The sequence below is a fragment of the Camarhynchus parvulus genome, chromosome 3, assembly GCF_901933205.1.
Source record: "Camarhynchus parvulus chromosome 3, STF_HiC, whole genome shotgun sequence".
Lineage (NCBI taxonomy): Eukaryota > Metazoa > Chordata > Aves > Passeriformes > Thraupidae > Camarhynchus > Camarhynchus parvulus.
This window is the reverse complement of record NC_044573.1, coordinates 49,563,170-49,690,292: the sequence shown is the minus strand read 5'-3', so window position 1 is coordinate 49,690,292 and position 127,123 is coordinate 49,563,170. Positions and strand designations below refer to the sequence as shown.

Genomic DNA, 127,123 nt, shown 5'->3' with positions numbered 1-127,123 from the left:
CCTTGTGTGTTTGACAAGTAGAACATCTGTGTTTAGATAACATAAGCCTGTGAGAGACTTAGAGGCACCCTATCACACATGCTTGAGATTCTTGCTCTGCTTCAGGAAAGATCAAAGCACAGTGGTAAAATACCTGTGTGAATCCCTGATAAACAGGCAAGGACAGCAGGTTTGGTGATCCCCTGGCATGGCCCAAGCTCTGTGGTGCCCGTGTCCCACTTGTGTGCCTCTGCCTGGGTGCTGCTTTGGGGATCCCCTGGTCAGTGAGGTAAGGGAAATAAATGTCATCTTTGTGTTTTTCTGGTTCTTCCTGTGTCCTGGCTGTGCTGACTCACCAACCAAGCAGGGAAAATACGTGATTATAGAAAGTAATACATAATCTGATTGTGGCCTTGGTCAGATTAAAAAAAAAGAAAATTGTGAGGTTTTTGTGTGAGAATTACCGCAGTGAATTGCCTTTCGTAGGAGGGTAATCACTATTGCTATGCTACAGGCTAATTCAGACCAGGTTTTGTCTCTAGGCAGTGCATGATTTAGTTGATGAAAGTGAAAAAATTAGTTTCCTAAAGCAGGAAAGTAGGTACTTTATCCAAGTTTATTATTCTGGGGATTCCCTTTGGATTATAGGGACACAAACCATTTGACAGCACCACACAAGTTAATCCACAGCTGGCAGACCCACACGTTTCTCCTCTTTCTTCAGCAAAGATATCCAATTCCAAGAGATTAATTCCATTTTTCTGATGTTTGAGTGGCATTAAGAGAAGACTGCAAAGGTGGATGCAGATTGGATGTGCGCCAGGCTCATTGGGGCACCATCAATATTGTCATTCCTTCAGAAGATCAGGTGAGTAAAAACAGCTCAATGGCACATAGAAACTCAGGCAGATCAGCTAAAGAGCGTGGCATTCAAGAAAGCGTCTGTCTCCATGTCTTGTTCAAAGTCTGCATTTGCTCCTTTAGTTCTGCAAATAAATCTGTCATAACTTCATTGTTCTGCTGTAGTTCTGAGAGCAACAAAGTACAAACACCAGTTTTTCTGTACCTTTTTGACTTGTTGGATTCTCTGCTGCATCACAGAGGACCCACTGCAATAACATTTTCACCATATTTATGGAGCATTTCTTCTATGTGTTTCTATGGGTTTTCTCAGTGTCTTATAAAAGCTGAATACTACAGTCCTTCCCATAATGAGGTCTGTTATAGTCACTTTTATTGAAATTTGAGTTTCTGTGAAACTGAAAGAAACTTTGTACTTTTGAAATTACCTGATTTCATACAGATTTCACAGAGGGGCCATGACAGGGTGGAAAAGCCAGTAGGAGAGCAGACTCAGATCCCATGCAGCACCATCACAGTACATTAGTGTTCTGAGGAAACCTTGCTACCCAGCACACCCTTTTTCCTCAGCTATAAAGCAGGTGACCCAGGTACATCAGATGGGTCACTGCTAATCCTGAACTCTGCAGCAAGCCTGTGAGGAATGGGGGCAGCTCTCTGTGGGCCCTGCACTTTGCACACCTGACAAAACAGATGTTCCTGTCCCTAAGGGGTCTTTATTCAACTCACTTGTTTTCTCCTCACTGAGAACTGGGAAGCACTAAGTTTACTCAGAGATGGGCACAAGAAAAGGCACAGCTCCCTGTGGGATTGGGAAGACCAGGCTAGGTTGTGGCAGCCAAGTCAAAGTCTGGAGCGGCACTCGCACCTAATTGGAACTAGCCAGACTAACCAAGAAAGTTAAATTTTCATTATGCAACCAAAGATTGCTTAAGGTTTCCTTTAAGTCCTGAGAACCCCTTGACTGCTCTGCAGGAAACAAGCCACAGGTGAAATCTGATTACAAGTTAAAGTTCACTTGTGAGAGAGCTTGGAAAATCAGGAGGAAAGAGGCAGTTGCTGTTGAGGACATCTGTAATGCTGCATCTTGTTTTCTTATGGCTTATCAACACTGCTTGCTACAGGTACTTTTAAATACTTTTAAATTTGTTGAGTTACAAGATTTATTGATTTTTTTTGACTGTGATGTAGCACAGGAGTAGTTCTCTCTGTTGGAAGTATCCTTGCCTTCATAATATCATACCAGGAAAAATTTGTTGTTCAGGGAGCTATACCAAAGCTGAAGAAAGCCTATGTACAGAATGGAAAGCAGCTATTTAAATCCTCTCAAAATGGTTGTAATCAAGTATGTAGGTCAAATGTTCAAGTTGCCTTAAACAGTATAGAAATTCTCCTATCATTTTTTTATTATTTGATAACAAATTGCATTTAATCTGACATTATAACTTTCCAAGTGGTGTGAGCAGTGGAACCAGGGGATGCAAAACTTCCAGGCGTCTTCAAGAGGAAGAAAGTGGAAAGTAGAAGGAGCTGTGTAAAATACTTCTGGTGAACAGGGTGTGACTTTAAAGCCTTTGCTTTTCATTCTTGTCCTTAAGCTGCCTGCTCTGGGGACTGCTACTGCCCATTATCTCCTGTGCCCTTGATTGAACCAGCAGCTGGATTAAGGGTGCCCTGACTGGCAGCTGTGTGGAGGCTCTGGGTTAAAACTGGGCAGCAGTAGATGCTAGGTTTGTCAATTACCTCTGTCTGCAAGGCTCCAAATCCAGAACTGTCAATCTCCTTCTGTAATCTGTGCTGATGGATCCTTGTGGCTGTGCAGCAACCTGCCTAACTCAGCCTAACTGATCCTTCTATGTATACTTTACTCACCTTTTGCCATCTCTAAGGCCTTGTACCTGCTCAGGCTGTCACCTGATCAGGGTATCTGCCGGCCACAGACACCCCTTGGGGAAGGTGTGCAGGTAGGGGACACAGGAGCAAACACTGATGGGGCTGGGAGGCCATCTGTCCCCTCTGTGCTGAGTGCCTAGGCAAGGAAACTGAGACAAAAATGAGTAAGTGCTTGGCCACTCTGAGCAGGCTATTTGGTATTAAATATTTACAACTGTGCTGATTTGCCAGACACTTAATGGTTCAATACAGAGCTCTTGGACTGTCACTGGGGTCTCTGGATGAAGCTGCCGCTTGGTCCAGCACTACTGTGTAATATCCCTGGTGCTCCTGGATGGCTTTGGCAGTTCTCTCTCATTTCCAGAAACTTGGAGGATGCAGGAGAACATCTCCTGACAGGCTCCATCAGAAGCCCTGGTGCCATTTGGGGCAGTTGATCCCATGGCAGCCCAAGGAGCCAGACCTAATTTAGCCACTGGCAGCTCTTCTGCTGCTGTGGGCAGAGCAGAAAGGGACATTTGCTGTGGAGCTGTCACAAACTGGGAGCAAGGCTGTTGGGGGCTAATGACTGGGGTTAAGAATAATATGTATTTTGCCAAAATTTATGGTTCAAAACAGCGTTAGCTGGAAAAATACCAGTTGGAGTAGTCTGTGTTGTTGGGTACTATTGTGGTAATTTATGAGAAGTACTAAATAAAGGCATACAACTTTAAAAAGGGCTGGTACATCACTGGGACAAGGGACCAGGTGAACAGGAGTTGCTGGAAACTCTCCAAGGCCCATCAGCAGTGAAACTCGACCTCCCTCAGAGTAGCTGTTGGATGTTCTGGTGTCCAGTTTTACCAAAGAAGCTGAGTCCTGGAAAAATTAGGAATTTAATCTTGTTGTCTGTTAAACATGATGGCAAGCTACCTAATGGAGAGAAGCCTTGCCAACAAGCTCCCCTCTTGCGGTAGCTGGGAGTGATGCCCAGCATAACTTGGAGCAGGGAAGCAGGTTGTCATTATCATGAAAATTTATTTACAGCTCTTGAAAAATCAGTATAACTGCTCTAAATGCAAACCATTCTGGAAATATTTTTTGTCTTTTAACAAAAGTAGAAAATGGTATTTATTAGAAGTTAATGCATGTAGTGTAAATATTTCCTGGCACTCAGTTCCAGCTAAAACAGAAAATCTGTTAATAAATGAAACTGGACAAACCAAAGTCATAAATGCCTCCAACAACTGTGTGATTAGTTGGTAGTTGGAGTGGGCATTTGGAAAGAGTCCAGATAATTGTGAAGATGTATAGGAAGTGATAATCTTTTGAAGTGATGTAAGCTAAAGAGGGAGAGCTGTTCATGTGGAGCTCTCAGATATGGTATCTGGGCATGCTTCATGCTTATAGTTCACCTTGCCTGCCACCCCTACAATTTCTATTTACATTATTTAAAATAATATATGCATAAGCTAGATAAAGAATAATGGGTTAGAAATAAGCCCTCTGACTTACAGGATGATCTGCAAAGCATAAAATGCAATATCAAACAGTAGTTATTCCCTTGTGCTCTAGTTTATGTTAGGCCATGTTTTTAGAGAAAGAAAGTAGAATTTACTTTGTGTCTCTTTTACAGAGTGTGCCATACATAACAACTGGCGCACAGATCTAGATGTGACCAGAGTATTAACTTGCTACTTTTATAAAAAAATATGCTCTAAGGGTCAAATACCTTGATTATTTTATTTTGTTTCCGGTAGAGATCTTACTGGGCAGGTTGAGACCACCCAGCCTTTCCTTCTTACGGGTGGGAGTGTCAGGGCTGGGGCTGCTGGAGAGGTGCACAGGAGCAGTGAGAGCTGCAGGACCTCCTGGTGGAGCCTGGCACCACTGGACCCATTGATGCCAACCCCTCAGGTGACACCAGTGATGCACCAGGGACACCAGGCTCCTCTGTCATGTAGCACTGTGCTTTTTCTCCAGGTGATAATTTCTGGTAATGCTGTGGAAAAGAATCACTGTGAAAGCCTCAGAATTGTGCCAGACAGGACTGTACTTGTGTGGCTTCTTCTGTCTCTGAAATAATGTCCTCTGTCTGCTTCGATCTTCCTGATGCAGCCAAACACTCAAGGGTTGTGCTAATGGATATGCTGTTTTTTTCCCCTTTCATTGCATGACAGCAGCATTTTTTAGTTCCTGATGACCACAATGTTTTGCTGCTAGAAACCACTAGAAATCAGTCTTTAATAGAAATATTTAGGTTCTGCATTGTTAAGAAAAGCGAAAAAGGGGTGAGTGTTAGTTAAGATAGGGTTTATAAATGAGCTAATTCCCATCAAGCTTTTTTTTTTTTTTCTAAAACATATAGGTGTACAGACTTTCTGAAGAACCTTAGGACATACTAACATCTGAGAGTGCTGTCAACTGCGAGCTTTCCAAACTGGAAGACAAAGTGAGAGAAAAACTGCCACAAAACTGAAAAACATGCTGAGTTTTTAATAGTGCTGTTTCAACTATTTGGCATGTTGTTGGTACACGAGCAGTGTGGTTTACCTGCAGTGGAAACCGACTTTGTGCAAAGCATTTTATAATCACACACAGATATTCCAGATTACAGTGGAACACAACACATGACACTTAGTTTTGCTCTCTACAGCCATGGGTCAGTCTGTGGAAGAAGTTTTCCTTTCTGTGTTGTCTTTTAGAGAGTTGGCAGAAAATGAAAATAATGCCAAAGGAGAGAGAAGGGAAAAATAGGAAATCAGGGAGAAGAAAGCAATTTTGTGAGAGGCTTATTTCTGGATGGGCATTTCTCTTACCTTTTTTCATCCTGATTTGTGATCTTTTTCATGTTCCTTTCCTTTTAGGATAGTTGATGGTGTACGGCAGGAAGAGTATGGCTTTGCTTCCTGTGCTTTGAGCTTGGAAGGCCATTAAAGGAATTCACTTCATTAGTATTCAAAGAACTAAAAAAACCCATGCATTCAGTTCTCTTAGTTTGAACCTGGAAAAAAAAAAAAAAAAAAAAGCCAAAACACTAAAATAACTAAAATAACATAACATAAAATAAAAAGATAGACCTGTGAAGGTGCCTGACAAGACTGGAGAAGATTGCCTGTCTGTGCTCTCTTGCTTTGAGGTATTTGTTTTTGTCACAGATGGAAATGTCTGAAAAGTTCTAAGGTAAGCATTCAAGAAAAAAAACCACAAATAAGCATTCAAGAATAAAATAATGCTGACATTGTGGGGACAAATTAATATAAAAGGGGCTGGATATGATAATATATTAATGGCACAACTTGTTTGAAAGGATGTTCGTAGTGAGGTAGGGGTTGGCCTCTTCTCCCAGGTAAAAAGTGACAAAATTTCCAAGATAGGAAAAATTGCACCAGGGAGGGTTTAAATTGTATATTAGAAAAAATTTCTTCACTAAATAGTTATCAAGCATTGAAACAGGCTGTCCAGGAAAGTGGCCATATCACCATCCCTGGAAGCATTCAAAAATATGGAGATGTGTCATTTACATGGTCTAGCAGTGAACATGGCAATGCTGGGCTAAAAGTTGGACTTGATGATCTTAGAGGCCTTTTCCAATCTCAATGATCCTATGATTTGTTTCTATGAAATTCTGAGTTCTACAGTTTTGATTGCTGCTTCTTCCTTAAACTTAATTTCTGACAGCAAGCTCTCATAGACAATGATATTCCTGTGAATAATCAGAAGTGAAACTACTGATGGAGCCAAACTCACAGACAAGTTTGATTCTTTCACACCCTCAACAAACATGAAAGACATTGGCATTTTTCTACCTTTTTAATGAAAAGCTTGTGAAAGTACAATTTACACTGCTGTCAGCCTAGTCATGTATCCCAGAGTCTTCAATGAGGTTTTGCTGTCTTCATCAACACCCAGGCATCTGCAGCACTGGTTTCTGAGCTGTGCCCAGCCTTGCTAGCCATACCACTGAGAATGGCAGGCTGTCTTTATTACAGAGGACACCTTCCTTAGGCTCACACTCACATGCCTTTCCCATTCTGCAGAAGACTTCATTATCCAAGTGATGAATGGAACTGCTTCGTAATGAAAGTCACAGCATGACATGATTATTTACTAACAGACTGAAATTAAGAAATTTCATTATTAAAAATTTATAGCTGTTTCACTTATGACAGTTTTTGAGAGAGGAGTCAGTGAATAATTTATTTGCCATAAGCATTCAGCTTATCTTTATCTGATGGTTTTGTGCAATGTTTATTCTCAAAAATTTGTGGGAAAAAAACAGCAAAAAACAACAACAGAAAAAAACTCCCTCACCCAAATAAAATTGCTCTCCTAAGAAGACTGCCCACTCACTTTCTCCTATTGATAAAACATACATTTGTAAGAGTTTTCACTACTGGAGCATATATAGCTCATGCCAGTGGAGTTTGTACTAGCAAGAGTAGTTGTGTGTCTGCATTTGGAGGCTTTGCTCCCATCAGAACCCACATAAAATCTTTTAAAGTATAGATCCTTTAAGCAAGGAGTTTTATTTTGGGAATAGTTCTTTCTTGACCACTGCGATATTATGGAACTCTCATAAAGACATACTGTCAGGGTTTGTTTGGTTTTCTTTTTTCAAAGTGTTTTCCACTTCAGTTGGGTTTCTAAATTTCTAGTCAAGATATTTGTTACAGGTGAGGATCTCTCTAAAATGAAATGTATGCACTGAAATGCTTATTCTGCTTTCCCTAGACCAAGGGTTACTTCATAATGCCAAGCAATGACTATTGTGTTTTGAAAAGCACATTTTATCATTGCTAAGTACAAACCAATGAGTCACGAGTTAGTTTTAAGTTCAGCAAAGATCAGGTGCCAGACGCTCCATCTATGCAGAAGCATGCATCCATGTTATGTGAGATGTTGCTTTCTGAGGTCCCACAGTGGCTGCAAAGAGCTGTGTCATCTTTTCTTCCTTTGGCTAAAATGAGACAGGCGGGATATTCTATTAATATGAAACTACTGTGGCATCATCAGAGATACATGCTGAATACTTTCAGTGGCTATCTAGAAGAACTATTTTGTATAAATTACCTGTGTTGTTTTCCATTCAATGTCTTTTGATCAAGAATCAGCCATGTGTGCAGGATGTGTATTTGTCTTGGTCTGCAGGACAATGGACGCGTGTAAGTGAGAGACTCTGGCAGCTCTCAGGGGGAAGACAAGCACAGAGATTGCACTCTAAGCTTGTGAAGCCCCCTTAATGAAAGGGCCTCTATTGTTGATAATCTCCTACTAAATATAAACAAGGGGCAGTGTATACATAATTAATCTCATCAGTGCTCCTTAGTATTTTCATAATAGAAAAATGAATTGCAATTACCCTTCACATCAAGGTGAGTTCATATTTTGTATGTGTACTAGCAGATATAAGATTTAAACAAAAATAAAAAAAAGAAAAATAACCTTGTGGCTATAAAGAACAATGCCAATGTTACAGTAATTTCTGTAACATTGCACATGAAATCTCATAATAAGAAATTTTCAAAGAAACAAAGAAACATCTGATTTCATGTAATTTGGAAACAAGGAACAAAAATTACTTTGGTGTAACTTTAGGGTATAGGAACAGGAAAGGACACAGAGAAGACATCTAATCCATTCTCTGCTCTAAGCAGGAGCCTTCATCATACTGGACAGACACTTGTCTACCTTCTCATTGTGTCCAGAGATGGTGCTGCCACTGCTTCACTGCACTTTCAGCCTACACTTCACTTTTATAGACTTTCTTTTCTGATTTAATCTTGCTTCAGTTTAAAATCACTAGCACCAGTTCAGATTGATGTATGCATGAGGGGTCCGTATTTTACTGTGTTTGCAGTTACCTTTTATGTAATTGAAAACTTAATGTCTCTCCTCAGATTTTTTTTTTTTTTTGTTTATGGTCCCAATTCCAACATCTTTCTTTTAGATGGGGTGCTCTAAACCTTCACCTTTCAGGTTACTGCAGCTAAAACAATGGGAGATCTTCCCACTGCACCTATGGCTGCTCCTATTGCCAGGCAGGAGTTCCTTTCAGGTCACAAGCTCTGTGCTCTGAGAGAGCATTCTTTGGTTTTGTGCCTCACTTGAAATCTTTTCACAAAGCTCTGCTTTGATGCACAAGGTGTTTGCCCAGAGGACCTGAGAGCTGCCCACAACCAGTAGCACCAACATCAGTAATTTGGTGGATGCTGAGATGTGTGTAGCACAGCCTGACAGGATCAGAGGCAGCTTCTAGGCAATGGAGACATAATTTCAGTATATTTGCTTGAGAAACATTCTCTTTTTTTTTTTTTTTTTTTGTTGGTGGGCCTTCTCTTTGGGGTAGAGATTTAAGAGTAGAGATCCCAGTTATATTGAAACCCACTAGGGACAATTAACATACAAGCCTAGACAAATCTGTGTGGGAATGAGATAAGGGATACCAATTCCAGATGGAATAAAAAGCAGTTTACCAGAAGGAAGAATCTGAGTCATGGCAGGGTTTCTGTTAGTATGGATTTGAGCAAGTGTCTGTTTTTAATTGTCTTTAGCAATGCTAACAATCAAAAGCTGTTTCTCTAAAGCAGGATTTGAGAATTGTCCAATAAATACTGCATGAAACAATCACTCTCTATATTCTTGGAGAGAATAGCAATTCTCAACCAGTTATAGAAGTATATCAGTCTTGGTCACAAGAAATACCAGTCAAAATTTTTCTTAACTGTAACTAAGGTAACTAGAGAGCAGTTTAGAATGATGAACCCAGAGGCTCTACCAAGTTAAAGTAAACAAGAGATCATGCTGAAGAACAGCAGAACACATTTCAGAATACAGTAAATCTCTTAAGATCTTTTAAGGCGATATATTCAACTTGAATATATTCAAATATATTCAGCTTGATATGACAATGTGCGAGTTTTCAAGCATATCCATACAATTCCCCTGAAGTTAGTGGAAGATACAGACACCAGAGGCAGAAGTGGTTTATCTTTTAACCTCAAAACTTTGCATCTTTCCAATTAGGTATGTTGTCTGGGGCTCTTGTATTTTTCTGTCTTTGTCTTTCCTTAGAAACAACTGCATGTTCCAAATATTAAGGAAGTAAAGAAAATGTGAGGAGGCATTAGAATATGGTACTTTCAAACACATTAGCAAATACCGGGAACTGTTCCCAGATATGGTCTGTAAAGAAAAACGGTTGATTGAATTTGGAGTTTTCCAAAACATGTCTTGCTTTGATGACCCAAATGGAACATTAGAAAAAGAATTAACACAAATTTGTAGTTCAAGAAAATAACCCTTTTTTTCTAAATAGAAAAGGCATATTTTTTCCTCATTGTAAGAGAAATGTATGAGTGGAACATCAGTTTTGATATGGACTATTTGGTTACTGTGATTGTGTCACTGTTGACATAAAACAGAGTTCAACCACCTTGCAGCCCTCAAGTGACCTTTTTTCTGCTGTACAGTGAGGATTTTTTTCTTCTGTTATTGTGTTGTTGTTTTTGTTGGATTTTTTTTAAAGAACGTGGGTAGAGCAGGACTGGCTGTTACTGGCACCTCCTGACAGCTGCTGAAATCCCCAAGTGCAAGCCTTTGGGTTTGTGAGATACACCAAGACTGCGCCAGCTGCTATGACAGATTCTTCCTTGCAGGTGTCAGCTATTCCATGACACTGCATTTGTCTCTGGCCTGCCAACATAACCTTTGAGGCTGTCAGGACCTGTACCAACCACCTTCTGTAACAAGAGCATCTATCAACTTGGTGAAAATGCTATCCTGCAAAATAGAATTAAAGATGACATACATCATTTTCTGAAAGCATGTGCAAACCCTCTGAACCACTGCCACCAACACACTTGAACCAGCCTCACCCTGCCCTAGGGATGAAGAGGAAGGGATTATAATGCTGTTTTCAAGTACAGACCATGGCTTTTTTGGTGCACTTGATTTTATTAATTTTTCCTCAGCTCCTTTACACACTGCACCAAGTAAGTCACATGGTTTATTATTTTAGTCTTGGAAAAAAAGTCAGCTGAGTAGTCTGGAATGTTGGGACCTTGCAGACCTTGGCAAGCAGCTTGTAGCAATAGAGTGAGTGTGCTCTTGCATGGAGGCTTCCTCACCCAGAACAATCAGGTCTTCTCTGGTTGCTGCTTGTCCTCATTGTCCAATTGTGAGAAAAGACAGCCTTTATTCACAGTGCACATTTGAACCTTTGGGGACAGTTACTGGAAATTTTGTAGAGGTTATATATTTATTTGCTTTCCTGAGAGCTGTTGTGATCATTCCAGAACACTGCAGAATGATGTGATGTAAACACACACAGACTGAGCAACTCAGCTTGTCAAAAACTCATTTAAATATAAATGCATAAAATAGGAAAAAAAAAAAACCAAAACAAATTGGAATATGTATGTGCTAAAAGCCCTTTTTGTGATTGCTGAATCTATAGCATTATTGACATTTCATTGTAGCCGAGGGATTACAGAGGAAGAGCTTCCCAGCTTTCCTTAAGTTTAATCCTTCCATGACATGTTTGTTAACTAGAATCCCCATGTTACCAGTCTGGATTGGACTTGGTGCCACACCGTGTGTACACGTGCCACAAATGGAAGGTAGAGAATCCTGGGATGAGGTGAAGAGACGCAGTCCCTGTTACTTCAAGTTTCTTCCTTCATAAATTCATTGGTTTTGTGCCTCATTTGGAATATTTTCACAAATTTTAAAGGCCATAGCAGTTCCACCTTTGCGCTGCGTGCTTCAGCTAAGGTGCTTCTTCCGTGGGAAGTTCATTTGGTGCTGCTGCTCTGCAGCGTGCTCTCTTCGTAGGGAGGCACTGGGTCTGGAGAGGGCTCAGCGTGAGCCTCTTCCAGGGAAGTCTTCATGGTGGCCTCCTCGTACGATGGAGGCAAACACACCGAGAGGAAGGTGGCATCAGGGAGCAGCGTGGAGTAGTGGAAGCTCTGCTCGCTGCTCCAGGGCAGGGCGGAGAGGAAATGGGGCACGTCGTGCTCGGGCAGGGCCTCGGGAAGGTCGATGCTGAAGATCTGCCCCTGCTGAGCGGGGCGCTGGCAGCGGCGGTACAGGAAGAGCAGCAGGAATGCCAGGAAGAGCATCATGGTGGCAGGCAATATGATACACAGGAATGGCTCTATGTCGTCTTTGGTTGAGCTTGTCTGCTGTCTGCTCTGTAACCAAAGCAAATGGAAAGGATGTTGGATTCCTGGAGATCTCTTAATCAGAGAGAAAAACCACATTCCCCATCTCTGCCTTGTGACATAGCAGTTGCTTTTCCAAATTTCTTTCTTTTTGCACTAGTATCAGTCAAGCAGTATGTTTTGCAGACTCATTAATTCTATCCACTGGCCAATTAAAGCAAATTACAACCAGAGACAAAAAACCCCAGAAAAGTTGCAGAGTATTGGATTTTTAGAAAACCCAGTCTCCAATGGGGAAAACCCCTAAAAGCCTGGAAGTATATGCAATTTTGTATGACATTTTATTACTCTTGGATTATAGCAGGACCAGTCAGCTTTGCAGGAGACTGGTTGAACTTTTAAAATTTGGGAGAACATTGAATTGCAGATGAAGAAGGCTGGTGATCCACCATCTGGTGTTGCTTCTTTGTGTTTGGAAAACTGTTTAAAGAACAAATATTACAGCAACTCGCCCTTTCAAACAGGGGCCATTGCCTACAATACCTGCTCTTTGGGTTGTTCTAACCTCACAGGCCAGTTCCAAATAAAACACAGTGTTTTTATTGGACAGGACATCTCGGACTGGACCTCTTGAGCTTGCTCTGCCAGTGATCCAAGAATCATTTTTTCTTATTTAGAACTACAGAAAAAAAACTTCTGGTGTAAGAGAAGTAACAGTTGTTACTGCTGTGTTAGCTTTGTTTTCTGCAAATGTAGCAGAAAAGACCTCTGTCCCACAGCTTTTGAATTGTGATGTAATCTTAACTGGAGTCATAAGCTATGAGAAAAACCAACAAAGCCATTTGTGCTCTTGTGTTGTATTAGATTTAATTTTAAAATTTAGTATATCTTGTTTCCAGTCTGACTCCATCTTCTAATAACTGGGTCTCAGAGTATAGTCTAGGGCAGAAGGAACCCCCAAACTTTATAATGCTGTTTATCAAGTAATTCCCTTTGCAAGCTCTTGACTAATGCTGTGAGGTGCCTTTTTCAAATTGCTTGGTGAGACTAAACAAGTCAATGGATCAGATTTCCTTTATTTTGAGTGAAGGTGCCATTCAGGCTAGGAGAACTTCAGTGATTCTTTCCCCAAAGGGTTTGGAAGCAGGACTGCAAACTGGCCTGTTTGCAGCGATGGCTTTGTGAAAAGGACAGTAACTCCAGTGTCTCCTTAGTCTACAAAAAATTTCTGTTCTCATTCTTCCAGGAATCACAGTCATTCTTCTAGCTACAAAAATCACACTGTAATCTACATTCAACTGGTTATCTACTAGTCAATTGTAACCTCTTTCCTTTGTTGTCATATTATCAAATTATTATTATGTGGTAGTGCCTAAGAAATATAAAGTAAGTAGGCATTGACTCCTAACAAATAATGTAGGGGAGGTTACTGCTTTTCTATTTTTTCCCCAAGGTATTGCGGGTTTGAAGCTAAATGCATTAAAGTAATTTTAAAATACACTGAAACCTTAGCAGATTAGCTATTAAGCTGTTTTTTCCCCAACGGTCTTTTACCCCAAAAAATGCATATTAAAGAACTATTTTATATTTATTGATACTTTTTATTAAAGATTTTCTGGCTGTATAAGCTGTTGTCTTACCTGACCATTCAATGAGTGACAGGAAAGAGCAGACTTGGAAGAAACTGTTTCAGCTGTTCTTCCAATGCAGACATTAAATAATTTCTTAAAATTTAGGGGATTTAAAAAAAAGTTTGTTAATGCTTTTTTTGTGTGCCTTATACCATGCATGAAACGTTTCAAGAGAAAATGAGAAAAAAGCATTCAGCAGTATTATGTTAGTGGTCTGTGTATGAGGGGACCCACTCATACTGATGTGTTACCAATACTCTTACGGTAAATATTGAGCAGAGCTGAGATTATAATGGACAGCATTATTCCTGATCAAAGAAGAGCTTGTTTTTAAAATCAAAGTCTAAGTTTTGGGTTTAATTTGTAGGGACCAGGCTTTCATCCAGGTTAAGTGTTTGCCTTAGGATCTGAGTTGTATTCTGATGGTTTGTGAGGACAGAGAGTGAGATTGCCAGTGTTTCCTGCATGAGATTAGTAAAAGGTATATACAGCCCCAATTATCATTTAAACTCAGTGCAGCTTCCCTATAAATTTCACTGCAGTGATATTTGCATGTCAAATCATGGCCAAGGACTCAGTGTATCCTTCACATGCTGGTGGAAGCACAGGCAAGAGTTAGGGCTGTAAGACATGGCCTTGCACAAATGCTGGACTTCAGGAGGGAAGGAAAGGTTGGGCTTGATGGAAGGAATTAACAAATGGTCTTGGGTCTCAGGGAAATATACTTTGCTCCAAACCCTTGACTGGAACCCGGAGGTCTTGGGCCTTGCAATGTGCTTATTAAGAGAAATGTGCAAAATATATTATTGTTGGGGGGCACAGTTCACATCTAATGGTAAAAAAATGGAAGGAGTGCAACTATTTGTAGTATGAGCTGGCTCAGATGGCAACAGTCTGTGAGGTAGCCACAGAAGGACACCTTAGGGTATCAGTGGGTTACTGGCCTGAAAACTCTTCTTGTTTAAAGGCTCTCCAAGAGTAACATATAGCACTATTTCTAAAATTGCAAAATCAAGCTCTCAAGCCTGAATAAATGCCAGCATTTTTGAAATCTGTGAAATCCTTAATTTTCTCTGCAACACATATAGTTTTTAATTACATTATTGTGCACAAAGTGCCTCTTCAGGGTTGTGAGAGATTGCTTAGGGAAGGAGATGAGCACCACAATACCTCAGGGTACCGTGTTGCAGGGTGTGTAAAGTACGCAGTGACTGAGTCAGAAGACTGTGGGAAGAGAGAGGACTGCCTGCTTGTGTGGTAAAGCAAATGTTCTCCTGGGGAGTTGTACTCCTGTCTCTGCTACCAAATGCTCTGGGGAAGGGGCAAGACAGATCAGTGGAGGTGTTTTCTGTGGGTTACTTGTTGGTTTGAGTGCCTGGGTTGAGATCCTTGGGAATGGTCTGCAGAAATTCTGCATCTCTATTGCTGTCTCTGAAGGTGAAAAGGCTGTGCCCGGAACCTGCAAGTACTTTATTGAACTGTGGGATCTGGTGAAAAATTGCAATGTTATTACAAAACAGCCCATATTCTCTTGTACTAAGTAAAGAGGTCGGGTGGTTGGACTAGATTTTCATTGCAGACCCCTTCCAACTGAACTACTCCTATTTTATCCTATTTTATTTCAAAATAACCACAGTAACCAGTGCCTGGTGGCTGCCTATTCAGTAATGTGTGCAAAAGAAGACATAATAAATTTGTTTAGTTTGTTCTTTTGTTTCACAACTACTGTATAGTTGTTGAAGAAGAGTGAGTTTTACTATGATCTGCAAATTAGTGGCATGTAAAGCAGATAGGATTAAGAATTAGGCAATATTATAGAATTATAAAATACGCTGAGTTAGAGGGGACTCGTCAGGATCACTGATCTCAGCTCCTGGCCCTGTGGAGGACACCCCAAGAGCCACACCATGTGCCTTTGAGCATTGTCCAAATGATTTTTGAACTCTGTCAGGCTTGATGCTCTGACCACTGCCCTGGGGAGCCTGTTCCAGTGCCCAGCCACCCTCTGAGGGAAAAATGTTTTCCTCATACCTAACACAAACCTCCCCTGACTCAGCTTCATGCTTTTTCTGCATGCTAACAGGTGACAATAAAGACTGGTATTGCTCAGTCTGTGTTTCAGAATGCTCACAGCTGTTTAACCACAGCTAATGTTAAGACTTTCCTATCGGGGTGAAGTAATTGGTAGGCTACTTAGTGTATTATTTGAGCTGAAATAGTTTTTCCTAATTACTGCCCCACAGATGCCCTGAGCCTCAACAGGGAGTTATGTATCCATTTTGATGCTGCCTGCTGCCAAACATTACATGGACTGATTTTACTTTGAGATGTAGTTCCAAAAGGACAATGATGGACTTCTTGTATGTATATCAGTCAGTATAAATATATCAAATGTATTAGAGACAACTGATCAATATTAGTCCCTCTTTTTCTATTGTGGTTTTGTTTCCATTTCTGCAGTGACTGCCTAAAGGGATACTCAAGAATGTTCAAAGATCTTAACATAAAGACTTGGAACATCTAATAGGCATTTTAAAAATTACACTAAAAATGGGGATAATTTTAATACAATGAATCAAAGGTCACTTTAAGAAATTTCTGAAATGCTAAACTAAAACTTGTTCTAAATTGACATAAAACTAACTTCTGCACTTGAAGCTCTAAAACTAGAAAAGTAACCACTGTGTATAGGTATCAGGAATAGCTGGCAGAACTGGAAAATAAAATTTTCTAGAAATCAAACTCAATCTTAATTAATTGAAAGTAATACAACTGCAGAACATATTTAAGGTAAAATCCTCCACTGTTTTATATCTGAAAGTTTCCATACCAGGCATATGAAGTGACTGATGGAGTTATTAATTGACTGGTTTTGTTTGATGCTGCCTCATTGGAGATCAGCGTGCTCTGCCTGTGTTATCACAAGCATCTATTGTCAGGTTTGTAAGTGACAAAAATAAGGATCTGACTTCCAGCATGGAACAAGTGACAGACATAAATATGGGAAAATATCCTTTTTAAAATAGAGAAAGGCAGAAAAGAGCATGGAAGTAAAAGGGTTCATATTTCTAAAAAGTGTTGTTTCCCCAAAACGGATTCTTAGTAGGATACTTTGGACGTTGTTTATTCTCCTCCTTTCATTTATATATTTGTAGGGACTGAAGCAGAGGGTCAGTTTCCCCCAGCCACTGAGCACATACTGGAAGGAGAAAAGCCTTTCATTAGTAATCTGTCTGCCAATGTTTTTTTAACATGCTGAGCATGTACAGTTGCCAGCTTACAGATTATGTGACCCACATCAGTTGAGATGAGCTTTCACTCGTGCCTGTTGGTAAAGGAATGAAAGGCAGAGTGTGGCTGAGTTGTGTGGTATATCCATGATGAGTAAAGGAATGGGCTTGGAGTGGAGCTGTGAGTCCAGACAAAAGGGGGAATAGTACCTGCCTTGGGCGGGAATGACCTCATAAGGCAAAACATGAGGTTAAGGGAAGCTTTTGTGGGAAGATGGAAAAATGAAAGTTTATTTTGCTTACTGAAATTCCCACTGAAGTGATTGAGTTGAGCTAAGATTTATTATGTTCTTAATGATTTGCTAGCATACTTAGAACTCCATTAAATTATTTTTGCTAATACAACCCATATTTATACTAATATCTTTTGAAGTTGAATCAGGAAACCGATACTTCTGAAATGTTTTAAGTGGATTTGGAACAAAGTCTGCTTTGAAGTCATTAGGGTGTGGTCCCCCAATAAGTTCTTTTCCAAGCTCTGTCCTGATCCTTGAAGCTGATTTATTATTGTTTGTAAAAAGCAAAAACATGTAACTCTGGCACACAGGAAAACATTTTTATGTGGCTTTGTATCCATTAGTGATGACACACAATTTAGAAGTGAGCCTGAATTTACACAGAATTTTCAAATACTCGTTGGAATGTGACTCTAGTGATGCTGTTTGTTTCTCACTGTCAGATAAAAGCAGCCTCAAGGTGTGAAGACATTGCCATTGCTGTTCTAACTCTGGAAATGCTACCAGTGAGGCAGACTTTCTTAAAATTGTGGCAACATTTAAATACTACTTTTTGTCCTGTTTTGACACTCACACACACTCCTACCCCCATTTGTTTTGGAACAGTACACTTTACCTATATCAGCTGAGTAGCGTGGCCAGTTCATTTGCTAATGCAACATGCTTTGGACATTTACTGTGGAGCTACATGCACCTTAAATTATTATTTTTGATCGGAGAAACACTTTTGCTGTATCCCAGACAAAGCCAGAAAGCAGGCAGTGTTTCCATCGCTGGGGGCTGCTTCCCTCCCCCCCGGGCTGCATGTGATCCTCTCTGGCAGAAGTAATCAGCGCCCAGCTTAGGGAACAAGAGTTCATCGCTGCCTCTGCGGGACTCACAACATCTGCAGAGAGGCTTCCCGGGACCAGATGCAAAGCATAAACATGCCTTTAACAGAAAGGAAATCAAGGATGCCTTATGCTTAAAAGGAGTAATTAAACTTCCTTACCTGCCACCCCAGCAAAATTTTTCCATCGAATGTTTTTCTCCTCCGCAAATGTGTTTAAAAAGGCTTAACAGCAATAAAGAAATGCTCTGACTCTCTGTAATTGATCAGTACTGCTTTGGTACGTCCCAATGCCCAGGGATTTACTCTGCACCATACACGGAGGCGTTACACAGACATACACACACATGCAAAGTCAAAGGACATGCCACAGAGATGAGCAGGGGGGTACAGACCTGAAGCTCTGTTTCCAGAAGTGGCCCACCTGGTTCACTGTTTAGCCAGTCATAGTTCCCCCTGTCAGCATGTCCAAAATGTTTCAAGCTGCTGCCCAAGAGCCACCTCATGCTTTCATTGACCTGATCTTCTGTCTTCGTGCCTCCACCTTGCCTCGCTGCGGGCAGCTGCGTCTCCGCCTCCCAGCCTGGACCCAGCCAGGCTGCTCGCAGCTAATGATCCCTCTCCAACGGCATCCCCTTTCCAGCCAGAAAGGAAAAAGAGAAGTTAGACACCCCCTCGTCGTCAGGAAGCCAAGCAAATAGATCTCAGAGCCTCTCTCCACTTCCAACTCAATCTCTCTGGATTTGCTTCCGTGGCCTACATTACCAGCAAAGCTGGCATCAGGTATCTGGGAGCTAGGGCTGATAGCGCTCTGATTGGAGCACTCCCTGCATTAGGATTATTAAAAGGGGAATTTGCATGTGAATCTAAGCCCACATGGTCATGACTCCATGTGGATAAATAACGCTCTATATTTGGTTATCTAATAAATACTATTTCCAACAAAATAAAATAAATAAACCCCATGCTTCTATGTTGAGAGTGAAAGGGTACCTGAGGCTCCCCCTCAGTTACACAGCTCAAAGTGGAAGCACAATCCAGGCAGGTTTTTGTTCCCTGTTGCTGAAACATACAGGAAAGAAAAGTGTTTTCTGAGTAGAGAGGCAAGGACACGAGGCTAAATGCTGTACTGAATTATTTAGCAGTGTTAGGATGTAGATGTTAATGATAAATCTAGAGAGAGAGCTCTGCCAGGAAAGCTTTGGTCACTGTGGGAGTGTACGATTGCTTCTGGTAAGAACGAGTTGTCTGTTCAGTTAAATCAGGTTAACAGCTTTCTAGGCTACTCGTTAAATGGCAGTTGTTTCCAGCGAGACGGCTCTCTTTATCCACAAAAAAAAAGAAACATGAACTTATTTCACTGATGTGTGGTAACTTCTGAAGAGAGGACTCTTTAACCTGAATTAAGCCTTGATTCAACCTGCAACTGGTGCTGCAAAGCTGCAGGTGTCTTTTGCTGCCTTGCTGCGGGCAGAGGGAAAAGCTATTGCTAAATGTCCCTTTCAACTTTGCAACTGTTCAAATGTGATGCACTTTTTATGATTTCTCAAGGCTTATCTGTCCGAGCAAAAGTTGTGTTTAGGACTGATAATAGAAACTTGGGGTTATTTCTTATTTCTTGCTTGGACTTTTTTTCATCAGCTTTTCTTTTAGTTCATGGCTCCCAGGGAAGTTCAGGTGTAGTTGGCAGTGGCAGGCTCTACTCCTGCAGCTCCAGCAGTGGCAGCCAGTGGTGACAGCACTCGCCATTCCCAGCAGGAGGACTCTGCAAGAACCTGTTCCAAGACTGGCTGTGTCTGCAGCTTGCAGGAAGGATTCACCCTGCAGGTGAACCATGGCTGTGGAAAAGAGAGCTGGTAGTTTGATAAATCTATCTTGTTTTGTTACTGAATTTGCCAGGTGAGCAGCGGGCAGGGAACAACAGTGTGTGAAGGGCTGGTCTTGCTGCTGAAGCAGCCACATAATTGTTGGAAACTGAACTCTTGCTTCTGCTGAGGTGCTCCTGTGTGAAGCCAGAAATCTCACTCAGCAAAGCCTTTGCATGCTTCTCCTCCATTCCTCAATGCCTCACTCGTTGGAAAGCACTTTCAGAGGTGGTCCTGGTGGTGTCCAAGCACCAGGACAAGGGCAGTTACACTGTGACTTACAATGTACACCGAGAAGCCAGGTCCTAAACATGGATTAACAGGTCACAGGTCAAAATAGTAAAATATTTCTCTTGATGTCTCAACACCTTGTAAAAAAGCAAAAATAATGGCCATCTTTCCCAAGCCACTATTAATAAAATTAATTCCTTAAGGAGCCTTGAGACTGTGTAGCTTAAATCTATAATCTCACATGCAAGCAGGAAACATTCCTATACCATCTTAATTAGGGTCTTAGTGCAGCCCCTAAGATTATTAATGCTATTTTTAAAAGCTTTCTATAAATTTGCCTTGGGACTGTGCATGAATAATGAAGAGAAGTAAAAAAATATGTCCCCTTACAGTATAAACACCTGTTTGGCATCCTTAGATTCTAGTTGATGAATTTGAGCCAAAAAAAATAAGGTCTGTACTTTTATGACTCACTGACCTGCTTTGTCAAATGCTGCTTTGAATACCTGACCTCTGGAAAATGTGTAAGAATGATTTAACTCTGTAGAGCTGAGGCCGAATGGGAATTTGGGGAAATGCAGTGCCTTTTGACAGGTAGGTAATTAGAATATAAAGTAATGATTGTCCCTCTGGCTTTTTATCTCATCACTGGAGCCAGCAGGGAGATTAGTGAGCATGATTGGGATACTCTCTTTCTGCTGCCAGGGGTCAGGTGTCCATTTGCTGCACTGCCTTTGTAGAGCAGATCTGCTCTTGAGCAGAACTGAAACAGAGCCATTCAAGACTGGGGTTGCAGTGGCAAATCTGTTGCAGATTTCTGCCAGCTCTGTGGGGCTCACAGACGCTGATTTTTCCCTCTCACACAGAGTTCATAAATACCCTTGTAGCATGAGGCACGCTGCAGTGTGAAAGCTGGGGCAAAGAAGCTCATCCTTAATTCCAAGCCCTTGGCCAGATATCAGGCTCACCACTTTGAAGTGTGGGTTGGGTTCAGAGATCACCAGATTTTGACGTGGACAAAATGTCCTTCTCTCCTCCTCCACTGGCTTTGTTCTTTGAAATAGTTTGATCTGGAAGCTGCCAGGTCAAACAATCTGGAGAAAATAGCTGACACGGAATGGCACCACTGACTTTGATTAAAGTTTGGTAAAGGTTTGTGAGACAATGCCAACATGATATTTTTAGCTGAGGCAGTGTTGGTATTATCACTTGCAGTGCCCCAGCAGAGAAGCAAGGAGAGACTTTCTGAGGAAGCCACTGCAGAAAATAGGCACCTCCACTGTCCTCAGTTCAAAGCTCAGACTATCTGTCATAAATTATTAATCTCTCTGATTGCTGAGATGTTGGAGGCTTGCACTGTAATTCTAGGCTATATTGCCACCAATATTGGCAGGGAACACAATATCCACAGTGCCTTAGACAACCCTTCAGTTTTCTTGATCCTTTCTTCCCCCAGTTTCTTTTACTGCTGCCCAAAGGTGGTGGTGAAACTTCCCTGATTGAATGACTGTGATGCTGTGAGGGATGGTATGAGGGTTAACCTGAATAATGCAAAACTAGAATTTTAGTGGGTGAGGTGTTCCACTGTCTGCAGTCCTGTGCTGGCAGGGGTAGATTCACCAGGAGAAATGGTGGGACAGGGTGACTTTTGCCTATAACCAGCTGGCAGGTGCTTCTGTGTCCTTCAGGTGGGAGTGGTGTGACTCTCTGTCCATTCCCTTCTCACTTGGGTAATTAAGCAGTTCTGTTTTGTACTTTTTTTGATAAATTTTCATTATATTGAGATTTTAGCTTTACTTAGTTCTGTGAATGTGATAACACCCAGAAAGCTCTGTGGTCATGGCAGAGTGCTGGTGGCTGAGCAGTATCCATCTGATGGATAAATGGATAGCTCTGTCTCGAGCTATGGGGTTTTATTAGGTACATTTTTTGTAACTTCTGTCAGTCTAGCTTTGATCCCCTTCATTTACATTTGGTCATGCTTACCTTGAATTCTTGTTTTCTGTAATTTAAGGGAAAAATCTGCCACTCTGTTTAAGACTGTATATATGCCAGCACACACTGTATGGCACTTCATTCCTATTTAGCCAAAATATAGAAACTCTTTGTTTTAGTGGGAAGGGAGCAGGGGAGGGATTGGTTTTGTGGTTGAGCTTTTGGTGATTTGGGCTTTTTTCAGCATTTCTGAAGGGCCAGCTGACTACATTATGCTTTTGGTTGCATTTGCTTTTAAAAGTGTTGCCATAAGCTTAGTGAGAAATTAAGCATTTTGCTACTTTATTAGGATGATGTTCTAAAAAGAAACAATTTTTGGTGGCGTGGCTGCAGTCAGGTTGAGCTCCACACTCTCCCTTTTGTACACTTCCATTATTAATATTGTTGATTTTCTTATCTCATTGCTGTTTCTAGTAAATATTTCTTATCTCAACCCATGATCTTTGCCTTTTTTGGCTCCAATTCTCCTCTCAAATCCTCTGAGAGGGGAGAATGGGGAAAGGGGGTGGGTGAGCAAGTGGTGTGTAGTTTGGAGTTTCAGTGGGAAACACTAAACTGGGAAATACCATTCGTAAACCATGACACCAATATGAGGAAATAAACTTCTAAGGAGAAATGTGAATGTGTGGTTAACCTTCAGGTGAGCTTTTAGAAGTAAACTTTTAAGATTTACCTAATTGTTCATTGTGTTTGATGTTGCTTACCCTGGTGGTTGACCTTGTGTAGTGCTGGGCAGGCCTCAGGTACTGAACTCTCAACATTTCTGCAGTCCCGTGTTCAATTTTTTGTTCAAACTGACACAATTTTCTGCTAGAATATTGTGAATCCCTGAATGAAATCTCCTGAGACTGTATCCAAGTACAGCAATCTCTGTGTCACTACTTGTTGCTAACACAACAGATTTTATACAAAAGAATGATCATATCTCTACATAGCCTGATTTGGTTGGTATCATCTGCTGCCAAAAATCTATTATCTCTAGATTCCAAAGGAATTGTTCTTTCTGACGTTGTTGCTTAGAACCAGTGTCAGGAGAGCACTGTTGGAGAAGCAGTAGCTCTTCTAGCTTCTAAAACTAGCTCAGTTCTTCATCAGAGTGGAAAAAATGCAAATTAACCTTTAAGTCCTTTGTCATCCCTTTAAAGCCAGGTGCAGCTCCAGAGCAGAACTGTAGTTATCAACAGACCCTCTTACAGGTTATTGTCTCTGATTACAGAGACACTGCAGTGACCCACTTCTGGGTAGGGAATGGGAAGAGGGTGTCTGTCCCTTGGTGCATTCCAGGTCAGCCTGCACAGGCTGCATTGATGCTGCTGTGCAAAATGTTGCTCCTGTGTGGATCCTCAGGGTCAGCCAGAGTTGTACAGAGGGGAAAGCCTAAGGCCAGGCTGATAAAACATGGATTTTCTCTTTGGGGAAAAAGCAGATTTTGCTTGGGGCAGTGGTGGACAAAGGGAATCAGTTGTGAAAAGAACATCTGAGGCAGCTATTTCCTTCTGCTACAAGATGGGGATCCTCTCACCCCTTTCCAGGAATATCCTCCTCACTCTCTGTGCCAAGTGAGTTGGTGTGCCAACAGCAGGAGGAACCAGGTGGCTGCTGAGGGGCAATGGGGCCCGTAGGGGTGAGCATTTACAATGTGCCCAGGTTGTAGGGGCAGCTCTAGGCCTGACTGGTTAGAGGCATTTACATTCTGATGTTGCTCGTCAGGGTTTAGGGCGTTTTTTAGACTTTATTTGACTCCAGCCATAACTTTTTGCTATGTGCAGGGTGTAGCCTCCTTGAGAGGGCTGCTTGTCCAGCCAGACTGGTTTGGTTTGATGGCTCAGGCTCTAAAAGAGACAGACAAAGTGGTGTAGTTTGGCACTTGTGCCCTGCCCCAGGCTTGTCTTTCTCATCCTGTTTTTCTTCTGCAGTCACTGCAGATCTGTGATGTTGTCTAAAACAACACAGCGTACCCTATATACCCCACAATCCCCTACAACAGACCCTCAATAGTGGTCATCCTTCTTGCCCTACTCTCAGCACAGCTCTACCTAAAAAACTTGAAATTGTGTGAGAAAAAAATTAGTCAACTATATAAAAATATTTCCTTTTTTGTTTGTTTTTTTTCCTTTTTTTTTAACCTTCATGCCTGGCTTTGCAAACTAATAATCTTTATTCTCTTGGGTTGGGGGTTGGTCACAAGAGCCTGCATTGAGATATTCAATTATTTAGTGTCCTTTTAAAAGAAAAGGTAATGCATGCAAGAGAGATGTAAGATCTGCTCTGGTGACCATCCCCGCAGCTGGGATTTTAAAAGAACATTTTTGTCAGGGCCCTTGTGCTTGTGGTGCCAGCATTGCAATTGTACCCGAAACCAATTCCTCTGTTTTCTCAAGGGACAATGAATTGTTTTTGCAAGTAAGCAAACCAACCAAGAGCCTTGTCACCTTCCTCTCCTCACATGAGTTACTGCAATACCTTTTCAAAACCATTTTTCACTTTCTCATTATGTTTGACATTATTGGTTCTCAAGCTTCAAGATTTGTCTTTTTTGACCTCCTAGACAAAATTACTTAGAGGGATAGATTTCAGTATAGCATCTTACCCAGCTTTATTTTGATCTCTTCCTCTCCCTATAATCTCTGGAACAAAGAACCTGATTTGAAGTACAAAGCGGTCTGCTGGGAGTATAATGTAACATTAAAAAACACCTAAATAATTTATAAATGCTACCCAGAAAAGTATTCCACATTATTTTAAGTAATTTTGTTTGACTGTGGTAGGGAATGAACATAATAAGAGATCAGAAGTGGTCACACTAACCACAGCGAAGAAAAATATTTCAGGTTGGGCATAATTTCTCAGAGCTGGCAAACCAGAAGTATTGGCTCTCCTTTATGGATACATACTTCCCAGCAATTACAGTGTAGACAAAGGTACAAATCTCTTGTAAAAACAAAAAATCATCCAGATTTATTACTATGAACTTCTATCAGGAGTCAGAAAACTGCACATGCAGCCTGGCTAATGTGTTGGGTTCTGGTGGTTTGGTTTTTTTTTTGTTTTGTTTTTTCCCCTTCAGTATAAGAGTAGGACCCAGCTGACCTGTGCTTACATCTAAATTGTTCTGATTTATTTTGGATTCTGTTGAGTTTTGAAATCTGGATACTGACTGCACTTTTCTAGGATTCTGTGTCATGCATTTGGATAAAGACTTCAATTTGTGTTTGTTTGCAGTGATATTAGATGTTAAGAGGTTTATCCTGATGCTAGCTTCTTTGCCAGAAGCTCCAAAATCAGAGATCACTCTGCATTTCACATAGCTCTGTGGACAGTATCCCAGGCTTGTTCTACTTCTTTCAACTTCTGCCTTAGGTCTGCTCAGTGAACCAAAAGGTTTCTTCACCTGGAAAACATGATCAGGAAGTATCTGTCCTGGAGAGAGCATGCTTCCAGCAGGCTTACTGAAAATATTGTCCCATTTTCACCTGAGTGCTTGGGGGTATGGATGTGACAGTGGTCTCCTATGCAACCCTACTGTGTCCCACCTGCTCCATCCAAAGTGTGTTTCCCTTTTGTCTTGTACCTGAAGTACCTGCTGGTACCTCTAGTTTGACTTTCTGTATCCCCCCTATAAACTGTCTATGCTGCTGTTTTTTTGGTTTGGGTTTTTCTTTCCTTCTCTTGCCAGATTATCTCACAGATCTACTACTTTGGGATAAGAGTCCAGAACATATGTTTAGATACTTTGGACCATTTTGAGGTCAAGGACAGATTTTTTACTTGCTTGGTTGGTCATCCCACCTGTAGCAGTGACACTAGGCACTCCTTTGGCACCCTGTCAAAAGTAAAAATTACTTATTAAGAAACAATTAGTCTGGCTTGGTATCAGGGGAGCTTTTAACACAGTTTAACACAGATTAACACTGTGTAGCCAGTGATAAACTTACATTGTGAAAACATGAATGAGTTTAGTGAATCCACTGAAGAAAAGAGGATGTCTGCAATTCAATGGTGTGCCTGTTTAGTTCCTTTTAAAATTTTCTTTATTGTTTTTTGAAGTATTTGTTGACAGCTGTTTTCTTAACACTCTGCTTCTCAACAGAAGAACAAGTGTCTTCTAGGTAAGTCTAGTGGCAGCAGAAGCCACTCTAGCCTGACCCCAGCATTAGTGTGAAGGCAACTTGGAATTTGTACATGTAAGGAGTGAGAGGAATAGTGAAGCATTGCTTTCTGTATTTACTCTGCTGCTGTTTCACATTACTGAATGCCCTTTAGGAGGAAATGAAAATCTTTCTAATGGGATCTAGATGAGATGTGTGGAGCAGCAGAAGGTAGTTCCCTGGAATGACATTAGATCTGATGGCTGGGATTTAACACACTCTCTTTTGCCAGAAGTGTGTAAGATTATTAAAGCATCACAACCTCATTTGGTTGCTTTGTAATCTGTTCTTAACCTGCATGCTGATGAGGCTGTTATGTAACAACCAGTGAAGGCCAGGCCTTATGTTGCTTCAGTGTATGGGAGCCCATGCCCAGAGATCTCAGTGGGGCCAGGTGGAAAGCTGGCTGCGTTTTCCCTCTTGAGATTATGTGGAAAACTTGCTTTTGGGCTGTGGGTAGCATCTCTGATCACAGAGAGGTATATCCTAAGGTTTATGCTATATGCTGTATGATGCTATGTCTTATCACTGAAACACTCCTGCCTTCAGGAAGCCCATGGCAGTTCTCTTGAAAGGGACACTGGCAAACCCTTTCTCCTTCACTACCTAAATTTTGGCTGCATACAGAAGCAGAGGTGACTGCTGTAAAGATGTTTATTATTTTCATTAAATTAAAGGTTTTTCTTCAACAGGAGCAATCTTTGGTTTGACTAATCAAAAGAGGGATGTAGGTGACAGGGACAACCCTTGCTAAGCTCTCATTTTAGCACAATGAAACATTGCAGCATCCATGCACCTGTTTACTGGGAACACCTGAGGAGTGCTATCTAAACTGTCTGTGGTCAGGGAATGCCCAGCTTAAAAACCCAACAAAAGTCTGGCTGTGAATGAGAGCTCTGAGTAACCCATCTCTAATGAAATCAGAGCCAACAGTATTCTCCTCATTTAAGAGAGAATACCGAGGAGAATACTGAAGAGGGAGAAATGTTTCATGTGTCTATATATATCAAAATTCTGCACAGCATCTACTTGCACCTTTAACTATCTCAGTAGCTTCATCCTTCTCCACTCCACAAACTCAGACTTTGGCTAGAAGTGCTGTAGGAGTCATTTGTTTAGATCTCAGTTTCCATCAAAAACACAAAGCAGTTCAGAGTAACTAAATTCCCAAGGTCATCCATGAAAACTGCAGGTCATGCTAGTACATACCAAGTATTTCAGGCCCTTTCTCTGCTCTGTTCCTTTGCTTCATCAGGAATTGTACAATAACTTTCATTAGACAAAACCAAAGCATTATTTATTTTGCATTTGCATCTTTATTCTACAACACAAGCAACATAAATAGTTTATACTTTTTGTTTTAAAATATTTCCATTTCAGAATTCAGTCAGAATAAAATATACACAAAATACAATTTGCAAGCCAGCTGACAGTGACTGCCCGACCACTGGACACCCAAGGACCATACAAAGCTAGCGGCACAACAGGACACGGTGGACATGGGGAAGTGTTCTTCTGAAGAAGAGCAGAAAAGTAGAGGGAGGAAACATGGATGAGACCAAGGAATTGCAGATAGGTATGAACTCAGCAGAAGGTAAACCCAATGTAAGCACTTGTTTGACAAGGTAATTTGAACAAGTCTCTCTTAAGAAGTACTATTGGTTCCTCCTGAATATACAGCTAGAGAGATTAAGTCCTGGGAATCATGCTTTGTGGTAAAATGCTTCCTCTGGCAGCCATCATCATGGAAATAGAATTTGATTTTTTTTTTTTAATTTTCAAACAGAAAAGACTTAGATCTTTGGTGAAACGGAGTGTCCACTCCCTTTGGCTTGCTTTCAGTTCTGGTTGAAGGGCCCACAGAAGTATGTTTGCAGTCTCACAAAAATGACAGAAGTGGGGGGAGGGGAAAGAGGCAGAGAAGAGAAAGTAGGAGAAACTGAAAGAAGGTCCTTGCTGTTGTCATTGCACACCTTCAGTGCCTTGCTCCCATCTGCTCTAGCAAACAGTGTGTGCTACAGGGCTCTGTCACCACCGTGCTCTGCCCTTCCTGCTGTTCTCCCTTTGGTATCAAGTCTTGTCTTCCTCTGCAGAGTGGGGGGCACAGGGGTCACAGCCTGATTGTGCAGGAGATATTTGTCCCTTGCTTGAACCTGTGTACCTGTGCCTGTCTGCCAGCTCAGCTCTCTAACTGCAGCTTGCTGCTTGTGGAACTGTGGCACTTCACCACAGCCCAGATGGACCAAATGCATGGACAGGAAAAAGGGCCCTGATGCTCCATGGGAGTCAGACAAAATTTATCAAAGTACATAAACCACCTTTTGAAAAGTGGGATGTTGGGATAAAAGGATTGAATAGATCCTGTTGCCATGTTTCTTAACCAAAAATGCTTTCCATAAACTCAGCTCCCTGATTCAATGTGGCAGTGTGGACTATGCAAACCTCAACTTGTGATTTTGCCAAAAATTGGAATTTGAGGGATCTGGTTCCACAGGCAAGCTCATTATTGCATTAATCCAGGATCATACAGAATAGCTCCACTAATATCCACAGAATTAGGGCATTTCTTCTTCCCTCTGCTTTTAGTTTTCAACTTGGAGACCTCTGAGAACTAAGTGAAAAGCCTGCTGCACACTTAGGCCATGTGTGTTTTCATTTTCTCTTTTTAAAAAGCCAGCACTGCTGGCTTCTAAATTTTTTGGCCAAAACTGTTTGTTTAGTGTCATTTTAGTGTCATATATAAAGTATGTGTTCTGAGGGGAATTAGTGGAAATGACTTCTTCCTTGCAGTTGTACAACTTCCGGAGTCGCAGGCATGTTGCTGGTGAGGGCTGCTGAAACCCCTTGGTGATATCCCTACAGAAGCCCTGCTCAAATAGGGAGGCTCAGTGAAGAGGGATCACTAGCTGCCACATGCTTTTATCTACATTGCATAAAATCCAACATTTGTGCTTCTGTGCATGGTAAATTGGTCCTTTACACTACAAGAAGAGAAACTTGGTAAATTGATGGTATCATCTTACTTTAACAATTGTGGAATGATCAGCAACTGAAAAAAACCCTATTTAATGTCATATACCTGTGCACAGGTCTTCCCATAAATTACTGTGACTGGAGTAATGAATAAATAGCCTGCTTAGACACCTTAGACATATCTTAGTATAAAGGTGGGGGAGGGGGGAGAAGGAAGCACTTAACTTCTTTTGTGAATTAAAAACAATTCAGCACTGAGAAATGGCATTTATTTCTAGAATGAATTGCTGAAGGTGACAATAGCCAAACCATATGCACAATTTCTCAACAGGCTCCTATACAGATGAGCTGGGTGAAAAATAAATCACTTTGGCTTGCTGGATCTGTGCAAAAGTGAGGGTTCTAGTTTTGCAGTATGGGGTTATGTGGGACTGTGTGCTGGTTTCCACGGATTTTTCAAGCAGGAGGTGTATGGAGGACAGCAGCAGAGAGGGTGACACAAAAAATTTTACAGGACTTCCCCTTTCCTGCGAACTTGTGAACCCGTATGTAGGGATTGAAGAATTCAAGGACTGAGTCCTGAGTATTAAAGATCCCTAGCTACTTAACTTCCATTGATTTTGACAGCTTCAGCACTTTGAGTGTGGGCCTGAGCTGGGAAGAAAGGTACAAAGTGGAGGCAGAACTTGTTTGCCACTGGGTTTCATACCAGTGCTGTGCTGGGCTTTGCAGTGTTGATACCAACACTGAGATGCTGCTATACAAAGTACAGGTGAAGATTGCACATGGTACTTAGAGGTGGGGGTTTTATCTTTGGTGGGTGAGATCTGTCAGTGAATTTTACATAAAGGTCTAAATTTTAAACAAAACTTGAAGCTCAAACTGAAAGGGAAAGCACCTTACAAGTCACAGGTGTAAACTGTGCTTGGCCTTGACATGAGCAAGCCACAGTGCAGATGACATAAATTTTTCATCTGTGATGAAGAAAAGCTGTGTTGCCTGTGCTGGGAGTTTTACACAGACCTGGGCAATACTTTCCTTGTATATCTTTTTCTAATAATTATTTCCATATGGTAAATTAAGTAAGTTGTTCTCAAATGAGTGTTTATCCCTAGGAAAGCATTATATCTGTATTTTAACATCATGAAAGCATGAAGGCATGTTAACCAGAGACAGTGGTGGTAATTCAATGGCTGCTGAATGCTCAGAGAAGGTACCAGAATAACTGTGGGAACGATTGCTGGTGTGACACAAATACATAACACAGCAGATAAACATATTACTAATGTGGATAGCTCTCTGAACATATGCTGAATGCCCAGAATATGGCAGTGATTGGAGCCACAGGTATCTGTACATATACATGCAAATCATCTCATACGACTGCATATGTTCACAGTGCAGAATGAAGCGCAAACATATGCAATGACCTGAGACCATGTAAGTTGGGGTCAAGCCCTGCCCCTGTTCTGTAGGAAAAGGATTGCTCTTCTGATGAGTGCTCTGCTTTTCCCAGCTTTAAATATTTGCACAGTGATGAGCTATTTCATGTGCTTAAAGGTTGTTGATGCTGGGCAGCAGCAACTTTCTCTGTTAGCAACTGCCTACAAGATTTTAAAATGAGATGTCCTTGCCTCTGCTGGCTGTGGTGGCCCTGAGGAGGGCAGTGAGAATTACGCAAAGGCAGCAGAGGTGCAGCTCTGGTACCTGAGAAGGATATCAAGCTACCACATTATATTTTTTAAAGCATTTCAGTTGAGCAAAATTTACTGGGCAATCATTTTTAAAAACAACCGGCCAGTTCAATTAAAAAAACCCAAACTCAACTCCTATAGAAATTTATGTGACAAAAAAAGCAAGGGCAAGAAAAGAGAAGAATGTGGTCATTAACCAAGGCAAAGAGAAAGAGCAAGCTCAGGCTGTAGTGCAGAGAGACTGGTTTGCTCAAGGTCCAAGCGTTTGGTTCAACGGTAAAGCTGCCAATACTCTGCCATGCATGAGGTTATAGAGCTAACAGTAAGGATTTGAATGGGATACACGTGTGAATACACATATGGATACAAGGACTACTACTGCTACTGACTGAGGTGCTTCCCTACTTACAAGCAGAAACAGAAAGGCCCCTGGAGCATGGACATGTACCTGGACATGACTGGGGTGTGCAGTGTAGGGAATTCCCCTTCTGAAGCTTAGGACAGGCTGATGCCAGCCCCCTTTTCCTGGGACTGTTCTGGCAGACTTCTCCTTTGGGCTAAAAGCTTGTTTTATGAGGTCTGAAGGCATCATGCTGGCAGTCATGAGCCATGAAACAGGCCACACAGGACCTATGAAATGGTGACATCACACATTTATTATTCTACTTCTTTGGGGATTACTGATGTCTACAGCTAAACTAGCAGAAAAACTGCTGAGAATCTGATGAGCCAACTAATTTTTTTTATTTGTTTATGTTTTGAAGGTGCATCAGAAAGCTTTAGCTTCTACATCTCATGGTTGTGGTTACTGAAGTGGCCATGGGCTGCTCACCTTTTCTGGTTAGCATTTTATACACACAAGGAAAAGGAAGAGCAGCACATGCTGAACTTTGCTCTGTAAATAATTGCTGCTTCAAATATTCCTTCTCCCCTCCTTCTAAATTACATTTCTGGAATTATTCAAAGTTACTTATGACCTTTTAGGGAGGGGTCTAAATAAGCAGAGGCACTGAAGGTGACAATGGGCGCTTAGTGCATAATTTGAAGGACAAAGCTCAAAACAGGCCAACAGCAACACAGCAAATTTACGTTTCCTCATTTTCCAATGTAGTATTTGTAGTGTAAATAGTTAAAATGAAATTACATTTTAGGCCAAGATGGTGGCTTATCAGGTAACACTAGGTTATACTGTGTTCATGAGCTTGAGTGAAGTGGTGGTAATGGTACTGGCACCCCAAAGGTTTTTTTTACTGATTTACAGAAGGATTTTGTATTGCAACCACAATGCAACCATGGTGTTTTCTAGATTTTAGGACCTCTTCTGTAGTCCTGAATGATTTCACTGGTACTGCTATCAGTTTTATTTCCCCTACATAATTTAGGGATTTGCTTTAGTTTTAGATCACTGCAGCAAGGATCTGCATCCATTCAATGCATTTTTAATTTAAACCATCAGAGTTGGCTGCTTTGAATATGGTTTATTATTCTGATTTCTGTCGTTGTCTAATTAATGTACTGCTTTAAAAGCAGCTCTGTATAGATGCCAAATAAAAACTTTAACAAAAAAATGTAACCACACTTTCACTCTACCTAAAGATGTATAAGAAAGACATGGCAACAGAAATCAAACTGCGCGACTGCTCTCCCAGATACCAAAGCATAATCTAACCTGTCCCTGAGGAAGTATTAAAACTGTTGGGGGAAAATTGACAATTGAAAACATTGTTGAATTAGTTATTAATGAAGTCAGTTTAGGTGGCAGAAAAGAGGTGTTTTTGCAGAATTTTAATGTTCTTTAAACAATTTAGCAAAAGGAACTTTTTAAAGCAAGAGAAACAGCATGACTGGCACTACACAAAGTAATGGGACAAATACTCCCTGCACAAGACTAGCAGGTGACAAATGGGAAGAAGGCAATGGAGGGAAAAGGCAGGAGGATAGTGTCAGACTCTCTGTAAACAAAGCAGCTTGGGAGATGGCTGTTCAGTGGAGCTTCTTGGCTCCCTCTGTTTTTCCAGGTTTAAGATGTTAAAAGCAGTTAGTTTTGCAAAATCCGGGCCTTATATAAAGAGATGACATCCTTAGGATGCTTTGGAGCAGGGACTGAAGCTGTATATTTAGTTGGCATGCACATTTTAAAAGCCTTGGGAGAACAGCATTAAGGGGTCACCCAAAATGAAAATAAATTCATTTTCAACAAGTTATCAACAAATGATATAGCATGGGAGTATGAGATGAAATGTCCCAAGGGCTGTGACAGAACTTGTGCAGCAAGGTAACCCTTGCTTTGTATAGTGTGAAAAGCATCACATATGCATTTGACAACACAATAGTCAATCCTCCCCCTTCTCCTCCCTCTTACTAATAACAGCAAATTGTAATAGTCCCAATGGGAGTGCTGCATGGAGGGGGGATGTACCTCCATGAGGATCTGTCATTTTCTATTTACAGCAGCAGACAAGAAATGAGAGAGAAAGAGGAAATATACCTCCCTTTCATACCATTTTCCATCTTGCTTCAGCTCCAAGTGGAAAGGCATTTAACAAAGGTGATAAGAGGTGCTCCTGGCTACAGCAGCTCGACATAAGCAAACATAAATTTCCAGTAGAATAACAGCTGCAGTGGTGCTTAAACTGGAACATTTTACTCTGCTTAGTTGAATGCTGGATACTGGCACATCTGGTATTTGCTGTGGTGTGTCTTCCCCACAGCTTCACAGGAAAGAGCAAAACAAACTTTCCTTTTGCCCTTAGAGGGAAGTAGACATGTGGCAAAATGCTCAGCTGTAGGCATAGGTGAAGAGGCAGCCAGGGTGGTGTTGCAGAGAGGGCAGTTTGACAGTGCCATTTCTCTTTGAGCAATACTCCATAAGAGCAATGAAAGGATCAATAGTCTGTGCTTGGTTCACCCATTTTAGACCTGGGATTCTTTAGCTACTCCAAATGTGACTACAAAGGCTCCTCTTGGAGCAAAATAAATTTCCACTTTCTCCAGTGAGCAACACATTTAGTTACTACGATAATCTTTAGCTGGCCATCCTCTCTCACGCCAATTTTTGAAGGAAGATGTTACCCTAAAAAATGTCACCTTCTTACTTGTCCTACAGCCCCACCTTTTCACTGACTTGGATTTAGTTATTTATTTTCTAAGCTAAATAGGTTTACTGACCTGGATTGACACCCCCATGACAGTTCCACTCACAGCTAACTAAGTGCGGAAGTTCTGCTGCAGTTTCTGGTGGCTCCCACTGCTGCAAATTTGAATGAAAATGAAGGCTAGGAAATGCACCTCTTCTGGTAGGAGCCTGATTTACAGGTTCTGGGTTCTTGGGCCATGCCAGATCCTCTAAACAGACTCATGCTTTGCCTCCTTTGCAAAGTGTGAGTGAGGGACACACAATCTCAGGTGGACAGACAATATAAATTGACAAGCTCGTTGTTTCTTAATTTCTCACCAACAAATAGGCAATTAATGAACCCCAAGTACTTCTTTGCTGTATACCTTGAATGTCTTCTGCCCTTTGCAATGAGCACAGCTTGGTTTAAATGATGATATCGTAAACCCGTCCCACTCTTCCCAGCCATTCCCGTACTGCCTGGCGGACACGGATGTCTGTCACGTGGCAAGTCAGCTGGCTGATACAGGGAAACACTGCTGGCTGCAGGGCTGTGAAAGTTTGGTCTGGCAGAGCCTGAATCTGGTTGAGAACTGTCAGCACCATGTTGGTCCATGCCTATGAAGAAATTGGATTTAAAACAATCTCTTTAGAAGACCTTTCTAAATAGGTGAGCCCAGTGGTTGAGGCAGAAAATAAGGTATTTGGTGTCTGCAGCCTCATGGAGCAGACTGAGTAATGCCAGCATATTCATTTAATGTTCCTAAATCACTTGACTTTGTATTGCAGGTATCATGCTCACCCTTTCCTTTTTTTTGTCCCACAGTGAACAAAACCGGTCAAATTTGATGCTTTCATTGATTTGTTCACTTGGACATGCAAGCAACAACAAGTTTTTGTTTAGCAAAAGAACCCATTATTTTTCTCTGGAACTAACAAAAAATCCCATTCTTAAGTACAAAAGCAACGTGTCCAGCAGCATAGCATTTTCAAAAGCCTTCAGTGGGCTACAGCCCATAGCAGTAAGCAATGAGTTTGCTGTAGGTTGTCAGTTCTCAGGATTAAGGGCAGTTTTGCCCCCAGTCATAGAAGCACTCTTGACAGCTGAACTAGTATATATGCCTGATGACACCTCTCTGAAAACTGACTTTCTTTTAATAGGGCAGAATTAGGTTTTTATTAATTCCAGCTCCTAAACAATCAGTCCTCATCATGAGGACTTAATTATATAATACAATATTTGACAAAAAGATTACAATAATGTAAAAACTGTATAGGTATGTTTTTATTTATTGCTATTATTATTAGCCTTCTACAAGAATGTCCTACCTGTATCTGGGCCTCTGCATCCCTAATAGATATATTCAGGGAGCTGACTGTGGACCCTGAACGGGGTCTCTTCTCTTGTCTCAGGATCTCTGGACCAGCACTGAATGAATGCCTCATTTGACCTTGATCTAGAAGATGTTGAGGCCGCTGGAGTACAGGTGAGTCTGGCCCTCTTGAACCCAGTAGTTCCCCTTTCTTTTCCACTTTGACCTCTTTGGTGAAGGACGTCATGGCCTGTTGCTGCTTTCTCTTCTTGTATTCTGTCATAAACTTGGAGATGGTTTTGTCAGTGGCTATGGTGTAAATTTTGTTACCTGCACTCTCCCACCATTCTTTTTTCTTGGTTTGCTCTTTTTTTTCTGGTTTAGGACTCAGGGGTGGGGGTAGCAGCAATATTTCTCCACTCCCTCCTCGAGGTGTCAAGCTGTCTCCCAGCTGGTCCCTGATTTGACTTCGGTCATCTTCTGATGGTGTGTCCTTTCCAGACAGCCCTCCAGTTGATGGGGTGGACGTTTCTGAGTGAAAAGATGGTAAAATGAAGAAAGAGTCACCTTTGAACACCGGAGGCTCCTCTACATTGTTCTCCAGGTCCAGGTGCATTTGGATGTAGTTGTTGCACAGTTCCATGCAGAGCTTGTGAAGCCTCTTGATCAGCCAGCCCCAGTCTGCATTGCTGACCGGCTGGACGCTCAAAGATGGGATTCGAGCCCTCCACTGCCTCTTCTCCTTCCCTCGTGGGGGACTGACCTGGGCAGTTTCTTCAAAAATGTCTTCATCTTCTGAAGAACACTGCTGTGAGGAGTCCGTGCTTCTCTCATCATCTTCAAAGAGGATCTTTTTCACTTGCTCTGCAGTGATGTTCTCCTGGTTTGTCAATATTGCACAAACCAAGGCATGGAAGTAGATGTTGAAGCTCATTGCTGACTGGCGATACAAGTTGGCAGCTCCACCAATGCCAGACACTTTTTTCAACAAACACTTCAGCCCAGGTCTGGTGTCAAACTCTCTGGCTGTTCTGTAGGAGTCCAGGAGTAAGTCAAAGATGACAGCCAGATTTTGCATGGAGATGTACCTGAGAAAACCAGCCAGCTTGTTTTCTGGTACTTGTATTGCCATTTTCTCCTCCAAGTTAGAAGGGCCTTTCACAAATTCTTCCAGTAAGATGTCATATAAATTCTGGAGCAGTACTTGGTGGGACAGCAAGCTCACCACTATTGTCCTGAAAGGAATACTTGGTAAACCAAGCATGGAAAGAAAAAAAAAAAATCACAGAATATTAAAATGGTGCATAGTGCTTGTACTAAGAATAAAAGCACACTAAGATATTTCAGCCTGCTATATCTGAGGAATTTATTAACACACAAACTATTCTTCCACCAACATGTCAGATAATCTTTATTTTGCCATGAAAAATTGGGGCCAAAACGAGTTTACTACTCAGTTTCCATTTCCACTAATGCCCAGGAGTACTTCTTAAAAATAAACCATGAAGAGGTATCCAACCAATAAAGAAACATGTACAGAAACATCGGCAGTGCAATGCAGCATGCAAAGAAGCTGAAGTCTGGCTGAAGGCACATTTCACCGCTTGCTTGTAAGACTTCAACTTGAACACTGAGAGCCTAGCACGGACATACCTATTTCTAACCCTGTTCCTCACATATGATACTGGGTGATTCTTAGCTGTGCTCCTGTTAGAGAGATGCTGGGAGTTGTTTTAGCCCTCACTGATGTTTGATTTGCACAGGGGACACAGCAATGGTAAATGCCTCTAACCAAAGTTTCAGGTCTTTCACCAGTAAATAACACTGAGAGGCTTACAGGCAAGCAAGGCCTGGAAAAAAGACAGGATTGTTGTTTGGTATCTCATGGATTTCAAATTATAAACCTATCTTAAGGTCTATTATTTACCCTATCTTAAGGTATTTTAAAAAGGTCTTTATGTAAGATTACAGGACAATGTTCTAAATGAAGTTGATGCACATAATAATACTCCGTTTGATGTGATGGGTCAAGTTTTAATTAACACAGCTATCAAGTAAGGAAGAGATTTTTCAGTTTGCTTGCAATACTGAAGTTTTAGGTCAATTCAAAGCAAATCTTCATGTAACATGAGAAGTTCAGTTGTAGGCCTTTGACATTTTTTGTTGCAAAAATTATTCTGCTTTCATTAAACAACTTTCAAAAGTGTTTGGGAACACCAAGACAAAAAACCTTTTTTTTTGAGAAAGCCTATCAAAACCCAATTTTCAGAATACAACATTTTTTTAAAAAGTTCAGGCAAAACTGTTATTCAGTTACATTCCCCGTGTCACTTTGCCTACCATGACACAGCTGATACATCAGTAAAATTTAGTAGTCGTATTATTTGACAGTGATAAAATGTTAATGATTAGCACATACAGTTGAGCTCCTTATGGGGAAGTAGTTTTCTGCTGTAAAAATCATTAGAGGCTCTGACTCAAAAAAGCTCTTAAGAGCATGTATAAAGTTAAATGAGAGCTTGCAGTGATTTCAAGCAACTAATCCTGTTCCAAAAGCAGAGTCAGGAATGAAGGAGATCTGCTTTCCTTGAAATAGCCAAAAAAGCAATTTACAAGGGCAGTATAAAGTACTGCTCAATCCCAAAAGAAACTGGTAGAGAACTACAGGTGAAAACACAATGCCAAAGCTGGTTAAGGATAGTATTTTCTTACTCTGTCCAAAGTCTCAAACTGAAATATATGATTATTTTTCAGGAAGAAGAAAAGCTCCCTTACCCCAGCTTCCTGTGAAACGATGCAGCATTAAGGAAACAAAACCAAAAGGGAGAAGTGAAACCCTGCTAAGGTTAAAGTAAAACTTTTGGAAAGGCCACATTAACTATCATGCATGATTGCCATATTACTGCACTGCTGTAGCAAATAATATGAAAACAGTGGCACAGTCAACTTGTGAGCTGTGTTTTGGTGAAAAAATGAGCATTGCTGGGACAACTCTTGGCTATGGACATATACACCTTTAGCAGGTGGTTGGACAAAGCACAGTGTGAGAGCATTCAGAGTTTGCATTAATTGCAAGCTTTATTTATTTGTTTAAAGACAAGCAAGATCCTTGCTGCCCTTACAAACACAGCCTGTTAGATTGCATGGCCTTAGGCACTATGAGAGGTGAATATTCCAGTCTTGCTTTGCATTCATGGTAACAAGAAGAATGACCTGCTAGCCTTTGGATAAAGTAGATATTTCCCTCTATAAAGGACTGGTTTAACCAGTGACTTCAAGCTTTCTTTGTCTCTGTGCAGGGGCCTGTTCTCTGATGGTGAGGCAACAGAGCACCTGCCCTTGGGGGAAAACTTCTGTACAGCAGTGTAAGAATAGAGACATCTTGCATGGCCTTTCTTCCTGTCCATCCAAAGAAGGACCATCACATTCTGGCTCCTTGTTGCAAGCAATAGTTTAGATTTAAATGGTATAAAACCATGTTCAGTATCTCATAAAAGACAATGTCATGCCATTACATGCCTTGCAATACAAACACAAACCCTGAATGCAGAATTCTGATTCTTGGCCCAAATGATCGTACAGCAGTTGTTTAAACAACCATGTGCAAGCAAAACAAAATATTCTTTCACAGGATCAGACTGTAGTGCAAACAGATGAGTTTCTCAGGTGGTAACATAACAGAAAGACTTCCACAAAAATAAAGTGCCAAGCAAAAACAACACTCCCTAGCTCAATGTTGACAGCTTTGCAGTTTTGGATGTGGTCTCTTCAGTTTATAATGCCCCAGTTCATCCTTTACCTTTTCCTACCTTCTTAACCAAGTAATACTGAATTTAAAAGACCCTGAGTGAAGCAGACATTGCATTTGCTAGCTGTCACTCAAACTGCAACAGTGTCACAAAACCTAATTTGATCAGTATATTCGTTTTTGTTGATGAGCCCTATGGGGAGGTATGATTTACCAGGCTCAGTTCACATCTCTTCCTGTTCAGCAATATTTTTATCTTGCTTTTAGTGACACAGTGTCTTCCTTGGAAGATATTTTACCTTCTCTGGTTATGCCCATTTGGTTTCTTATCTGGTGGCAGGTCAATGATGAGCACACACGACTGGGCGTGTTCAAACCCTTCCTTGTTGCTAGGGGTTTTTGGGGAGCATTGAGTCTCCAGCATGAAGACCTATAAAGCAACAAGTTACATAAAACAATCAGTTTAGCACTTGCAGTGGGTCTGAGGTGGGGGAGGGGCTGGGAATAGGATTTCCTGCAGTGTGAAATATCTGTCATTCTGAATTATTTTACAGTGATAGAGAGAATGCAAGGTATCCCCCCAGGGAGACCCTTCCTGGAGTATGCTACTTTGGTAAAACAGCAATGGGCTGCCTCCAGACATCCATTGGGGTGCAGGGCAAAGGACAGACATATTTTTCTTTGAACTTGTTTAAGGCATAACACCAAATGCCAAATCAAGCTTTCTGCTGTCTGTATGCTTCTATCTGAAAGCACCACGTACAGTGGAGACAAGGATCTGTTTGCACAGTTAGCCAGTTGCGCCTAGAAAGGTTGGTTGTTGGAAGGATTATTTTCAGCCATGAAGATACAACAGACACCTAATATGCAATCCTTGGGGGTGTGCTGTGATTTAATCACAGACACCAACTAAATACCAAGCAGCCATGAACTTACCACACCCCACACCCCATCCCTCTCAAGGATGGGGAGGGGAATCAGGGAAAAAAAGATAAACCTCATGTGTTGATATAAGAGTGATTTAACAATTTAAATAAAATACAGTAGTATCAATGACCACCACTACAAAAAACGCAAAAAAAAAAAAAAGGAGAAAAAAGAGAAGGAAATAAAACTTGTACAGTACAGTTGCCCATTACCCAATGACTGATGCCCAGCTTGTTCCTGAGCAGCCCCTGCCAGACAACTCCCCTCATTTACATACTGAGCATGACATCCTGTGGTGGGATATCCCTCTGGCCAGTCTCTACCAGCTGTCCTGGTCATGCTCCCCCCCAAGGCTTCTCATGTCCCTCCTTCCTGGCAGAAGATGGAAAACTGAATGGTCCTTGACCCAGTGTAATCACTATTCAGCAACAACTAGAACATCAGCGTGTTATCAGCTTTATTCTCAGACTAAATTCAAACCAACTACTAGGAAGAAAATGAACTCCATCCCAACCAAAATCAGTTCAGTGGAAAATAGGGAAACAACTTTCAATTGCTGTGGCTTTGTTTTGTAGCTTCATAGTTGTAGCAAATCCTCACTGCAGAGGACTCAGGGAGTGCCACTGACAGTGTCTACAAGAAAAGTATTAATGTTACATTCCCTGCTTTCTTGAGTTCTGCATCTTTAAAACTTAATTTAAAACACATTTTCTTTTCAAACAATGTCTCCCACTACACATTATTTGTGATCACCAATCCTGGTCTGTGTGTCTCAGATTTTCAAGCAGCATCAGAGTATGATTTATCAAGTCAGAAATTGACACCAAACATCTGCTGGCTGTTTTAATCTATCTGCTTTCCCAGGCTGAAACTGTCATATGGTATTTACAGTTTTATGGTACCCTGCAGGTCATTAGGTTCAGTCTGCTGTATTTCAAAGAACTTGTTTCATAAAACCACTTTCATAGAATGAATAACCTTCATTGTAGTCAAAAGAACCCTAAGAAGGTTCCAAGTTTGCTCTGCTGATTCTGATTAGGAGTTAGTGAATCATTTGTTAAACATCAGCATTATCCTCTAGTTCCCAGTAACCCTTCTTCTTCTTTGCCTATAAATACTTAGGTTTTTATAGAGAAAAATGCTTGGATAAGTTAATCAGATCTTGTTTTCCTATTTTCGTATCACCATATCTGTTCTACTGCAATTTTTGTCCTTTGAATTTATCATTCCTTAACAGAGTGTTCAGAAATCTATGTGACATTCTTGATGAGGATTCTTGATGAGGATTCAGTGACACTACTATTTCCCTTTCTGGTGTTTCTCTATCAGAAACATCTCCACTGATGTATGCTATCCTGGCAATTTTTAAAATTACATTACACAGTAGGCTCATTGTCAGTCCTCTCTAGATACCTATGCATTTTTTCCTATCCTAGGCATTTCAAATTCCTGTCTACAGGGCAACAGTTCTGAGGTTTTCTTTTTTTTTCCTAGTTTTTGTTAATTTTTCTGAATACTACTATTAGACTATTGATGTTAGCCCGGTGATGACAAAGTCTTTGCCTGTAGGGTTTGTGAGGAAGATGGTGTAAAAAAATACACCTTCATAAAGAAAAGCTCCAAGTTTAAAAGGTTTTCTGGCTTCCCCTGAAACATCTGTCAGTACCTGCTGTGCCATGGCTCTGATCCTCCAGTACTCAGCTTCAGCACTTGGTGAGAGGGAGGGGGCTGCCACCTTCACTTCACAGGCATCTCCACTGAAGCTTTCAGTACCACTGTGGAAATAGCCCAACAGGTTCTACAGAGAGACACAATATTAGAATTTCATTGTGCGGTAAACAAATGACTGTAGCCATGTCCAGCCTGTTTATGTGAAATACAAGATTCAGTGACCTCTGCCATCCCACCAGCTGGTCACCTGCCATCTAGAATTAATATATCCAATGTAAAGGCAGTTTTTTATGGATGCTGGTCTGCAAAGACTTCACAGGATGTTTTGTTTACAAAACAGACAATGAATTGAAAACTAGTCTATATGGAGCATGCAGCTACAGCAAAGCAACATTGTCTTCTACCTAGTTTTTGTAAATCCAGAGGAAGAAATTGATCAAAAGGGAAATTTTCACCTATTGAACTCTTCTGATTTCATACTGGCAAGGCAATTTAAAATAAGTCTGTACTGAAGGCTACTAGTGTGGTCTGTATACATTTAGAAAAAATTGATTTCAACCTCCACTGTATGATTACATTTTGACTGAAAGCAAAATGGCAATTTTACCTTTACTGGCTCCAGAGTGGCAGAGAATGCATCCTGCAAGGCACAACATGCAAGCCTCCACATCTCTTCAGTAAAAACAGGCCCTGCTGTCACCAACACATACCTGCAAGGACACAGGAAAATGTTACTATGTTCAAGAAGGAACTAGACAATTCTTACTTCTAAAGGGAGAAGGTTGAAAGTCCCCATCTTTGGAAGTGTCCAAAGTTGGACGGGGCTTTGAGCAACTTGGTCTAGTGTAAATTTCTCTGCTCATTGCAGAGGAGTTGAAATGAAGTGATCTTTAAGGTGCCTTCCAACCCAAACCATTCTATGAATCTATGAAAACAGAACAAAAGGCTTACTCAGTAGCTAGCTAATGTTATCCAACCTCCTCAGCTGTTATCCTGACCTATTTTTGTAATTACACTATAGTTTTGACTTTTTTTTCTCCTTTGTTTTTCCGCTTTAAGTAGACATCTTGCCACAAGAACCCCACACTATGTAACTGTACAAATGCAGTGCTTATTTAGATTACAACTGTAATAACCGGAAGACTGAGAAAGGTGCTAATTACCTCTAACACCTGTGAATGCCAAGACCCTTTTTCTTAAGGATCAATTATTGACTAACTATATATAAGTAATATGCAAGTGCTTTTTTGAGACTCATACATGTAGTAATGCCTAAAATCACAGGTTCTGAAGCACGCTGAAAACAGCAAGAAAAGGTTAATAAGTCCAAAATCCATTATTCCAGTAAAAAGACCCAAGATGTATTGTAGACTTCTTTTGAGATGTTAACCAGCTTATCAGTCCACAAGTTCTTCAAAGACATAGACATCTTTTTTGAATGTGCTAAGAGTGAACAGGTTGGGTTACCTGATACAGGAGCAGCCAACTCTGGAAATAATTTCTGTTGGTTCTGCTACACAGGCTACCAGTAACTTGAAAAGATCTTTCAACATAGTATTGATCATATTTTCATAACCAATATCTATAAGGAAAAAAACACAGACTGGTTTTAACATCATTGCCTAATCATTATAATTACAGATAAACGGTCTTGCTACACTTACTGCTGTTCAGAGAATTTGCAAAACCAAATGCGTTTTATGCAGCTATTGAAACATGCATTGCATCAAGCTGAAAGAAGAACAATCCTTTTTAAGTTAACAACACAAAATGTCTGGACTGAAGTGGTATAGGAGAAATTATCTTAGATCCTGTTTCTGATATTCTAGTTCCTTATGATCAAAGTCTTTGTATCTTCTTTTGGGAACATACTAAAGATTATGATCTTTTAATTTTGAAGATAGCCCTGCTCTGAGAAGGAGCCTGGTCTAAATAATTTCAATGAGTGTCTTACAATTTTTTCCCCCATAACTCTAAACCCTGTAAAGAAAAAAAAAAATCTCAATCAGAAATTTTTAAATCTCCTCCTATTTTATGTTTGAGCAACCAAAAAAGCAATGAAACCACCTCCTCAAGTGGTTCAGCAACATGTCACTGATGACAGTAGAAATGACACTACAATAACATACCTGAGTGTATGAAATTCTGAATGTGCTCCACTACAAGTTCACTGGAAAGGCCAATGGCATGCTTGAAATTAGAAGATGCGACATCCCAGTAAGAGTGGTCACCATGGCTGCGATGGAGCCAAAGAGACATCGTGGGAAGAAGAAGATGTACAACTGCATAAATGCCAAATCCTGGTCCTTAAAATAAACACAATAATGGTTGTATGTACTTGCTTACAAAGCCTATATGCTCAGTAAATTTGCTAACTTGTTCCAAGCTGAAGCCTGAGGTAATGCTGAAAGAAAGAGGTTCTGAAACTTTTTTGTGGGATGAGAGTGGCAAAATTTGGATGTAGTTATGAGGTACATTTAGCCAACTGTTTATCTGCAGTCTTTCCCAGCAGATCTGCAGGATTATGTAATTTTCTCTTCCATTTGCTAGACACAAAGCAAACATTTTCTGTGGCTAGCCCATCGATAGAGTACCACACCTCTTTATTGTGCAATGAATTTAGGCATATGTTCAATATACTCTTACAAGATGCCTTTTGTCAACAGAATAATGGACTAAGAGGAACAACTTATCAGATCTGAGAAAATCTCTTTCTGGTAGAGAATGTCTCTGTGCAGCTTTAACACAAGTAACATACTTCACAGAAATGGCTTAGGAGTCTAAAATGTTTGGTTAGGTCTCCACTAGCTCACATTTCATCAGGCCCTTTCATTACCAGGTGTCTTGGCAACGTCCCTTAGCAACTCAAAGAGCAGATCCAAAGTAGGAGGCTGGTGCTGACGGGGACAGTTGGATATGGCAGTTGTTAATTCTTCCAGCAGAATAATCCAGACATTGATAAGGCCTACAAGTAGAGAAAGAAAGATTAAAAACCACGACTAAGATACTGCTTGACACAGGTGAAATTTGCCCTTAGAAATTATGGAAATTAATAAATTAAGTAACTTAAGGATCATGGCTCTTTCATGTTTACTGTTGCCATGTAATGGTTGTGGTCCACAGCCATTTTTGAAATGATGGTTTCCTTTTCCCTCCCTTTTTATCAAGTTTGTGTTTTGTCCCATCCTTCCTCATCAATACACACCTTGTTCTGGTCATACTTTACTATTCCTACTAGCTCAGTCTCTTTAACCTTGTGTAAAACATCCCACAAAAATACATAAATAAAATCTCATCTCATTACCATTGCAAATGCTGCCCAGAATAGATTGTACTCTCTTAGGTTATGCTTTAAAGTAGGACTCCTGAGGAGACTAGCCATAATTTAACTGGCTCTATTTGGTACTCAGGACTGAAGAGTAAAAACGTCTCATGCAGTATGATCAGGCTGCTTCACATGTCATCTTTAGATGTTGAAGAGGTCACAGAACTGGACAACTGCCAGAACAGCAGACAGGATACAGGTGAGCTCTCATCTATACTGGCAAGCAGATATCCCCTAAAATATTACAGGATACAACTAGTATTCAATGCTATTTTGAAGATGGTTAGGAATTGCTGCCCTTTAATTTTTCACAGATCCCTTAAGTATCTGCTAGTTCCTCATGATAACATGAACAACTGGAAGGATCTTGCACATTACACTCTTTAAATCCCCTTAAAAGGCTATGGGTTTATTAGGCTAAAATGGATTTTACTTTGGTTCACTAATAAGCTCCTGTTGTCTGCCACTGGTAGCTTTGCTGATGTAGTCTATATCTTAATGATGCTTGTTAGCTAATTATGTTCTAAAAGCAATACAAGAGGGAACTTTTTTTAAGATTAACTGAGCTTGCTGACTGCAAGGATCTTCCTGAGAAACAAGGAAAAAACAGTGGCATCATTACTTCGTAACTAGGTTGACGATTTATTTATTCACAGCACTTTTGGAGGGTAGTGTTGTGCCCTGTTTTGAGTCAGTTAGACTTTAATGATACTTCTGAATAGAGTCAAATATGGATGTTTTCCAATCTGGGAGAACTGAGTATCTCTAAAACACCCTCCTGAAGAGTCCAGTATGAAATCAAATACAGTATAAAAATATACTGCAAATATGCCAAAGTAGGTTAAAACATTTTGTCTCATCCTGCTACTGACTTTGAGCACTAGAGTGCCAGGTGAAGACCGCCTTGTGCCTTTGTAAAGTCAGTTTGCCTAGCAACATTCTAACACCACTGCCATGTAAACAACAAACTGGGTCACAGTCTCAGGGCACAGCTCTGACAAGAACCAAAAGGTTTATTTGCTGCAGGGTGGTACTTCTGTTTACAGCAAGAGACTGACTGGCAGGGTCACTTCAGAACAGTAGGCAACTGAGGTGAGAAGACCCTAGGCCAAGTTCCAAGTCTAATTCAAAGCAGAGGCTTCAATGACTTGGGTCCCCTACATCCCGGGTGAATATCCTAAAACCCCAAGAGAGAAAAACCAAACCAAACCCAGCATAGGAAGAAGTAAAAGGCTGTTTTGTGAAAAACTAGGATTTGTGACTTTCTGGTTTCAGAGAGCAGCTTTTCTCTCCTTTATCCAGGGTAGCAGGAACAGGACAATCCATGTCGTGGAAGAGTCTAGACAAAAGTGGTACCAAGGGCCAGTCTGGGGAGGTACATGAATGAAATGCACTGGATTCAGCCTGCTTTCTGCCAGACTACAGTTGACTCTTTACAGAGGCAGCCTGGTTGGAACAGCTCAGTAGTCCACATATTCAGAAGTGACTGTGAAGCAAGGGGTTAAGTTAGAAATGTAGCTAGTAAGATGAAGGCCATATATTTTGATTGAGGGCTTAACAAGGAGATTAAGAAAAGAGTAATTATTACCAGATGGGGATAATTGAAGAAAAGACAATATATCATGTATTTGACTTGTATGTATTCTTAGAAATGACAGAGAACATATGAAGTATTGTAAAAGGGTAGGAACCACAAATACACCTGGCTTCTAACAATGTCTGGGCCCAGCAGACGGAGTTTGGACCATGACCAAGGGGTCACAAAGTCCTGGCAACCAGATAAAGGTGAAGAATTTACCATAAGGAAGACCTCTTACTTCATCCTCAGAAGCCCACTGACCCATTTCAAAGCCCACTGACCCAATTCAAGAAGATGACCGCGCAGCCGTAATGAACATTCAGCTCATTGTAATACCAAGCAGGAGCAGGTGATGCATATGTATAGGTGTCTGTATGTCTTTATGAATATGTAGAGCTTTTGCAGATATATGGAGAAGCTGCAGTTTTGGAAATTCACACATCTTTGGAGGACTATCTCCCAGTGTGCCCAGTATACTGAATAAACATGCCACTTTTCAACTTTAATTAGTTGAAGAGTCTTCTGTCTGTGCATCATTTTGGCAACTGCAGCAGGACTCCCCTGTTTACTGCAAGACCAGGCTGGGCTGTGGACACCTCCAGGTGCCACGGGGATATTCCTGGAGCCACTGGGATATTCCTGGAGAGACCTCTGCTCCCGGTCTGCTCATTGTGGGGACAGACAAGACCTCTGGCATTACAAAGGGTATGTTTACAATTATAGAAATTAGTCTCTAAATTGTACGTACGCGTAGCTGAGGGGACAGTTGGTAAGTCACAGGGGAGGCCTTGTGTGCAACATAAGCCCATAGGTTTGCTTGCAAGCATTGAAGGGTTTGGTTGCTGGCTAAAGGGTAATTTCCCATGTCGAGGGGACCCACTAGCAGTTCTGGGGTGAACTGGGCAAATTCCTCTGTATTGCTGCTATTCTTTTATTTGTTGCTATTTTTGACTCTGTGTGTGTGTGTGTATTTGATGAAATATGCGAGTTTTGATTCTTGCTATTGGAAATCATAGTTGTCACTATTTTTGAGGGATATTGTGCCTTTTTGAGGTAATACTACTATCTTGTGTCAAAAGGTATAGTTGCAATGAGCTGGTAACTAGCTCATTTCTAAGACAACACTGCTATCTTGTGTCAAAAGTAATACTTGCAACTAGTTGATTTTTTTAGTTGGTGTTTTGGTTTTTGTATTTACTGTGATGTTTGTTTATTTTTGATAAATTGCTAGAGGTGGCTGGCGAAGCTTGGGCTTTAGCTGCAAGGCCTCAACTGTCCAGAGAGGCACTCTTTAAGTTGCTTGGCCTTGAACCAGACGAGTTCTTGGCTATAGGAGGAGACTGGGAGGTTAAAAATCACAGGATGGAAAGACAGAAAGGGTGTTTTTAGGGGGAAGATATTCAAGCTGAATGAACTGTTATTTAGCTTTTCACTGGGAGTTACCCCCAGCCGAGGATAATCTCAGAAATTTGTGGAGATAGAGAAGACCAGGAGTAACTTCTTGCTTTTTGTGTAATCTGACAATTTTCTATTGGGTACCTGGGTAGGACTATGCTTGTGTCCTTCTCCATTGCAAGAGCTGCAATAGAAGGTGGCATTGTATATTTACAGGCGGAGACCCGTGTGCTCCAGATATTTTCCAGAATCAGAATTCCCACAGTACTATCACTGGGAGAGAGCACATACGGAACGTGAGATAGTGAATTTAGTCTGTGGAAAAGGTCGTCCCAAGAATTTAGATATTTCTGAAGAAGATTGGGAACAGTGCAAAATGAGTTGGGAGGACAACCCCCGTGGTTTAGTTCTGATATCTGATATGGGGTTGCGTTTGTGGAATTCCTGCCTGTAGTGAGAGCAATATTTTGTGTAAGATTAATTACAGTGTGGAATTTGTGTAGAAGGCTGCTATTATTTCTGCCGAGGGGCAGACAAGGACAATTTATAGGCAAAAGGTCAGTTGAGACCTAGAGTTAGGAAAGTCTGTGTAGAGTGCTGGTGTGGTTTTGAGATTTGTGTGCAGTTTTGGTACATTTTCCCCCTGAGAAGGGAAAAGGGGAGCTGTGGTGAGCTGCACAGTGAAGTGTGTATACATATGGGCTGTTTTAACCATGGCTAGGAGAATTAAAGGAATCCCTCTCACACAGTGGTTCGGACTTGATCCATGGGAATTTGTTACTCCGGTGAATCACAGAATAGATAAAAGAAACTAATGGGTTTACCTAGAAGGATTATATAAGACTTCTGGGGGCCATTTAGTGTCTTTAGATTGGGAATTTCCTACAGTAGAGAGTGGAGAACTTCATGAAGGGATACATGGGATAGCTTGCCTCTGCGGACGTTTCTCTGTAGCCCCTGGTTCATTTAGAGGTCAGCATTGTGCATGGGTGTTATTGAAATATAATATTTGTGCAGGATGATATTACTGATATTCTGCAGGGCAGCAAAGCGAGTGTGCCCTGGGTCAGTGGAAACAATGCCTTAATCGAGCTGATTTTGAACCAGAGATTTTAAAGTTGGTGTGTCTGCAGTCACACTTAGTACCTGAAGATTGGGTTGTGTGAGAAGAAAACTGGGAAAAGATTGCAAGATTTTGTGATGCAAAGTTTAGGTAGAGAGAGTGAGAAATAAGTAGCTGAAATGTCCTATGAATAGAAATAGAAATTGGAGGAGACCGAGTTTGGTACAGGTTGCTTGTCCAAAGGGCTGCCCTTGTGAACCCTGGGTTTGTTTCTGCTGCATTCAGTGTGAAGAGCTGTGGTACAGACAGACATTTAGGTGGAGGTGACTGAGACAGACACTTTGTCATTCGTGTTATTCTAAGGAGACAAAGACCACTCAGAGAGCTATAAAGATTTTTTTGGCAACCGGTCGTGAGGGCCACGAAAGTAACAGGTTGTTTGAATCATTGAAGAAGGGAGTTTCAGGTAATTTAGGGAAGCCAGCAGAATTAAATAGAACTGAGTGTGCTCAGCCTCTTTTTATAAATTGAGACTTTCAAATTAAGACGAAGAGTTTACATAACGTAAAGAAGCGCTGGGAAAAGAAAAATGGGAACTAACCAGAGTAAAGAAATTTCTAAGGCTAGTCCTTTGGGTTGTATTTTGGCACACTGGAAAGAATTGGTGGGCCATGGAGGAACTGAAAATAAAAGGAATTTAATTCCATTTTGTAAACAGGTGTGACCACTTTATAGGCTAGAAGGACTTGTTAGATGGCCACCAGCTGGAACCTTAGACTGTGACATTTTATTGCAGCTGATGTTATTTTTAAGAAGGGAATAGAAATTGTAGGAAGTAACATATGCTGATATGTTTTTTACTCTCCGGAATCATCCTGAGTGGCAGAGAGATTGTAGAATTAAACCTCCCTCTGATCCCCTAGTATTGGCTCTTGAGAAGAAATAGAGGAAATAGAGGGAAATCCAAATGATGTCGCAGTACTTGTTCAATAAATCAACATTGAACCCATCCTTACAAAGTTTATCATAAGGAGGCACAAGAACAGGAATTAGCTGACCTGTTTAGGCCTCCTCCTAAATGACAAGAGCGATCAGGAGAGGATGCAGACTTGGAAGGACTGGCGACCCTAATTCCAACTCCAGTTCCTTCTCCCCCACATAGCCCCACAGCATCTCAGACTAGGAAGCAAGTAAAGGAAGCATTAAAGGAACAAGCTGAGCTCTCTGCTCCTCCACTTACTATTGAATCACATAAACCATTATTAGTGTTATATCCTCCAATACATAATAGTGACAGTGAAGATGAGGAGCCCTCCCCAAATGGTGCCATGGCACCACCGACCAGAAAATAAACAAAAGAAATAATACAAGCACCTTTATGGGCGGCAATAGCACCTGAAGTAAGGAGGATGTTAGTTAAAATCCTGTTTTCTACAATTGACTTAGAGGCATGGGAAAGGCTTGCCAAGAACTACCGAAGCAATCTGATAGACACCGCTAGAGGATTAAAATATATGATGAAACAACACAACCCAGATTGGGCTGACATTCAATTACTGTTAGATGCTTTGACTGAGACAGAGAAGCAATTAATTTTGAAAACAGCCAGGAATTTAGTAGAGGATGCTTGTAGAACAGCACAACTTGATGTTAAGGAATTTTTCCCCCTCCAGGATCCATGATGGGATCCAAATAAACCAGAAGATTTGGCAAAATTTGAACATTATCGGGACCTTATAATAAAAAGAATTGAGAGGGTAATTTCTAAAACCATAATCTGGCTGGCCCTATATAAAGTGAGACAAGGTCCTTCTGAAAGTCCTTCTGAATTTTTAGATCACTTCCATAAGGCAATGCGTCATTATACATCTTTAGATCCTGATTCTCAGGACAGGATACAACAGTTAGCAAATTTGGTTTTGAGACAGTACACAGGGGACATTAGGCATGAGCTTCAGAAGATCCAGGGGCCAATGGGGTGAAATTTAGAAAACTTATTAGAAGAGGCATGGAGGGTTTTTAGCAACGGAGAGGAAGGATACAAAGAAGGGATGAGAAAACTAGTAGAAGTAGTGAGAGAAGGAGGAAAAGGGAGATATGGGTAAGGACCACCAAAACAAGGTCTGCCTCAGCTTGGGAAAGATCAATGTGCAGGAAAATTGGTCACTGGAAAAACCAATGTCTGGAACGGAGAGAAGGCTATGAACAAAGAAGATGAAACCCCAAAAGGGAAGGGGTGGTTGTGCAGGTCAAAGCAGACTGAGGGGGACTGGAGGGTCTCACTCTAGTGAACCCTCTGGTTAAAATCAAGCTAGGGAATAAAGGAAAGAAAATGAGGGTTTTGGTAGACATGGGAGCAACATATTCGATGTTAAATAAAGCTTTAATGCCTATATAGACAATTGTGTTATAGTAAAGGGGGCAACTGGCCAATCTGAAAAAGCATATTTTTGCAAACCATTAAAATATAAACTTGGAAAGCAAGAGGGAATTCACAGATTTTTGGATATGCCCAGCACTCCAAAGGCAGTGCTGGGTAGGGATTTGTTGGAGCAGCTAGAAATAAAAATCATATTTAAAAATAGGGAGGTTATTTTGGAGGTTAAAGACCAACAGTATGTAGAAATGTTGAGTTTAATATTACATTTAATGAAACAATTAATAAGACCAGTACTGAAGATGAAGAAAAGGTTAACAAGAAAATAATGGATCAGGTATTTCCTGAGGTATGGGCTTCTGGTGTATCAGGAAGGGCAAGGAACACACCCCCTGTGCAGGTCAGGCTTAAGAAAGGAAAGCTACCTGCGAAGGTAGCTATCATGCATATCAAGGCACACCAGAAAGTGAGCTCTGAGTGTTTCTGAGTGAAACTGGAAGGTACCCCACTCAGCTTTAATTCCAGATGGACAAATTTCTCTAGAAGGTGAGCCAAAGTATAACAAGAAGGACAAGAGACTTACTGAGACTGAGAATGGGAAATACAATCAGGAAAGATGGGCCATTACACAAGAAGGGAAAGGAAAACTTGTAGTCCCCTCCTATTTGTTATGGTCACTATTAAAAGAGGAGAATCAGAAAACCCAATGGGGAATAGACACTTTGTATAATTATTTAAAAGATAGGATTGTAGCCAGAAATTTACAAGGTACAGTTATTCAAGTGACCGAATAATGTAGTCTTTTGCCTCCAAACTAAACCCCAAAAATATTCCCAAATCAAAACTTGGACAAATTGGAAGAGGCTATGGGCCTGGGCAACAGTGACAAACTGATTTTTCAGAACTTCCCAGGGAAGGGGGTATCAACATTTATTGGTATTGACAGATACCTTTTCAGAATGGCTGGAAGCCTTTACTTCCAGAACTGCCAAGGTGCAAGAGGTAACTAAAGTACTGTTACAAGAGATAACAGTATACCATGCTTTGGAGTTCCAGCCACAATATCTTCAGATAGAGGGCCACACGTCATTTCAAAAATTGTACAGCAAATTGGCTGCTAATTGGGCATATATTGGGAACTTCATACTCCATATCATCCCCAGTCAAGTGGCCAAGTGGAAAAAAAGAATCATTTAATCAAGCAACAAATTATAAGGCTATGGCAAGAAGCAAAATTACCTTGGGCCCAGGCTCTTCCGTTAGTATTACTTCAAATCCAGACTACACCAAGGACAAAAGAAAAATTAAGTCCTTTCTGAGATATTATATGGAAGGCCACAGGGGGTACAAGAGGAAACACCAACCCCACCAGGGGAAGAAACGCTACACAGCTACACGATGGCCCTAAACAAACAACTCAGAAATTGAGAAGCATGTGGCTGGGATTTGGAGCAGGGAATTAGAAGGACCAGTACATGACATACAGCCTGGAGACTATGTATATGTCAACTCTTTTGCAGAGCCACAGTGGAAGGACCATTCCAAGTGCTTCTCATCACTTTTACTGCAATCAAGGACAAAGAACAGAATACCTGGATCCACCATACGCGAGTGAAAAAGGATCCAGAAGGTGTTTGGAAAGTTACACTGGGTGGTAATGAACTGAAATAAAAGCTTACTTGGGAAAATAAGTACATTGTAAGAAGAAAAGTTAATCTAGTTTGTATTTAAAATTACTTTGTTTCAAAGAATGGCAAGTGTAATTTGGAAATTTGTGGCCTTCATGATCATAGCTATGACCATGACCAAAGTTAATGCAATACCACGTATGTACAATGCAACTGATATACACACTTGTCGAGGAAAAGCTTATGACTTTTACTCCCGTAAGGCTCTGTCAAAAATGCTGAGAGTCACGAATGCATCTGTTTGGGAAGGGAGAAATGTCTGGGGATGTGAATATGCGTTTGTTCAGGATGGGTTCCATGAATTCTACCAAGAACCAATGGAACTCATCTGGATTAGCCCTGAATGTTGTGACAAATGCTTAAGCAACTGTCCTGAATTCAGACTCAAAATAGAAGGATGTGCAGACAAGAACCACAGAATTGACTACAATATAACTCAAGTCTGTGTCGTTCCTTGGAATCATAGAATTAGAACATCCAGAACAACCAATTAGCCTCTACCAAGACAGACTGCCCATACTCGGACTACACTCATCCAGACCCTAAAAAAGATTATTTGACCTATAATTACCAAAATTGGACCATATGCTATTAAAAAGACAGGAATCCAAAGGCTACTGCTTAATCCAAAATGGTCCCTGAAGTGGGTAGAAATGGCAATGCAGGTAAATGCTTCTGCCATTAAACTGGAGCGTACCCCATTTCTTAAGACCTCTTTTATGGATGAGACCACTTGGTTACAGAAGTGTATACCATATATGATCAGACGAAAAAGAGATTTGACTGGATTATTAAGAACAGGACTGGGGGTTTTGAATGCAATGGATTCAGAGGTATTAATGAACAAATTAACTGCAGCTGGTAGTGACACAAGTAAGTCACAACAGCCTTTACAAAAAAAATCTCCTTTATTAGCTTTAGGTACCAACCAGTGGAAAGTGTCCAAGATACTACCAGAATGGGAAAATATAGAAGAATGGGACCATGAATTGATAATCAACACCTTGGGTACTGAGAATATTTCTTTAGCTCTTAGGTGTGTACAAGCACAATTATGGATGCAATCAGTGGCTGCCTCAGTTATAAAGGAAAGTGGAGAAGGCACCTTTCCTACTGAGATCTGCAAAATTGTTTGGGATAAGAAAGAGAACTTAATCTTGGTGGGTTTTGGTCAATTTTACCCATGATCCTGTCACAAGTGTAGTACTGCTTTTGTTTTGACTATACATAATGCATCAGTGGATTTAATATACCCAATGGTGGCTTTAAGGTTGAATAATGAAGGAACTGTACTGTATCCTTCTGAACTCAGAACATGGACACAGAAAGTTGAAGGGAACTGGCAGACTATTAATATAGAATCATGTGCCACGAGAAGACAATTAGGATTTATTTGTGAAGGAAATATGAATAATGATCAAGATACTTGTCTGGATACAGAACAAAGCATTTGTCACTCTGAGGTTCATTCAGTCAACCAGACAACTCTGCTTGTGTATGTAAGTCAAGGTTGTGCATGCCTCAGAATAGCATGTTCCACTATAGCAGTAGACGAGCTCGCCATAAATGAAACACAATTTAATCTGTGCATTTGTAACTTTGCCAAAATTGAAGGATATGATTTCTCCTATCAGGCACCTGCTGTATCACGTCGGTATCTAAAGGCAAATTTGACTACTGTGCAAGAAATGTCACCTGTGCCTATAGGAATGAATTTAACTTTAGTCAAACAGTTACCAAAACATGAAGATCTAAAGGAAATCCTTGAAGAAATTAAAATTATGGGAAAGAAGATCTGAATTACAATACATCATGATATAGAGACCACACTGAGAGTCTTTAAAACGTTAGAGGAAGATTTGTCTCACCATTAGTGGGATGTACTTTCTGGACAGTCAGTAAAACCAATGGGTATACTTAATGCTTTAGTTCACCCAATTATTGTTTTATTGATTTTAGTTAGCATAAGTTTGATTTTGTCTGTTGTAATGATTGTTTTGAATTTGAGGATGATACAATCAGTGGCAACCTTAATTTCATTATCAAAAATGTAGGTGTTTTTAAGAGATTCTTATCGCACGACTTGGTTAGAGGAAGAAGAATCTGTGTATCAGTAAAAGAATTTACTAACTTTGCAGAGAAACAGGGGAATGAATCAAGGGGTTAAGTTAGAAATGTAGCTGGTAAGATGAAGGCCATATATTTTGATTGAGGGCTTAACAAGGAGATTAAGAAAAGAGTAATTATTACCAGATGGGGATAATTGAAGAAAAGACAATATATCCTGTATTTGACTTAGCTGTATTCTTAGAAATTACAGGGAATATATGAAGAATTGTAAAAGGGTAGGAACCACAAATACACCTGGCTTCTAACAATGACTGGGCCCAGGAGAGGGAGTATGGACCATGACCAAGGGGTCACAAAGTCCTGGCAACCAGATAAAGGTGAAGAATTTACCATGAGGAAGACCTCTTACTTCATCTTCAGAAGCCCACTGACCCAATTCAAGAAGATGACTGCGCAGCCGTAATGAATATTCATCTCATTGTAATACCAAGCAGGAGCAGGTGATGCATATGTATAGGTGTCTGTATGTCTTTATGAATATGTAGAGCTTTTGAGGATATATGGAGAAGCTGCAGTTTTGGAAATTCACACATGTCTTTGGAGGACTACCTCCCAGTGTGCCCAGTATACTGAATAAACATGCCACTTTTCAACTTTAATTAGCTGAATAGTCTTCTGTCCGTGCACCAGCTGTACTGCTGTGAAGGTCTCCTGAGCCCAGAAGCCATAAGGCTGCATTCCTCTACTGCGTGGCTCTGTACGTTCTAGTTCATCCAACACCTGATTAATCCACAGCCCATATAAACCATACAAATAATCAGGAGACAAATGCTGCTTGTTTTTTCTGGAGGTCATAGTGCTTTTTATGGATTTCAGAAATTCCCTGTTTATTTCAACAGACCACAGGGCCTAAGTTTGGAAAGATTTAAACAATTATTCTTTATCTTTGTAGACTGTAATTCAATACTATTTTTTTTTCTTAAAGGCAGGCCTGCCAATACCAACTCTAAAAGATTTTCACTCCTTTACTTCAGCTGTGGTCTAGAAAGTAGTTTTGTGTTAGCTTTCAGAAATACACAATGGTTGTATTATGAATTTCAGGATAATCAAAATAATTGTTAATCAAAATATTGTTATCTTGCCCTAAGAGAGGGGTTGTATTTTTCTTATATATGAACTGTATCTTTTAAAGAAGGTGACAGGACCTGACCTTTCAAGCTCTGTGTGCACATGTGGGTGTGTGTAGACAACAAGGAAACAACAAACTATGAAGTTTTCCCTCCTTTTTGCTTTCAGCAGTTTGCAAAATTTGCAGCAACACATAGAAGAAACAATTAATGAGTTCTGAATTTACTACTTTCAATGCACTTACCAGTGTCATCATCAAAGTCAGAAAGGATGCACTCAATCCCATCCTCACTGCTGGCTGACTGTTCCTGCGCTCCTCGGGGCAAATTAACCAGCCGGCCGCTGAGGAAGATGGGTTTCAAGGGCATTTTATAGATTTTGGCTAACAGCTTGGAAGGGTGGAGAAGAGGGGAGAGAGAAAAAAAGAGAAGATAAATATCCATGGGAAAGTTTGTAAAAGCAATCACATAAAACACAGGTTTGTAAAATAAAATAAAAGGTATGCAAACACAATTAGAGGCCAGAAGTCTTCGGTTCACTAACAAGTAAAAAGTTGTGGGTAAAGAGAGGGAGAGCAGCAATTTAAATAACACATTTTTGAGATGGGAGTGTGCTCTCTTCTCATTTGTGAAGGGCAAAGGTTACAACTCACTGATTGCATCTATGGCCTACAAAGCTCCGTTAGCCGTACTACTGCAGGGATAATACCAGCATTTAATCAGGTCTTTCTAAGTAAATAATGTACTTGCAATATACAGACAAGATTTTTTTTTTGTCATTCCTGTTTTACTTTTACTGGCAAGTTAAAAGGTACAAAAAGATATAAATGGCTGCTTCTTTTAAAGAGGAGAAAATATTTCCCCCTCACTGTGAACTGGAGTTTGTAAGGACGAGGAGTAGCAATGTGGTACAAATAGTGTATAGACAGAACATACATTAGATATACACACAGATATTCACTATTTTTTTAGATGAACAAGATAGCAAGTTGAGTTTGGTATGTCTGCTGTTTATTATTCTGAGCTGCCTTATTTTTCCCTTCTTTTCTCAGTCTGCATACTGAATCCACCCATTATCTCTGAATTTAGATATTAAGTACTTTCAGCAATGATAGTACCCTTTGTTGTGCTTTTGTATTGTACTCAGAAAAACATGGCCTGGGTCCAACAAAAAGACCTGCAGATGCTACAGAAATACAAATAACATTATAAAATCAGACAAAAATTGTCCAGGTAACCCTGGATAATAATATATGCTGTGTCCAAGAAGATTAGAGGAAACATGCCAGCATTCTAATTATTAGAGATTTGACCTGAGCTTCAGATAAGTCTGCATAGTACAAATAAGCTGCTTCTGCATTTCAGAGGGTGCAACCTCTTGTACTTAAAATAAAAGAATTCTCAACTTCTTGGTTTGATTTTTTTTTGTCTTTCATTCACAACACTGTTTATGGTAACTGTTTAAATAAGAATGAATTTAGCTTTGAATTATGTCACTACAATGTTTTTGAACATTTACGTTTTCTCACTTGCTCCCTGAGTCTGAGTGTTTTTACCTCAGTTTCCCCACTGCTAACTGGCCTGGAAGGTATGATATTCCCTCACATTCCCACCGTCCATTTGGCAGTGCAGGGTATTACCATCAGGGTCACCACAGACTCTGTTGGGTTCATGCAAATCATCCAATGACTGATGCAAAGCCTGCAGGTCAGAATTATTTCCCAGGCCAGGTTAGTGCCTGTATAAGATTGTTCATCATACCTGAGAACATCTCCTGAGGTAATCAAGCGCGGGAAGGCACAAGTCTGTAGATGCAGATCCTGATCCTGGCACACAGTCACCCATCTCCTTACAATCTACTTCCCCTGGGGATAGGAAAGGCAGCATTGGGAAGGACAGAAGAAAAGCAATAAATAGAGCATTAATTTTATTTTCTCATTCAGTTACACCCTAATATTTGAACATAGTTCAGAAAACATCCTTTGTTTGATCTTAGATGACAACCAGGTGACCCCCACACAAACAATACAATAATAGTGGTCATAGTTTGTACACAAATTTTTATACTAATAAATGCTTTAATAAACATATGCCTATTTAATATTTCTTTATAGAGTCTTGGGGAGTTCTAATAATCATATATTGTATTATCTGTCATATTGACTCCATTCCACTTTCTTCCATGGGTATAGGAATTAATTACTCATATTCAGCATTGTTCAATTACTGTAGTATTTTTTTATCCATTTGCACCCCACTGCCCCGGAAAATTATTCTACCAGAAGTTCTTCCTATTAGTTTATTTACTGCTTAAATCCATCATTTTATATTTTGTACACTACACCTCCTTCTGCTGTCTAATGCAGGCATCAAGTCTCACAGTATGACTGTATGACACACATCCTTCAGCTGTATGACACATATCCTGAGGTTCTAGTGCCTCTATTGCTGGTATTCCTAACTTCAATCAGCAGACTGCTCCTCTCAGGCCAGCTTCACTAATGGAATTCAATAAGCCGAGCAGTTCCAAGGCATCCTACTGAAGAGCTCCTCCCTGGATAACTCCATTCACTCCATCATTTTCTCTGTCTGCCAGTCTGCCTGCCTCGTTTAAGCTACAGTCCTGTCCACCTTAGAATACTTGGCTCAAAACCATTTTTCCAATTTAGCCAAATACGTCTCATTCAGTGCCAAATCTGAAGCGTGACTAAATGGCCATTGACATTAACATTTTCTTGCCTTAAAAAGTTATTCCTCTCATAAAGAGCACAAGATAAATATTAATTTTTTTTATTAGGTCCTACTTTGTTCTCCTTTCACTATATTTATTTGCTTTTTCTATGCTCTTAACTATTCCCTCCATAATGTATTTTAAAGTTTTGTCTACTACTGAGATCAGCCAAGACAGCCAAGTTTGAATCCTTTAGTTTTACAATAAAATGCACATAGCATGGCATTGTATTCGCCGATGTTTCCCATAGTCCTATTACCTTTAATACAAAAAAAGACCTTGCTTTTTGCTATGTGACCACAATGGGGTCAAAATTATCTTATGAATGCAAGAAACATAAAGAAATATAAGACAGGCTTTTAAGCTCTCCAGAAAAAAACATGAGCTCCCTCTACTGGTACTAGACACGTAAGTTTATTTCTCTTTTGTTATAATAGCTACAATTACAATTACATCACCAGGTGAATTCTTCCCCCATTTTAATCAACGGTGAAATAGGTCAATGAGACAAGAGTAACATTAAAGAGTAGATCTGCAGCTAGGTGCTTCATTTAAATCAAAAGGAGTTGCTCACAGATCTAGATTGTAAGATGTGTTGGTTTATTCCCAACCATCTCTGTGAATTAATATTCATATAGAAACCAAAAGTTCCATTTTATCACTACTAGAAGTTCTATAATTTACACCCACAAAAAAACCCCCAACACTGTCACAGTTCAGTGAAAATTGTCAAACTCTAATGATCAAGGCAAGCCATGGATCACCAGCATGGGGGCAGAACAGCCCAGCACCATTTGCTTTTGTTTTGAAGGCTGGTGAAGCATGACAATTACTCTGCAGGGTCACCCTGACATGCTATGCCTGGTCTCTGCTGCCCACAGTGTAAAACATGCCCTGCTCTGTTGCAAACAATCCATGCTGTCTCTGCACAATGCCAGGCCATTTCTGCAATATTCTAGGTTTGGACTTTTTTTTTTTTATTATTTACATGAATATAAGCAAATCCTGGTCTAAACTAATTTCAAATTAAGGAGCAGACACTTTTCATAGTGAGATGCATCTTTGCTGCCATAAAAACTTGAAGAACTGAGAGTATTAAAAATGTTACAGAAATAATCCCTTGGTCTTGATTTATTTTATTTTTTTAAAGCATTCTGGACTCAACATCTTCAGTGCCCCTCTCTTTCCTACCATGCCATGTATTACATAATTGAATTATTCTCTTCTGTGGGATATCATGACTTAATAGGAAAATATTTACCCAGTCCTTTGACAAACTTCATAAGGCACATAATATAACTGGTGGCAGCGTTGGCAAAGACCTGGATGTTGTCTGTGTTTAGAAATGCTTCAAAGACATCAAACACCGGAGCCTGGCGTTTTCCTGTGGAGATAACAAGATGAGAACTCTTCCTCACACCCCCTTAAAAATAATTTTCCAACCATTTTTCAACAATTCAACTGAATCTGTAGAATCTTTTCTATTCTGGGCAGAGACAGAAATAATCTTAAAAGTAAAACCTTCTCTTGCTCCTGGGGCAACTTGTGTAGCCTTTCATAGGAAGTGACAGAAACTTCCTCCTTTGCCCAGTCTATGACAAATACCAGTTTATGCCTGCTCAAATGTTAGGAGCAAGTTTGAGCTCTTGAACTCAGGAGCTAATACTTCTGTTTGGTGAAGGTTTCTGTTTAGTTTCTGGTTTAGTTTTTGATAACTGCCAAGATTACATCAATCATGCAAAAAACTATTCAGACTATAGAGTAACAAAATAGCCTTGATTTTCCGAAGTAGATTATTGTCTTTAAAAGCTCTGCACACCAGTATTCAGCCATCAACCATAACAGATCTCAATGACAAAGTTTATAAGGAAAACCATGTCCCTTACATGTGACTTGTCACATTTAAACATGCCTTCTAATGGGGCAAAAGAACAGAAAAAATGGATTTTCCCATATTAACACATTTTCATACTGCAAACATCTCTGGGAAGGATGCACATTCTTAAAGAAATGTGGTCTGTAATAGCACTAGGAATCTGAAAGCTTTGTGATCAAATGCCTGGACAAGCACTTGCCCAGATGATCATATTAAGTTACCCTGAGGTATAAGAGCAATAGGTTTCATACAATCAGGAAGACAGCTCACAAGAGACATGCTGCTTGGATACAGTCCTTTTCCCAGTAGGACAGTGACAAATGCTCAGCCAAGCTTAGTACCCTTGCACTACTGTCTTCCTCAGAATTATTCAAGTAGGTTTTTTCTCATTCAAATAATTTTCTCATTCTTTCTCATTCAAATAATTTGTTAGAATGTAGAGGACAAAAGGTCAGAACAATATGTCTGCTTTCTTCCCTACCCCAACTAGTAAGTCAGATACTTTGGTATAGTTCTGGAGTGTTGTAGTGCCACTGTTCAGTTTAGGCATTTAAATATATTGAGTTAGTTACTGTGTCCCCCAGGGAATCAAAAGCACATTTGAAACAGTGCAGGAAGTCCTTACCCATAGAGTATTCTCCTACGAGGTACTCCTTGACCTCTGACTTGCTGCTGCTATGCACTGTTTCCAGGGCACTGAACAGGGGTCTCCATCCCGACTGGATCTGGGTAGAACACATTTCCACCAACTCTCCTATAGAGGTGATCACCTGCAGCCAGTGTAGGAGGGATTAAAAAAAAAAGAACCAAAAAGCAGAACTGATATGCAGATGGATCTCCAGAAAGAATGAGAATGTCTTTAAACACATTCCTGGACCTCACTGTGACAATCTAGACTAGTCTTTAAAGTTTTTTAGATAGTAGAAAATCTTTATTTAATTGCTTTAAAGCCAGGTCTACTGTCTCTATGCTCTGCCACAATGCTGAATTAGGTAGGCAGAACACTCCCAATTCCTTGAAGACGATTAAGGGGCAGCATTCAAAGGGAATTTGGGAAACACTCTAAAGTGGACCAGGTGCACTCTGGAAACTATTCTTATGGGCATGGAGACCAGATACAGACACATTGATCAGCGCTAACTTGCCTGGTCTTGGACGTCCTCATCACACAGCTCCAGCTGCATGATGCGCTCAAAGGGGCGGAAAAGTGCCTCGTTGAAGTGAAAGTGAGAAGGCTCGTTCCAGTCCATCAGCACTTCCGTGAGGATGTCATGGATGAAGGAGACAGCCTTCTGAGACACGTGTCTCTCCTTGTGACAGGCAGCCTGCAGGGAAAGGAGAAGGATTAGACTGTGTCCAAGCAAAAAATTTGCTTTTAGTCAGACACTTTCAAGGAAGGTAAGCCCTACAGTTACTGAACCTTCAAAACAGCTTTATCACTGTAATGAAAACAGGAGACTACTGCCCTGGAAACAGATGACTGAGACTCCAAGCTGCCTAGAGGTCCACACATGTATGAAAGTTGGCTGACAATTAAAAACACATAGAGATAAATATAAATAAATTAAATACTAAAACTCACAGAACAGAACTTGTGTGAAATGCTGTCTTTTGTTTGGACTGTGTCACCCTTCTTCTCTTCCAAAGGTAGCAGCTGAGCTGACTTTATATGGGAAAAGAAAACCTGCATCCTTTCATAGGAAGAATTGCAAGGATGCAGACATTGACTGGAATACAGGCAGATGGGGGAGTCACTTAGAGCCCTTTGGGATGGTTTCTCTCCAGGCACAATTTGCCAGTTTTTTCTCCAGGCACAATTTGCATCATATTGCAGAAGTCCAACACCCTGTCCCTGCCCATTTCAGTCACTTACAAGCACACTCTTTGGTGGCAGTATGGCAATATATGACACAGTGTATACAACGCAGAGCAGATTTGACAATGTTGAAGGTTGTTATACATTTTAAGAGCTATCAAGCCTTCCTCATCTTTCTCAGCTTTGTTGCTTCATGCACACATTCCCATTTTCGTCCCCCATTCCTACCTCTACCAGGTGAGGAGCCACCAGGCTCCAGCAGCGCATGAGGTGGAGCAGCGGGCGGGATTTACTCCTTACAATTCTGAGCATGGCATCACCAAGCCGGAATAAGTGAAGAGCACTTCTCCTGTCCTGTGTAGATTTTACTTCACCTATAAGAAAGTATAAAAATAAATGGAAGCTAAGCATCAGCTGCTCCTCCACCCCTAAATGTCTGAACAAGAATTAGAAATTATTGATTAAGTGATTGATTATTGATGAGCTTCAGTGGGAGTGAGAAAAAGATAAAAAAACCCACAAAACCAAAGTAAGACAAAGCCTGTGCCTGTGTAGGTAAAAGGACAGGAGACGGACCCAAGTTTAAAGGTTACTAAACATACTTTAAGTGATCACTATTCTTCTGAACATATGAAAGGCAGAGGCTTGGAAAAGTCATGCCGAAAAGTTAAGCAAGGAGTTAAATAACTGATATTAAGACCCAAAGTGGTAGTTGTGAAAGATTTTAGTGACATCTACAGGAAAGATTATAAACTGCAAATTATTTAGCTTGGGTATTTAATTTTGTATTTCTTATTAAGCAAAGGATACAAAGAACAGAATGCAAGAAAATGTTTTTCTATTCCCCAGTCACTAACACTTGTTATTTCCTGTTGAAAGGGATTCATCTTCCATTGCTCTTACAACATTTGGAAAGACACTTCATCCTCTCATTTCAAATACACTTTATACTGCTTTTATCTCTAACAAAAGATGTAATCAGGGGACATATCACTTTTAAAATAAAAAATAGCACTTAATTCCTCTATCTTCATTTTAATTTCAGTATTAAAATGACAGTTGACTGACCACTACATAATATGAAAAGATGAAATCTATTTATTAAAACTAGAGTGATGAATGTTGAGGTTTGGAGACAAGCAAGACCGAAAAACCCAAAATCCTGAAGTGTCATACCGAGAAAACAAGTAGCACTTCAGGGAGAGAGGAAACCAATTAAATTGGAGACACTGATAAAACCGGTGTCTGCCACAGGACAAAGAAAGCCCTGTATGAATTATGTAACTTCTGACTGATGTGAGGTACATGCTCTACTCTGTTGGGGAAAAGCAACCAGGACAAATCCCACTGCTTTAGCATTCTTCATTCGTGTGTTCTGCTCTCTATCACCCATTTCCTGAACACTTCTAAGGTTATCCTACTGTCAAGTACCAAACCTAAATCCATTGTCTTAAGTTTAAATTGACCCAAGTTTCCATACTGGCCTGGGGTCAAAAATAGAGCTGTGATTATATACTGGCACACAATTAACACCTCCCAAAGTCCAAGAATCAAATGAATGTCCTGTGATATGTTTCAAAGCAGGTGTGGATGTGATCCCTGTCCAAATAAAGTGCTCAACCTTTTCTGAAGACAAAAAATTGTTCCCCCAATTCTAATAAGAAAGACTAGTCCAGTAAGCAGTACAATTGCATATAAAACACTCTGTACAGGATCTTCAGGTGATTTACCTGGCATTGCTAGTGAGTAATCAATTGTATCTGTGACTGAATGGAAAAGCTGGGCCTGAGAAGCCTTCTTGAGCTGGTAAAGGAAGCCTGCCAATGCCGTCAAGTTTAACTTGTCAGCAGCATCTTCAAAAAGCCTGTAGGTAAAGAACAGAATCTAACTGAAAAATTCATGGGATGCAGACTTAAATGTGTATGAAAGAGGAAAACTCCTGTCTGTTTGTGGCTTCTATACATTGGCTTTCGTGACATATTGGTTATTGAGGGCTTTTTAATTTATACAGTGCTGCAGCAAGACTTTGATCTAGAAGCTTTACTAATTGGAGGGTGGAAAGCAGGTTGCTGTGGGATCAACCTGAACCCTTTCAAGATTCAAGTACAGTGCTAAAACAGAAAGTCACTTTTTCAAGTTACCATAAACCATTTATGAACCAGTAATCAAAAAACCAGTTGAAACATGCCCAGTCCTCAAAACACATATCATCATAGCTTCACTAACTTTAGGGTTACACCAGTTTGCTCCATCTGAAGTTACCAACCCTAACCTGAAAAATAAATTAATTCAAGTCTTAAACCTAAGGTTACTATACTTGAATTGCTAGTTTTGCTGAATTGAATATTTTGCTGAATTTGGCTGAGGCAGAGTTAATTTTTTTAACAGAGGCAAGTATGGGGCTATGTTTTGGCTAACAGCGACAAATACAAGCAAGAGTTGTTATTTTCAGCTGCAATGGGCTCCTAGGATTTAACAGTTAAAATCTGTACACATAAAACAGTAAGTGTGGTTACATTGGAAGGAAGCTCCACAGTGATTACAGTGAAGTTTCATATGGTGCATCCAGAAATTGACAAAAATATGATTTTCTGTTATTGCTTTTCATGAAAAACTTTTCTACAGTCCTAAGAAACAAGGGATTAAATCCTAACAAACATTTGCATTTAAGTAAAAGGGTAGAAATGAAACCAGCATCATTAAAATGACAGGATTGCTATTCTCTAATCCTCAGATCCAAGCTGTATTGTAAGCCTCCTAAATAAAAGGTATTTTTTTTCCTAGAGTCAAATTTCTACAAGCAGTTTATGCAGTACTTTTGGTTCTGAATTTACACATAACACCTTCCTATGGGCAGAGATCAATATGGAAAATGTCAGTTGGATCAAAAAGGTAATTGCAAGGATGCAAACCCAGGAATTTTTCAACTGTAGCCTGGGCTGCTTAAAAAATAGCAGAAATAATATAATTTGGCAGGCCATGATGAAAGGACATTTCAGACAGCCATTCTGTGACCATACTTGGCTTCCTTGCTCCTCTGGACACCCTGGGGAAGCCTGATGAACTGTCCACGCAGCCGTGGCAGAAGCAGCTGCTTTCTGACTGACACTGGTCTTGTCAATCAGTCCCTTCCTGTCAGGACAGGACATCCCTTTACTTTGCTTAACAAAACACAACATATCAATTTACATGCAAGAAATATATCCACCACTCTTGGATGCATTTGATTTTCTTGGCATATTCACTGCTGTGCACAGACACACTCAGCTCAGTACTTGCAGGTACCGCAGAGATGAAAAAACCCCAGGTCTGAGTTCTCTGGTGAAATTCAACTGAAGCAAGTGGCTGAAATGAACAAAGATCAGGCCCACTGCAGCACAAAAAGGGCCACTTTGGTACAGGATTCTGGTTGCTGACAGCAGTGCTTTTACCTGTCAGCCTGCGTGGAGAGCGTGAGAACAGCCTTGGCAGCACTGGTACCACACAGCAGACTGCCTCCACGGAAGTCAAAAGCTCTGCCCTTACTGCTGTCCTTGATGAGATCCTGGATGGAAACTGGCTGGATGACAGGATGGCTGCTCAGGGTGGTCTCTTGCTCGGGGGTGAGTGCCTGAGGAGCCTCCCCAGGCTCAGAGTCTGGGGGCTGCTCTCCGGGTGCTTGCTGGGACTGGGTGATGGTAAGGGAGGGCTGGGCAGCACCGTCACTGAAGTGGGTGTGCTCCAGCGTGCTGATGTACTCACACACCCTGGGAACACACAGGAGAAGCAAAAAATTAATAAACACCCCAAAACAACTCCTGCACTAAAACTCCAAATATAACACCCCAAAACTCCTCCCTGCACTAATCACAGGACATTTCCTTCAACCCATAAACAGAGGCTTTCTAACTCTCAAACTACACAGAGATAACCTTTCTTACACATAGATAACCTTTCTTCTTTCGCCTCCCATGTGCCTAGATAGCAAATAGTTTGGTGGAGGTGCCTGAAAAGCCCATTTAGGTTCCTGGGTCTGCCACAGTCTTCTGGTAACTTTGAAGCTTCTAAGCATTTTGTCCCTGTGTAGTGGTGGAAAACAGCACCATCTTTTCTTTTAGAGATACTGACAGTTAATTCACTTTGACACTGTTTATACAGAACGTGCAGAGATTGCAAAGCCCTTTTTCTCAGTCCCTTACTTTCAGGCAACATGGCCTGAATTCTGGCTACTTTGGGAAAGCTGGTGAGTACCTGAATACATGAGGCCAACAGTCCTGATTATGGCTTCCCATCTCCAGACCAACATTAAGGACTGCATCCATACACAAAACATGAGCAGTGTGCAGGCAGACTCCCTGCACTTTCCCCATCTGCTCCAGTTTCTGCTCCACTTTCTGTTTCACTGTAGCACAAAAAAAATTAAATAAGATTAGCTTCTTCAGCTTTTAAACAAACACTGGATGTATACAGGGTGATGCAAAGGATTACAGTCTGAAATCTATCAAAGAACATGAGTTTTAGGCAAAAAAAACCCCAACCAAATCAGAGAAACCCATTTCTTCCTAATAAACCTAAGGTAGCTGTAAAACTAAAATCCATTTTGACTGATCCTATGTAAGCGAAAAAAAGTATGAAAAAGTGATAATCAATGCTAGATTGACACCCTCCACCCCCAAATTCACATCCTGTTGCCCACAGAACAGTTGCAGATTGCCAGTGATATTTCTCTTCAGAGATGGCTGACTGGATATTTATTTTTACCAAAAATCACCTTTGCTATGGAAAAAAAATAGCATTTGTGGATTTCATATATATTTCCATACAAAAAAATTCACCAAAAAGCTCTTGCCAAAGTAAAACTAATCTTTATCTGAGCTACAACCATTTGGTTCTATTTATTTTTTCTGAGAATCCCTAAAAAACTTCATTTTCATGCTGCATTGGAATGGAAACAAGTTTTGAAGCTTTGTAAGCTTTCACAGATCTGTTTGCCTCTGGCCACTGCTGCTGCCTCCTCTTTGATTCAGCACAGTCTGGCCAACTCGTTTCAGCCATGTCCAGCAGAGCAGTCAAAAGCTTGTTTACTCTCAGGCTTTTGCAGTTTTATTTTCTCTAACAAGACACCAAATTTAAGTATCAAGCAAAGTCTTTTGTGCAACACTGTCTTTTGTTATGGGCTTCTTGCCATTAGAAATTAGACATAAACAGAGAAATTTTTTGTACTTCTTCAAATAGTCACTGGAGACAACCACTGGGTTTGAAATAGTGGTACAGAGATGTAGAACTTTTTATATGCTAAAAAGGCACCATTTTTTTTCCATTTTAATCTAACATGATTCAGAAACAGTTTTAAATATCTGAAGATGATGACAAAAGATAATCAAGGATATATAAACCACAAAGGGAGAGTGATGCAAACTCAGTTTACATTACCACCCAACACACAAAAATCCCCAAATAAGCTGTTTCTCTGATGCTCTCTGGTTGTGCTAGCATCACAAGGTTTAAAAAGCACACATTGAAAAATGCTGCTGGCTTATGCATTGTGCCACTGATATAAGTTCCATACAGAATGTAATTAGTGGGACATAATGTTAAGAACTTAGGACAGCAGGCATGTACTGAAGACACACATCCCATGTGCCTACAAGCAAGTGGTGTACAGCAGAACAACAGAGGGAAATGCCATTATGTGTGGCAAAGTGCTTTCCAGTTGCAGCTTCACAGGCAATGTAAGATGAGGTAGGTAATTCAATAATGTAGTTACCTTGAGCTATAGCATCACTGGGTTCTTGGATTTCTTTTTCTTCTTTCTCTTCTTGGACACAGGAGGCCGCAGACATTTGGGCAAGAGCAGATGCACAGTTAGCAGCAACTCCTGTAAAGCAACAACACAATTACTGTATGATCAACATTTCCTCCCCAATCCCACACAACCTCAACAAGAGGCAGGGTCAAGAAATGTTGGCTGGATATGTTCATGCTGTAGGGCACTCTATGTGTGTTGCAACCATCCATGTTCCTATGCAAAAGTGGAGAAAGATGCTGCATTTCTTTCTCTTAAATTCCTTCAAGGAAAGCTACCATCCTATTCTATGAGTCTGCCATGACATCCCCCATGCAGCCTTACCTAGAGCACAGCTCAGCCGGGCTGCCCTCCTTAGTCCATCCAGGCTCACGCAGATGGAGTCCTTCTCCTTCTGGTTCTGCTCTTTGGCTCCTTCTGCTCCCAAAATGAAGGCCAGCCCCTTGGAGCTGCCTGCCATGCGGCCGGTCAGTGGGGTTGACAAAGTGTCAATCAAGTTCTTCCAACAGCCAATTAAAATGTATCGGGCAAAAGCAATTCCTAGAGTGGAAAAAACATTAATACTGTCACTACAAGAAAATGGCACAACAGAAGCTTTATCAGTAGTGGTAAAAAGCCAAGCCACATTTGTCCTCTGCAGGCTGAACTGTCAACTTACATGTACGATGTACTGATACACTTTCTTTTTAAACTGTTATTCTACACTATTTATCTGCATATGCTTTTGGTACATAACAACCCACTGCTGGATAACACACTTGTACTTTTATTACAGTCTTAGTACCTGCAACAACAGAATCATCTGTCTTCCGGTTCTGGGAAAGAGGAGATTGAGCTGAAGCAGATGCCATCAATTGGCCACCAATTGCACTGCTGCCCAAGCCGTCGATGTCTGCCAGAACATTAAAAAACATCAGATTACTGTTTGCCTCATAGATGGCATGAGGAAAGCATGTCTTACTGGCTCTGTGTTCAACTAAGTACTAGCATTCCTGACTTCTCAGGTGTGATTTTTTTGTTACTCTTTTTGGCAGCCTTCTAAAGCCTTGGTATAAACACGAGCTGTGGCACCTTAGGCTTTGCCCAATATAACCAATGTTTTGTTGAACAGAGGAGACATCCCACTCTCAAAAGCTGCTCTCCCCTCTCTTCAAGTACACAATGAACAGAACTTCCAGTAGAGATTTCAAGGTATTACAGTCCAGAACTTACCACACACTTAAATCTCTGCATTTCTTAGTGTAATATTTCAAATCTTGCTAAGTCCTGTATTTAGATGTTTTCAGACCTCAGTCTGAGTCCTCAGACTCAGAAACAAGGATGCACTGGGATCCTATTTCCTAAATGTGATTTTTAGTAGATCTATGTATGCTCAATCTCAACAAAAGAAATACAACTCTTTCTCCAACACAACTAAAGAGCTGTTTCTCACAGAGAGTTTAATATTAGGGACACCAGGTTGACTGCCTTTCTAACAAGCCCCATCTCCACATCTGGGTATAATTTTTTCCATGTGTTTCTTCCCTCTTACCAGCTCAGTAGTTAAAAGCAACACTAAGCTCAATACAATAAGCAAAAAACTTTCAGAGCAGTGCCCTTTGATCACCACTTACTGGCTCAGCTGAAGCCATTGTTTTCCCTGCAAACACTATTTTAATTACAGACACATTAAAGCAGACAGTGTATTTTATATCAATACAGTATCATAGCCATCCTGCTGTCTTTCAACTGATACAATTTGAATTTTTTCTCCTCAAATGAAGCTAAGGATTGCTTCTAAGCACTTGTGCTCCGGGTTTTCAGCTTCTCTCTAGTGCCATTTGGCATATCCCTGGCATAGCTCAAGCCTGAACCAAGGGGAGTCTAATCTGTGGAAGGCTTCCAGGATCAGATGCCACTATTTATATTTGTACTGCACAGCAGGCATACTGAAATGGCTTTGCTATGACATCAAGAAAACAGCAGCCTTACTGTTTATCATTAACAAGTATCAACTCTACCAGAATTGAAGCTAACAGAATTAAGAGATGTTTTGGTTCAGTGAACAAAACTACTCTCCCTGTCTCCCAGGGACAGTTTTGATTTTTTTTAAACCTATGCTTCAAAACCACCGTGATGAGCCAAAACAAACACTTAAATACCTGCCACAGCTAGGTCTGACTCCTCTACTGATAATTCCACGAGACACCATATTTTGCATGATGACACGCTGTTCTGCATGCAACGCAATAAAGCAGTGTGTCATTGTAGCTTGTTTTAGACACATTTGGAAGTTAGTCTTGCCACCATAATATTGTACTGACCTGTCAGCATGCTGATAAGTGGAAGGCTGTGCTCCTCAGGGCTTCCCCAGTATCCAGCTTCCCCTAGCATGTTCCTTTCTAGTACCTGGTGGTACAGTTCTTCAACCCACGCCTGGGAAAATACCATCAACACTCCACTGGACTGGACCTGCTTCATGAACTCCTTCTGCAGAGAACCATAAGAGCCAAATGTAAGACAACAGCGTAAGCCCTACAGCATCAGCCCCCAGACCTACTTCTGAGTAAGGGATTGCAGAAGTAGAAATCAAGTTATGAAAAGAATTAACAGAGAATTGCAATCTTAGAGCTGTTAAGATTGGAAAATATCCTTAAGATCATCAAGTCCAACTGTCAGCACAGCACCACCACAACATTCACCATCAAATCATGCCCTGAAGTGCCATACCCACATGTTTTTTGACTGCTTCCACGGGCAGTTTGTTCTTCCTCGTTACAAACCTGTCCATGAAAAGAAATTTCCTAGTATCTAATCTAAACCTGCCCTGGCACAACTTGGGATCATTTCCTCTGGTCCTGTCACTTGTTACCTGGGAGAAGAGTTCTACCCTCACCTCACTACACCCTCCTTCAGGGAGTTGTAGACAATGAGAAGCTCTCCCCAGAACCTTCTTTCCTCCAGGCTAAACAAAGACAGTTCCCTCAGCCACTCCTCATAGGACTTGGTCTCTAGACCCTTGACCAGCTTTGCTGCCCTTCCCTGGACTCTCTCCAGGACCTCAATGTCCTTCTTGTACTGGGAGTCCAGACTGAATACAGGATTTGAGGTGCAGCCTCACCAGTAGAAGGACAACCCCCGCCCTGGTCCTGCTGGCCACACTATTCCTGATACAGGCCCAGGATGCCACTGGCCTTCTTGGCCACTTGAGCCCACACTGGCTCACATTCAGTTGGCTCATAAACACTCCCAGGTCTTTTCCCCAAGGCAGCTTTCCAGCCACTCTGCCCCAGCCTGTAGTGCCACACTGGGTTCTTGTGGCTCAAGGGCAGGATCTGACACTTCACCTCATTGAACCTCATACAAGTGGCCAAGCCCCATCAGCCCGGCCTGTCCAGATCCTTCTGTGTCTGTCTCTGCAGTAGAGAATGACATGAACAGGAGCAGCTCTCCCTTCTCCTACTGCAGTTAATGCAAGATGCAAATCAGAATGACAGTTCTTGCACAGTGACATTGGGACATGCTGATCTCTCGCTATTTCCATGAGGTGGGAGTAGGATCTCAGATCCAATTAAAAGAAGCTGTGGCACCTAATGAGGCCTGCCCAATGACTGCGCCTTTCTGCATTGAACAGTCATCACAGATGAACTGGTCTCTAATTATTTATCAGAATGATCTCTAAGAATACTTTGGTCATGCTCAGGCATGTTGCGCACACTGAATCCTCTAGAGAATGTCCTGAGGAACAGATCTGCACTTGATCTGCTGCAGAACACACCAGAACTAGGGATGATGTAAAACTCCATTTGGTTTTGAGATTATATAGATTATAAATTCCCTTACACTGGAAGTTCAGCAATGATTATATATTTTGACACCTTTTTATTTTTTCCATATATCACTTTTTTTTTTGGTTTTTCAGAAAACTCTGAAAAACCATCTCTTGGGCAACTAAATTGAAAAACATAGATCCATGTTTTCAAAACTTTTTAAAAAGCCCAAGAAGTGGAGGAATTCCAGGTGTAAAAAAATCATAATTTCACATTACTAAGACCTACTTATTTTTCACTTTAACTTCTCATGTCTTCATCTACAGAAATTCAAATCAAGTATTAGGCAAAGAAACCCAGTTGCAAGGTGAACATATGTTCATGCACCTTGTCAAGAGAGAATACTTGCCATATCACATGATGCTAATCTATTCTGAAGATAGTCTAACCATCAAAATGACTGCAACCTTAATGACAATCAGTAAGCAGCATTCCTTCCCACCAAATCACCGAGTAATTCAGATGCACGACACTTATCTGCAAGATTCATAAGCAGCTTGGAGAATGCTTCATTTGCAATTACTATTTCTCCATTTAGCAAGCAGCCTGAAGGCTTTATGTGTGGGCTGGTTTATGTGAAAGGAAGCAAAATAAATTTTCATTTTTTAAAAACAATGATCCCATATTCCCCAACTCACCAGCAACACAGGGGCTTGGGCAGGCTTCTTCCTGTAGTAATCTGAGTTTGCCAATTTTAGGTTGAGCAGCAAAGTGTAATGTGATACCACGTAGAGACTATCTGCATTCATCAAAGTCTGGAAGTTGAAATTTAGGTTTCCCTCAAATCCTGGTGAGTGCATCATACCTAACAAAAACACCATGTGAGCTCTCATATTTTACACAGATTTTTCCTGGAAAAAATATCAGAAACTATCCCTAGCATTTTGGCAGCAACAGATTGCTAGAATAGTTAATGAATCATCAGTAGAAATAGCTCTACTAAACATATTAGAGTAGGGAATAGAAAAATAAGTAGTTCATCTAGAATGCAAGACAAATTGAACACTCCAGTCACAGTCCAGCAAAACAACGCACTAAATTTGAAATAAGCAAGGAGCTCCAGCATTCATTGGGATGACCGTCATGTATAAAGCAAATGGCAGGATACATCTGCAATGCTAACTGGAAAAGTGAGGTGGAAAGGAGCAGACCCAAAGCCTGTGTACTTCAATAAAAATACACAGCACCAAATGTGCTAATGAGATTAACAGCCCTTTTAACCCCCCCAGTAAACCCGTTCTGGCAAAGTCATTTGCTGGATGGGGACTGGAGTGCTCCACACTTTGCAAGATCAGTCTGTAATCATCATTCTCTCCATGGCCTAGAGGCATGTGGACAAATATCTGGGGCCAAGCTGGCTGGAACTAGTTACAACTCCAAGCCCTATTTATTTCATACAAGGCCTACTTTCTAAATGGCTGAGCACTTGCACTTCTGTCAGACCCAGAAACCACCAGTAAAGTACTCACTAGTCCCGAAAACAGTATTTGTATGAAGCCTACAACCATGCTCAATGGCACAATCCCTTCTTCCCATGGATGTCAAATAGCTGACATACTGGTAGAAAAATATCAATCAAGTATGAGCAACACCTAATTGAATCCCCTTAACCTGTAGTCTGAACCATGAAAAAACCAGAAATACCAGATCCACCCACATAACTCACAATATTTCATGGTTTTCACATCAACTCTGAAATCCATTCATATAATCTCAATTAGGGAAGATTAAGACGTCAGCTTTACCCTAAAGGGATGTTTGAAATGGAACAAAAACCAGCTTCCAAGGTTAGTTACATGATGAAGCAAAGCTGTGTCATTTGTTAACGGCTGCAGTGGTTTCCTGTGAATAGATTCCTCCCACCATAAAGCTCATACCTCTTCTTAGACAAAATATAACAAACCATTAACAGTAAAAAAAAAAAAATCCACACACAGAAAAGAAGCAAATGTTTTTCTTGCCTCGTGAGGGTTTGAAAGCTCTGTGCTGCTGCCTTCTCGGACTTTCCACTGTCGTCACTTTGGGGGCGTGGATAAGGTGAGTAACTGTTTGAGGGTGGATTTAGAAAGAGAGTAACTGTTCCAGGGTGGGTCTAAAAAATGAATATCTGTTCAAGGGAACAACCTTTGTGGAAGAAGGGTGATAGGGCTGGCCACAAACCACACCCACACAGGCTGGCACTGCTTGGTGTAGATTTCTCATGGTGAATGTCAACAGAATGTCAACTTCGCCTAGTACCAAAACTGCAACCATGTGCTTGAAAGTACCCTGTGAGTGTTCCAGTGATTTCTTCACCACTGAAAACAAAGATTCATCTTAACACTCTGCTGGATGGAGGATCATGATATTGATGTAGATATCTCATCTCCCACTGTTTTTTTGTCTTATCTCTCTTAAATATGTACCTTGGGGACTAGAATCTGCTAGAGTAATAAAAACCTCAAGGCAGAGACGTATGTAAAAGCAAAAAAAAAAAAAAAACCACAAAAAAACCCCAACCAAACAAAAAAGCCCACTTTATTTTGCATTAAAATGTTTTTAAAAATGTGCAACCTCCTATACAAGATTACGATTAAAAAGGAAGGTGTAGAAGTGCACAGAAAAGTGGATACTCTATTGCAGGCATGTATTTGAGCACTATAAAGTGTTGGGGAAAAATATGTTCCTTAACTTCCTCTAAAATATGGGAAAAACAAACAACTGCATTTGTGAGATGCTGAGATCACAGAAACAGAAGATAAGATGATACCTACCAGCATAAAAACCTTCTCTCTAAGCAGTATGGAATCAAAACTCTAGATGGGCTAACTTACTCCTAACTTTAGAGTTAACCAACTTAATTGCAAATTTTAATTTCACTACAACTCTGTTTAGCTAACTACACCTTTTCCATGCTTATCTCAGCAGTGCCTTAAATTCCTACCTCCATTCATTGCCTTTCAATCCTATGAAAACATGCTAATTTTGAAACGCTATCTATATAAGGACCTGGCTTGAAGGAAAGAATACTGAATTGTATTATTCTTCCAAAGTGTAAGAAAAATTGAGAAATGAAACAAAGCAGTTAAATAAGGTCTCCCAGAAACACAAAAATACTGCTTCTGTACTTACTGGTCTCAGAACTGCATCATGTCTTTTCTCAACTCAAATCTTAACCAACTCTCAAATTTCTCCATGTATTCCTTAAGAATTCTATGTGAATAAATGTTGTATATACAATGAATGGGATCAATCCCTCTAGCTTTGTCATCTAATCAGTGCCTTGACCAGCTGGTGCTAATGAAGGACTCCTAAAGTAAGGACCTACACATTGTTTAGAGAGGCAGATCAAAGTGGTGTCTCAGAAGCTCTCCAGGGGACTTCTTACTCCCTGACATTTGTTTCAAATTTCCTAAGTCTTTCTCCCTAAAGGTTTTCAAACTCATGGCTCTCTCACCTACACAGGAGCACAAGTTCTCACCTCGGGAGGACTGATGGACATTTGCTTAAGATCTGAGGTACAAGTTAAGGGACTGTTTCAGCTGGACTGAGTCTCATTCCAGGTGTCCAACAGAAACAGGAATCGCCCAGATCTTACAAAAGCATAAAAGTACAACCCTGCAATAGTCACAACTTCATGAAAACTCCAGGATACCTCTTCCAGGCTGTCTTAATACAGTGACTCGCTACTCCATTTTTCCACAATTCCTTACTGAATGGTGTCTTTTACAAGAACTTCACAAAATCCATCTGGAAACGTGGTGTACATTTTTAAAGCACAGATTTAGCCACACAGTGGCTTTCTTAGAAAAGTGAATGGTCTCTCTCAACAATCTAAGTCTAAGACTAGATATCTTTTTAAGATATACAAACCACAAACAATGGATTTAATGCAAAAATTGAGTTATATTCTTCCGTTTTTCTCACTGTATTACTCACACTGAATGCCAAGAAAAGCTATGTTCAGCCTTAAAATCTAGAATTCTCCTAGGTCCACATCTTCTAAAGCTTTAAAAGCACTCTATAAAGACTTTACAGACAAAAGGGAAAAGAAGTGGCATACTCATTCATGCACAAGGAAACAGGTGCACAAAGGTTTGAACTAGAGGTCTAGCACTGGTCTTTCACCATAACCTCAAGATTACTCTTTTCCAGGAAAAAAGAAATACCTGTGACAGAAAGGGTGCTCTTGAGCCTCTCAACTAGGAAAGTAGTGCACATTAGTGCCTGTTTTAAGGTATTTCCTTTCTGTGATATAAAATAGCCAATGTTTCTTAAGAATACCATTTATGATCTTCCTGAGTTAAGGTTTATTTGGGTAGCATTTAAACAGGATATCAAGAATATCATCTTATTCACCCAGCTTCCTATCTAAATTATGCTGTATGATGATGGGAAGAGTCCCCCCTTCTGACTCTGCATGAGTTTAATGTGTGTGAGAGAGCATAAATGAATGAAGCAATGATTAGGAGACAAGCAATAGCAAAGGCAAATGCAGTAAAGTAAGTTAAATAAACAGACATATATTTTAGCAAACATTTTCATTTTGGCCACTGTCAGGAAAGCGAAACCCTTCTAAAAATATATATTTACACACATTTTATATATGCTATCAACAGGACAAACTAGCCTTTGCATGACTTTTTTTTGTTTGTTTCACAGGTCGAGATCCCAAATGTTCTAATCATTAAAGAACTGAAGATAGGCAGATCTTAATTTTTCTCTTGGTCTGGGCTTTGAGCTTTGCACTTCCTGTCATATTAGACAGCAGCATTAAGAAAAACAAAAAAGTGAAGACAAACTCCCCTCTTTCCCTACCCTTTCTAGAGCTTACTGCTGCAGAATTGTTACCACCCTCTTTGTGAGGCTGGCATTACTAATGATAACAGTGCAGTGATGTACTAAGCTACCTATATCTCATTGCAAACAGGTGATGGGACTTCCCACACCTCTCTCATGCTAAGGTGCAACCCCAACTCTCTTTAGTGACACCATGTGCAAAGCTTCTCAACAGAGCTTCACAAACCTGCAAAGAGGTATCTTGCTACAACAAACTCCATTTATTTATTGATTCAGGACATAATCCAGAGCCTGTTAAGAGTCAATGGATTTACCTCCCTTTGGATCACTGCCTGCATACTCAATTTGCTTTGCCCTAAATGAAGTATGTTCCTGTGGAGGAATGTATGGTGTAAAGCCCAAACCTCCTCATTCTGGGTATGTTCTCTGAAGATGAAATCCTACAAGGGAATCTGTGTACAGTGCAGTCAAGAGTGTGCATGCTGGTTAGACAGTAAATATTTGCTTGCAAACCTGAGCAGAATGTTGAAGAGAAGCTCTGCAGTGCTCCATCCACTTCTTCTATGCTGGGAAGAGCTATAAGCCTAGGAAGGAGTGCTTCAAGTGACTGGATGAAGAGCCGTGCACTGTGCTGGTCTGCTTCTTGGCTCTTCAGCAACTTCAGAGAGAGAGCAGCAGTGCGTAAGGACCTGTGACCTGGGCAATCCCGCGGGGTCTGCTCCTCATCAGCCAGGGAACAATTGTCAGAGCCTATGTCTGAGACATCAGACCTGCCTGAATCCTTTTCTGCTGCCATGGAATACTGATCACATGAATCAAACTCAGTCCTAGAAAGGTCCTGGTCATCTACACTGAAGTTACTTTCACTGTATCTGGATCCATAGGACCGGGTCTTGCAATCAACTGACAAAAAGTTAGTTATATCTGGATAGACTATGGTGTGGCTTCTTTGAACAACATCTGGCTGGTCAATAGTTTCTGACTCTGGTTCTCTGTAATGAATCTCTTTGCTTTCATGTCCAGCTGGAGATGGCAGGGAGTTTTTTTGATTTTCTGGATTATCCTCTGGAGTTGTTTGTCCCATATCACCTTCCAAAGTAGTCTGACCAGTGTCTGTGGTAACGCTAATGCTGATATCAGGACTCTTCTCATTTACTGATTCCCAGGCAGGGTTTTCTGAGGACAGGATGCGTCTCTGCCACCTGAAGTCAGCATCATTGATCTCCATGGAGTCCCTGCTTGTCTCGGTCCCATCCTTCAATTCTTCCAAGCGCTGGAGCAGCAGCTGGATCTGCTCTTCACTAAGACCCCTGCCTTGGCTCAGCTCATCTAATGCTCCAAGCAGGGCAAAGACGCAGGACACTGAAGCATAGCATGCTTCAATACCACCTTTGATGCATGCTTCTGTCATCCCATCCATGATACTACAATCAACACAGAGATTATTTAAGTGATGCAACATGTACGGTGAGCATGTCACTGTCATTCAACACCATCTGTCCATAACCAGGAAAAAAAAAGATGAACTTATCCTTTAAGATTATTCATGAGAAAGACAATTAGCGTAAAAACAAACTATTAAGTCTCCCATGCAAACATGGTCATTCTTCAAAGGGAGTGCCAACAAGGGAAAGTTACCATGCACTCATACCACCATGCACAGCATGTTCTCTCTTACAGACAAGCACTTAACTAAAAAAAATCTCAACACCCAGCTGAACTAAATTTAAAGGCCATCTGTATCCTGAAAATGATCTTATCTACATGATATGATCTTTATAAGAACTGAGAACCCTTCCTGCTCAATGTGACGATGTTTAAATTTTCTATGACCTCCTTTGACTTCATCTTGAAAATATACCTCTAAAAAACCACACATTTATTTTACTGCAAGTTTAAGGACACATACTCAAAAATTTTCAGCTGTAAACCAACATATTTGGGAATTTTGGCAAACTCGACAAGGTAGTTATCTATGTCAAACAGGCCCAGACTGATGACAAACCAAGCAAGAGCTTTTACATCTTTTCCATTCTCAGAGCTTACTTAACCAGGCAGATACCCTGGCTCATGCTGGGTATGCTCCTGAACAGCTTAAGTGCTCTGTGTGCACAGGTTTAAGACAGAAGAGGCTAAAGGAGGAAACAAAGCGTACAGCTTGAGAAGATCCAGATGGGACTTTCTTTTAGAAATAGACCTCTTCTTGGATTCTGACTCAGAAGAGCAGGGCCCTGCCAAATCACAAAGCTGCCGAGGACTGCCAAGTATCTGAAAGAAAAGAAAACAGAAGTAAGTAGAAGATTATCTAAGCATTATTTAAATACAATAAATAAGTTATAATTCTATCAAGTCTAAGGTAGCACTCCTGTAATTTCTCACAGCATATGAAAATGGCACAGTGATGCTCTACTTATTAAAGCTACCTTTCCTCTTTTTAGACACAGAAAAGCAAATAAAGCAGAATATTCAGCAAGAATCACATTTAGAATGTTCTCCAATGCTTTACATTTTTAGCCAATTTTTTCACCTGATACTGCACACAAGACAATTTTTATGCCTACATAAGTATTTTTTCATTACAGCTTATAACAAAGGAAACCTCTCTCCTCAGCCACCTAGTTATACAATTATGGAGTCATGCAAAGATAGGCAAAGTGATTCCTTCAGATTCAACCTGCTAGGTGGCACCTTGTTAATGCCCACCAGGAAATACAAACAAGCATGTATTAATAAGCCCAAAGAAGCAACAGGTATGTCCTGCACAAAACAACATTAGACTAAGCTTCTCCTAAAACTTCAGTTATCATCTTGCTATTGTTTAAAATTAGAGAAAGACAGTGACAGGATGACTCCCAGTTTAGACAGGAACCAAGTGGGTGGCTGTGTGGCGTTAAGAGAGATTTTTCAGAAACAGAACAGCCTAGGAATGCACAAGCTAGATGAAAAATTCTCTAGGAGATAGCATTGTTCCTACAAAATACATAAATTTCCTTGTTTTCCACAACATGAGAAGAAAGGTGCCCATGTGGAATAGAAAAGTCCATAATTTCAGCTAGTGCTGAAACAAGTCTCCCAATGTTCCACTTCTAGTGCTTTCAGAGATGCTGGACAAGAGGCCAGAATGGACTGATCTTGAACTGGCTTCTTAAGCCACTGGCAGCTTTCTTGAATCTGTTCAAAAAAAGCTCCAAGAAACTGGATTTCAAAAACCGGGCATGTAATCAAAGCATATATTCACCTCCATGCCTGGAAACCAGACTGTGAGGATGTGTCTGGGGAAAGATGCCAAAGAAGTTGCAAACTGGATCGTTATGCTCTATCTCACCCAAAAGAGCAGCTGTGACTCAGTGATAGGATCTGCTCCATGCAGCCCCACAGCACTAGCGCTGATGGTACAAGCTGCCACTGTAGCTTGTATTATAGAGACAAATACAGCTATTACAACTGCATCAAACTATCTGTCAGAGTGGTGCTGCTGTACCAGCTGTGCTCAGAAAGGACAAGTTCAACATCTGTATCAGCAAAACTTACTGTTAAATAAACACTCTGTTTTACATGCCTGGATTTGCATATGTAATTGTCCTACCTCTTTCATAATTTTGATGGCTTCTACTCGATGTTGAGGTGGTGGGTAAAGCAACATCCGGTGATACAGAGACTGTAGCACAGGCTTCATGGATTCTACTGACCCCACCAGTCGAACCAGTTCTGCTGCAATATAATATATGGTCCGTGCAACGGGCCCACTAAGGGCCGGGGCTGTGGAAGAACAACCTGAACCCCGGCCATGATCAGAGATCCCTGAGGAAGGTGAATCAGCCTCAAGGCAGATGCTGCTGTGGGCAGAGGTGATAGTTTTATCATGGATTGGATTTCCCAGGATTACTATTAGGGCTGGACACAGTTGCTTCCTGAGAAAGAGAAAAGCAGCAGATGGTAACTGGAAAAAAAATACTCTTACAAGAACAGATTGAAAATAGCCCATGGTTAAACGAGATACACACTCTTGTTTTAATGATCAGTCAAACAGCAGTGGTTAGATAGAAAAACAAATTATGCCAGGCTTTTTTCATCTCTCAAGCATCAGCATGCTAGTCCATATGGAAAGATCTCTGTGTGCTGTAGAAACATAGTGATTTTGCAAGTTCATGTTGCTGCACAATGCTGTCCCTTTCCAGGATAGCATGCCTGCCTCTTTCATCAGCTGCAGCCCATCACAAAGTAGGAATTCTAGACTTCCACTGCTCAGTGTCTCTTTTTCAATTCACCTTGGGAGCTTTAAAAAAACCTGACTAAACAAGAACTAATCTATGTTAACTAGAAGGCTGAATGTTCCATTGCTGAACTGCACATGCAGTCAGCACCCTTAGTTGTGAGCATCTGTTTGGCTGTCTTTTGAGAACACAATGAAAGCCCTCTGCAATAACTCACAGTGTGCACTATACTACACATATGCCACTATACAGTAAATACTCATCCTTCCTTCAACTGTCTAACACTCATGTTAAATGATTCAACACCAGCAGATCACTCCTCTGTGGAACCAAAGCCAGCTCAGCACTTTGCTCCATTAGCTGCTATTTCAGCTTTGCACTCACACACCTGACATTTTACTTCAGTCTGCAAGACCTTAATTTAAGAAGTCAAGTGCTGCATGAGAATGAGTCCCAAATCTGGTTTTCACCCATGTCTTAGAGGTTCAAGCCAGTACCCAGAACAAGCACCCAATTTCAAGGCGCCAACTGCCGCACGTCCCGGCTAGATGGTGACAGTGGGGGGCGACAATCCCCCTTTTGGGGCTCTGCAGAATCCCAGCTACCAGTGAAGGCACAGAACAAAAAGGCCACAGCAGCAGCACGGGCCTGGGGTGGCACTGGGTTACTTTATTTGATGTTACACTCCCCGAGTCTCGGGGTCCCAGGCAATGACCTGGGGGCAAACAACAGCTTATAAAGGGGGGCAGGTCTCAAGGGAGGATACAATGTTCAACTAATCAGGAGAACTGGGGGTGGAACACAAGGGGAATGGATACAAGGGAGGAAAACTGCTTGGGACAGGAGGGGTTAACAACTGGATGTGGGAGGAAAGGGTTTGAAACTTGGCAGAAAAGTAGCTAAGTAGCAAAGAGATAAACCAACACCTGGCTCAAATGAATAACAAAGACAAGTCTGTGTCAGTCCAAAAGCAAGGGGAAAAAAGCCCAAATAACTACCAAACAATAACCTGCCAAATAAAAACACACGACAACATCAATTCATAAAAGACATCCTCAAAGGTAACTACATTTTATTTTTCAAGGTTTTATGCACTCTAGAATTTTCATTGCTTCTCTTAACAAGATATCTAAAACAGCTTAGCTTCCCAAGTCATGGAAAGAAAACCAGCTTTTAATAGGACATCAGATAATGACTTTGAATCTGCTTATTCCATTTATTCCTCCAATCAAGTACATTTCAAAACATAATGATTCACTGCTTAAGAAATATGCCTGTCTCAAAGCAGGCATAATCACAAGTTGCAACAACAATATATTCCTCATGCATCTTAGTCCTGTCAAAGTGTTTCTGTATCAAAATATGGAGAACACTGTCAGCCCACAGAGCTAAATCTTCTCTGCTCTCTTCTTTATCTTCTTTGGGAACTGACTACAAAGTGCCTGTCAGAGTGAAAGCTGTGTGCATGTAGGCAAACAGCTCCTTAAAGAATAAGGACAGCTACCAGTTTGCATCACAACCTCACCAGACAGGTAATGTATTAGTGTGTACAAAATGTTCAAAATGATGTTTGCAGTTTAAACTGTTTCATATCCTCCTAGTGATTTAGGGCTTTTTCCCCCCACTTAAGCAGGTAGCTGACGCATGCATGTTCATTCCTTGGCAGCAGTGCAGGTTAAGAAGTCCCACCCCTGATGGCTTGCCCACATGGTACACAGCTACAGATACAAACACCTGTAGATTTGCAGCATAAACTGGATCACCAAAAGGATGTAAATTGAAAATAAAACAGGAAGTGTTTTCTTTTAACTGAGATAATTTCAGTGACCTTGCTCACAGGATGGCCCCACAGTCTGTCACATAAGCTGAAAAAAAGGGTTGGGTGAAATTCAAAGGCAGAAACTTCTGAAGTGTATCTATCATGAGAGAGAGAGAGTTCTGCTCTTATGTTGGACCTCCAAGAGGCCTCAGCACTGGGTCCTTGTGCAACACTGCTAAGTGTTACCGGTCTGAACACCTCCCAGTCTGGCAGCCACTGATGTTCCTGGGACAGCAGGGGAGTTATGGGCGCCTCTACATGTTCCATCTTTAGAATTGGGCCCAAGTCAATCACTTCAGTTTCAAAAATTACAGGGTAAAAACATAAAAACCACATTTGCCGTTAACAGTCACATATATCTTTTCTTAATACAATCACCTGTCAAGATCAAAAGATGGGCACAGACTGCAAGGAACTGCATATTAGTTACATTCTTGCCTTATTACTATGACTCAATTATCCACAGGCTATAAAACCCCAACTATTTCAATCACAAGGAAAGCAGGATTACTTCAGGTGCTTTGATGTGATGGTATCAATTTAGAGGTAGATATGAACATCAAAGATATCAAGCCTTCCTGGTGAAGTGTATTAAGGAGGAGAAATTCTTGATAAAATACAAGCAACATTAAGACTATTTAGCCTCAAACCTTACACAACAATGCAGGTCATAATAAGCATTTCTGGTCACCAGCACAGATTTGACATTAATTTTGCTTATCTTCCTGTATTATTGTATCAGAACATTAAGAATCCCAACAGTACCCTCCTACAACAAGCAGAGTATCTCTGTGTTCAATGCCACACACAAATCCAAACTATTGCAGAAAGCATAAGAGGTTTTCTGTTCTGGCTAAATCCATTAGACCTCATTACAGTGATAATTCACTACCAGGATTTAACGTGGCAGCTGAGCAGGCAGTTGTAACCAATTTTATATGAGGCACAGAAAGAACTGATAGTAGGTTAACAGCAAGCTCTGTTCACACGTGGAGACTTTTTACAGGTTTTTTTGCAAGGCTGGTGGTGGGGGGGGCAGGTCCTTTTACATTTACAAACTGAGTACTTGCATTAGTCTTCAGATGTACTCACCATATTAGATCAGTGAATCCTTTGTGCTGGTGCATGCTGGGGGAGGAGCTGTTCAGCATGGAGAGGATACACTCCAAGTAAAGAAGCTGAAGTTGACGATTGTCACTGGCAAAGAAAAGATGTCATTTACATCATATTAAAACAGACTACTTAATTTTCTAAAATAACCACATTAGTTCACTTGAAAATTATACCATAATTTACAGCAGTGATTTATTTTGCTTGTTTCTATCAATTTACAATGGTGTGAACACCTGCATCATCCCACTTATTTTGCACTGATTGCATGCAGTGATCTACTGCATTTAAAAAAAAAAAAAAGTGAAAAAATAGGAAGAATAAAACCCAAATAACTACTCAAAATCAATCTAAAATCTTGGGAAGGAACCTTAAACAGAGGAAAAGGAGAAAACAGAACATTCCGGACTATTGGATAGTTTCTTCAGGCAATCTGAAGCATGTTTTGGCTATTCTCTTCTGGTTTTTTTTTTTTTTTGGTGACAGCCACAACGGTCAAAAGTTAATATCTCCAAGCAGAAAGTCACATGGTAACATGGCTACCTTTCAGGGCCTTGCCAGTGACTCTGTCAAAACCATAAACTCAAAGAAAGCCTCATGAGAAAGAATATTAAAGAACCTGTGGACACCTGGAAGTGATACACTTGTAACATGCACCATGCCTGCTCCTGCTCTTAACATCAATTGCAGGATCCAGGAGACAAGCAAGGCTGAGGTCTGCCTTATGGAAGGAGCACTCCATGGCAAGTGTACCCACAATATGGTTTTCACTCCTAAGAAAACCAGGATTTAAAAATTCTCTTTTGGTCAGAGATGAGAGCTGGAGGAATGCACTTTCTGAAATATGACTGTAGGTCAAGGAAGCTGTAAAGAATGGATTTATCTGAATTGAAATTAAGGAGTGAGAAATATCTGTTTTTCTGTCACTGGCTGAGTTCCTTTTGGTCACATGAATTTGCATCCAAGTACAACAATACCCGTTTCATGTGCCATGGAGAAAACACTGAATCCTGAGGCTCAAAGCTGGATTTCTAACTCTGTGCTATGGAGGGTTGAAAACCCTCCTGGGGCTTCTTATATATTTTAAAGGTGATAAATTTTTCCTCACAACAGTCCACACCTATCTGGAAAGATACATGCATTCCAGGTACATAAGCCTTCTTTCCCAACAGCTTTTCTTACAACGTGTCTTAATGCAGATGATCATTCCCTTAGAGTTGACACTTGCATGAGCATGCACAGGGCATCCATGCACTTTGATTTTATTTTCCCAGATGCTGACACTGATTAAATAATGCTAAGTAAGGCATTCCTCTGTAATCCTGCTGTTATTAGAGAGACTCATGGGAAGAAAGTCTGCAAAAGAACTTCACATAGATGCCTGTGCTATCTTTGCCTCTAGTAGTTTCTGAAAATTGCACAGCATATAACACACTACTGTCCATAACAACCACATTTTAGAAGTCAAGGTCATACATTTTCAAGTAGGTAGAGTGTATGATATTCCTAAATTGGAGGAATTCTTTGATAGACAAATTACTTCAATTGGATAAATGCTGCCTAAGAAGGACAGATTTATTTATTCTGAATATAGTATCTGTTAGGTCTTTCCATGGCTCTTGTAATTGTTATTCTCTCTATGATGGTTCTTCCAGCCAGAAAAGAAAACTTCTCCTTAGATTATTAGTATTTTGTATTAATATTTTGCTGCTGTATGGAAGTTACCTATAGATTAGATTTACTGGAAGCTCTGTAAAGCTGAATAGTGCACAAAGAAGGCAAATTAGCTCCTCATTTCAAACAAGGATTAAATTAATGCATCATGAACAACACTTTCTTTAGTAAACACTTCATTTAAGCACAGCTTTGCTCCGTAATTCCAGAACTTCAACAGCACAATCACATGTATCAGTGAAACTCTCAACCTCCAGGTAATAAATTGAAATTATAAACTTAAATAACTCACTTTATGACAGCCTGGAGCTTCTCACAGAGTACAGTGAGGACAGATACAACATCATCACAAAGAGACTCAGTTGAAGTACCTCCAAAAAGGACAAATATCAGAGGCATTACATATGAACAGTTGGGTAACAACATGAATTAACTGCATGGGTTTTCAGAGCTGGTCAGAGCTTCTAAACAAGGAGCAGGGCTACCAAAATTCACAGATAAGATGCAGTAGGAAAAGTGCTAGATTGGAAAGTGATCGCCGCAACATGCAAAAGCAGCAGTATGAAACCCGGAGAGAGCACTAATTGCTTACATGCATTTACAGAAGGTTAGCTGAAATCAAATTCAGATAATAAAATAAGTATATAATTAAATAATAAAAAAGACTGGCCCCAGTTTTCTACATGGCAGCCAATTTCTGTATCTCTCTCTGCAGTTTCTCTCTCTTACACATTTTCTGATGTCTGACCAACTTCTGATCTTATCAAAGAATGCTTGTGCTCTTCAAAGATTTTAGCCTCCATTCACACAAGTTCTACAGAAATCCTGAGTGAAGGTCAAAACCTATTTTTCCTACTCGAAGATGTTGAAAGTTAAGGCACAATGGGAATAGAAAAAACATTCTCTTGTAAAATAATCACCTGGCAAGTAGTCACTATATAAACAGTGTCTTTGGCCTGAAATAGAGTAACAATTGTTTTCAGATTCCACTCTGCAAATCTATTTCATTTCAGGAAGTAAAGGCACTTACTAAAACTTTTTTCACACCACTGAAACTCTTTAATTACAGTGTTAGCACCTTGAAACAATAATTTATTACTATGTTGAGTGCAATGCTGTTACCATGGTCCAAATGAAGACACAACTGGAAATACCAGGAGCTGACAGGGCTATCTCAGTTTTTACCACAGGTAACCAAGAAAGCACCAAACTATAGAGAAATTACAAAATCCTGAATGTGCAACTCCCATGACATCAAACAGCACTTGGTGATAAAAAGAAAGTTAAGAATAAAAAAGCTGGATTGGAAGGAGTCACAAAAAAAGTTTTACACATACCTTGATTCTTGAATTTCTGCAAGTTGTCAGGGTTTTCAACTATCTGTTGAGGAAAGACAAAGGTGGTGTAATTGGTACAAGGGACAGAGGAACATTATAGAAGCAATACTTTAACAGCAGAACTTTCTTAAATTCAATTCTTAAATTGTCCTCTATCTGTCTGGAGTTTTTTGCTAGGGTTTTTAACTGAAGTTTTTGCAAAATATTTTTTAAAATTCCTTAAGATCTGTTTTAACAGCCATTTAGATTAAAGGAAATTGCATCTCATTTAAGTGAAAGTTTTGTAAGTCCTAAGGGATTTCCTACACCTAGAACAACTCAGTAATAATTAGGCATATAAATTGCATTGAAAATAACTGAGAGAAAAGCATAGTTTAGACTTCACCAACTACTTAGAAACCAAAATCAATTGAGTATTAGAGAGTTTAGAACATTGACAGTGTTAATGTTACAATACAAACAAAATTAATGGCAGTGAGGAAATGGAAATGACCTCATACATAATTTGGTTCAGCTGTGGTATAGGATTCTTCCTATCGTGTACAACAGGGTCAAGCCAAATTCTCTCAAGCATCAATAACAAAATGTCAGGAACTAAATACACTTCTCATATCCTTTTATCTACTCCTCAGCTAAGAAAAGAACTAACAAAATTGAATTTGCAGACCCAAAATGTTTCTGTTTGTTTGGGGTTTTTTTTGATAAATGCTTTGGCTAGTAAAATGAACCTACTTAGCACCAACAGAAGACAAGTTTACTTAAACTGATTAATTATTTTTGCAGTTGCTCAGCAGGATAAAAACAATCTAGTCTACTAATCCAAAATAGAAGTGATCATCTTAACCCAAGACAGATGTAAGGAAAACAATCTGTACAACAGAGTCCTTAGATTTTCCTAATAAACAGAAACTGACTTTTACAAATAATACTTCTTTGACAATATGGTATTATACAAAACAGTACAAACAATGTAAGAAGTCAATGTAATTCCACATGTACCCAGAACATCTACAGTTGAAAATGTGCTGGGATGTCATTCAAACAGCTCTCATGGATTTTAATAATGAAAGAAATAAAATTATTACTTTTTTTGCTCACAAAGAAAAAAATAATTTCATAGGTTAAAACTATCTTCTACTAAAAAAGTAGAAGAAAAATCTCAAGTACACTTTCCTTAGTTGAGAATCTGTTCTCGCTATGTAAATATTTGTCACGCAAAAAGTTTTGGAAGAAGGATTTCAATACACGTTAGAAAAACAAAAAAACAAAATAAAAGAATGGAAAAAGCTGAGGCAGCCTGACATCAAAACAAAGTCTCTTTTATTTAAGGCAAAAAAACCCCAAAAAACAAACCAACCAACTAGAGTTGACAATGTGACAGCTCTGAGGCAGGCATAGTCAGAGCCCAAAAAGGCTTTTTAAACAGGATTAATTAAGGTAGTGTCAACTAATAGCCATAAGGCATTCAGATGAATGAGAACAAAATGGTATGCAGCCATGGACATGGAACCATTTTGATGCCAGAAGGCTCACCATGTTTTCTTGCTTTTGTCGTAACTGTAAAGTCAAGTCACTCAACATTTGGCTGAGGGTTGCCCGCACAGCGGTGTTAATGCTCCGCTGGTGACAGCTAGATACATATGTCTCAATGCAAACCTGATGAGGAAACAAGATAGCAGCACAAAGAGATCAACTCCCACTTACCAGGAACACAGTTTAGGAGGATACCAAGGTCTCTCACATGCAGATAGTCAGCCTTCCTCACTATTTCTTATTGCTTTATTAGTGCATTAGAAGTTTTTAGCAGTCTTGGTTGGAAAGCCAAGTAATTCCTCAGTCACACAGGAATGGTAGGGCAAAACTGGCAAAGTCTCCTGTCAAATCCAAGTGATTTTGGTACTCGTCTCACTTTGTACAGAACTCATTGAATGAGGCTTTGATTATTCATCTCTTGATACTAATTGTAACTACCCCACTTCAAGTCTATGTCTGCAATGTAAATACCCTCCAATTCTTCAAGCTTGTTGTTTCTGATGTACAGGTATTCTGTGATAATCATTACATACTGTAACACATCTGAAAACTTTTAAGGTCTTTCTTAACAGAGAAAATACAATAGCACTTTACCATAAGCAACACAAACAACTGCCTTTTAATAACTGGCAATCCAGCAGAGGCCTCCTCTTCTCAGAAATCCCATGGGAACCAAGGTAGCAACAGAAGAACACTGATGGATCATCCAGTTCCCAACTCCATGCCCAGCTGCTGGCAGTTTTCTGACAACGTGCTGTGCCCAGAGTCATGCTTGACTTTTGCCCCAGGTGATGCTGCACAAGTGGCTGCTAAAGTGTTACACATCTAGGACCCTAGGGACAGCACACTGCAAAGTGCAATTTCTGTCCTTCATCAGATATTTTGTGGGAGGTGCTGGGTCTCTGTAAGACCTGCTGTAACTGGAGTAGACAGTGCAAGCACATTGCACAGTAACTACTAAGTAAATAAAAGTCTTGATGGAGCTGAGCAGGTTTGTGACAGAACTGTACAATACAGTCTTCTTGAAGAAGCAGTTTTGGTCCTTTGTCCTGCACTAAGATGTATTGCTCACAATGACCACAAGAATTCCCTAAATCCAAACCAAGCAACCAAAAAAAAAAGTAAATGACTGTTCACATACTTTTACATTTTTAAGTTTTAGCAGTTTTATTCTGCCATTGTTTAGATATATAGCAAGTAAGAACTGTAAATATAAATGGAACTAGCTGTGAAAAATTATTAAAAATATTAATTCTTAAAAATATAAATATGTAGTATAAATGATATGCATAAGGAGTATACAAAAATGCATCTGGTGTACATTGTTGAATGAGAAGGATATTATATGATGTGAAGCCACTTTTATAGATCCCTAATGAGGATGAGTTTTTAAGAAGGAAAAATTAAAGTGATCTGATTACACAGTCTGATCAGTACTGACATAGGCACACAAGCAAGACTCTTGATTGTTTCCGACTCCTATTGAAATGAAACCAAGCTGTCAATAGGTCAGTGATGAAGATGTTCTTGTAAGTTGGCCTGGACCAATTCTGCCCATCATTCAGCTATCCCTTGAACACCAGTGGACAAAATAACCTTAAAAGCTTGTTAACCACATACAGCCCTTCACAGAGGCCAAACCATTTCAGTGCTGCTGAGATCATTCTTTTTGAGCTGTAAGCCTTCTTCTAGAGTACCTGAATTAATTAATGAAGTACCATTCTTAGAGGTAGGCTGACTTTCTGGAAAGAGCGTGGTTGGTATCTCCTCTTTCTCTCCCCTCCCCATGCGAGCTAATAAGCAAACAATACTTGAGTTGAATCTTACAGAAGGCCTGAGTTCTAAATGGCTGGGCAAGGTACCTTTTGAAAAGCCACTGATGAAGAAGCAGCAGTAAAAATGCGAGAGCTCAGGGCTCCAAAGAGGTGTGCAATGGACATTTTGATCATTTCATGCATTCGGGGACTTCCAGCTCTATGGCATGCAAAACACAACTAAGAGCAGAACACAGAAGGGTTAGCTAATGAAACACAACAGAGTTACGCAAAATAAACCTCCAGAAGGCACACTGGAGCAACAAACACACACAAAAAAACAAGCAACAGCATCAACTAAATTTTCCTGCAGGTGTCTAGGCAAGTATGGGAAGGTGCACAGAGCAAGATTTAATCTATTTTTCATACAACGAATCTATTTTCAACATTATTAATACTTAGGACACAAATTATAGTAGTCCTCATGTTGGATGCTTTCTTAATTTGAAACTGATAGGGTTCAGAATGATTTCGAGTGCCATTGTTTTGTACACATGAATTGCAAATGATCAGACAGTGCAAAATGGCCAGACTGTAGCTTTGTTTGTCAGAGACAGCCCTGAGGGAGTTCCACTAGTAATGAAGGCAGCACCTTTCCAGTTCTGCAGTGGTTCTACTTGCTACAGAGTGCAGGCTAGGAAAACTAAGGGACTGACTTGGAAAAAGAAATGTTAAATAGCATAGGCACTGGAACAGAAAGCTCCTCTTTGCCACCTTTCCCTTAGAGCAAGTCAGAAGGTTAACCAAATGTTGAACTGAGATATTATTTTCTGTTTCCTATGGCTTATACGTTGGCTAATTCAGATACAAAGGCACAGTGATGCCAGCTGTTAAAATCTTTGCCTTACCTAAAGCCTGGGAAGGAAGAATTTGTGGAAAAATGTATGTGCCTCGTAGGATTTGCTATTTAGAAAGACCTAGGCTATTTAGAAAAGCCTGAGGCAGTATTTTCTCAAGAAGTGTGGAGAAAATAACTGTACACCCAAACACTTCAAATAGAGGCAAGCACACTCTGTATTACTGCTCGTTCCATTTCATTGAAGGAAATGAGTTTTGCTTGCTTTGCTGGCACATCCCATCATGCATTATAGTCTTGTTCACCATAAAAGAAAAGAACTGGCATTGTCCTGATTTGTATCAGTACACTAGCAAGGCTTTTTAAAAACCAGATTGGCCTTCTGAGAATAAAAGTGAAATGCAACTACCAAAACCAGCAGAGTTTCACATCAGTCTGTGAAAGATAACTGTCAATTTTCAGAATGCTTTTGATGAATAACTACCCTCTTTACAGAGAGAACAGAAAATATATTTTTTGATTATTTCTACAGTTTGTACCACACAGACCATGACTGATTGACCATTCCCCCCCAGTCTCAGGTAGTGCTCTTAAAGACTGAAAGCTGAAGGGCTCAGAGTCATTAAATGCTTTTGCCAGCAAGCACTTTGTTTAATCTCAAGCTCTTTACCTACAGCCAAGAGATACACTAAGCTGAATTCATCAGCTTTTGCCTCGCATGTCCGGAAGTCTGTGAGAAATGTGAGAAAAACTGCAGTAGGGGAAATTATCTGTATTTTTTCAGTGTGTGACACTGACATAAAGAGGGTTTAGTAGAAATTTAAAAACTGTGGCTTGCTTTAAGTAACAATTCAGTTCATCCCTGCTGCAGCATCTACAGATGGGGCTTACAAAGACCTCCAAAAATAGCCACGCCTTATGGTCTCACCTAGCACAAGAGAAACCAAAATCTAAGCTGTGCTAATCTAGAATGATTATTATCTTTTTCATCTGGTATATGTCATATACATGAACTATTTATGTTGTATCCTTGCCTTTTAAAGCCCTTTTTTCTTTTACAAAATGGAAGTAATTTTCTTTGGTTCCCTGTTATCCCTACAACTCCTTTCTCAGCTTCCAATAAGATAAGGCAAGGTCAGTTTTATTCTTGAACTCAGAAAACTGTAACTTCCAGCTAAACTATTTTCACATGGGATTTTTGTTTTTACAAAAAAACCCCACTCCAAATAACTGAGAAGTAACACATCTCTAAATGTCTAGAGACACTTGGGAGTGTAGGACATATAAGCAACATTTACATTCCTTCATGGACACTAGCTCTGCCCATACCAGGTTAACAATGTAATTTTATAATAGATTCTGCACACAGCAGTGTGGTTTGCACAGGAGGATTGTGTGGTTTGCACAGGAGGATTAGGTGTTCCTGTGCATTTTCTCTAAGCTGAACAAACAGCCCATAGCATCCAACAAACTACTAAAAATATGATTCATCTACAGAGGCTCAGGTAATATGCCTGCAAGTATGTTTTCCTACAACCAAAGCTCCTTTACAATTTAATTCAGACTAAAATCTAATGGAATAAAGGGAGTAGAGGGACTAAGAACCCAATGGATCAAGGGGCATTATAAATACTTTACTTGTATGTGTCAGGAAAGAGATACACACAAGGAACATTGAGGTACTTATGCTAACATAGCACACTATGGCTTATAAACTTCTCTTCAGGAAACTCCATTAGTGTTAGAGTTTCAGCCAGTAGGAAATCAGTGCAGTGCTGTTTTATGAAGAACTCAAGAAAATTTTTCTATTGCAAAAAGCAAAATAAATATGAGAAGTAGTAAATGTGCAATGCTGTAATATACAATTATCAGTCAACTTCCAAGACTGCCTTCCCATGCAAGCCCAAACCTGCCCAACTTGCAACTATTTCTTCACACTAGGCATAAGGTAATACCAGTCCTAAAGATAGTAGATGTGTTTTAGACTGGTTCAATTTCAGGTTACACATGGAAGACACGCTCTAGGTAGTGGGGAAAGCTTAAGCAACACAAGCAGTGGTACAACAGAGGCACTTACCTCAGCAATCTTCAACACTGAACTGCCATTCAGCTCAAAGGTGGAGGTATATGTTATACAGAGCAAGACCTTGCAACAAAAGAGAGGAAATGAAAAAAAAAAATTAAGTTTCAGCCATTATTGACTCTCCTTCCCACCCATGTGCTCCTTCCTAGCCACAACTCCTTCCAACTTGGAGACACAGCATCAGATGCTTCTTAGCACCATGTGTTATTGGGATAGAGGAGATCCTTCTCAGAAGCTGCATCTGTGGGCCCCAGAGGCATCACCCAATGGATTACTTGTTGCTGTCTCCTACATATGACCACTAAAAGGAAGACAATCCAGTGATCAACTCTGGCCTTGGATCCCTATTCATATTTTAACCACAAGCTTTGCATGATTTATAATCAGTCCTTCCATTCACTTCTATCAATATAACAAAAGAGGAAGGAAAAATACAATGCAAGTTATTACTTAAGTGGCACAGACAGATAAGTATTATGTGAAAAAAGCCGTTAATTACTGCCTGAGGATTTCCCAGCACAGGATATTTCCACTAAGTGGAAGTCACTTGATAATGAGTAGCTAAAAAACATCCATAAGCCCTAGTTCATGAAGGGAGGCCTTTTCTGTCCTGAATTCAGCAGGAAGAATAAGACACTAAAAGACCAATTCAACATCTTGCTTTGAAGAGAAGGGGAGTAAGAATGTGATGTGAACTACCAGGGTGAATGGGTGAGTGAGGCAATGCAGTGAGAGACGCTGTGGTGTGGTGCCTTTTGTGTCTGGGGATATCTTCCCTCTCTCCTGTCTTCCCTACCACTCTCTTCTGCCTCACAGAAGACAGAGTCTCAGCTACTGTTCTCTCTCCTTCAAAGCATAAAACCCCTCCAGTACCAGAATTTATGTTTAGCTTGTTCTGAAATAGTTTGAGTTTCTTGGGATAAGTGTAGCAGCAAATGTGAAATCACATTAACACTAATGTATTGGTCCCTACAGCTTCTCAGCCCTACTCAGAACTGCTGCTCTCTGCTTCACAAGGAAGTTTGGGGCATCAGATAAGTCAACATTAATGGCTGTTAACTAGAAGCAAAGTACAGGAGAGTCTGTCCACAAGTGAGTGTGACATTTTCCTGAAGGAGGACATAAATACACTGTTTAGCATTTTGAGAGTCATGCTGAAAAGTTACTATACACTGAAATGCACTGCACTTTCACAAATGTTTTTCTTAGCAGAAAACCTGTACTTCACTATAGAATGTCACACCTTACTCTAAGGTTGTTGGGTTTTCTGTTTGTTTGTTTGCATTTTTGTTTTGTAAATAAAATACCAGTATGGAGCTTGATCCTGTTCTTACAGAAGATGATTTTACTACAAAAAGCGTTCCAAGTAAACCATTGTGTAATGGCAATTTTATATTTTTCTGTATGTGATATCTTGATTTGACTCTCAGTCCTTCATAAATAGAAGCTGAATAATGTGAATAAATACCAGAGGTAGTGACAACAGAAAAGAGCACACTACACTTATGAATTACAATAGTCCTGCACTAGAGACTCTTTTTCAGATATTTAGCATTTCTCTTTGCAGCAAAGTTTCTGAGCCAAATTCCTTCTTCATGGTTTCTCTTTTCTCTGAAGTGGACAAAATGGAATTTCTTAGAAGTGTTATACAGCCCACTTCAATATCACAAAGAGAGATACAAGCTACACAGCACTTGAACTTGCCAGAGAAAGCAATCTAATTCTAACTACAAACAATTAAGAATGCTGTACTTTGTATTTCTTGACAGGAGCACCACAAATTTCTCTGCAATCCATAACATTTACTGGTACATGCACAAGTGCCAGTGAAAATGAACTGTGGTACCTTTCTTCCTGTCCCCAGAGCAAATTCTATAGAACAACACAAAGGTAAACAGTCAATTATAAAAATTCTCAATCTCATTTGGCTAATAAGTACATAAGTTATAAGGGCTGTTATTTCCATCTGCTGCTCAGTCCATATGTGAAAAATTTAAAGCTTTGAAGCCAAACAATTTTGTTTAGCACATACTAGATTCTTAACTACTGGCCAGCCTCACAGTCAGCTGTGGGGCCTCACTTTCTCAGCTATTAGTTACACTAAAATTTTATTGACATTTCTAATAGCTGTGAGAGCTCAGCAGCTGGCTAAAAATATATATCAGTACTCAAGGAAAAACTGATCTGTATCCTCCAGACATGCTGTGTAAAACACACGCGTAGAACACAGTTCCTAAACACAGAGAGACAAGTGTTACCTCCCACTGATAAATCTCTTCTTATCACACTAAGAACCATGATGGACATCCATGACTAATCCTATTCAGTGGTTTGTGTGTCCTGATTTTCCCTACTTGTAAACCCTTATTTACTTCATGTGATTTTCTGCTCTTTTGTCCCATCTTGGCTTTGTAGGATGTGTTACTATCTAATGTTTTCCACAGATCAAAACCTGGGTGCCAATACACTACAATTCATGGAAGGACACATCAGTTCAGGCGTTCTTTTAAGCCTTTGCTCTTCAAAATCTCTTTCTTCCCTTTTTTTTTGTGTTTGTTTTTTGTTGTTGTTTTTTGGTTTTGCTTTTTTGATTTCCATCTTTTATAGAGTTGAATTGTGAAAAGTTAGTGCATATGTATATATACACTCATATATATATATTCCTTTCTGTCACAAATGTCAAAAACCTGCATGTAACATGTGAATGAAAGAAACAACAGAGATCAAGCTCAGTGAAGAAGTGATGATCAAACCTTTGCTATGAAGCAAAAGAGAATTTCAGCAAAAAGACTGCAAAGTTTTCACTGCTATTCTTTGTAAAAAATAAGATCTGGGAACCCACTAGCTAGAGAAAGGGCATACGACCTGATGCAGCCAAATGAAAGAAGCACAAGTAATCAGCCAGTATATTCTTGGCTCATTCCACTGCTACCACAAATCATTTGTAAGTTCTGAGACATGTCTCTGACCAATACACAAGACTGCTCTCAGCTACGATTTCCATCAGCACTGCTGCAGGGCTCATTTACAGTCATGGCAATGATCCAAACACTTAACTTGCATGTTTTCCCTTTTATGTGGAACAAACAGGAAGACAGCAGGCTTCTCTTTTAAATTACTGGATGAAAAATGGGACTAAAACCAACCAAACAAAACCAAACTTAATAATTCCAATCCACTGAAAACACTGAGTCTCCAGACAGGATACCCCCACAGACTGCTTAACTATCCATGATACTAACTCAAACAATCTGTATTTAAAAAAATTAAAGAAAAGAAAGATAGAGGCTTTCTTGGGCAATAACATGTTGTTTTTGCAACCACTGGTATGGAAAGCAAAAACAAAACTACAAAGCAGTTCCTAATAACTAGAAAGTAATTCCAGTAAAAAACATAATTGAAAAACAGCTTTTACTGATTGGTATGGACTCTAAACCACATTTTGTTAATTTTTTTAAAGAAGGAACTTATATGACTAGAGATAGTTTCGAAGTCACACAGCTTCCAGGACTTTTTTAATTGGCTTGCATTATCTTGCAAATGTCCAATGAGATCATATTTCCATAAATGGTTTATCCATAAGCAAAGTATTTACTTTAATTACTGTTGAAGCTCTGACCATCATGGAACAAGAAATATAATTCCTACTCCATGGAGTCCCAGGCTACAGTCCCAAATGTAGTATAAGAGCATGCACATGGGTAGTTTTCACAATAAGTAGAAACAAAACCAAAAAAACTCTACTTCTGATATGTCAGTTGAAACAAAATGTACAAGAACAAAATGAAGTGCAATGTAATTAAACTGACATCACGATGTCTATCCATCCTACGCCATGTGCTCTAGGATGACCCTGCTTGAGCAGGGAGATTGGACCAGATGACCACTATGGTCCCTTACAACCTCGCCTGTTCCATGATTCTGTGTGATTCCATACCTTAATGGCTGGATGGGGATTTGAACAACCTGGTCTAGTGGAAGGTGTTCCTGTCCATGGCAGGAGCATTGGAACCAGATGAACTTTAGGGATCCTTTCAACCCAAACCATTCTGTGACCTCTTGAAGAGGAAAGTAGTGGGAACGTTTTTAGATTGTAAGGCTGCTAGCTTAGTACATATCTGTAGTATAAAGCAATTCTCACACTGAAAAGCTTATGGTGGAGGCACATGAAATAAGCACAGTGCGTAGGAAAGCAAGCAGTACCCCCAAGAAAGAGAGAAAAGGTTCAAAACTTTACAATTTACAAAGGAAACAATTTTGCAACCACCTCTAATCCCTTTGTGGGATTTGTAAAAGAAGCCTTTCCTAACTTTCTTTATTTGCAGGCTAGTAAACTTGGATGCAATGTGCGTCAGGTGATTCTCACATCCTGCCCCTCAGAGGAAGACCCTGATAGGATGGTCACCCATTTACATCATTCAGTAGTTTGACATTTAAAGTCATCCAGTATTTCTGCAAAATAGTTTGGACAGGAGGTGTCCCCCTATTTGTCAGAATAACTGGTAACCTGCTCATGTCGCACTCTTTGGCCTTGAAGGAAAACAAGGCCAAGAGAAACAAAGCACATTAATGAAGTAATTTACACTGTGTCACCATGTGTCACTGCACCAAACAGCAGATTTTAATTATGGAGAGAGAGGAGAGTGTATCTGCTATGAATTAGTAAACCCATAAATGCTGCTCAGCATTATGAATGCACCAGGGCTTCAGACATGAGGACTATATCTGGTACAGGAGAACCTCACACATCATCAGCAATAACATCCTGAGTGCTCAGAGAAGAAAATGCCCATTTAGTTCACTGGATTAAAACAGAACTGCTGCTGAACACTATTTATGGTGGCATGAAACCAAGTGAAACTTCTGCTTATGTAGTACAGTTGTAGAAGGGAAAGAAATTATTCAAAGTTTAATAGATACTTAACAGTGTTTGTCAACATTCTGACAGAGGGTTTTATCTTTAGAATTTTAACAATTAAAGGCAGGGAAAAGTAAAGAAAAAGGATTAACAGCAGTACTAGGATGACATTTGCCCGTTTACAGGTTACAACCTATTCAGGTATACTGCATTACTTTACAAATTATACTATGCAAATCTGAGTAAAGCAGAAGTGAAAAAGGAGAAATACAAACTGGAAAACACCAACAAATAGTTTAAAGAGTTCTCAAATAAAAATGAAGTTTCATGCACCAATTACTAAAATGATTCAAAAAGATGTCAACACACGGATATAAGTAGAGCTAGAGCTGTCAAGGAAAAAAAGAACTGGTGTCTCCCCTGGGTGAAAAATTCTGACATTTATTCTTGACAAGAGAATTTTTTGGGCAAGAGAGAGGGAAGACAACTCCCTTGTTCTCAGATCATGCAAAGCTGTAAGAAGTGTTCTGCATGTCAATATACTTTACAACAGTTGATTTAAAATTACGTTTCAAGCCACTAGATTAATTGGCAAGAAGTTAGCCTCAAGACAGCCTAGGAAGTGGTGTCCCACAGGCTGTCTGGCCTGCCAGGGGATTTTACCCTATCCCAGACCATATCCTGACCTGCATCCAGGAAAATGAATTAAAAAGCCAGATAAGCTGGTTTTGTGGTTGCATCATCAACTGCCATGTCACATACAGTTTCTCTGTCTTTTTCCTCTCTTACAAGAGACATGAGGAGCTCCAGGGTAGAGGACCCAGGGAGCTGGCTGGCAGTGTCAGAACAGCTTATTGGGACACAAGCTCTCCCCTCAGCTGCCCCCAGGACCAGATGGGGCTAACAGCTATGGTAGCAGTGGCCCGAATCATGGGATGCTGATAAGCAAGAAGGTGTAAACTGGGTGCACCTGTGCACAGCTGTGGCACACCTGCAGTACAGGTACAATTGCATGCAAAAGCCATGGCAAGTGACCCTTTCATGCCACTGTTGTGTGGCCACTTTGGCTGGCAGAACTTGCCACTGTCACCACCAGTAAGCATTAATGTCTGGCAGCTGGCAGAAGACTAAAAGGCCATGTGTCAAAGTTAAAGGGTTTCTATATTTGGGGTTCTGAATATATAATGTCTTTGCAATTCATTCTTGTAATGGTTAAGTGAACTTCAGGTTCTTTGGTATGTGTGTCAGACTAAAAAAAGTCTATAAGAACTTGTACTTCCACACTTGATAGGTGTGAAATTACACTTTACAGAGCTAGGGACTTGCTGCTTTTTGGTTGATGCCAATGATTTTGATTACGCCACACCAAATGTGACAGTTCCAATGTGACAGAATGAGCATGTTCTCTATCTGAAAACAACTTCATCACCTCACAACTCTGAGACAGTTAAAATTTTTGCACCAGAATTTTCTCAGGAAAGAAACTAAGGCTACTTTTCTATCCTGCAAAACTTTTAAGCTGACCAACACTCTGCTTAGATTTTTGAAATTACACATCTGACAAAACCCACAGAGATTGTTCAGGGATAGAATTCAAGCACAGAATGGTAATGAGGAAAAGCCATGGATCCTCGAAAGAGGTTTCATTACAGAGATACTGCATTCACTACTGACTGGTTTAGGCAGTTATCCTCCAGCATCCATTTGGCCACATTCAGGCCATTACCATTATCATTCTTTTGGATTCCTTAAGGAGAAAGCTCTGCTATTTAATTCAAGCCTGGTTTTGGCTACAATGACCAGGCGCCCAAGAACCAGGGGAATTCTTTAATCACAGTACCAGGCATTTACTATAGTTCTAATTAACTCAGGAAAGGATGAGCTTATCTTGAAGCCCACAAGGTAGGTCATTCAATCCATTGGAATTAACCTGGTTACTTATAACTAAGCATATGAATAAAATGACTTTCAAAAATAACCAGAAAGTAAAATGAGACAAGCAAACCCAAGAGGGTCTGCATTTGTAGTTGGCCTACATTACAAAAATTTAACTTATGAAAAGGCTAAGCACTAAGAACTCTATGTAGCATTTCTCAGCAGGACTGATCTTTAAAAAAAATCTTATTTGCATGGTACTGTGAAAGTCTTTACAGAATCCCCTCTTTAACAGAGCAGATGGTAACACACCTCCATTTGATTTTACAGTTCAAGACAAAGCAGAACAGTTGTAAATTATATTTGACTAAGCATAACCACATTGTATGTGGAAAAATATATTTCATAAACATTAATCTTAAAATAATGAGAAGATATGTATCTGTAAGAGCTTATGAGTGATTATCTCATTTATTAATATTCAAGAAAATGGTTTAGAATATAATACTGCACAGAGACTGGGATTGTACAGTTGTGTTGTGTCAATGTTTTGGATCAAACACTTTGGAGCCATTTTTCAAACACATAAATTGTTCTCTGTCTTAGAGGGCCAAAGACCTGCTCAAGCAGCAACAAAGCTCCTGACAAGTTTTCTGAAATAATTAACTGTAAGTTTTGCTTGGTTGGTCAAGCACAGTCCAGTTTCATTCAATATTTGCACCAGATCAGGACTACCTTGGTGAACCTGTAACAACATGGTTGTACAGACCTTAAAACAGGCCAACTATAACTGCTATGAAAACTAAGGCAAAAAAAAAAAAAAAGTCACTAAACTTTCTCAGACTCCTTGTAGACTTTCAATAGTGACCTTCTCAAGTGACTAATTTGACACCATAACTGGAGCCCTATCAATCTAATTAGTTACTACATAATATAAATTAATAAAAACTAGGAGATGAGTCTTAGCACTCAAAGAATCACTTTGCACCTTTAAAGCATTATGGTAGAAATCTTGGAAAGAACAGTTGCTAATACCCAAACTAAAGACAGTTTGTCCTTACACAAAGTAAGTTTTACCACAGAACTCAAAGTCAGATTTCAGTTCCAAATATATCCAAAGTGAAAACTGAAATCACAAAGAGAGCTGTCTACTATTATTACTGGAGAGCTCCCAAATGCTGTATTAATGGATCAGTGAAAAGACAAAGAGAAAAGATTGCCTTGACATAGCAGATTTAGCAAGGGTTCATTAAACCTCATTCACAGATAAAACAGACTTCTGGCTGACTCCTCACTGAAAGCCTACAGAAGAAAAATCCTAAAGAATTTGCCCATCTGCAAGAAATACACCTAATCCACAAACAAATGCAAGTTGGAGACACTGGGAATAAACTAATCTTTCCTAAATGAAACTGCTGCTCGCCATGGACAATGGGTAAATGATGGGAACTAGAAAAGTCTTCCCTCTAGAGCCACTTTGGAAGATTATTTTTTGGTTTCAAAGCAATCCTCAAGTCTATTCAAAAACCACCACAAGTAAGGTATCTGCAACTCAATCATGTGAAGTCTTCTAAGATATAATAAGAAACAAAGCTTGGAATCTTCAGTGACAGAAACACAGTATATATTCATAACATGCCCAGCATATAACCGTTAATTAGAACAGCGAAATAAAGAACAAGTATTTGGAAAAACATCAAATCCAAAAACTGAGTTTCTTTCACAAGAGGTCATTATTCTTTTTCTTGCTTGAAAATTTCTGTCTTGCAAGCTCTAAATTTCCCAGGAAATCTGGAGACAGACTGGACTGAAACACAGTGAATTATATGACAAGGTTGTCTCTGTGACTGAAGAAAACAAAAGGATGCAGTAGAAAGGGAAATCTTACACAATCAATCACAACTTTGTCCTAAGAGCAACTTTCTTACTTCATTATATTACAGTGTATCTGGTTTATCCAGAGAATTTGTTGCTGTGTATCTGATTTGTCTGAAAAACTTGTTTCTGTGTGAGGATTCATCTTGTAATTTGCAATTCTTCATTAAACATTTTTTGTTGTTATCCGAGAATAATGTTATCACAGTCAGACAGAAGTAGTGCATTATTAAAAAGGTGGTCAATTCATAAATGAAAGTGACTATTACATGCATGAGAATAAAGGAAAAAGAAAAAAAAATATCCAAGTGTCTCTGCTGTTTAGGATTCCTTCCATACTTCCCACTTCCTCAATATTTGGTTTCAGCTGCCTGGGTGCCACAGTTCCACTCAAAGCCTAATTCCAGTCTTTCCCGGAGGGATAGCTTTTTAGAGTCAGGAGGGCTAGTGATGAAAAATTACCAAAAACTCAAAGAGAGAAAGTCAAAATCACAGAATTGCTGAGGTTTGAAGTGACTGCAATCCAGAGGTTCAGTTATAGATTAGATTCCCAGTTTCCTTTTCCACTGCTGATCTGACAATATTTGATGGTGCTTTTGTCAATACTGCATGTATTTCTCCAAGCAAAGGTCTAACTGCTTGGAGAGGAGGTTTTAAAAACATCTGAAGCCAGAATTTAAAAGCATCAAGCTGGAGAGGGGGAAATCAGGATCCCCTGACTCCACAACTAAACTCAAAAGCAAGTATTAACCTTCAGTCCAGAACATGCCCCCTTTCTGCTGCAGACTATCTACAGCTTGTTAGTCTAGTGCTTAACATCAACAAAATGTCTCCACCCCTCAATGTGAGAGACACCCTTGCATTCCACTCAATTATAACATGGCACCACACAACAAAAATTTTCCCACTTCTGAGCCAGCCCCACTGCGTGATCATGCTCATCCAAGGAAAGTGCTAAATTACTGTCCTCCTGATTTTTTTCCATGCATCTGCAGCTGTAGAAATAGAGTAGCGAGTCACTTTGGTATCTCACTAATAAAGCATTGCATTTGATTAGCAATCAATATATCCCTTCCTACGTGAATATTCTAAAGAAAATATAAAAGTAGAAATATTTAATTATTCAGTTTGAAACTGAAGTTATTGATGTATAACAAAATCATCAGCAAGGTACTGTATGATTGTGTGATTTTTCCTTTCCATTGACACAGCTAGTTGAGCATAGTAAAACACAAACTGGTAACACACATATTAGAAGGCTGTTCAGTCTTATGGCAACAAAGATGACAAGAGCAAAGGTGAATACTAATGTGGCCTTGTGTCAGACACACTATTCTCTCTAGTCAGACTTCCTGAATTATCTCAGTATCTTTTAATATAAATTAAAGCACCTAAATAACCTCACTTTAGTCCCTGGCGTGAAAATACTAATAAATCGCTACCATAAAATGTATCGGGAGATACAGAGAATACACGGAGTGGGTAGTAATTGAGATATTCTAAAGAAATATTTGGCTTAGCAGTTAAATAACATACAAGTCTGAATGCAAAATTTATATACCCAGACAGCTTGCTTTGATATGTGGGAAATCAAATCCAGTTAGTACACCTGTGTTTGTTATTCATGCCCATTCATGTCAAAGAGAAACCACAGCCTTTCCCCCTTCCTCACTGAAAAGATCACTGCCTTTTTTGGGCATAAAAGTGCTGCTGGCATAAGAATTACCCAGTGATTAGAAATTATAAGGATGTTCTGCAAGAAAAATAAGCAAGGACTTCAGAGTATCACTTCTATTCTGGAATTCAAGGGAGGAATTTCCCCATATAATGACAACATGAAAAACCTTTCTAAAGAGAAAGGCACATTCCCCAAGAGGTATTCAGAAGAAGCAGAGAGTCAAGCCAAGTTTATGCAAAGGTAAGAAGTACCTCACCTAGCACAGAGGAGAGAGATAATGTGAGAGGGGAAAGCTTTAAGTTCATCTTGACAGTTGCATTTGGGCAGTTCAAATCTTCCCTGGCTGCCCAGGATGCACTCCTGCACAGTCCCCAGCCCTGGCCTTTAAGTCTGAATGCTATCAGAGTGCTGGTTTTTTTGATCCTCCAATATGGCAATCAGCAGAGCATTCCATGACATGCACCCTTAAAAATCAGAAGGATTTGGTACCTAGCCATAAGTTAGTCAATGTCCTTCCATTTTTAAAACAGAGGCCCCAGCTTTGCTTTTTTGAGTTCCAGAAGAGATCCAGCTAGCACTTTTCTCCATTTATTTACAGCAACCATTAGAGCCACTCATACCACCATTCCTGTCTAAGGATGGCCCTTCACAATACTGCACATGCTCCAAAAGTGTGTGAGGCAAGGCAACTACTGCCCTTGCACCTCCTTCCTTTCACTGCCAATTCCAACATGCTGTCATCTGAATGTAAAAAGCATCTTTACAGAGTGCTTTCCTCAGCTAATCAGATCCCTTCACACTTCCATCTGTAATACAGGTGGGTCACAACATATCATTAATATAAATATCCAAGACTTTTTTTTGATAGTATGCAAAGTGTGAATTTCTGGTATACTCTTGCTGGGAACAGCAGGAGATATTTTGCATAGAATATTGGAAAAAATCCCCAAACACATTAAAGTGATTTAGGAGCTTACACACCAGCAATTTACAGTGAATTCTGTACTCCTGCATGTGTACTTTCACACTGATTTTGCAGGACTAAAAGCTTTTGTGTAATCTTTGATGGTTGCACTCTTAATACCTTTGAGACTGGTGCAACTGTGCAGCGAGTCACAAAGAACGAGGCTGGCACCACAGCTGACACAGTTTCACACAAACCTGCTCACACTCAGGAGTGTTTAATGTCTATCTGCACTAGATAAAGACATATTTTATCTCCTCCAAATGAATAACAGTCTAATGTACAACCATAAGCTGTCTTGAGGACACATTTTAGCAGATCCAAGGACATAAACACATTGCTGAGACCAGCTGCTAGAAATCTCCCTCCTCCTCTCTAAAGGCTTTAGCCATTCAAAAGGCTTGGGTTAGCTAACAACATTTTCAAGTGTTGCAATGGCATCTGTAACCTTCAGGTTACAATCTGAAGAGATGTCTGCTTGAATTGACTGTCAAGCAAGGGTCAGATCTAATGAGTCTGTGTTTTAACTGTCCTGATTACAATATGTTCTGGCCCTCTGGTCTCTTGAAATATTTAAATCAAAATAGAATTTTCCTTTGTTCTCAGAATGGCAAGATGAGGTTGTAGCCTGATTTTTACCAATACACACATTTTGCTCAAGATTTTCACATCAAAATTTCACTCAGTGAAATTAAGACAATGTTCTCTTTTCTCTTTTGCACTTAAAATGGAACTGAACATGGTTTTCTAATTTAAAAAAAGCATACATAAATACAATGTTTTGGCTTGGGTTTTCTGTGGTTTGATGTTTTGAAATTATATTTGCTCCTCACATGTCAAGAGAACTTGAGAAGATATTTACTCAGAACTGTAGAAAAATACAGTGTTCACATTCTTCTTAGTGTGGGGGCTTTGCCTTGCAGATGTACATTCAGGCTTTCAAAGAAACTGTGCATGCACATTCTGAGTCTGTAAAACACTCAAGAATGTAAAAAAAGTAACTTGTAAAAAATTATTGCATTCCAAGAGGAGCCTGTTGGTTCAGTACAGCAAGTACTTAACTCTTCCCCTTTCCATCTGTAGAGACAAAAGGGGCAGGAAGGAGGTGTGCTGGGTTAGGAATGCAGAGCAGGGTGTCATCAGTTAAGCAGAAGCCTGCTGCCATAAAACAGGTAACAGTCCACACAAATATTACTCCTTTTTTTGTTGCTAGGTTCAGCCCTCTGCATGTTCCGACACAGTGTGCATATTCCACCTCCAGTGTAAAGAGTACAGATGGTAGAGAGCAGTTTCTGAGTGGATAACATACATTCGTTAGACCCAAGATGTCATTCAGAAGAAACAAAATAACTAATCTATGCACTTAGAAATAAAGGATGGTCAAGGAATAGATCCAAATATATCAATCAGTACTAGGTATAACGAACATGCAAAAAGGACCACCAGGTTTGTTCCAAAATGGTTTCACCAATGATCAGCTGTAGCACAACAAACCCTGCAGCACAAAGTTTACACTCAAACATCTGAAAACTGTCCACCATCATCTTGCTTTGTACAAGTAATACAGGTATTGCCCATACTGATATAGAAAAATGACTTTTAAGTCATACAACCAACATGATCACAGGGCAAGGCATTTTGGTATCGCCTCCCTGCCAAAACAGAACCTCCTGGCAGCTCAGCTTCCTAGCATACATAAGGGAGAATGCTAGAGTACTCTTAGAAATTGAAGTTCTGACAGAGTATACAAAACACTAATTTCCCTTACACACTGGTCCAGGGACATTTTAATGCCTAAACAAATCACGCTCCATCACTGGCATTTTACAAGGAGAAAATACAGCTAACAAATTACACAGCACCTGCGCACGCACAATACAAGTGTGCACAGCCCATCTCATGACCACTAAAGCTCAATAACAAACTTCCAGATCTACAAGTCCTTTGCCTGTGCTGTCCCATGGAGGAAATTGATTGTGCTGCTGAAGTTTGCTAAAACTGGAACCACCAGTATTCTGAATCTTAATGTAAACTATCTCCCATCTAATTCAGGAAAACACAAAATAGAAATGAAAACAACTGACATCTGCCAGTAGGAAAAGGGAATCAAATACTGTCCTAAAATGAAGATTTTCAAGGCAGCAGCTAATTTATTTGCTAACCCCAGCACTCAGCCATGCAGCCTCTGCTGCAAGCACTGATGTGTGTGAAACACTAACCTTCATCACTTCAACCTGCAGGTCTTCATTGAGTGATGGAGTCACTTTGACAGCATTCAGCATCTGATTAAGCAACTGTTTCTCATCTGAGTCTGTTTCCACGGATACAAACCTCTCATCAGACAGCAGCTTCTGCAGAGAGAAAATGGCAATGTACATGTTGAGAAAAAAACTGCCTCTGCAAAGTACTGCACCTAAACCTATTAGGGCTTGGTACTAGGGTTGCTGTCTAAAATTTTCAAATTAATCCAATAATAAAAAACACAAGAAAAACAGCAAAACTGGGAGATCTGTGTCATGCCAGTTGCCATTGCAGTATCATCTTTGCCCATCCACATCCCCAATGCCCAGAAGAAAGCAGACATCAGTAACTGATATCACTTCAAATAATGTCCTTAGCAAAACCTCCCAGTATTTTAGAAGCTGGGAGAAACTGGAACCTTTGCAGCCCCCCAGATCACCAAAACAACAACAACAAATTTTAAAAAAACCCACTCAGGCTAGCATCCTGGCATTGAACTAGTGCTATCAGATCTCCTGCCCAACAGGAGACAGTCACCTACTGTCCCAATTACTCCAATAGAGCACACGTGCTGTGGAAGTGGCAGTTTTGATCCCTGGCAAAATGTATTTTGTGTTATACAGAAGTTGACCATTAATAGATGCAATCAAGTCCTCAGACAAAGAGCACAATTAACAAGTGACACAAACACACATAGAAACCAACCCAAGCTGACATGATACCAAAATTCCTTGTCCTGACATTGGGCTGGTTGAACTGTATTCAATACAGACTGAACTTCAGACTGAATATTTTAGACTGATCAAATTTACTTTGCCCAGTATCTCAGAAACTATCTCCTGACATCATCAATGGCACTATTTCCTTGGAGTTCTACTAGAAATGCCTCTTCCATACAGTCTATAACCGTCTTCATGGGTGTCTCCTATTAGCGGCAGGCATCCTGCAAGAGATGTATCCACACAAGTCTTTTCCCAGCTCCTATCTTCTTCAGCTCCTACCTCAGAAGATTCCACAGCAGAGCACAACTAGCTTGTCTTAGATCCCAGGAACACAACCTTGCTCTGTCCTAGTAGAGACTTTGAGCAGCCCACTTCCCTCTCCACATTCTGCATCACTTTTTTACTGATGCTCATCTGCAGCTTCAACATTGCAGCACAGTTCACTGGTTCACTCCTACTTCTTATTTCCTATGCTTGTACTGGTTTTGACTGGGATAGTGTTAATTTTCTTCACAGGAGCTCAAAGAGCACTGTGTTCTGGATATGTGGCCAAAACAGCACTGATAACACACCCACATTTTGCTACTGCTGAGCAGAGCTTACACAGCCTCAAGGCTGCCTGTTTCTCAGACCAGTTCCCCAGCAAGTAGGCTGGGGGTGCACAAGAGTCTGGCAGGGGACACAGATGGGACAGCTGACCCCAACGTGACCACTGGGATATCCCAAACCATATGACACTGTGCTCAGCAACAACAGCTGGGCAAAGAAAGAGGAAGTGGAGGGAACACAGACATTCAGAGTTAAGGTATCTGTCGTCCAATGGGTAATGGTGAACCATGATGAAGCCCTGCTTTCCTAGAGATGGCTGAACACTTGCTGCTCCATGGGAAGTGGTGAACGAGTTCCACATATTCTTTTATTTGAACACGCAGCTTTGCTTTCACTATTAAACTTTGTCTTAGCCCACAATTTTCCTCACTTTTACCCTTTTGATTCTCTCTCCCATACCTCTGAGAGGGAAGGAGTGAGTGGGTAAAGCTGAACTGCCAGCCAGGGTTTAACTCAAAACATTTTAAAGCATTTCCCACATACTAGAAGATTAAATGCTTTAGCACTGTACAGACTGATGAGATTTAACTCAATCTGCAATGACAAGAATGGGGTTTTCTATATAAAGAAGAATGTTTAGCTCAGGATGGGGGATATGGAGCTGTTGGAGTCAGTGCTAAGATGACAAAAGAACTGGAGCATCTCTCTTATGAGGAAAGCCTGAGAGCTGGGACTGTTGAGACTGGAGAGAGAAGGCTCAGGGAGGATCTCACCACCACATATAAATATCTGAAGAGTGCAAAAAGAACCAGAACTTTTCAGTGGTGCCCACTGACAAGACAAGATGCTCTGGGTACAAACTGAAACACAGGTTTCCTCTGAACACCAAGAAAAAAATTTACAGTAAGGGTGATCAAGCACAGGCTGTCCAAAGAGGTTGTGGTGTCTCCAGCCCTGGAGGCACCTCTTTTCCAGTCTAAACAGTCCCAGCTCTCACAGTCTCAGCCCTTCCTCATAAGAGAGATGCTTCAGACCCTTTGTCATCTTAACAGCCCTTCCCTTCTACAACCACACCATGCCCCACTATGAGGAACTCTCTAAACAAGTGTCTGACACCTCATATGCTGGATAAGGTGAATTTGAATGATCCACTTACATCCTAATATTCCCAGAAAAAATTCTTTCTGGCCCTCCAAGGGAAAAAATTCTTTTTGGAAAATGGAATTTATGCCCCAGTAGTGTGCCAGGCTTTTCCACAACTAGCATCCCCCTAGTGATAAGTATTTACTGACTTGTACTCGTTTGTCCAATTAAAAGAACAGTAAACTGCTTTAGTTTTTATACTGGCACACCCAGGAGAGTTTTTTTTTTTGTTGCTTGTGCTGCACTGTTTTCTTTTGCAATTTCATAGACTTCCAAATCAGATGCTGTTTCTACTGTTTTCAGTGTACAAAAAACCCAGAAAAGTGTCCACACATAAAGAACACAGCTCCAGATCCTCTATTAACCTCTCCATCTTCCAAGCACTGCTGTCCTCTTTTCTAATCAAAGAAAATAGCAAGTCCCAGCTTAATTTCTAAGATGTTTAGCAGTGGCTTTTCTGGCAGTAGCACAGGGCCCACAAGGAAGAGTACATCTACATTTCAATGTTAAAATCCAAGACTTCCCACCTATCTGCAAAACATTTTTAGTCTTCTTCAAAATCACCAGCCTGTACTTGCATCCTAACTTCTGAACAGAAATGTGAACATTATTGTTAGGTTCACCCAAGGACAGATGCTTTTTCTGTAGTATTTTTCAAAAGAAAAGTCTAGATTTTCTTGACACCCACTGCCTGCCAACACTCTCCCACTCTAGAGTCATACCTGCATCCCAGCTAGAGCCTGTTGGGCCAGCTTCGTGCTCTTTGATTCCAGAGCCAGTTGAAGAGGAAGGAGACACTTCTCCCTAAGAAAAATTTAAAACAAGTGAGAGGGGAAAATGCAATTAAAATTGGTATTCAAGTAACATTCCAGAAGGGCTGTATCAATTTCAGAAAGATCATGTTTGCATACAGCATCCAAAGATAATTTCACAATTCTGTGAAGCACTTTTACCCTCTAAAGAAAGCTGGCATATTTCTCCACACACTTCACACATCTCTAATCCAGAAAGCACCTTCAAGTGCTTTTACATTGTGTCTTTGTTATACTCCCTCTGTTAAAGTTAGAACTTGCATTTGAAATCATCAGACCAACAGGTTCCAAAATAAGGTACCTGTGCATTAACTGGTGCTCCATCTGCCAGACACAAACAGGAAAAAAAGAAGGATAAAAGATTATTACAGTGTATAGTACTAACTGAAGGACACTAAAAACTGATGGTTATTTGGACCTGCGTCTCTTCTAGGCAGAACACCACATTTGTTTTAGACTTTCTACAGATTTTTGTAACAGCATATAAACATTTTGGGCATTATTAATACAGAATGAATTTATTCTCACATTAAAGTGGATGAACACTGGGAGGAGAGGGGAAAATGGAGAAAGTCATAAGCCACTGGAGTGGATCCAGTTCAGTTCCATGATAATGAAGACAGGCGGGAGCTCCTATGGCTTATGTGTAGCTACCTTGCACATCAGCATGTTGCCTGCCATCTGTCATCACATACTGCAATGAGCAGAGAACAATAAGAGCTTTGATAGATGTCCCAAAAAGAAGAGTAAAAATGACAAACAGGAGGATGGAAATTAGAACAGATTCAATTAGCTGAACTTCCCATCCTTGCTAAAAATGTTTAACTGAAAATCTAATTAAGGTTGCTGCAGACTGTGCTCCCACTGTATTCTTGGAGAAAATGAATTGCCATTGTGTCATTTCCTGTTCTTGTTACACACTCAGTCAATTAAGCCTTTAGCATTTCTATGCTACAGCTACAAAACACCTGCAGAGATATCTTACAACGTTTGATTAGCTTGAGCACCCTTCACACTTCAGTTCAATCTGCCATTTAAATGCATCATCTGATAGCATAAGAACATGAAGGACAGGCAGATAATCCTCAGGCAGAACAGGAGAGAAGGATGTAAATTAACACAGTCCCGTCTAATGTCTTAAGAATTCAGTTCAATAAGGCTGCAAAATAGGGAATGCAGATTGGAATTACCTCAATGGATTTGAGTGCAGTGAAGTAAGGGAATGAGGTTTGCCCTTATACCTTGCAGCCCTTTTATAATTCCACTCTGTTTTGAGCAGTCCCCCACCATGGGATTTCATTGCTTACTGCATCGTCTGCAGTTCTGTATGGTTAAATTCATGCAGGTTTTGTATTACTACTCATATAAGACATTTTACATAAGTGAAGTCCTCAGAATAAGCTGATGCACAACAATATACTTCAAAATATGTTTAAGAACATTCTCCATTTACATAATATACAGAAAGTAGTTTCACACTGTAACTCTTGAGTATCCATACTGCTGCACGCTGGTGTGGACATAGATACACGTACAGTTTGAGGCACAAATACCAACTTAACCCTGATTGAAGCACATCAAATACAACACAGAGGGAGAATGAAAGGAAGGGAACACCTTTGACTTGGAAGAGAGGAAGCTACCTGCCAGGCAAGCAAAAAAGCACAGCAACAGAACCAAGTGCATAATCTGGGGCCGGTACCTCCCAGAGCACAGGCTGTCCCTCCTGAGCTGCCTCACTCCATGACTGTCAACTTTGCCAACTGCAGAATGAGTGATGGGAACACACACAGCCTTTATATTCAGCACGCCAGGTTACAATGACCTTTCTAGTTGCCCAAGCTCGCTGTGGCTTGTCAACCAATCAACGACCTCTTTCCCTGCAGGTAAGGAATAAGGGATGCTATGGCAGGTCGGTCAAAACAGACTGCCAGAAAGGTCAGAGCAAGACAAATTACTATTGTACGTAGAGAGATCATAAAAATCTTTCTATTCTCATTGTAATGACAAAAAAAAGCCTTTAGTAAGAAAAAATTAATGGCTTATTAATCCACTCTCATGATAAAAACTGTAATGAAGATAGGAAATTGCCTAAACTTAACTCCTTGTTGTTAGTGCCTGGAACACAGTCTCACAGCCCACCTTCCCCTCCTTGATTTAGGGAAAGGGGTATGATAAATGAAGCATTTTTCTCTTCATGCAAATGGTGATAATCCCATTATTTTGAATCCCATTCCTGAAAATTAAAGATTAAAAATAAGACAGCTCTCTGCATTATCTTCTTGCTGAAAGTTACATAGGAGAAGCAAAATTCAGAACCTCAAGGCCTTATCAGCATCCAGTTTGCATTCCATAGAATAATTCACAGCCCAGTCTAAGAATAGATAAGAATTTGATTCACCACTGTTGCCATTTTCTGATACACTGTTTATTAGGCAGGATAACAGTCACAGCCAAAGTCTGACATACAGTCAGAGTAGCCAACAATTGAAAAGATTTTCTCCATCTTGGCTGCTTAAAAGGAACAGAGTAGCACAGTGTAATATTATTAGCATCACTTATTCAAGAAGAAGAGTTGGCCCATGATGAGAAAATAATTGGTAGAGATGAATTCTCAGAATTCTACAAGTACCCACAGCTGCTAACCTTATGTAAAACAAACAGAAGCAAACACTGTCCTTGCACAAATAGGAATGATTTAATTTACATAAAACAAATTCTAGTGTTGTATATATTAACACATGTACATATAAAAATAGGAACATAAATCTTTTTTCCTGCACTAATTTAGAGAACATTGTTAAAAGATTCCACCAACAAGTTTAGGAATAGTGGAAGTATTTAAAACCTGGACTAGGAACATGGAATAAATGCATCATTTTTCAAGTAACAACTCTTCAAGAAGAAGGAAGATTTAAGTAGTCCTTGCTCACATTCTAGAGAAATGATTACTGCAGAAATATGATCATCCCACTTACAAAGAGAATTACAGTCAAACTCAGGTTGGAGAGAAGTTTGGAATCCACAGTATATAAATACAGGGCAAGTTCTCCCACCTCTACAATGCAGGAAGTCAAACCAGATGATTACAACAGATCCTTCCAGCACTAAAATTTCTACCTCTATGCAAGTACAAGTTTGTCAATAGCACTTAGAGAAATAGTAGAGCAATAGGATAAAAGACAAATTCTGAAGCCTTACAGTTACAACCTTCCTTTTCAAGAAAAAATAAAACAACAAATTATGACACTGTGCCACTACAAGATGATCATGCACCGTTAGACAACTTTGGTGCTACTGTGCTGTATAAGAATGAACAAGCACTCACTGTTGCAGTTTACAGGTCCTGGGAAAAAAAAAAGAAAGGAGTTGGGAGACTGTTGCCAAACTATGTAGATATAAATGCTGACTTGCATCAACAGGGCCAGGATTTTAATCCAGTTACTCACTAACATAGAGACACTTGTGGGTGTGTTTCCTGTATCACGAGATTTGCCTCATATATTTGCACACATCAGGTGAGCTTCCACCTTTAAAGAAATTGTAATTTCTGGCTGAAGGCCTTTTCATTTTTCTGTCTCACCACTTGCATCGTAATTTTTTTAAAAATTTCATTATTTTCCTTCCTACAGAGCACAAAACTCTTTGGTTTTATCCAGTTACAATGGAAAGGCTTGTTCTCCTCTGACTTAAGGTTAATGTTCCTTTTCTTTCCATATCCAATTTTCTCACCTCAGCTGCTGACATCAGCTCTCTTTGAGTTCCATCCAACTTAGTATTTAATTTTTCCTTCCTCTTTTTTTCATGTATTCCCTCTTCCCTTCAATCCTTTTGCTTTTCAAACCCAGACACAAAGTCTTCACCCAACAGTTAAATAAGCCTGCCTTTGCAGGGAAATATGAGTTGCTTATCAGAGGATGTTTAATGACACAGGGGGAAAAAAAAGGCAGAATAATGCCTAAATGTAATTTCACACAGTTTCCTAGCTAGAACTTTAATAATTCTTTTTTCAACTTGCATTGTGAATGAGATTGCAATTTAAAACTGCTTGGTATTAAAGAAGTGACATAATGGTATTTATAATCTTTTTTATTTACATCCTTTCTACAATAAATGAATTTGCCACTAAAGAAGCAGCACAACTCTACTCATGGGAAAGGCAAACACAAGCAATTTAATCCTCCAGCCAAGCCAGTGCAGCCAAGACCTGCTGAATTCATATGAATTCATATGATCATAATTAAGTAGCTCAGCACAGTCACTCAGCTGGAGAGCACTTCTGAGGTCATTTGCCTCCTTGCTATACTAGCTAATAACATCTTGATTTTAACAGAAACACAAAGTTCCTAGATAGGAACTTGTTGTCAAGATGAGAACAAAACAGAACAAAAAAAACCCTACAAGCACAAGGCGTACTTTTACTTGAGAGGAGAGGAAGAGAGACCGCAAAAGGTTCTACACAATATTAAAGTAAGCTGGACAAGGCCAAAATAATAATCAGGCGCTTCCAGTCTCCAAAGCTCTAGCATAATCTCTCTCTGACATGTTCTCATTGCTCACCCTAGAACATCCACCCCTGCAGATATTTGCCCTTTGTGCACAAGGCATCAATAGTTACTTGCAAATTCTGCTCTTAAGAAGCTTGATGACACATGTAAACCTCACCAGGTCTTAATCATAAAGCAATCTGTAGCCTTTATATGATTTTGTTGATTGTGATTTGAATTGCAATATGAAGATGAGGTGACAAGCTGGACTTGCTCAGCCTACAATTTTGAAAGCTTATCAAATTATTCCACGAAACCTCTCTTCCCTATATTTGGCAACTCTGGAAGGGAAGGTGAAAATTTGTCTAGTGAAAGCATTTTTTTTCAAATTTTAAGTAGAAAATGACAAATAAAGTGTTTTCTGAGAATTAAGCTTCCATCAAGAGAAGTTTTACAATGTTGGAAAAAAGCAGGCTGAGGGAACGGAAAAAGAGACACAAGATGGTACAGAGGTACCATCACATGGACATCTCACAAATTACCTTATTTTCTCCACTGCAGCTGTGAGTTATAGAAAGCAAATGAAGAAATGGGAGAATGAGGTGTATTTCTGATCATTACTAGTTACATTTTGAAGGTCAATGCTGTAATCTGCAATGCCATTCAACTTTCACAGCAGTTCAGCGCTAAATCTTGACAGACCTAAGGGATGGTTGCTAAAAATATCCCCATGTTTGCAATGCATTACGTAATTTTATACTCACTTCACTTCAGCATATTCAGTTTCTTAAGCAAACAAACATTGAAGGAAGTGAAAGGTAGTGAATTTCCTGCAGCTTTGTTACTTTTCATGGAATGTAAATAAAGGAAATGTGAGAAAATACTTTCATTATTCCCACTCACCCCTTCATTTTCAAAACAGAGAAAAGTCATGACTTGCACAGCATCACACAAAGATCAGAGCAGAGCATTTAGCAGGAAAACAGTCCTCTCAGTTTCAGTGCCACCCCTCTTCCTGCACCATTTAGCAGGAAAATAGTCCTCTGCTCCAGTGCCACCCCTCTTCCCGCCCCCAACCATATTTCATTCTCTAAGGCAATTATCAAAAGCTTCATGATGTTCTCATTTCCTACTCTTCTGCAAGCACTGAAAGTGATCAAATGTTTAAAACAAACACACATACTGCTATCCTATTATCATCCTTAGAACCTTAGGTCAATATTTCAGTTGCATTTGTTGTTGGAAGTCAGACAGTTAAAACTATGGCTGCTTTCATCCTCACCCCCACCCAGCTGCTCCCCACTCCCATTCTACCAGCTCCCATAAAGAAAATTAACTTCAGCCCAGCCAAGACTGTGGGCTTTTGTCACAAAATAGAATGAATTTTTAGAAGAGTCTATAAGAGGAACAAAGACCCAAGGCAGTGGTGACTATTATGGCTCACTAATACAATGAAGATCAGGAAAGGCAGTAAGTTAGTTTCAGAAAGGGCAAGCACTGCTCTTTTAGAAAAACACCACTGAAAGCAAAGAAACAAACTTCATTCAAGCTCACAAGTAAGAGTAACAGAAACCGTGGGTCTTTTTTCATAACAATGCTAAATTTTGCTCGATACATTCAAGAGTCACAAGCCCAGCTAACAGGTTTTCAGGGACTCCTGAGGCTGACCCCTTGCCCTTTCCTCCTCAACACCACTGTCTTTTGGGGTTGCAGAACAAATGCAAAATTTTGCTGAGATAAAAATACTTGCCCATTGGACAAGAAATAGGGCCACTTACATATCCCAGATTAAACATGCAGAGTGATTCAAACACTGTATTAGTGGCACATTGTCTTTCCAAACACTAATTTCCTTCCCTTGTCTACTCCTCAAGATTAGAACTGAGAATGCAAAATTTTAAATCAAGACCAGTGCATATACACCATCCAAAACACCAAATGGACTACATAAGTGCTCCCACAAGTCTGGATCCAGGCTGTAAACTGCCAGCATGGGAGATGCAGGTCAGTAATCCACAATGTCACTAGAATCTCTTCTTGGCCAGCTGCCTGCCAGGGAACTCATAATTCACTTGCTGAATGGCAGATAGTGACCATGTAATGGTTGAGCAGCATGAGTCACATCCAGCAGTCACATCCAGGAAGAGAGCACAGGAACACCTAATGCCAGGTGGTTGTGGCAGCAAGAGCAGGAAACAAATTGTTTAAAAAAAGAGAAAGAGTAAAATCGAGAGAGATATGCTAAAACCACCCCCCAGAAAAAAACCCTCAGAGACAACTATTCCTCCCTCCTTACTTCTGTTCAGGGGATCTGCTATGTATCAGCTTTCCTAGCCACTCTCTCCCAGCAGAAAGAAACTATCAGAAAACATGAACAAAATTAAGAGATGGGACAAAGATCACAAACATTTCTTCACCATAGAGAAAGTGAAATGCATTCCAAGACTTAAGATTCTGTAAGTGGATGAATTACCTGCAAAGCTAAATGGATTGAAAGTCTCTATAGCATTGTTTGTTTGGTGATGATCACACCACAATTACTGCTTTTATTATCTGTTGAGCACATGTAAGGTAAAATGAGTGAGCATGTTGTTTTATTTAAGAGATTTTAAACTGCATACTTCTCAAGAATTATGTCAGATGCTAATCTAGAGATACGAAAAAAAAAAAGAAAAAAAGAGAAGAACTACCACTTTTGTCTCCAAATGTCCTCCTCCCCACATGTCCATGATTACAGAAGTTCACACACTGCCCTCAAAAGCTAGCACAAACATGATTAACACTGGGACACAAGTAGGAAGAGACAGAATTGGACATGAACTGGTTACTACACAGGACCCTGCTCCATACTGACTTCTGACTTTCCAGCTGTAACCTCCAGAAATACTGATCACTTTTAAAAGGCCAATGAAAAATATAAGAGGGATTTTAGTGGGTTGACCTTGACTGGCCAGGCTCCCACCAAAGCCACTCTGTCACTCCCCTGCCCAGCTGGACAGGGGAGAGAAAATATAATGAAGGGTTCATGGTTTGAGATATGGACAGAGAGAGATCACTCTCCAGATACCGCCACAGGCAAAACTGACTCAAATTAGAGATCCTAATTGAATTTATTACCAAAACCGGAGCAGGGTAATGAGAAGTAAAATAAGACCTAAACACTTCCCCCCCACTCCTCTGACCCAGAGGCACAGGGAGGCACGGAATGTGGGTTATGGTCAGTTCATCACACGTTGTTCCTGCCATGGCTTAGGGAAAGGAGTCACAGCCTGCTTCACTGTGGGTCCTCCGCAAGGATGCAAGTCCTACCAGGAAACCTGCTCCTCTGTTCATAAGTCCACAGATACCTGCCAGGAACCTGCTCCAGCACAGGCCCCCCACAGGCTCACAGCCTCCTCTCAGGCATCCACCTGCTCCAGTGTGAGTTTCCTCCACGGGCTGCAGGTGGATCTCTGCGCCCCCATGGACCTCCATGAGCTGCAGGGCATAGGTGCTTCCCCACAGTCTGCACTATGGGTTTCAGGGGAATCTGAGCTCAGGCACCTAGAACACCTCCTCCTTGTCCTTCTTCACTGACCTTGGTGCCTGCAGAGTAGTTCCTCTCACATATTCTCACCCCACTCTTCTCTGGAAGCAATAACATCTGCAAAACTCTTTTCCTTGTTCTTAAATTTGTTATCACAGAGGGGTTGTCATCATTTCTGACTAGCCCAGATTTGGCCAGGGGCACTTCTGTCTTGAAGCCAGCTGGCATTGGCTCTGCTGGACATGGGGGAAGCTTCTGGCAGCTTCACACAGAAGCCGCCATTGTAGCCCCTCCTGCTACCAAAACCTGGCCATGCAAACCCAATTTGCATTTCTTCCAAAAAGAAATGCTCCTTCAGAAGTCCCAACCAATCTCTTCTTTCCAGCAAAGTCTGTGCTGATAGCAAGTCACTAAGTTTTACATAGCCTATAAGGCATGACTTAACAACATAATGCATTCCAAGAAACTCTGGCAAGCCCAAATTTTTTCAAAGCAGTATGTGACTGGCAACTGCTGTCTAGCCTCTTATTTTATCCTCTGATATGTAGATAATCCTCAGGAGTATTAAACTGCTCCAATCAAACATTTTTTTTCAAAGCTCATTTTCTTGTGTCTGTTCAGTTACCTTTTATAGCTCATATTTCAGTCTCTAAAGTCACAACAAGACAAGAAGAGAGCCTTGTTCAGTGTATAGTGCTGGCCTTAGGGGAGAATTTGCCATCCTGAAAATGCTGAAGTGAATATAGCCCAGCTGAGTAGCAAACAACTGTTTGCTGGCAGACAACATTAAGGTCTCTTAAGCTATTTTCCATGTGATCAATTCACCAATTAAAACACAAGCACATCAATTTCTCTTATGTAATTCATTATTTATAAGTCAGTCACCCAGACTCCTTAAGCACTTAGTATATATCCAATTTTCACAACTCATATTCAGAGACAAATACCATCATACTAGACAGATCACAAGAGGCCAGTTACCAATGGGTTATGTGACTCTCCCTTCTCAAGAATTCATGGAACATCTACAGCAAAGCCTTGAACTGACTTAAGGCCATTTCCATCTTGACCCACTTTAATCTTTGTTATTATCTCACACCCTTGCCCAATACTCTGATCACAAGTTAAAAGTACTGACAAATCACATACACATTCCTATCTCAAGGCAGAGCTGACAAGACTTTGTGGGAAACTCTGTGTTTGTTGGAGATCTGTATTTCTTTAGGAAGTGAGACATTTAAATAATGACCCTCACTAGAATCAATATGCAAGGTCATTAATGGGGATTTTGATTCATAAGTCCAATTAACATCAAAGGAAGTTGAACAGCAAAATAGTCTCATCTAGCTCCCTGAAGATAGACCCAACCGATCTCTATCAAACTAACTGAAGAATTACATTCCAGTCTGGATGGTCAGTCATTGGGATTTCCTTGGGGCAAAAGGTGCTCCCAAACGCAGCAGGCATGTGCTATCTAAACTGCTACCAGATAACAGCTGGAAACAGCTCCCATGCAAATGTTAAAGCTGATGTCCCCAATTAATTGCACAGACATCAGGGAACTGTAGTGTGGTCTGCCTCATGTTCAGTAACACAAGTCCAACACAAGACGAAACCATGGATAGGTCAGGAACATGACAGAACACAGTCTACCCTAATACTACAGTGGAAATAATTATGTAGCTGATACAATACATGTCAAAAACCCCTTGAACTCAAATGCTCATAGTCTGAGGAAAAGCAAAGACACCTTGTCTTCCCCATTATCACACTAGGACCACAATTTTACAAAAGACAACTTTACAAAGAACCTCTACTTATCTAGAACTGGGGTGTCAGAAACAGAAAATGGCTTTTTATTTTATAAGTATGAAAGAAGTGAGTATAGAGTTTACATATTCTTGTGATCAGCCTTCATTCTTCAGTTCTAGAAAGAAAAGAACCTAAGTGTGAAGTGTAGATTAAGATTCCAACTGGATGAGCAGCCAGAGGCTGATCTGTGCTACAGCAGCTGATACAACCTGCACCTGATGTAAGATGAAAGCAGAAAAGAGGCATGGCCAGGACATCTCCTGGCCGTGTTTCTGGTCACAGCCGTTGCTCTACTTTCCAGGCTACTCTTTTCCAGCATTAGGAACCAAGCCATCACAGTGCTGCTTTTTAACAAATACCAAGAAAAGAACTTTTATCCTATTTGCACATCATGCAGGCAAACTCCAACCCAAGATGTGGCCCAGTGTGCTGATCTGGAGCCTGGCAGTAGCTTGTTATCAGAAAATGAAGGGTATGTTTAGCAACATCTCCCACACTATCTAAGGCTCTGTGGCTGAGCCTCACCAAGGACCCCACAACAAAAGCTTTTGTCCAAATCCTCTTGTGTACCTTTCATTTTCCAAAACATCCAGTAATAATGTGCATTGCTACTGACAAGTCTAACATTAAGAGCTTATTTAATCATAGCTACACCTGCAAAGGTATTAACTTTATTTTTAAAAAGTGTGATTTACAGCAGAAAAAATACCCCAACTAAACACATACATCATTAAGAACACTGGAGGAAGAAGAGAAAAAGGCCTCTCTGTAAAGAGATAGTAGGCAAGGGGAAAAACTAATTCACAGGGAATGACAATAGCACTTAAAGGCACAGACCACACACTATCTTAGAGGCTGATAAATGGGAAGGTGAAGAGCCAAGTTTTCTCCAGCCATAGCGTCAAGTAAACATAATTCTAGCGGACCTATTGAGAATTAGTCATTCAGCTGTTTCCATTCTGTGCTGGAAATGCATTGTGTCTGGCACTGATCATGTCAGACCTGGGCTACATCCATCCCCCATTTGATTTGAGGCCTCTTGTGGACTGCAGCTGACAGGAATTTAGAGTGGCAAAAGAACTGCTCCTATTCTTTCCCTGTTTGGTGACTGCTCTGGAATAACTAGTTCTTTGATCCCTAACCTTCCTTGCAAAGCATATATGAAAGGAGCAGCAGGGAATCTTGAGGTGATAAAAACACTCCCAGGAGAGTAATACTGTAGCAAAAAAAAAGTCCCCTCCTGTCCGCAGCTCACAGTGGATACCTGAGAGGATCACAGGACAGGCCAAACATACAGCAGCATTCCTACATCCCCCTTTATAAACTCGATCACCTCCGATTAAGGCACTTCTGAATAAGAATGGTACCTGGGCATCTGAGAGACTTCAATCAATTTCTTTCATGGATTTGTTGAGGTGGTTTTTGCATGCATGCAATCTTTCAGCATCCATTACATTCTCTAATAAGGCAAGCCTAAGCATTTCACATCTTAACTATTAGGCTGTATGAAAGAACGTGCTTTTGTTTTAAACAGTGCACTTGCTAGTTTCCTTTGATGACTCCTAATGGTTCTGTCAAAAAGGACAGTGAATAATTTAGCCTATTTACCTACTCCATAACAATGACAATTTCCAAAACGAGATTTTAAATAGCTAGACAAATCAGGGCCATGCCACGTCTCCCATTTTATATGTGTACAAATGGAGGTGAGAAGAAGGAAGAAGGCTAACTCAAGATAATCTAGCAGGCTAAAGGAAGAAGTAGGCATAGAAACTGTATTATTTTGGTTCCTAGTCAGTGTCCTAGCTATATGATGAGATAACTTTTTAGTTTATGGAATATTTATTTTCAGTAACAAAACCTGATTTAGATTTAAAAGAACACAAGCACACTGAGAAGAACTAAAAAGCATCACTGCTTATTACTGCAAGAGTTTTTTTTAGTAGAAAAACTCTTTAGCCCATAAAAAAGCCCTCCTTTCTAACCAATGTCACCACTATACATACTCATGCCCATTTTAACACATTTCCTTACATTTCACTCAGGGCCAAAGGCCAAGGGCTCATCAGAAAATTATCTACTACTACCAGCCTAGGTATGTATGTCTAAAAACTACAGAAATCACATAGATGCAGCCCGCTCCTCTACCTCACTTTTAATTCAAAATTTCTGCCTCAATTTTACAAATACTCACAATCTCTACAGAACTCAAGTTCAATGTTCTTACCTCAGCTGATATGGTGGTATCTTGATAGCAGCATCGGGAGAATCCAAGGTTTCTGTATGATTAAAGGAAACAACAGGGCTTTTAAAAGAAATTTCTGAGTTCAACCACAGTTCACACATGTGGCTACAGCCTCTGAGCCAATGATCCTAAAGGTGACACCTACTCCACCTGACAGAACAACAACCCCTGCTGCTCTGAGCTGCCAAAGCTTTGCATAAATCTGCCAGGACGTTGCATGCCCAATGAGAAGGCATCGAGTACCATCTTTTCCCTTTCACTTAACAGCACTTCAGCAGCACATCGACTAAAACTGGAACAGTATCGAGGATACTGGCATGGCTGCTGTGCAAGGCTAACATGCAATTAATGAAGCCACTCACGCAACTTCAAGATGAAAGGCCAGTAAAAGACAGCAACAGGTCTGATCTACCACAGAATGTTGTAGCTATGCATGGACAAAAACCAAAAATTTAAAGCAATTGAAAGTATCCCAGTTATGCTGATTTAAATTAAGGGTCCTGACGATCAGTGCTCCAGGTTGTAAATGTCACGAAACACTTCAAGACACAAAAAATCTCGGAAAATGGGTGGATGCTAAAAGGTACCTAAGCTTGTACTCCCTTGAAAGATTAACTCGTTATACTGATCATTATATTGCAAGGATGAAAGAGCTCATGTAATCCAGTAGAACAAAACTTCTAGCTTTTAAAATAGATTCCATAAGCCAGCGTAAAAGCTGTACTGCATGTTTTTTACAATGATTTAAAGGAAGGAGGGGGCCTTTAAAGAAAAAGACAGCACCTCCAAAACATACACGGAAACTGACAGCTACTGATACCCGTATATCTGCCTCGCAAGAGCCACGAAGCAGATGCAGGCGGTGGGGAAGGCGAGGGCGGGGATGCTCTCCGGGACCGGCAGCAGGTGCCACGGCCCCTTCCAGCAGCGGAGCTCCCGGGTATTTTGAACGGCCCGGGTGCTCCACTCTCTTCCCAGCCGCTGGAGGCTCAGCTAAGGAGGCTCTCCTTAGCGCGGAACAAGTTTGTTGAGGTCTCCCTGCCCCTTGCTTTAGAGACCCGCTCCATCGGCGCTTCCTGCCCCGCTCCGCTCCCCGCGGGCGGCCCGGCGCCGCCGCCCGCGCCCCTTACCGATGGCCCAGGTGCAGCTCTCCTTGATGGCCCTGTGCTTGCTCCCCGACGCCTCCTTCTGCAGCTTTCGCAGGATTTCTTCCATCTTGCCTCCCCCGGGATATTCGCCTAGCCGCTGGGGAAGAGGAGAGGCGGCGAGGAAGAGGAGGAGGAGGCAGGAGGAGGGCGGCGCGGGCGGCGGAGCGGTGCCGGGGCTGTCCCCGCCGCGGCAGTGCCTAGGCGGGAGCGGAGCGCGGCACCCCGCTGCCGCCCCGCTGCCGCTGATGAATCACGCCGAGCTCCATGGCGGGGACACGTCAGTTGTTGCCGCTGCGGAGTCCCTCCTCCTCGTCCTCCTCTCCCCCCCCGGGCAGGCCCCGCTGGCGCAGCGGGGCTGGGGCGGGCCTGGCCGTGCCCGCGGGCGCGCAGGGACTCCCTCCCGGCGCTGGGGTTGGACGAGGCGCGGAGCGGAGCCGGCGCCGCCGGAGCCTGGCCCTGCGGCGGCAGCGGCGGCCCCGCGGGAGGCGGGCGGGCGGGTCGCCATGGCGACCGGCGGGCGGGGGGCGCCGGCAGCCCCGGCCTGCCCGCCCCGGGCGGCGGGAGGCGGGCGCTGGGTGTGCGCTCGGGCCCCGCCGCTCCGGCCGGGGCTGCGGCTGCTGCCGCTGGGCGCAGCCCGGGCCTGCGGGCAGGTTCCCGCTGCCCGGCGCCCGCTCCCGGCGGCGCTGCCGCAGCGCAGCCCCGCTGTCCCGCAGCGCCCTGCGGAGCCGCTCCCGCAGCGGGCCGGACGCAGGGAGCCAGGCCGGCGCACCGGCGGGAGTGCCGGCGCTGGGTATGCCCTGCTGCAACCAGGGCGCTCAGATAAGTGGCTGTGAGATCTGTGCCCTTCTCCTTAGCTGGCGAGTGCAGAAGGACTTAAGCTACCTGTGCGTGCCTTCACAGGAACGCACACCTCAATGTCCCCAGCAAGCCAGCCTCCAGGAGAAAGAGCAGCCACTCCACTGGCTCGGACCTTCCTCCTCACACCCGAAACGCTTCCTCCCCACCAAATCTCCTACCTTCTTCTGTTTGCTCTTTCCCTGCCTTATCTCTAGTTTATATGCTAGTTGCCCTTTTTGTGACTGCATCACTTAATTGAGTGTTACAATGTCGTCGTCTTCTTGCAGAATCTCTCTTAAAAGAGACAAGAAAACAAGCAGACAATGGAAAGAGTAAGACAGCAGATAAGAAAGGCATTCCAGGTAGCAGCTGGCAGTATTAGCGGTTATGTCTCCTACTGCTAATTGGAAGAGTACCAATAGTGAATTACCAGACAGGATATTGGCACCTGGTGAATCAGCCATAGCATTTCCCATAGGATATTGGGCTTTCAAAGGCTGTCCCTTGTCCAAATACTTACAAGGGCTCAAACTGTGTTCAGACATATAATGAATGCATAATCCATAGTTGCCTTTTAAAGCCAGAATGTAAAAGTCCTATCAGAAAAGAAAAGGATTTAGAATAATGCCAGAAGGGTCTAGAGGTGCATAGATTATTGCTGGAGGTGAAGTGTAGCCTAGTGCTACAATACTAAGAATTAAAAAAACCAACCAACCAAATAAAAAGCCCAACAACAACAACCAACGAAGAAACAAACAAAAAAACCCACCCTAACCAAAAACCCCCAACCTTTAACAGAAATACCATTTAGCTTCCAATTTCAGGCCATAAAGCAACCTTAAAGAAACTGAAAGTAGTTTCCCAAAGTTTCTTATCTCTGACCATGCTCTGCTGCCTTCCTTGGAATGAAAAATCTAGCGATTGCTAGTGGCTGGGATTGTCAGGGCACTACGATGCTGTAAGTCGAGACTCAAGGTGAAGTGATGATAAACTGTTTCCCACCCATGTGCTTCCTCTTTATTCTGCATTGTGCTTAGTAGAAACAAGCAGGAGGGTCAATTTGTGGCTTTTCCAGGCTTTGTTTTTGTTTTTCCTGGGGGAAAGACAACAACAAAAAGAACTATGATGGTGATTTAAGTATTTTTAATCTAGAAATTACGTACCAGAGTCCATTTGGACCTCTGGAACACTAAAAGATAAATATGTATCTGTAAGTAGTAAATAATTAATTGCATGTTTTCAGGGAGCCGCTGATAAAACGGAATTAATTTTTAATTTCAGATTATTTGTAGCTATATGCATCATGAACTTACTGGTTAATTTCTCTGTAGTCTCTACAGAAAGGCTACAGCAGAAAATGCAGCTGGCATTTTCATCAGAGCTATGGTGTTTTTCATAGATGCTCGATGTCACCGAACCAAGATTTGTATTCATTTGTGTTTCACTTGCTGTCCAATGTGTTCCAGCAAAATGGACTCTGTGTTGCTAAACACTTTCTCTCAGTAGTAATGTCATCAGCTTGTGAGAAACAAAGGTCATGTTCAGGCTCCTTAGAGCATCTTAAGGCCTGCCAGTAAGATTTTGCTGAAAGAGAAACAAGTAAGCGATGATGATTCTTCCTGAGCATGTATGTCAGAACAGCATGAGTCAGCTTGCTGAAACTTTTCACTTGAGGCCCTCCATTTCCAGATGGACAGGAGTCCATCAGTCCTTGGGTCTGTTGTCTATATACTCACATAAATACACAGTAACCATGTCCTGGTGGAAGTCACTCCATGCATAAGCTTTGCTTAGGGAAGAGGTTATATTTAATCATGTGCTCTGGATGCTGTTTCAAGGCAAGTGTCCTAAAATGTCACAATATCTGGAAGTCCAGCTACAGAGTAGGGATGATGGTGATGAAGGCTCCTCTCTTCTGCCATGAAGAGAAAATTAAGCCTTCTATGGTCACCCTTACAGTTCATAAATACTCCTTGCTTTGTCCTGGCTGTGCAAAGCAGCCTTCTGCAGTGGTAGAGGCTACCTAGGAGTCAGTGCTCTTGATCCCCTGCACAGTTGAAGCCAGGTTCAACTGGGAGCCATAAAACTCCTATGCAGATCTGGTATCTGCATGATGCAGTGGTCATATATCACTAAGAAGCAGTGGCAGATGTGCAGTGTGCTTTTGTAGCTCTCACCTGGCAGTGCCAGTGCTACTGATCTTTTGCATGATGTGAATACTGATTATATCCCAGGATATATTCACAGCTCTGAGCACAGCCAAGGAGTGTGTAAGCAAAGCCAAGCTACTCAAGATACCTGGAGTAATAGAGCTGATTTAGTACAATTCTGTGTCCAGGCTGGTAAGCAGCATTTGCTTGACCTCAAAGGTCTCCATGCTACTATGTCTCTGTGCCTTGTAGTAGCCAAGGAAGGCAGTGTGGTCTTATTTTTAATCTTTTCTGATATCATAAGCCTTACTGCCTGTGCACACGCCTGCCCTGTAATTCTAGTCTTTGGGAACATAAGAAAGAATTAAAAAGTATAGTGGAAAACTGTGAGACAGGCATGTTAGACTGTGAGATAATCACATATGTTTTCTATTAGTCATTATCACTCAAGTATTACCTGTGCTTTGGCCATTTTAACAATATTCTTGATCTCATTGGATACTGCAGATGCTGGAAAGTGTGGACCAAAGAAATGGGCTGTGTCCCATTCTAGTTCTAGTTCTGTAAGAACTTCTTACAATTTAGTTACAAAATGCTAAGAAATTCCCTCTAATGACAAGAAAACCACTTGGTTCCATGGTTCAAAAATTATGCCTAGCCAGATTTTTAAAAATTACTCTTCCCAGAAGCTCTCCTATAACTGGACTGACCAGTAGTCAGAAGCTTGGGCTCTGTTTTGCTCAGGAAGCTCTGTACATGTGACTCCCCTTATGAAGGATAAATTGCTAAAAAAACCTGAAGGGAGCTGTAGCTGGACCATGGGCTCATCATCACCTTGTGACACCTGATAACAGATGGA

The 127,123-nt window shown here is 40.6% G+C and overlaps 2 protein-coding genes across 4 annotated transcripts; both read right to left on the bottom strand.

Annotated features, from left to right (window-relative positions):
* Positions 1-11,507: 11,507 nt before the first annotated feature.
* Positions 11,508-18,368, bottom strand: SMIM28 (small integral membrane protein 28). Its single transcript, XM_030946605.1, has 2 exons — positions 18,258-18,368; positions 11,508-11,906 (listed from the first exon to the last, which is right to left on the bottom strand). Exons 1-2 carry the CDS (start codon positions 18,366-18,368, stop codon positions 11,508-11,510), a joined length of 510 nt encoding a protein of 169 aa, XP_030802465.1.
* A 9,029-nt stretch (positions 18,369-27,397) lies between these two features.
* Positions 27,398-123,680, bottom strand: ARFGEF3 (ARFGEF family member 3). Of its 3 annotated transcripts, XM_030945155.1 has the most exons (36): positions 123,260-123,680; positions 122,112-122,163; positions 109,970-110,051; positions 106,812-106,943; positions 93,337-93,405; positions 88,650-88,772; positions 87,117-87,159; positions 86,072-86,150; positions 84,088-84,192; positions 80,549-80,873; positions 79,118-79,230; positions 77,476-78,386; positions 74,145-74,228; positions 72,822-72,988; positions 70,678-70,843; positions 69,159-69,266; positions 68,699-68,914; positions 68,336-68,446; positions 66,820-66,970; positions 66,021-66,335; positions 64,320-64,453; positions 62,818-62,963; positions 61,919-62,098; positions 61,399-61,543; positions 60,159-60,281; positions 57,928-58,031; positions 56,412-56,556; positions 44,379-44,507; positions 43,672-43,848; positions 43,010-43,124; positions 42,150-42,252; positions 41,538-41,669; positions 39,244-39,374; positions 37,972-37,980; positions 35,213-36,443; positions 27,398-34,501 (listed from the first exon to the last, which is right to left on the bottom strand). In XM_030945155.1, exons 1-36 carry the CDS (start codon positions 123,342-123,344, stop codon positions 34,310-34,312), a joined length of 6,633 nt encoding a protein of 2,210 aa, XP_030801015.1. In that variant the 5' UTR covers positions 123,345-123,680; the 3' UTR covers positions 27,398-34,309. The 3 variants fall into 3 exon arrangements, with proteins under 3 accessions (XP_030801015.1, XP_030801016.1, XP_030801017.1); XM_030945156.1 differs by lacking the exons at positions 37,972-37,980; positions 88,650-88,772 and adding an exon at positions 90,512-90,643; XM_030945157.1 differs by lacking the exons at positions 37,972-37,980; positions 74,145-74,228.
* Positions 123,681-127,123: the final 3,443 nt, after the last annotated feature.

Coding starts and splice junctions, on each gene's coding strand:
- ARFGEF3 (XM_030945156.1), bottom strand. CDS start 123,344: ATGGAAGAAATCCTGCGAAAGCTGCAGAAGGAGGCGTCGGGGAGCAAG. Junction 78,387..79,117: donor CATCTGGATCTTCTCAAGCT/GTACGCTTTGTT, acceptor TGTTGATTGTAG/TATCATGGATGGGATGACAG. Junction 74,229..77,475: donor CTCTTCAACATTCTGCTCAG/GTTTGCAAGCAA, acceptor ACCCTCAAACAG/TTACTCACCTTATCCACGCC.
- SMIM28 (XM_030946605.1), bottom strand. CDS start 18,368: ATGAGGTGGCTCTTGGGCAGCAGCTTGAAACATTTTGGACATGCTGAC. Junction 11,907..18,257: donor TTCTGGAAACAGAGCTTCAG/GTCTGTACCCCC, acceptor CTTTGGTTACAG/AGCAGACAGCAGACAAGCTC.